The sequence below is a fragment of the Cnephaeus nilssonii genome, assembly GCF_951640355.1.
Source record: "Cnephaeus nilssonii genome assembly, chromosome: 7".
NCBI lineage: Eukaryota > Metazoa > Chordata > Mammalia > Chiroptera > Vespertilionidae > Cnephaeus > Cnephaeus nilssonii.
In genome coordinates, this window is record NC_137078.1 from 80,362,885 (window position 1) to 80,468,299 (window position 105,415).

Below are 105,415 nucleotides of genomic sequence, written 5' to 3' on the forward strand. Positions count from 1 at the left end.
AGGAAAAGAACTCCTTATCCTCCATTCACTTATTGAGCACCTACTATGGTCAAGGCCCTATATTCGAAGCTAGGAGGAAAACAGTAAACAAGACAAATGTGGTCCCTGCACAGAGCTTACTTCCAACTGGAGAGGCAACATTAAGAAGTCTATCATATGCGTAACTAAGTACGATTGTGATAGGTGCAACACAGGAAAGTATATGGTGTATACACTATTGTTACCGTTGTAAGTAGCTCGTTATTAATAACAGGAAAGGAGCAAAAGGGAAGGCCAGACATAGTAAGCAAGGCCACCTGGGCTGCTTCACCAGAAAGCTGCAATTTCATAATCCCCAGGGAAATCACTGGGTAAAGGGAATGCACAAAGGGGAGATGGATATGGATGCATGTGCAGTGAAGTTAGGGTGTCATAGGAAACGTGCCTGCTGGAGAACCATGGATTGGCTAGAGGGGGTGGAGCCAATGCAAACGCTGGAAAATTTGGGAATACATAATCCCCAGACAAAGGAGCTCCTCAGGCTCTTGGCTCTCTTGTTCCTCTGGCTTTGCTCTTGTCCATGTTCCCTCCATAGCCTGATGCTGGACTGGACTATGCTCCAACATGGAATGGAAACTCTGAGCAACACTTTAATCTTAGCCCTGCTAAAGGCACAGCTGGATTTCTTCCTTGGTGGGATGAAGGGAAATGGTACATTGGAAACTCAGGCAGGGATATAATTTCACACAAATAAAAATCACTTGTTTGTCCTGGCTGGTTTGGCTCAGTGGGTAGAGCGTTGGCCTGAGGACTGAAGGGTCCCAGGTTCAATTCCAGTCAAGGGCACAGGCCCGGGTTGCAGGCTTGATCCCCAATGGGGGGTGTGCAGGAGGCAGCCGATGAATGATTTTCTCTCACCATTGATGTTTCTATCTCTCTCTCTCTCCCTCCCCTTCCTCTCTGAAATCAATAAAAATATATTTTTAAAATCACTTGTTCTCCCATGTGAATCTCAGAAAACCTTTTCTTGTGACATTACAAGAAGCCCATTTCCACTGGCAACAGATAGGGACAAGGAGCACTCCCCACCCATAACACTATGACAACTGACAACATAGAGCAGGGATAGCAAACTTTAGTATATGGGCCGATTCCAACCCGCCTCCTATACCATAGCCAGAAGCTAGGAATTGCTTTTACATTTTTAATATATATATATATATATATATATATATATATTGATTGATTTCAAAGAAGAGGGAAGAAGGAGAGATAGAAACATCAATGATGAGAGAGAATCATTGATCGGCTGCCTCCTGCATGCCGCCCACTGGGGATCAAGCCCGCAACCCGAGCATGTGCCCTTGACTGGAATCAAACGCAGGCTGATGCTCTATCCACTGAGCCAAACCAGCTAGGGCACTTTTACATTTTTAAATGGCTGGGGGAAGGGGGAGAGATCAAAAGAAGACTAATATTTCATGACATGTGAAAAATACATATGAAATTCAAAGTTCAGCATTCATAAATTCATTTATGTATTGTCTGTGGCTGCTATAATACAAAGCAGTTGTGATATTCTATGACAGGTAAAGCCTAAAATATTTACTATCTAAGCGTTGCAGAAAAAGTTTGCTGACTCTTGGCATAGAATCTGGAGGTTTTGACTTAGGTTAGAAGGTCCGAGGAGGTTTCCCCGAGAAAGTGGCCCATAAACTTGTAGTTAATCAGGCCAAGAATTGGGGAAGAGCATTTCAGGCAGAAGGAAGAACACACAGGAAAGCACTGTGGTCTGAAAAAACCTGGCACATCCTAAATATTGTTAGGCCTGTCATTGACTCTAGAATGTAACAGGAACTAAAGCTCATGAGCCTGGTGAGGTCATAAGGAGCCACATCCTTCTGGGTCTGATAGTCCAGGTCCAGGATATTGGCTCTTTGAGAGCAATGGGAAGCCATTGAAAGGTTTATAAGCAGGAGAGGGATTCAGATTGATTTTTTTTTTGTATGTTTTTTTAAAGATATATTTTTAATGCCTTAGCTCAGTGGTCGGCAAACTGCAGCTCGCGAGCCGCGGTTTGCCGCTCTGTTGACAAATGAGTTTGCCAACCACTGCTAAGGCATTACCCTTACTCAGAAGTTTTGACTTCAGGTTAAAGACATTAGTACATTATTAAAATGTTTTTTAACTGTTTTTCCTTAAGGCAGTGGTCGGCAAACTCATTAGTCAACAGAGTGGCAAACCTCGGCTCTCCAGCTGCAGTTTGCCGACCACTGAGCTAGGGCATTAAAAATATATCTTTAAAAAAACATACAAAAAAAATAAAAGGAAATCTGAATCCCTCTCCTGCTTATAAACCTTTCAACGGCTTCCCATGGCGAGCCGCAGTTTGCCGACCACTGCCCTAGCTGGTTTTGCTCAGTGGATAGAGTGTTGACCTGTGGATTAAAGGGTCATGGGTTTGATTCCAGTCCAGGGCACATAGGTTGCAGGCTCCTCCCCAGCCTGGGCCCTGGTCAGGGCACGTGCAAGAGGCAACCAATCGATGTGTTTCTCTCACATTGATGTTTCTCTCTGTCTTTTCCTCTCTCTTCCACTCTCTCTAAAATCAATGGAAAAATATCATCAGGCAAGGATTATTTTTAAAAAAATTTATTTTTATTGCTTTCAGAGAGGAAGGGAGAGGGTGAGAGAGATAGAAACATCAATGACAAGAGAGAATCATTGATAGACTGCCTCCTGCACCCACTCCCACCGGAGATCGAGCCCTGACTGGGAATGGAATCTTGACTTCCTGGTTCATAGGTTGACGCTCAACCACCAAGCCACACGGACCAGGCCAAATTTCCTTTTTTAAAGGATTATTCTGGCACCGTGTGAGAATGGATTAGGGCAAATCAGAGTGAAAGTGAAGAGATCAATTAGGAAATTATATTATAGTAGTTCAAATGAGAAGACACAGTGGCTTGATCTAATGTGTCTTCAATGGGGATGATGAAAAGTTGACAGATTCAAAAGATGCTCAAAAGATATTTAGGACAGCAAATCTACTGGACTTGGTGATTGACAGGGTAAAAGAGTGGGGGAGAAGTCAAGGTTGACCCCCAGGTTTTTAGCTTGAGCTGCCATGTGGATGGAGGTACCTGCCTCCTTCCCCTCCATGCTTGTACAAATCCGCGCACATTCATCACAAGGTACTGAAATCATCCATTATATTCCTTTGTCTCCCGCAGAGAGCCATCTCTCAGATGGGAACAACTAGCTTGTTGTGTGTGTGTGTGTGTTTTGTTTTGTTTTGTTTTGTTTTGTTTTGTTTTGTTTTGTTTTTTAACTAGCGTGTTCATGTCTTCTTAGGGCCTGGTGGTAGACTAGGCACCAAATTGGAAGTAGTAAATGCACATGGACTTTTCTTAGTTCTTCTTTCTCTTTTTCTTATAGAGGCTCCTCTATCCTCCCAATTGCCCAGGTTCAAAAGCTCAGAGGAATCCTGGCTTCCTCTTTCTGCCTTATGCACCGTATGGCATCAGTCACAAAGTCCAATGTATTCTGTCCCCAGGACATCTGTTGAATCTCCTACCACCCTCTTTCAGGCTTTCTCATGTCTTAGCACTGTAAAGTGGTTAAAACCGTGCCTGAGCCACAGCTAGTGGTATGTAAGTGTTGGCTATGATTACGAGTTCTTCCCCAGCCTCCCTGCCTCCTGCCTCTTTCCAACCAGTCCATCCTGTGGAAGATAGAGTGCTGTCATTCATGTACAACTCTGATGGGGCTTTCATTCATGTACAACTCTGATCATGTTGCTCCCTGACTCCAGGGCTCTCAGAATCAAACCTGAAATCCCCGACGTGGTCTAACCTCTGATTAAATCTCCAACTTTACCTTCACTTTCAAAGGTTCTCCATTGCCATCAGGATGGAGGGTAAGCTTAAGGCCTTCCACCATCTGGCCTCCATGACCTCACCAGCCTCAGCTCCTTCATACACAATGGTCCAGTCATGTGTGCTATTCTTTTTTTTAAATATATTTTATTAATTTTTTACAGAGAGGATGGGAGATGGATAGAGAGTTAGAAACATCAATGAGAGAGAAACATCGATCAGCTGCCTCCTGCACACCCGCTACTGGGGATGTGCCCACAACCAAGGTACATGCCCTTGACCGGAATCGAACCTGGGACCCTCAGTCTGCAGGCTGACACGCTATCCATTGAGCCAAACCGGTTAGGGCATGTGTGCTATTCTTGGCGGTACTCTGGGCTTCCTGCCTCCTCCTGACAGCTCATGCCCTTCCTCCCAGTTGCCCCACCTATCAAAGGCTTATCTCATCAGTCCAGGGTCCCCCTCTCTCAGGCGTACCCCAACTTCTCTTCTTCTTCTTCTTTTTTTTTTTGGTTTGTTTGTTAATTTTCACCCCAAGATATTTTTTCATTGATTTTTAGAGCAAGTGAAAGGGAGGGGGAGAGTCAGAGGAAGAGAAAAACATCGATGTGAGAGAGACACATCCATTGGTTGCCTCCCACACGTGCCTGACAGGGTCAGGGATCCAGCCTGCAAACCAGGTACATGCCCTTGACCGGAATCAAACCTGGGACCCTTCAGTCTGTGGGTTGATGTTCTATCCACTGAGCCAAACGGGCTAGGGCACCAACCTCTCTTCTGTGTTTGTCAGATTCTCCCATATATTGTTGTGCTTTCTGCACATTAATTTCTCCTCTAACCTAAAAACAAATAGAGTGGCCATCTATTGCTGTGCCTGCTCAGCATCCTTCCATTCCTCCTCCTCTGGTAACAGCACTCTGACAATCCTTCAAAAAGCCTTCCCTCCCCCACCCTGGCTCCAGAGTGATCGATCAGGTGACTCTGGCTGATCAGCACATTTCATTACTTTGACTTCATTGATTGGCAGGTGACTCAAACCAGGCAAGCAGAGGGAATGAGCATCAGCCTGAGACCTGTGCTGGAACACTGAGGAAGGGACCCTGTCTTCCTCCTGGGATTGTTACTGGTCACCTTCGCCACTCTTGGAGAGAGCCTTCCTGAGAATGAAGCCTAACACAGTTGGAAAGCAGAGCCTGCATGAGCCAATAAATGAATTCATTTGAGTTGGGTTTCGTTTCTGTCACTTCTAAGCTCAAGCCATGACTAGCAGAGAGAAGTGGTCGGAGCGATCTGTGGTACACAAGAGGCTTTCAGGGCAGCAAGGAAGATGGGAAGGGGAATCAGAACAGCCTGAGACCAGCACCATGTGTGACCCCCTAAACTTGAAGGACCCCGTGGGAAAGAGGAGCAGTTAGTACTGCTATTGCTCAGGCCATCCCAAGTACCTTTACCTCCCCCTCTGCTTTGCAGAAGAACCGCACCAAACATTCTGGTCAGGGTAACAGTTGGCCTGAACTCAGGAGAGGGTGGGGAAGGGGTGAGAGGTAAGTATCACTCTCAAATCCTAACACTAGCATTTGTCCCAGCTTCTGTTCATGGGTTCTTCTCACAGCACTGGACTGTGTATCATGCATGTCCTGTGTCCTCTGGATTCCCCTGGCACAGAGACCGCCACAGTTCTCAACATAAATATCAGTTACTCAGATCTTGATTGAATTCCTGCCCCGTTCCTGAGATAGGAAGGGATACCAAAGATACAGATGAGATGCAGTATAACTTCTGTTCTCAGGGGTCTCCAGTGACCAACAGCCTCAGAGGAGCAGGAAAAGCCTCCCACAGAGGAAGCATTCCAGCTGGTTCTTGAAGGATGGGAGGGGTGTTGCCAGAAAGGGCAAAGGTGTGGAGTTATGACAGGTTCACTCAAGAGAATGTTGTGCTCCCCTAAGGAAACTTGTAAAGACTGTTCTGTATGACACCCCCACATACACACGCACACACACACGCACACATCTCTGAGCTAACCAGAGAGAAGGGTTTCACTTCAATTCTCTTCAATCCGCTCATGTGGGCAGGGTAATGGAGACTGAGCACTCAATGCCAGACCCTTACGGAAGGAAAAGAGGCTCTTGGAATAGGTCCTGTGGAAAAGCAGGATGTAACATCAACCACCAGTCACTACTCTTTCCCACCTTTGACTCTGAGCAAGTTCCTCTTGCAGTTGGAGCGTCCCCCTTTGGGGTAGCTGTAAGTGTAACATCAATGACCTCTCTTGGACTCAGAGTTATTCCCAGGAAAGTCCGAGTCAGACCTGAGAGGATCGACACAGGCCCCGCTCCAGAGCCTGCCTCCCCTGCCCCTTCTTGCATCAGAAGCAGAAGCCTGGACCTTGAGGATCTTACTCTCCCAACAGAACAGGGGGCCTATTCCTCGTTGGCACCTTTTATTTACTCCTAAGACCTGCTTCTTTGAAACAGCTGTCTTTTTATCTTTGGTTTAACTTAGTGTTTCTCAACCAGGGGTGATTTTATCCCACAGATGGACAATGTCTGGAGACACTTTTGGATGTCACAACCCAGAGAGGAGGTTGGGAGGAAATGAGGAGGTGCTACTGACATCTGGTGGTCAGAGGCAAGGGATGCTGCTAAACATCCTACACTGCATAGGGTGGCCCTGGCCGGTTTGGCTCAGTGGATAGAGCGTTGGCCTGCAGACTAAAGGGTCACAGGTTCGACTCTGGCCAAGGGCACAGGCCCAGGTTGTGGGATCGATCCTCAGTGGGGGGCGTGCAGGAGGAAGCTGATCAATGATTCTCTCTCATCATTGATGTTTCCATCTCTCTATCCCTCTCCCTTCCTCTCTGAAATAAAGAAATATATTTTTAAAAACAACAACAACAACAAAAATACACTGCATAGGGTGGCTCCCGCAGCAAAAAATAATCCGGCCCCAAACAGCAATAAGTGCCAAGGGTCAGAAACCCTTTATCTTGCTTAGAGAGAAAAAATTCAGTAACACTGAGCTTTAAAATACCCTTAATGTCTGACCAGCAATAACCAGCACAAGGTTGTTGTTTTACAAACCATCAATAAATTCATACTTGCTCTCCTTTCCCCAGCTCCTGTGTGGGGAGATGGTGGAGGTGGTGGGCGTGGGGGGTGCTGCAGAGGTAGATTAGGATGGGGGGGCAGGTGAGAGATGGGGATCACATAGGGAGAACACAAGCTTTAGAGTCACCTCGGAGTTCACATTCCAGCCTTGACTACTTCTTTAGCTGTGTGCTTTCAGGCAAGTGACGCTTTCTGAGCCTGTTTCTCATCTGTCCAAGAGGACCCCTCCCGCTTTCCAAGGTCCAGGCACTCGGCTAGTAACATGACTTCATCCTGAGGCTGTGAGGGAGCCGTCAGAGGACAGAAATGTGAAGTGTGTCAGCTTTGAGGGGTTGCTGGGGCAGCCTGGAAGGGAGACTTACTTACCCTCACAGTGTCTGTGTTTAATTCCCTCCAGACGGGTCCGAAAGTCCTTCTTGAAGTCTAGCTGGAACCTCTCCTTTTCCTTTTGTTTAGTTCAGTGCCTCAGCAGGTTGGTCTGACCACAATGGTCTGACTATGCTGCTGAGAAACACATTGAGGTTATAATTTGTATTTTGGTCTCCTTGCTGTCGGTAGGTTTCCTCCTTTTTTGCCTGGGGTGAGGACTGAGGCTCTTGCAGGCTTTGGGGTTGCCAGGCCAAAAGCAGAGGTTGCCAGGCACCGAAAGCCATCCCTCAGCTAGGGCTTTTGTTTACCGAGGCCAGGCTCTAGGAGACATGGAGCAGGGTTATTCCAGAGCACAGGGCTCCCAGGCTCGGGAGGGGCGGAAGTGGGCCCATCAAAGAAGGCTTGAAGAGTTTTCCCAAGGCTGAAAAAGTGGTGTCATTGCGGCTGCTGTTGTCTTAACTTGAGTAATAGCAACTTTTCACCACTCCCACACGGGTCTCCCGGGACCTTGGATGGGCCTGCGTAGCTGCTGTTTGGGAGGAGGGAATGGATGTGTGAGTGTTGAGAGTGGTGGTTTGAGAGTCACAGCAAAAGAGCACTGTGGCCGAGCCACACAGGTCCATGAGGATAGCTCAAAGTTGACTGATGATCAGAGTCCTCCCCTGGATGTTCTAGACTGGAGAAACCCTCAGGGGTTTCAGAGAGGTGGGGCATTATAAAATATTAAATTATGGCCCAGCCAGCGTGGCTCAGTGCTTGAGTGTCAACCTATGAACCAAGAGGTCACAGTTGGATTCCCAGTCAGGGCACATGCCCGGGTTTTGGGCTCAATCCCCAGTGTGGGGCATGCAGGAGGCAGCGGGTCAATGATTCTCTCTCCTCATTGATGTTTCTATCTCTCTCTCCCTCTCTGAAATCGATAAAAATATATATTTAAAAATTAAATGATGTAAATGTAAAACTAAATAAAGTATATTCCGAGGTAATAGCATTCAAAGTGCATCACTTCCTAATTATTTTGCTATTATCTGTGCTCTTGGGGTTTTTCACCTCTGTATGGTGGAAATACTACATGATGGCGCACTGCTGCCCACCTCTTCCAGCAATACTATCAGTGAAATCACGGTGGCAGTTTGAAATTGGCCCTGGGAGTATTTACACCATAGAAATTGGCAAATGCTACAAATCAAGTTTCTTCCTAACATCCCCCCTCCCCCATGCTGTTTGTAAACATCTATACCACTGGGTAGAGGATTCCCAAAATGTGATTGTGATTGAATTTGGGCGGGTTTTGGAGCAGATAATGTGATTTAGAAAAATAAATAAATGAGACAAGTCTTACAGGTGGATATTGGTGGATAAAATGCATACTTACTACCAATACCTAGTCCAGAAATACTGGGGGGCTCATCTCTTCCTCCTCCGTTGGAGACAAGAGTGCACACCACTCACAAAGCACCCCTAAATACGCCTGTGGCGCCTTCTGGATGGAACAAGATCAGAAACGTCACGAGGGCAGGGGCTCTGTTCACGTGGCTTTAGCAGGCCCTCGGACCCCTTCCCAGTCTCAGCAACTCCCCCAGTTTCTCTGGCTTCCGAGGTCATGCGGGGGGCAAGGCGATGCACAAAGGCTGATGGGAGAACCAGGAGCTGCACATGGATCTACTCGGGAGCCAGGAAGGCTGGCAGTTGGGGCCATTCCTCCCCAGCGAACGTTTGGCAATGTCTACAGACATTTTCGTTTGTCACAACTTGAGGGAAAGGGTGCTACTGGCATCTGATGGGCAGAAGCTGCTAAACATCCTACAAGGCCCAGAACAGCCCCCTCCCCCCAGCCCCTTCACATCAAAGAATTATCGTGCCCCAAACATCAATAGTGCTGAGGTTGAGAAACCTTGGGGTCGGAGACACAGTGGGGAGAAGTTCCGAGGTCCTGGGAGAACCAAGTGGGGGTGGGGTCTAGGCAGAGATAAGGAAAAGGCTGCCTGCCTGGTGGCTACTGATCCCTTCCTCCCCCGTGACACCCATTTCTCTGTGTGGGTCATTCAGGCTCTTATTCTGCGTCCCGCCCTGTGTCTCCAATCTGTCTCTGGTGTTGTCCCAGTCTAGCTCTTGTTTATCTCTTGGTCTCTCTTTCTCACTCTCAGTCATGCCACCGACTCTGGCTGGGTCCTTGTGTTCTGAGACATGAGACAAGCCTTTGGCATTCGTCCTCCCTCGGCCCACACTAATCACTCCAGCTGCCTTGGTCTGGGAACTGGGCCAGGAGGCTGGTGAAGGGGGAGGGTACAAAGCAGGGGAGGGGGCCTAAAGGTTCTCATTCTCCCACCACCCATCCTGCCTTTGACTCCAAGGCCCTACTGCCTGCCTCCCAGAGGCCTAGAGCTCCAGCCAGCTCTCTCTCTCTTTTTTTTTTTTTGCCTCCAGGGCCTGGGACCAACGTCAGCCTGCCTAAGTGGCCTTGCCCTGCCCACAGACCCCTCCCTCCCCACCCAGCTTCTTAAATTCCTCCTCTAGCCTAGTCCAGCAGCTGTTACAAAACAACGGGGGGCTGGGCAGCTCCTCTCCGCAGTCCTGCCCTGGGCAGTAAGGGACACCAGGCTCATGACTGCTTTTGAGCCCAGAGCCCTCTGCCTAGTGACCGGTGGCCTCTGCCCTGGCCCCAGTCCAGCACTCAGAGCCAGGACCTCTGTGCTTGGAACCCAGTGCTCAGCATCCGGCTCAATTACCAATGCCCGTCACCAGGACCAGGACCCAGCCCGCAGTGCCTGCTGCCAGACCTGCCACCCTGCCCCTCGTGTCACCTCACCTGCAGTCTCCCCGGCGGCCTGGGCTGCTGTGTGCTGGGCCAGCAGCACCCACAAATGGGCACTGTGTGAGGCCAGGGACCCTACAGAAAAGCCTGGTGCAATTTTTAATTTTTATTTATTTTTTTAAATATATATTTGTATTGATTTCAGAGAGGAAAGGAGAGGGAGAGAGATAGAAGCATCAATGATGAGAGAGAATCATTGGTCGGCTGCCTCTTGCATGCCCCCTGCTGGGGATCAAACCCACAACCCTCGCATGTGCCCTGACCAGGAATCGAACCGTGACCTCCTGGTTCATAGGTCGATGCTCAGCCACTCAACCACGCCAGTAGGGCCCGGTGGAAATTTTGAAAACAAATGTGAGTGACTTTTAAAGTAAAAATCATTCAAATGAGGATTTAAAATAAAAATTGGGGAAAGGGCAAAGGGAACTGCCAGATAAAACACAGGCTGCCCACTTACATTTGAATTTCAGGTAACAACAAAGATAATTTATTTTGTTTTTAATTTTATTTATTGATTTTTTTTTTTTGAGAGAGAGAAACATTGATTTGCTGTTCCACTTACTTATGCATTCATTGGTTGCTTCTTATATGTGCCCTGACCAGGGATGGAACCTGCAGCCTTGGCACCAACTGAGCTACCAGGACAAAGAATTTTAAAATATATATATTTTATTGATTTTTAGAGAGGAAGGGAGAGGGAGAGAGAGATAGAAACATCAATGATGAGAGAGAATCATTGATTGGCTGCTTCCTGCACGCCCCCTCCTGGGGATCAAGCCCACAACCCAGGCATGTGCCCTTGGCCAGAATCGAACCTGAGACCCTTCAGTCCGCAGGCCAACACTCTATCCATTGAGCTAAACCAGCTAGGGCAAGGACAAAAAAATTTTTAAAAATATATATATTTTATTGATTTATTACAGAGAGGAAGGGAGAGGGAGAGAGAACCAGAAACATCGATGAGAGAGAAACACCGATCAGCTGCCTCCTGCACACCCCCTCCCGGGGATGTGCCCGCAACCAAGGCACATGCCCCCGACCGGAATCAAACCTGGGACCCTTGAGTCCGAAGGCCGACGCTCTATCCACTGAGCCAAACCGGCCAGGGCGCCAAATAATTTTTTAATGTAAATATGCCCCATGCCATATTTGGAACATCTGTCTACTAAAAAATTACTTATTGTACTAAAAATTATTCACTGTTTATATGAAATCTGGCTTTAACGGGGGTCCTGTATTTTGATTTATAAAAGCCAGCAACCTAATCAGGGAATAAGCCTCACCCCAAGCCCTCACCCCAGTTATCTTCTAGTACCTTTAGGGGAGTAAACAGTATTTCTAACACAGCTCACTTTCGGGTAGAAGGAAATTCAGGGGATTCTACTTTTATTTTTATTATTTCTACTTTTATGTATCTTCTCATTTTTTAAAAAATATGTTTTATTGATTTTTCACAGAGAGGAAGGGAGAGGGACAGAGAGCTAGAAACATCAACGAGAGAGAAATATCGATCAGCTGCCTCCTGCACACCCCCCACTGGGGATGTGCCCACAACCAAGGCACATGCCCTTGACCGGAATCGAACCTGGGACCCTCCAGTCCGCAGGCCAACGCTCTATCCACTGAGCCAAACCGGTTTCGGCTCTTCTCATTTTCTTTAAGGAGTCAGCATTCGTGTACCATTAAAAATCAAATAATATAGACTTTATGTCTTGCCTAGATTTTGCAACATACCCCTTGGTCCACTCTTGAAAATGATGTTTTGACTAAGTAATATGGTCACATGATTCAAAACTCCGTGGTACAAGTGAGCATGCAATGAAATGCCCCTCCTGCCCCTGTTCCCCCGACACCCAGCTCCCTTCCCCACTTCTGTCTCCTTCTAGAGACATTTTGTTGCCACAGCCTTAAAACTGTCTTCAGCCTTCAGCCTTGCCCACCTGCCTCTGGCTAGTATTCTACTTCCAATCATGTTACCTCCTGACTTAGAACCCTTCTCTACCGGGCCGGTGTGGCTCAGTGGATTGAGCATCATCCCTTGTACCAAGAAGTCACCGGTTCCATTCCTGGTAGGGCGTATGCCCGGGTTGGGGGCTTAGTCCCCAGTGTGGGGCGTTCAGGAGGCAGCCAACAGATGTTCCCATCTATTCCTCTCCCTTCCTCTCTCTCTAAAACCAATAGAAACATATTTAAAAAAAAATTAAAACCCTTCTGTGGTTTTCCATGCTGTTGGAGAAAGAACAAACTTCCCAGCTACCCAGGACAGACGGCGCTCAGGGCCTAATTCCTGTCCAGCTTCCGGGACACTTGGCAACCCCCCAGCCCGTCTCACACGGCGCCACAGAAACATGACCTGCCCATTAGTCCCCCTCACTCCCCCACCTGTTCTGGCGTCCATGCTCTTGCTCATGTTTCTCCCTGTCAGACATGTATTGCACGCAGACAGCATCTACTGTTGTGCCAGACGTGGGGGCTAGGACGGACGCAGCGAGCAGACTGAATGGTCATGCTTTTGTGATTCCGGTTCTGGCAGAGGAGCATTTAATGGACCAATAGTTACAATGAAGCCTTTGTTGTGTTAGTGTAGGTACAGAGCTCCGGGTCAAAAACGGCCTCCGGGAAGAGGTGATATTTAAGAGTTGAGCAGTCATCACCCAGCCACTGGTTGGGGGTGGGGCAGGCAGGGGAGAGTGTCCAAGCCGAGGAAACAGTTCATGCCAAGTCCTGGAGACCAGGGAAGTCACAAATCCAGGGTGGTGGGCACACAGAGAAGAAAGGAGGAGAGTGAGAGCCACAGGGTGAGAAGCCACAGCAAGCGGCTCTACAGGGTGCATTGCATGCTGAGGGCCGTGAGAAGGCCTGAGGGGGACTTAGCAGGAGAGTGTGTGGGCAGATTTGTGGCTACTGGGAAGACTAGATTGGAGAACGCCTCGCTGCTCTTCCTGAGATGGAAGAAATGACCGCAGCCTGGGCTGGCGTGAGGGGGCTGGGGACAGAGTCAAAGATACTTCATTTAAAAATATATATATAATTTTATTGATTTCAGAGAGGAAGGGAGGAGAGAGAGATAGAAACATCAATGATGAGAGAGAATCATGGGTCAGCTGCTTCCTGCATGCACCCCACTGGGGTTAGAGCCCGCAAACCAGGCCCTGCCCGGGAATCTAACCGCGACCTCCTGGTTCATAGGTCAACACTCAACCACGGAGCCACAGCGACCCGGCAAGTCAAAGATATTTCAGAGGTGAGGCAGTGTGAGGAGTGACTTCCCAGGGGTCTATCTGGCTTGGGAGACTGGTGGATCCTGATATTTTTTGGGATGGAATTTCTGAGTCCAGTTTGGACTTGATGAACTGGTGGTGCTTGCAAGATGTCAAGTAGACAGTTAGATATGCAGGCTGTCAACCTCAGGAAAGAGGTCTGGACCAGATTCTTATTTGGCACTATCAACTTCAAGATAACAATAAACATGCTGCCTGGCTTTTATTGAGCACTTACTAAGTGTGCGGCACTTTTCTAAGTTCTTCACATACATTAACTTATTGATTCCTCACAATAACCCAATGAGGTGCCTTCATTTCAGAGCCAAGATTTGAGCCCTAGCTGCCCAGCTCCAGATTCTAAACTCCTAAGCACATCATACAGTCTTGTACCTAAACAGTAGCTTAAGCCCCAGGAATGGATGAGATCAACCTCAGAAATGTGAGGAATACTAGCATCTAAAGCCAAGGCTGCAACCTGGTGGCTCAGGGCCTGAATCTTGCTCTTGGATAAGCTTCCTCTGAAATGCTTAGTGTTTCAATTTTTAAAAATGAATTGCCATACAAAAATTAACTCAAAATGGATCAATGATCTAAACAGAAAAGCTAAAACTACAAACTCTTAGAAGAAAACATAGGGGGAAAGCTTCATGGCATTGGATTTGGCAATCATTTCTTGGCTATGACACCAAAAGCATAAGCAACAAAAGAAAAAATAGATAAATTGGATTTCATTAAAGTTAAACACTTTTGTGCATCACACACTATTAACAGAGTGAAAAAAAACAACCAATAGAATGGGAGAAAATATTTGTAAATCATATATATCTAATAAGTGATTTATGTCTAGACTAGATAAAGAACCCTTAAAACTCAATAACCCATTAATAAATGGGCAAAAGACTTGAATAGATATTTCTCCAAGAAGATATATAAATGGCCCATAAGCAAATGAAAATATGCTCAACATCACTAATCATTAGGGAAATGTAAACCAAAATTACAATAAGATACCACTTTATACCGATTAGGATGGCTACTAGAAAAAAAGTGTTGGAGAAGATGTGGAAAAATTGGAATTCTTTTGCACTGTTGTTGGGAATGTAAATGGTATAGCACTTTGGAAAACAGTATAGTATGGCAATTCCTAAAAAACTAAACAGGATGATCATATAATCCAGCAATTCACCTCTGGGTATTTACCCAAAAGAACTGAAAGCAGTAACTTGAACAGATATTTGTACACTCATGTTCATAGCAGCATTAGTCACAGTAGTTAAAGGTGGAACCAACCTAAATGTCCATTGACAGATGAATGGATAAACAGAACGTGGTATTTACAAACAATGGAAAATTATTCAGCCTTAAGAAGGAATGGAATTCTGGCCCCTCACCACATGTATAATCCTTGAAGACAGTCACAGAAGGACAAATATTATACATTCCACTTATATGAGGTACCTAAGTACTCAAATTCATAGACACAAAATAGAATGGTAGTTGCCAGGGTCTGGGTGAGGAGTTGGTAATAGTAAGTTAGTGTTCAATAAAGGCTAAATTTCCGTTTGGGAAGATAGTAAAGTTCTGGAGATTAATGGTGATGATGGTTGCACCACAATTTGAATATACTTAATGCCATAGACCTGTACACTTTAAAAATGGTTTAAATGGGCCCTAACCGGTTTGGCTCAGTGGATAGAGCGTCGGCCTGCGGACTCAAAAGGGTCCCAGGTTCGATTCCGGTCAAGGGCATGTACCTTGGTTGTAGGCACATCCCCAGTGGGGGTTGTGCAGGAGGCAGCTGATTGATGTTTCTCTCTCATCGATGTTTCTAACTTTCTATCCCTCTCCCTTCCTCTCTGTAAAAAAATAAAATAAAATAAAATAAAAAAATCAATAAAATATATATTAAAAAAAATAAATTTAAAAAATGGTTTAAATGGTAAAGTTTATGTTATGTATTTTTTACCACAATAAAAAGGATGAAATAAAAGGATAACCTTTACTTTTAAAGATATTTATATTTTGAAAAACATTTTATGTTTGAATTAAATTTGTACATTCCAAACAAAAATTACACTTTACAGTTCCCACTGTTTTAAATTTTAAACCCAAATTTTGGTTATTAAGTTTTGTAAGCTTTAAATTAGTACAAGTGATCACATAGAATGATAGAATTTAAGTAACTTAAGCTCTGTTTCTTAGCCTTTGCAGTCATTGTGTCATTGTTGTTTATTCTGAAACTACTGCTTAAACTCAAGAATATGTAGTGTCATAGAGTTAGAGACACCAGAGCAAGCTGGAGTGATTCCAAACTATTAAGAAATTACTTTTTTTTCTTTTTGTTTAATCCTCACCTGAGAAATCAATGTAGACATATTGATTTGTTGCCTCCTGCACACCCTGACTGGGGCTGGGGATTGAACCTGCAACACAGGTACATGTGACCTGAGACCCTTTGGTCCATGGGGCAACACTCTAACCACTGAGTCAAACCAACCAGGGCAAGAAATTACTTTCAAAATGAACATGTATATCTGAGTCTGTGCATGTGAAGAAGGGGTTAAGTGAGATTTCTCCTTATTAACTTCCATTGTGGAACATAATGTTTATTTTATTTATTTATTTTAAATATATTTTTATTGATGTCAGAGAGGGAGAGATATAAACATCAATGATGAGAGAGAATCTTTGATTGGCTGCCTCCTGCATGCCTCCCTACTAGAGATAAAGCCTGCAACCCGGGCATGTGCCCTTGACTGGAATCAAACCTGGGACCCTTCAGTCTGCAGGCTGACACTCTATCCACTGAGCCAAACCGGCTAAGGCCATAATGTTTATTTTAAAAGGTAAGTAATAAATTTGTGCTAATTTGAAACTTCTTTGCTAAAACTCAACAGTATCTGTAGCAGCAATTTAGAACTTAGACCAATAAAATATTTTTTTCAGGGAGAAATATTTTTTGACTGACATGGTTTAAAATTGCCAATGGATGGTGATAATAAAAAGCAACCCACTTCTAGTCATTTTTGTTATGGTGCTTAAATTCTCTACAGACAATGCACCTGTACTGCCCTTCCCTTGGGGCAGACCCCTGCCATCATCCTACCTTGGTAAGCCACTCCCAACAATATGGAATCCAATTCCACCTGTGGACCAATTACAACTGTGAACTACTAGTATAGCTGAGTGCCGGGGGCTGCCCTTCGGAGTCATTAAGTTCTCATCCCTCCATTTCAAGGACTTCTCAGGTGTTGTTTCCCACAGGAAGCCTCTCTTGACATTCTCTACCTCCTTGAATCAGGATGAAATATTTCTCCTTTTTGTCCCCGTAGTACCCTATGCCTGGTTCTGTCACAGAACTCTTAGATTGCATTATAATTGTGTCCCTTCACTTCTACGCTGAGCGCTCTAGGGATCAATCAGAGCTCAAGGTGACGGCCTCACAGGGTATGTCTAACGTGGCTGTCCCGAAGTGAAATGGTTTGGGAAGGGGCTGGTAGTAAGTACACAGGAGCTGGGCTGCACAGGAAGTCAGGGCCCCTTGGGGAGGAGAGAAGGCCTTGCAACTAACAAAACGCTTCTTGGGTATTAGCTTAAGAAATGGATCGCCCACATCACTGGCCCTCCTGTTCACTAGCTCACAGTCTGGGGCATTGCCCACAGCTACCGAGCGAGTGAGTCAAGCCTGGATGCGCACTTCCTGACCTCTCAGCAGGGCCTCCATCACCCGGAGCCCGCGCCTGGACCCTGCCGCTCCGACCTCGCCTCCCGGGCCATGTGCTCGTTTAACCACGAGGGGGCGCCGGACGCACGGTCCTGGGGAAGCCGGGCCGGGCTTGGGGGTGGGTGGAGCGACTGCTCTGAGCGAGGCCCACGGGACTCGCGCCGGCCGGTGGAGCTGGGGAGTCCGGGTAAAGAAAGGGTGCCGGGAGCGGGGGCGGGGGTGTTGTAAGAGCCGCAGTTCGGGAGCGTTGGCGGCGGATGGAGGGAGGCGGAGGGAGAGCAGTGGTTGCCGCCTCTGGCCCTGCCTTGTCTGGCCTGTTGGGGAAAGGGCAGAGATGAAGAAAGGGAGGGCTCTCCGGAGAGCAGGGCCGCTGCCTCCGCCTCCCTGCTCCTCAGGCTTGCCCAGGAACAGACCGGACATTCCTAAGTCTCCGGCGGAAAACCTGGAAATAGACCCGGAGGCCGCCTCCTGCAGCCCGGCCAGTTCTTCCCAGCCCAGCCCCACGGCTTCCCGGAAGAGCCCTGCTGCGCCCAGGCCCGGCCCAGCCCTGAGCTCTGCTCGCGCCCAGAACTCCCCCTGCACGGTCCCTCCCGCCCAGCCCCCTGCCCTGAGCCACCGACCTTATCCAGCCACTTCTAGGTCAGGGTCATGATCTGTCAGTGCCCACATCGTTATTTGGCCACGAAAGCTGGGAATCATCCTTGACACCTTTCTTTTTCGTTCCCCATGTCCAATCCATGTCTTCACCTCCTCTTCCTACCTCTCGGTTTCCTTCCACCACTCACTGAACCAAGTGTCCGTCATCTCTCGCCAGAACTGGTGCTCTTGTCTGGACTCCCTACTTCCAGGCTTCGCCCCTTCTCCTCTTAATCCTTTCTCGGGGTGGTAGGTAGCCTTGATAATATTTTCCAACCCCGTCTTCACCTTCTTTTGACATCTTTCAATACCTTTCCAAACTCTGGGCATGGCCCACAGGGCCCTAAATGGCCTGGGCCTTTATGCCTTTCTGGCACCACCTTCCTTCTCTCTATGCTCCAGCTACGCTATCTGTGCTCATCATGAGCCTTTGCAAATGCTGCTGCCTTTCTGCCTTGGTAACTGACTCCTGCTCCTTCAGATCTCAGCTCTAGCGTTGCTTTCTCAGGGACACCCTCCCTGACCTCCCTGAGCAGGCCAGATCCCCTTATTGCTGACTCTCCTAGCACCCCATACTTCTCCTTTATGTAGCTGTCATAGTTACCACCCCCGCCCCCCTTCTGCAGTTTTACTTTCCACAGTTTCAGTTAGTTACCTGCGGTCAACTGTGGTCCAAAAATATGAAGTGGGAAATTCCAGAAGTAAACAATTCATGAGTTTTAAAATGCATGCCATTCTGAGTAGCATGATGAACTCTCGCCATCCTGCTTTGTCCGCATGGGATATGAATCCTCCCTTTGTCCAGTGTATCCACGCTGTATGTGCTACCCACTCATTAGTCACTTCGTAGTTGTCTCCGTTAGATCTACTGTTGTGGTCTCACAGTGCTTGTGTTCAAGTAGCCTTTATTTTACTTAATGGCCCAAAAGCATGAGAGTAGTGATGCTGGCAATTTAGATATGCCAAAGAGAAGCTGTAAAGTGCTTCCTTTAAGTGAAAAGGTGAAAGTGTTTGATTTAATAAGGAAAGAAAAAAAAAAATCCTATGCTGAGGTTGCTGAGATCTACAGTAAGAACTAACCTGCCTGGGAATCTCTGAAGGAAAATGAAATTGGTGCTAGTTTGCTGATAAGAGACCACATTCACGATAATTGTTCTATTTTATTAGTTATTGTTGTTAATCTCTTACTGTTCCTAGTTTATACTTTACCATAGGTGAATGTATAGGAAAAACATAGTATATACAGAGTTCAGTACTATCTGTGGTTTCAGGCCTCCACTGGGGTCCTGGAATGTATCCCCTGCAGATAAGGGGGACTACTGTAATTATAATCGTCCATTTGTTTGTAATATTATTTAATTAACGTTTGTTTCTTCCACTAGACTGTAAATTCCATGAGGATAAGGACTACATCAATTTTTGCTCACTTGTAAATCTCCAGCACCCATGTGCCTGACGCACAGTAGGTGCTCAGTATTCCTTGAATAAATAAATTAATGTTGCATGTTGCACACTTCGATGTTTCCTGAGCCCAAGCCTCTGTCATCTCCTATCTGGGCCTCGGCAATCACTTTTAACTGATCTCCCAGTTTACAGTCAAGTCCCTACTGGTTTCCTACCCAACAGCCAGAATGGTCTAATAAAGACGCCAATCTGACTATGTCACCCTTCCCACCCCCTTTTTAATAGCCTTCAGTGGCTTCCCATGACTCTTGGAATAAACTCCAAACTACTGACGCAGCCTTACAAGGCCTTGTATGGTCTGGCTCACCTCATGCCCAGCTCCAACTCCTCGACGAACCTTTCTTAATTCCACGAATATTGAGAGCCTGTTTTCCCAGGCGCTGAGGATTCAATGGTGAGTGAAAGCACGCTCCTTCAGGTCTTACAGCCCTCCAGATCTGAACACAACTTCTTTCCATGCAGGACCTTTGCACATGCTTTCCCCTCGTTTGGAAAGTGCTTCTCTCTTTTTGTCCTGACTTTGCCCCAGCAACCTATCAGATATCCGGTCAAACACCATTTATTCAGGGGTAGCTTAGTTGACCCCCAACGTAGTTAGTTCCCCGAGTTAGATGCTTTTACTGCTTCTTATAGTCCACCTCATAGCCCTGACCATTTTTATTTTTACATGTTTGTGTGGTTATTTGCCTGATGCCCATCTTCCCCACCAGGGAGCTCCAGGAGCTTCCCATCTGGTTATTACTTCATATCACATCTCTCTGGTGCTTAGCTGGTCCTCCACAATTTATTGAATGAATTAATGATTGATTCCCTTGCAGAGTATTCAGAGGGTGCTGCCTTCAGGGACATGTTGGTGTCTCAGCCTCGTTGTGAATATGAGCTGGGGGCTGGGAGGGGTGTGTAAAGGAGCTTGCACCGAGGAGAGGGCCTAGAAGCTGTTCTGTTAGTCCTCTTCCTGTCCCTCCTCATCCCCAACACCTGTGACTTGGCCCCGCCTTCCTCTCCTCCCCCACCCATCTCTGCCCTTGTTCTTGAAGCCACACTGACTCCTCCAGGGCTTCCCACATACTGACCCCTCTACCTGCAACTCTCCTCCCTGCTCTTTCACATGGCTGGTTCCTCCACATCCTTCAGGTCAAGTTTAATTGCTGCATCTGTAGAGGACACCTTCATTGTAGCTCACAATGGAAGTACATTTATATACTTATCGTCTGTGTCCCTAGATGCATTAAAAGCTTTTGACCACACATAACAGAAAATCCAACTCCATTGGCTCTTTGAAGAAGGAAGTTGTGTAGGGGCAGGACTGTTTTTGAGGTTGGTTAATTCAATGATGTTCTCTCGGATCTAGGTTCTTCCCCTCTTGCTGCTCTGCCACCTTGACGCTGGCTTTGTCCTCAGGTTGGTTAGCAGGATGGATGCAGCAATTCCAGGCTTCATAGTCTGACCTCATATCAGACAAGCAGGGTTTTCCCATCATTATGCGTCTTAGTTTTAGTTGTCTCTTGCTGTGTAAGAAATTATCACAAAACTTATCAGTTTAAAACAACCTTTATTATCTCACAGTTTCTGAGGGTTAGAAACCCAGGAGTGGCTTAGCTGGTGGGTTCTGGCAGAGGGTCTTTCAGGAGGTTATTGATAAGCTGTGGGTCAGGGCCGAAGTCATCTGAAGGATTAACTGGGGCTGGAGTACCCACTTCCAAGCTTATTCACGTGGCCATTGGCAGGGTCTTCGGTCCCTTGATCGCGTTTCTCCATTAGGCTGCCCACGATGTGCCAACTGCCTTCCTCCAGAGGGAGTGATCCAAGAGTGATAGCCACCAAGACAGAAGCTGCGGTGTCTTTAATGACCAAATGTCGGATGGGACATGCCATCTCTGTCAGTCACTCAGCCCAACACTGGTACAGCATGGAAGGGACTACACAGGGTGTGAACACTAGGAGGTGGGGACACTGAAGGGTTGACCGAGGCTGACTACCATGGCATCGTTTTTAAAAGTGAGGAAGTCCCAGCCGGTTTAGCCCAGTGGATAGAGCGTCGGCCTGCTGACCAAAGGGTCCAGGGTTCAATTCTGGTCAAGGGCAGGCACCTCGGTTGCAGGCTCCTCCCGAACCCCAGGCCCTGGTCAGGGCGTGTGCAGGAGGCAACCAATCAATGTTTCTCTCGCATCGATATTTCTGTCTTTCCCACTCTCTTCCACTCTCCCTAAAAAATCAATGGAAAAATATCCTTGGGTGAGAATTAAAAAAATAATAAAATAAACAAATAAATAATAAAAGTGAGGAAGCCTCTCCTAGAAGCCCAGAAGGCTTTTCTTTTTTTGGAAGGCTTTTCTTTATATGTCTGTGGCTGGAATTGTGTCACAGGCCCATACTAAACCATCACACAGGAGGGCGTTGGGACCACCAGTTTTGGCTCATTACAATCATGATTCACCCTGAGGCTAGGTCCATCTCCACTGGAGCACAGAGTGGGATCCAGGAGGAAGATGGCCACCTGAACAAAGTCAGGATTCTGTTTGGAATAAGGAAGCGGGGATGGGAATGGATGTCGAGTTGGCAACGCAGTGTCCACGACACTTACCTGCTCCCTGAGGAGAGAGGCTACATCTTTCCCACTACTGTATCCCCAGCATGTGACCACTGCCTGGCACAGAGTAGATGCAACATCCTTGTGAGATGAATAAATGAATGAATTCATGACTAAACTGGAAGACCACTAGGACTACTGTCAGGCAGGAGTAGATATCCCCAGGCCCTGGCTCCTTAAGTTCTTCTTAGAACTCGGGAGGTCACCTGCTACCTCCCCCACCGCCAGCCCCAAGGACAGACAGGACTGGCAGGATTATTCTCACTTTATTTCTGGAGAAGTTTGATCAGATGCAATAACACTGATTCCAGGCGAGGGCAGGGGCATGGGTACCCCTAAAGCAACCAACATCCTGTGGCCCAAGGTGCTCCCCATCCCCAAACCTGGGCTCCCCCTCAGTTACAGTTAAATAGAGAGGAAGATCTCCCCAGGGAGTCTTGGGAGGGTCTGCCTCCTGCACCCGCCCCCTCCAGGCAGAGGAGTCTGAGCACAAGCTATTTACAGTATTCACATCCACTGTACCCCACCAAACCAAGGCAAATACTACAGGCGGCCCTTCCCCAAGGAAGGAGGCCGGAGAGGCTGTGAGTGTATGTGTGTGTGGGAGGTTTCCGCGCGTGTGAGCACACAAATGCACAGAGGGGCAGGGCCTGGCTCCAGCCAGAGACAACAGTCTATAAGGTGCTGATTAAAAATAACAGAGGACCCACCCCCAGGGGCCCAGGCCACTTCCGGCTTTGTTCTGTTTCTTTCTTTCCCAGACATCCTGGTAGACGATGCAGAGGAGCCCTCATAGCTGTGCCTGGATCCAAGGCAACCCCTTAAAGGACTTCTGGGGAAAAAGCGGGAGGGGAAACAGTCAGGCAAACTATGCCTCCAAGCCAGGCCCGCCGGGGTGGGGTGGCATGTGGAGTGTGAGAAGGCCTCTGGCAGAGCTGGAACAGAGGGCAAGGCTGGGGGGTTCTGGGAAGGCTGCTGGGAGGGAAGGCTGTGGGCCTGGGAGTCAGGGGTCCCTACCTGTGACCTGTGGGGGCTGCACCACAGCTTTCTTGAGGAAGGCTTCGGCCTCTGCGAAGGGCAGGAGTGCCTCTGGCGTTCGGCCCAGGCTCTTTTCACCAGAGGGTCCCTTGGGGGAGAAGCCATTCTCCTGGTGTGCTGGGGGAGGCTGCAGGCCATTCACCAGGGACTCCTTGTTAGGCAGGCTGTAGATGCAGGAACACACTCAGGCACCTCACATCCTAGGACAGCCCAGGCACCCCCACAGCTCCAGCCTGCCCCTGACTTCCTGCCCAGGACCCCGGGATTGGGAGCTGGTACCTCCACTGAGGCTCCTGGGGGGCCAGCTCCTCTTTCTGCACAGCCTCCTTCTGCAGCCCTGAGGACCGGGAGTCTTCGGCTTTGACAGTGTCTATCACAGGGAAGGAATGGCCATCAGTTGCAGGCTGGTGAGAGGAGGAGGTATGATGATGGGATGGTGAAAGGGACAGAGGGGAATAGGGCCTTTACCTGGGCTACAATTGTTGGTGTTTGCCTCCTTTCTTTCCAGCTTTTGCTGTAAAGAGGAAGAGCAATCAGACTCAGGGTGTATCTGGTCCCACCTGACTGAGGTGCCGAATTCTTCCTTCCCCCAGCCGAGACCGAGCAGCCTGCCTCAGCCTCCTTCCTCCACCCTGAATGCTATCCCCCAGCCTCCTCCTCATCCGACCCCCACTCCCAACGCTGCCCTTGGGGAACCCTGACCTTGGCTTCAGCAGCTTCTGACTTCCGAGTCCTCTTCATGATCTCCTCCAGACGCTGTTTGGAAGCCCCATATCGGTTAGGGTCAAGTGCTGCCCATATTCTAAACCTCCCACCATCAGCCCCAGGCCTGGGGTCTCAGGGCCCTTCCAGCTCATACCAGTCCTTTACAGGCCAGGAACCAGAACTCACCCCAATACCCTCGTGTCCTACCCTTTACAAGTCCAAGGCAGCTCCCACTCCCGTAACCCTACTAGTACCATTAATGAAACAGGGACCGGGCCCAGAAAGGCTCCGCCCCAAGAAGCCCCGCCCCGCCCCCCGGAGCCCCGCCCCCCGGGGCCATGGCTCCGGCTCCAATACCTTTTTGCGCTCCTGCCGCTCCTGCTCCTCGCGCTGGAAGTGCTTTTCCCGCTCCAGACGCTGCCGTTCTGCCTCCTCCCGGGACCGGGCTTCGGCCTCCTCTTTCTGCCAAAGACCCCAGTGAGCTTTAAGCCGCTGGACTCCAGCCTTCCTTCCAGGCCAGCCCTCGGCCCACCAGCAGGAGGCGCCCGCGCCCCGCCCAGCCCTGCCCTGCCCGTCCGTCCAGGCACCTGCTTCTGCAGCCGCTCCTGCTCTTCCAGCTCGGCCTGCGCCTTCTCTCGGGCCTCCTGCTCTTCCCGCCTCCGGGCCTCTGCCTCCCTCTCAGCCCGGGCCTCGGCCTCCCGAGCCAGCTGCTCTTCTCGCATTCGCCTGGGGCACAAAGGAAACTCGTGCTCGGTCCGCGCTTCTTTAGCAGCCTCCATATGGGTCCCCTTCATCCCCCTCCGTCCCACCGGGGCACGCACTTGTCCCTTTCTGCCTGCAGCCGCCGCTCCTGTTCCTCGCGCTCCCGCTGCTCCCGGGCCTGGCGCCGCTTCTCAGCCAGGAGCCGAGTAGCCTCTTCGCGGTCTGTGGTGCCGGCCATGGGTTTGCTGGGAGTCACTGGGGGAGCAGGGGCTGGGGGGGCCGGGGCTGGGGGTGAGGTCAGGACAGCAGTATCTGGAGTGGAAACAAGGTCCAGGAGTCAGCTCAGGCACCTCCAGCACCCCTGCATGCCTGCTTCCTGGACCTCAGGCTGACCCACCCATTCAACTTCTGCCATCAACTTAGATATGAGCTCCTCTTCTCTGGCCTGTGCCCTGGGACTGGCCCTGCTGAAGGTCCTATCTTCCAAACCCAGTCCACAGTCCTCTCTGGGCCCACACCTCTGACCACCTCCGCCACACAGGGCAAGCTGTCCTCTCTTGCCCTGCCCCCCTTTCCACCTTCTCTCTTCATGCCCACCTGCAGGGATCTCGGCTGTGGGCTGTTCCTTCTGGGGCTGGGCTGGGGTGGGTGAGGGCACAGGTGAGGGTGCCGGTGAGGCCAGGGCTGCAGGCTCCTTCTCTTCACTGGTCTTGCCCTTGTTCTGGTTCTTGTCCTCGGGTCCTGCCGCACTGGGGTTCTCCTTTGCCTCATCCTTCCTCCGAACCCGCCCCTTGGGTGATGCAGTGGTGCCTCGAGGGGATGGTGGTTTTGGGGGTAGAGCATGGTTGGGCCCTGGGCTGGGGCAGGGAGAGGCAGGCCTGTGCCAGGATGTGGAGGGAGAGGATGGCCGGGCCTTAGATTTGGGACTGAGAAAAAAAGGGAAATGTTAAGCCTGGAGGGCACAGAGTCCACGCATACATATACACACCCTGGGGATGTCACTCCTCAGGGAACTGTCCCTTCCAGGCTAGGCCAGCACCCCCACCTTATATGCTCTCACATAACCATAGTATTTCCTTGGAGAGTATATATCCCAGTTTGCAATTACATATTCTTTTTAAAAAATACATATGTTTTTAGAAAGAGAGAGGAAGGAAGAGGGAGAGAAACATCGATCTCCTGCATTCTGCACACCCCCTACTGGAGATCAAGCCCACAACTTGGGCATGTGCCTGACTGGGAATTGAATGGGGACCCCTTCGTGCATGGGACGCGCTCATGCACTGTTCCCTGAACCTCATCAGCTAGGGCTACACATTCATTTGATGATGTCTGTTTCCCCAGTAGTCAGCAAGATTAATAAGAGCAAGAATGAGGTGTGGTTTGGCTCACCAAAGTGTCCTTAGCACCCAGAACAGTACCTGACAGGTTCCTTCATTCACTCAGCAGGTATTTGTTGAGAGCTTACCAGGTGCTAGGCACTGTTCTAGGTGCTAAGGTACTTCGGTGATCAAAACACCCAAAAGGTGGGTGCCCACCTGAGTTCAGAGGCCGGGCCAGCAGGGAGGCGAGGGCGTGGCGAGGCGGGCAGTGACTGACGCTTCTTGCTGCGCTCCCGGGCCAGGGCACTCTTTTCCTTCTCATTTTCCCGCTCCTTGTCCTTCTTCTCCTTTTTCTGCACCTAGTGAGGAAGGGGATGGAAAGCGGGAGGCAGGAACAGAAGTCAGTGGTGCCCACACTCCCAAGCTGGGCTCCCTGTGCCCACCTGCACGGCTACTTACCGGTGAGGACTGGGGCCTGCGGTGGACCGGGGTGGGGCTGCCCATCGAGCTGGGCTTGCGGCGCTCCCCACGCTCCCCGGAGGAGGGGGTGCAGCGGTGCATGCTGCTGCGGGGGGCGCTGCATGGTGGCATCAGGGGACTGGCAGAGGCCGAGCGCGGGCACACCGGCACGGCTGCAGAAGGATGAGTGCGGTTGGGATGTGGCCCACACGTGAGGCTGGCCACTGCCCGGCCCCTCATGGGGGCTCTCCCAGGGCCGCTGCCCCTACCCTGGTCCCGGCCATTGCGGGGCAGTGTGACTGCACTGCGACTCCGTGCCAGGAAGGAGAGGGTGGGCGTCATGAGACGGTCCACGATGCTGCTCTCCCAGGCGCTCAGCTGCAGGCTTCGATCTAGGGGGAGAATGCCAGGAGGAGCTGGTTACCGCAGGGGAGCTGCAGGGCACAGGCAAAAGCAAAAGGGGGTGGCCAGGTACCATCCCATGCCAAGCCCAAGGAGTCTCCCCAGGAGGGCTCTATCCTGATCACCCCTGGCCACACTTCTCGCCCTCGAGTCTGACCCCCACTGCAGACCAAGGCAACAAGACACTTTCCGGGCAAAGTGCTGTAGAGCATGAGGGTCTGCTCCTACCACTCCCGCAGATGGAAGGGCTCTGTGGTGAGTAAAGCAAGGAGCTGCCAGTAAGGGTCCCACCGTAGCGCCCTTTCCCTCCTGCCATCAGAGGGCTGGGGAGGCATGACCCCAAGGATTTGGGACAGTAAGGGTCCTTGTGCTCCTCTGACTCAGGAGAGTCCTAACTTTTACGCATCCCATGACAGGGTGAGACTGCTAGGGGGCCTGGCTGCCCTGGGCCACCCTCCTCTGTCCCCTCAGCTGCTGAGATATTTTTAAGTCTCAGTCAGGTGGGTTTGGTACAACAGCTGATTTGGTTGCCAGGCAACAGAGCAACCAAATAAAAGCTGGAGAAACTTATAAATAGCTCCTACCATGGCCCTTCACATGTGAGCACCAGGGCAGTGAGAAGCAGGGGCCATGCCACCCTGGTTGGCCACAGCTCTGGAGCCGGCCACGGCCATGGCTGGGGTTCTAAGGCAGAGAGGGCAGGGTTGCATGGACCCTCTAAGGTGGAGCCAGAAAAAGGGGCCCCCTCCACACACATAGCACCCAGGCCAGTCTGGTACTCGGGGGCAAGGCCACCTGCCTAAGGCTGGCCTAGGCCAGCTGGCTGCGGTTGCAGATGAGGCTGCCTGCCCGTTCCCACCCCCACCCCCACCCCCACCTGCTCTCGAGGCCCCTGCCAGGTCTCTGCCTGCTCTCTGCCCTTTGTCTCTGTTCTCCTCCCTGCAGGGCACATCTCTGTCCTCAGGGTCCAGACCCAAATGCCGGCTCCCCCGAGGGGCACAGAACCCCAGGTGGGGTAGAGTGGGGATGGAGACCTAGAGTATGTGAGGACTCCGGGGACCTGGGGTTCTTGCTGAGCTCTGGAGGCTGGTTGGGAGCTACAAGGGACTCTGGAGGGAGCAGGGCTGGGCCTTCTCTTACTTCTACTGGGGGAGTTCCAGAGCGTGGCAGAGGACTTTGAGAGCCGCTTGTTGATTATAGAGTCCACGTGTTTGGGCAGGTTTACTGCCGACACAGAGCACCTGCTCCCACCTAGAGGGGAAAAGACACGGCATTAGGGCCGGGCCACACAGGAGCCGGGGCACACTGAGGCCTTCCATGCAGGATGCTCCGCGGGCAGGTGGGAAAGGGAGGAGTGGGCAGGCTAGGAAGGGGAGGAGGAGGCAGACTTGGCTCTGGGAGGAGGGTTGGGGTAGGTGATCAGGGACAACCTGTATTGGGGGAGCCGACGGAGATGGAACAGAAGGAGGAGATGGAGTAAAACTAGAGAAACTATACATTTCCTGGCCCAGAAGCCATTCCCTAGGGCTGGGCGCGGCAAGCCCTCCCCCACAGCCACCCAGTGCTGCACTTGCTGACACTGCCCAGCCAAGGCGCTCTGGCCACAACACCCACACACTGGGACGATGCAGAGACGTTCCTAAACAGAGGAACCCACAGTCACAGTCATTTGCACAAATCCACATATTCATACAGACACGAAAGACATGCAGGCACAGGCATATAGAGTGATAGGCATTTTTGCATGCACACGTGTGTGCAGACATGCACAGTTATAGAAACACAAACACTGAGAGAGAACATGTCAGACCCAGATGCACACAGGCACGAACACATCGAAGCAACTTAATTATGGTATTTGTAACGGCTAACATTTGTTGGGATGCTTACCATGTACCAGGCACTGTGCTGGACACCACACACATGTTACCTCACTTGATTCTCCCAAACATCTACCTACAACCTCGGAGGCAAGCAGTATTGTTATCCCCATTTTACAGATGAAGAAAGTGAGACATCGAGAAGTCAGAGGTCACACCACAAGTGCCAGAGCTTGGAGTCCTCACCAAGGTCCACAAGGCCACGAACACACCAAGGCAAACATTAAGACACACAATGCCCAGATCCATGAGCACATACACCAAAAGATACACAGCTGGAAACACTGAACCTTGCCATTACATAAAGATATCCAAACATGCCAGCAAAGAATCAGACCAAAATCCATGATGGCCCTACGTGAAGAAAACTCAGAGACAAAAATCTACCCTCCAAGACAGGTACATAAGGGGTGAGGGGTTGGGGAGTGCGACATTTTTTTTTAAATATCCCATGTCTACAGGGCATTAGAGTCCTCTTTTACATAGCATCAACTAATAATAATTGTCAGGAGCAAAGAAGGCTAAACCTAAAACGACAGGTTTGACGAGCAAACCAAATGAAGAGAATCCATCTCTGACTGGATAATGGAGGTCCTTGAGAAGGAACAATTTGGTCCACAGACCATTCCAGAAGCCACAAGTCACAGGAAGCAAGGCATACCTGCTGCAGGGAGCTGCCAGTCCTTGCACTGCAGCTGCTCCCTTCCCCCATGCCTCAGGTCCCCGCCTCGCCCACCCACCCACCCACCAGCCCCTCCAGCCCACTCACTGGTCTTACGTCCTGGGGAGCTGTGGTGCAGGGCCCCTGCCCAGGACCAGCGCTGCTGCCGGATTTCTGCCCACGTTTTCTTCACTGACCGCTGGATGGCTGCTTCATAGCGCTCCTGGTGGGGAGGGCGAGAAAAGGGAAGTCTAGGTTCAAAATCCTTCATTGTACCTGGGAGAAAGAGCCCTCTCTCTCCGGGGACAATGCCCTTCCCCAGAAGTTTTCTCTGATTCACTGCAGGTAACCAAGGTTACTGAATCCTTGCCATGATTAAGGACCATCTGCGGCAGATCCCTTGTTCTTGGGGAGCTTTTCACTGTTCTTGAGTCATTTCCTGAGTGTATGAGTTGTTTCTCCGAGCACAGGGTGGGACTCTCCCTGCCTGGGGCTCCCAGGTGGGGTCATGTCCCCTTGGCACTGCGGGTCCTGACCTTGAGGCAATGTTTTCCTTTCAGCCTGAGGCCGATGGGCAGAGCCAGGCCACACTTTCATTTCCTCACTGATGCTCAAGTCAAGGCTCTCCTCACCTGTGGAGCTCAGCACACTCATCCAGACTCATCTCTGCGTGCAAACACCCACACACAGGGTGTGCGCGAACAAGCAAACACACACACACACACACACACACACACACACACACACACACACACTCACACAAATACTGTCTGACAGCACACAGTTACAGGTGCCCACCTTGGCAAGTACGGACCCGACCATGTCTGCTGTTGCACAGATGCCCAGCTATCGAACCCACAGAGACCCAATGATAGGTGTGCACACAGATATAACCATGTAGACAGAGGTGACTCAGAGGCGCAAACACAGATGTGTCCACACTGAGCCAGTGTACAGATGTGTGCGCACACGGGTATGCAGATCCATGCGCAGAGTCAACATCAACGCACCTTGTTTTTCTCCAGCTTCTGCCGCTGCCGCTCCTCCAGAGCTGCCCGGCGCTGCTCAGCTTTGAGCCGCTGCTCCTCCAGCCGCCGCCGGCGCTCCTGCAGCTGCTTCTCCCGCAGGGCCTTGGCCTTCTCCTCCTTCTCCAGCCACACTGCCTTCTTGGCCGCTGTGGGAAAGGGGCCCCGAGGGGTGTGAGGGGTTCTGCAGGAGGAGGACCTTCCTGGGTGGGTCTGTCTCCTGCCTGCTTTTGGGGAGGTGCCTCTGCGCTCAGACGCCCCCTCAAATTAAAGGGTTTCCTTCCTGCTGACGGGCTCAGGCCTCAGAACGGGAGGCCTAGTTCTCCCCCACTGGCCTCACAGTCACGTGGCACTGAGAACAACTGAGTTCTTTAGTGCCAGACCCGTCTGACTTCGGGGCCTGTTGGACTGATTTCCGTGGGCTGTGATTAAAAGCATGAGCCTCTGGTCTGAACCTTGGGTACTCCATGAGCTACGTGACTGCAGCAAATGAGTTCATCTCTCTGAGCCTCAGTTTCCTCGTCCTCAAAATGGGTTGAGAGCATCAGCTGGGATAATCCAGGTACTGCTCTCAGCACAGTCCACATAATTAAGTGTCCAGACGTGTTAATGTTAATAGGGCATTCATGATGACGATGATGATGTTGAGGAAGATGATATTTCCTAAACACTCACCCAGGTACTTGGCCCGCTCTTCTCGCCGCTCCTTTGCCAGTTTGTGTCTCTCTCCTGCCTTCTTCGCATCTTAGTAGAGGGAACAAGAATAGATTTAGATCAAGTGGCTCTTCCAAAGGAAACCTCCCCCCCCAGGACCTCCCCATCCCTTTCCCCATCTCCTCCAGGGCAGAGACTCCCTTTGGTGGTGTCATTAGGGCTGGAACCCTGAGCTAAGGGGTCTGGGCCAGGACTACGGGCATCACACACACCTTGCTTGGCAGAAGGGCTGTCAGAGGCTGGCCCTGCCGTTGGGGATGGCTGGCTGCTCCTTCGAGGAGGCCTGGAATCCCGTGGGCCTGTGGCTGGTGGGGTGGGTCCCCTGGTCTTCGCTTCTGACAAAGGGGACTCTTCCTGCTGGGGGGCTGGTCTAGGCCCAACCGGCCCTGGGGGGCTCTCTGGTTCCAGTGGGAGCTGCTTAGAGCTAGTGGCATTCTTCATGGCGGGAGGGGTGTCCGGGGGAGTGTCGGGCACCAGGGCTGACGTCGGTGGTGGTGGTGGCGGCGGAGAGGGATCACCTTCTGGAGAAGGTCTTGGCTCTGGGGGCGTCCTGGCTGCCATAGCTGGAACACCAACACAAGAGAGGAGAGTCAGACAGTACATCGGCATCATCAATTCAATGCGAAGCTCTTTCCTTGCCCAACCGACTTGTTCATTCATTCACCCAACATGTTCATTGAGTTCCTTCTATGTACCAGGCACTGTTCCAGACACTAATGATATAATGGTGAGAAAATAGCCATGGTCCCACCCTCAAGCAGGGCAGACAAAGAGCCAGGCAGTTACAGTAGAGAATAAGGACTCTGTCAGGGGGTAACATAGCAGAGATGGTTAACCTACATTTGGGGGTTTCCTGAAGAAGTAACAATGAAGCTGAGCTCTGAAGGATGAGCTGGAGTTGGCAAAATCAGGAGGAGAGGGTTCTGGCAAAAAGAGCGTTTGCCAAGGGGCAGAAGGGAGCAGGCTGTGTGCTGGAAAAACTGAGGAGCCCTGCCCAGGTAGCTCAGTTGGTTTGAGTGTCGTCCCGATACACCAAGGTTGCGGGTTTGATCCCCAGCCAGGGCATATACAAGAATCAACTAATTAATACATAGATAAGTGGAACAACAAAGCAACGTTTCTCTTTCTTTCTCTCCCCATTCTTCACTCTCTAAAATAAAAATTTAAAAATCCCACAAACAACAACAACAACAAAACACTTGAGAGGTTTGTAGCACTTTTTGACGCACCAAATGGTAATGACTGGTTTCCACATCTGCCTCCCTCACCTTTCTGCTTTACCTCTGGGTCCCAGCGCCCAACCCCAGTCTGGTTCTCAGAGGGTGCCAGTGCTGGGCACATGGGACTGGAGAAGAGGAGGGACATAGCATGGGCACAAGTAGGATCCCCAACTGGATGGGCAACCAGCTATGTCCACTTTGTAATCTTTTCTTCTTTTCCAACCACCCTCAGCTTCCTTCTCTTAAGACATTAGTATTTTAGGGACTCTGTAGAAGATACCAAAGAGCCAAGGCAGGAAGCCACATGACTTGGTATGCACCTGTGCATGCACACATGTGAGCACATGTACACTATGGGGCAGCTGAAAGACAGGCCTCAGCTTCAGTTGAGGGCCCAATTCTGATGTCACTATCCCAAGACAGGACAGGAGGGCCCACTTCCCTGGCAGATAACCTTGGGCAAGTGAATCAATTCCTCTAAGCCTCAGCTTTCATATCTGTAAAATGGGGCAATGATCCCAAGCCAGCAGGGATGTCAGTAAAGTGCCAGGAAACAGAACTTTCCTCCCTCTCCCTGTGGGTCTTACAAAGCTCCCAAAGAGAAGCCTCTGCGTGTTGAGCCCTAGTGCCATCTGCTGCGACTCTGGGCACTGAAGAGACCAGTGGGGGACACAGCCACTGACCTGGGCTTAGGCAGCAGGGCCAGGGTCCATGGGAAGGTGAATCTAGGGAAGCATTACTTGCTCCTATTAGGTGCCTTCACTATACTAGGTCCTCTCTTCTGGGAACTCTGGCCTTTCAGGAGGTGGCAAACTCCCCATCCCTGTGGGTGGCAATGTGTGTGCAGGGACGCCCAAGGTACCGCCTTTGGGATGGGGTGCCTTTTTTAGAGGAGACAGATGTCCGGTGGTTGAGTATGGGCTGTAAAGGCAGACTATTTGAATGTGAATTCCGGCTTTCCCACTAACTGTGTGACCTTGGGCTAGTTACAGACCCTCTCTGTGTCACAGCTCCTCCTCTATAAAATGCAGACAGTACCTGCCTCACAGGATTGTGAGGAGTGTTAGTGATAAGAATAACCACTAACGCTTATACATTTCCCAAGAGCTTCCTAAATTGAAAGCACTTTACACATATTAGTTTAGTCCTCACTGAAAATACTTGTGAAGGAGACACTATAAATATCTCTCTTGTACAGATGAGGAAAGTAAAGCAAAGAGACATTGAGTAAAGTGATTTGAGGTCACTCAGCTGGTGAGTGATGGAGGCTGGACTTGAACCCAGCATCTGTCACCAGAATCCATGCTCTTACTCATTTCACCAGCCTGCCTCTGTTTAAGCAGTATGAGGTCATACATGTTACACAATGAAATTATGTAAGGCTCACACTATTTTCCCCTCATTCCTCCCCTTCTAGCTTCCTGGGCTCCAGGCAAGAGCCTCAGCTGAGGCCCTGTCTCCCCAAGAGCCCCGAGACTCCATGCCAGTCCAGCCAGCACTCCTCGTGCCAGCTCCCAGCTGCCTGGTCCTGGCTGGTCTATTTCCCGCCACCTGCAAACTCCCTTCCAGCTCTAATCAGCAATAAAACTACCGCAGGTCCTGGAAGACAGTAATGTAGTTTCATACAACATCCTTTTGTTATAACATTGATGAGGTACCACAGGAACTTAACTCTTGTTTCTATCAATTAGCCTATGGTAAAATTGGTCTCATTGTATGTGGTTTCACTTGAAGTCACAGAACCTATTGACGGCGTTGAGGACTTATTGTAGTGGTAACTATTCAGTGAGTGCTTACCCCACCAGGAGTAGAGCTAGACCCTCTGAATCTCCATCCTGCATCTTCACATGAACTCTGAGAGGCAGAGATTCTGATCCCCCTACACACATGAGACAATCAAAGCTTACCCCACTGAGCAGATTTGCCAGGGTCATAGAACTAGTACGGGGCAGCATTCGAACCCAGAACTGTTTGGGGCCCAAAGGCCTAGGCTTGTAAATACTAAGCTTGAAGGCTGAGGGTGAGGCCCGGATGTTGCCATTCTCCTAGCACCTGTGCGTGCTGCAGGTGTTGCAAGGAAAACTCGTAGGCCGATGTTTGTCTAGACCTAGGCAAATCACACCCACCAGGCAAGACACAATCTCCAACTAGGTCCTGATAAGCCGCGTAAAGGGAACCTGGGAGGAGGGCAAGAGGGAGGCTTGAACGACCTGGACCTGGTGTCTGACGCAGGGAAGTAGAAAGGTCTTAGAGTCGGATAGGCCTGAGTGGGGAATCCTAGCTCCGCTGTGGGACCTGGGGCAAGCCCTGAACCTCAGTTTCCTCAGCAAGTTGTTGGGACCGATGGTGAGTAGGTATATCGTGTCTGGCACCTGCCCGATAGAATCTGTCCACTTCTTCCCATCCTGCCACTAGAACCCATGTGGTCAGGCCTCCACTCTCATTGCTCCACGACACTGCTCTTCTCAAGGTCACCAGTGACCTCCACATGGTTAAATCTAACCTATCAGCCACATCTGACACAGTGGGTTCTTGCTGCTCCTTGAACACTTCCTTGATCAGGCTTTCAAGACAGCCTCTCCTGGTTTTCCCTATCTTGCTGGCTATGACTTTTCAGACTTCTTTGCCGTTCCCTCCTTAACTTGCTAACTCTCAGTGCCCAAGTGCCCCAGGGCTCAGTGGAGGACCTCATCTCCCTTCTGTCTACACGCACTCCCTCGGTGACCTCATCCAGACTCACGGCTTTAAATACCAGCACTCTGCTGACAACCAAATTTGCTTCTCCAGTCCAGACCTCTCCCTTGAGTTCCAGTTTCGCTCATGCAACTCCCTACTTGATACCCCTGGATGTCTTACAGACACCCCAAATCTAACACATCCAGAACTGAGTTCCTGATATTCCCTCCCCCAAACGCTGCTCCTCCCCGAGTCTTCCCCATCTCAGGCAATGGCAACCCTGTCCTTCGAGTTTCTCAGGCCAAAACCCTTGGAGTCATTTTAGAATCTTTTCTTATCTCACATCCCACATCTAATCTCTCAATAAATCTTCTTTGGCTCAATGTGCAAAATACATTCTGAATCCAATCGCTTTTACTAGCTTCACTTCTAGTGTTTCAGCCACTGCCATCCCCTATAAAAGCCCACCCAGTGCTATTCTTTGTTCCCCTCTGGCCATTTCTCAACACAGCAGCAAGTGATTCTGTTTAAAAATAAGTCAGATCAAATCACTCCTCTGCCAAAATTCTCCAAGATGCCCCATCTGCCGGGGAGGAAAAATCAAAGGCATCACATGGCCTCCGGGGCCTGTCAGGATCCTCCCTCTCCAGCCCATTGCCTCTGAGACCTCGTCTCTTCCTCCTCTTTGCCCCCTGCTCAGTCTCTTCCAGCCACTGTTCCTTACATGTGCCAGGCACGCTCCGCCTCAGGGCTTCGCACTTGCTGTTCCCTCCGCCAAGAATCCTCTGCCCCGGATTATGCAGGTCTCACTCCCTCACCTCCTTCTTCAGGTCTTGACTCCAATGTTCCTTCTCAATGACGCCTCCCCTGACCCCCTACTTAAAATGACAAACTGCAGTGGGTGGCTCCTTTCCCTCCAACAGTACTTCCTTCTTTCCAACTCTATTATCCTCCACAACATTAACACCATTTTAACAGTCTCTCCCATTGGCAGAAGACAATCTCCACGAGGGAACACATTTGTGTCTGTGTTGTTAGCCGTTCTAGATCTAAGGCCACAAGACGCTGGCACACAGGTGCTCCACAACTGCCCGTTGGAAGAATAAATCGATGATCTCCCCGCTGCCAGATAGCATCAGCATCTCTCTTACCTGGATGATTGCAAAGTCCTCCACTGCTCCCCCGCACCCATTCTCACTCTGCTCTCCACGGAGCAGCCAGGGCAGTTGTTCCCAAATGCAGATCTGATCAGGGTGCTCTTGCCACCCGAAACCTCTCAGTGGCTTCCCGCTGCTCTGAAGATCAAGATAAAATTCTTGAACCCAAGCTGCAAGGCTGGCATAGTTTATCGCCAACTACCCCCAACCTTTTGAATCTCCACGCCATGTCACCTCCCCACTTGCTCTCTGCACTCCAGCCACACTGACCTTCTAATCGGACAACCACCCATGCTCCCTCCAGCCACGGGGCCTTTGCACATGCTCTTCCTCCTCTTTTCTTACCCAGCTCCCACGTGCCCTTCAGCTCCCACCCAGCTCAGTCCCCGTTTCCTCGGGAAGCCTTCCCCGGGCTTCTCTGATCAGGATAAAGTCCCTCATTATATACGGTCATGGCTTCATGTGCCTCTTGTCTGGCGCACTGTGACCGTCACAATTTTAAACGTCCTCGTGTGGTTCTTTTTAAACGGTCAACCCTACCAGGGCTGGGCCATGTCTGCTTCGCTCACTGCTGCAGCACCAGCAGACACCGCATCGCCAGGTACCGAGACAGTCACGAAAGCCTGTTGAATGGGGATCAAGTGCTATATTGGAAGTCACCCTTGCCTAAAGCGGGTGCAGAGAGAAGGAGACTTGTACTTTAACAAAGACTAAATCCAGGTGGCAATTTATTGCAAAGAAATGAACCTGGAAGGAAAGCAAAACAACAGGCAATTCCATCTCAGTTGAGTTTGGGCAACTCCCTGGGTGAAGGCACTCAGGTAGAAGTTACTAGAATAATGAGTGTTTACTCCAGCAGCTCAACAAGAAAGACTTCTCGAGAGGCAAACAGGACTTTTGGAACCCTTATTTTGGACCTGGCGGACTATTGACCTGGAATACAAATATTTTCCTCAGAATTATGCCAGCCCGAATGTCATTGGGACAGTGTTATCCGGAACAAATGATATTAAGCCAAATTATTTCCTTGGTTAGTTATCTAGAAGGTATGATTAAACTAAGTTCTGGTTATCCCCATTGTCGATCCTGAAATGTGATCCTTCATTTTATGTTTGGTTTGTGTCAAAATGTGAGCTTTTAGCCACTGTGAGTTTTATTCGGCTACATCGATATCTCCCAGAAGTATTTGTTGAGAACTGGATAAGAGGCAGACAGTTTGTATTTCTTTCCTGGCACAAACTCACAGGGCAAAGGTGCAGGCGCTGGTCATAGGGTCAACAAGGCTTCTCTTCTCAACGGCCCCAGGAGGGGCTGAACCTGGGGTCTGCAGAGGGCCTGTCACATTACTCGCCTTCTCCACCCGCTGGGAGCCGGCAGTCCTTTCCTCTTGTCCCTCTCTCCTCCCACCCCAACAACTGCTGCCCGGCCAGATATTCCCAACATGCTCACTCAGTCTGGCTTTTCTGTTTGCCTCCCTGCCCATGTGAGAGCTCGTGGAGAGAAGAGATGAGGGTCTCGATCCTTCTCTCAGCCTTATATAGCACCTGCCCAGCACAGAGTAGGGAGTTCTACGTCTGTTTGTTGAACACCTGGATGAATGGATGGATAGATGGGCGGACAGATTGCGGAAAGCTACTTAGCCAGCACACAGTCAAACCCCGAGCTCTCCAAAGCCTAACCTCTCTAATCCTAACATCTTGATCGTATCAGACCCCTGTGTTTGCCCTGCCAGCTCCAAAGCCCAGGAAGGGAAACAAACGAATTTATTGAAGCCCTACCATATACTAGGCACTCTCCCTCATCCCATTTGATTCTTATGACAATCCTAAAGGGGAAGTACTATAGATGGCCCTCGATTTGCAGGTAAGAAATTTACATAGACAGATTAAGTGAATTGCTCATGTCGGTGTCAGAGGTAGGATATAAATCCAAGCTGTCTGATGACAAAACCCTTATGTCACACTGCTGCTGATAGGCATCACCCCTCCCCCGGGCTCCTGCCTGTTCCTTGAAGAAGGAAATGATTCGGTGTTCCCCAGGGAGGTTTCCCCCAGACGGTGAAGGGTGCAGGTGGGGCCCGCAGGCGCTGAGCTCAGAGTGCAAGAATGCAGGGAAGGCAGGCTCCTGCCCAGGCTGGCCACCAGGAGGCAGGAAGTGAGGCAGCAGGGCAGAGGGTGGGGAGAGTGCCCCTCCTGCAGGGGACAGCGCCAGGGAGCGCTGCGGGGAGGGGGCGCACAGATAGCACCCCTGAGCGGGGAGCTTGGGGAGGCAGAGGCATGAGGCAGAGAGAGGAACTGGGACAGAGATCAGCACCTCTAGCCAGAGCCCCTCCTGGCTCTCACAGAAGCTCCTTAGGTGGTAGCACTGGACCAGACGAACGAAGACAGTGAGGCCGACAAAGGGGCAAAGACACAGAGACAGAGTACACACCGCAGAGAGAGAGAAACACGCCATGTGGACAGAGCCCACACAATGGCAAGAGACAGAGCCCACACAATGGCAAGAGACAAGACACATTCCTCTGTGTGTGTGTGTGTGTGTGTCTCTCTCTCTCTCTCTCTCTCTCTCTCTCACACACACACACACACACACACACACACACACACACACACAGAGCCAGGGATCCCCTCTGTGTGCTTCAGAGACACCCACACAGCACTCAAAGACACAATGTCCCCAGTATATTTACACAGCCACATCCAGGTCACTTCTGCCTTGCCCCTTGGGGCCCAGGGAATGGCCAGTTAACAGCGGCAACAGCTAATGCTGTGTCAGTGACCACTGAACACTTTAAGCACATCAGTCCATTTCATCTTCACCAGTCCTATGCGGTGGACACCATTACTCCATTTTACAAATGAGGACGTGTATTCAGAGAGGTTGAGATACTTGCTTGAGTCACACAGCTGGTGAGTAGCAAAGCTGGGGTTTGGACAGGAATCGGTTGGACGGTTTGTACTTTCACTCTGCTACCCTAAGGGGCAATCTCCTGGGTTTCCTCTCCGGGAGAGATCTGCTGGGAGGATGGGGGTAGGCAGGAAGGACAAACCCTGGGGGATGCCTGCCGGTGGGGCTGGGGCAGAGGGGCCCTTAGGGGGCAGCCTCACTTCCGGCTGCGCCAGGTCTGAGGGAGTGAAGCCGGACGGCCAGCCTGCTCCGGCGGTCCTGAGGACCGAGGCCACAGACCCTTGGCAGGACATGGGGCCAGGCCACGGGACTCTGTGCATGATAAAGCCGGGAACCCAACTGAGACTGCAGAGCTGAAGGAGCTCTCTCGGGTTGGCGGCCATTGTTCCCAGCCTCCAATCAGGAGCACCCACTTCCTGTTATTTTAGGCGGCAGGAAATGACCCCATCCCGCAGTCCGGCTCCACCATGGCCCTCCCTCAGCCGCGGCAGGGCCGGCCACACTGAGGCCTAGGTGCTGAGGGCAGAGGCCCAGCCTTAGGCAAGACCTAAGGATGGCCCACTGGCTGGACTGTCCCACCGCCGAGGGCCAAGGCCTCCTCTGGTCAGACACCAACCTGGCAGGGTGTGTGTGTGTGTGTGTGTGTGTGTGTGTGTGTGTGTGTGTGTATGTGTGTGCGCGCGTGCGTGCGTGTGTGTGCGCGCGGGGGCGGGGGGGGGGGCGAGGGGAGGCACATGCTCTACCTCTGCCTGCCAGAGAAAAAAGATCATGGGGTCCCCAAGACCAAGATGCCCACAGAAGACAGGTCATGCAAGGGAAGTGGCCCGACTGTTGGCCACTAGCTTGGCCACGATAATTCAGCAGAGGTTCGGTGCACAGGCTTTAGAGTCAGACAGACCTGGGTTCAAGTCCTAGCTGTGCAGCTTTAGACAAGTGACTTTGCCTCTCTGAGCCCCATCTGCAAACTGGAGATAGCACTAGTTTCCACTTATGTTTTGAGGATCAAATGAGACAATGCATGTGACATGCTGAGCACTGTGCCAGGCACAGAGAAGGCCCTTCATGGATAGAAGCAGGAAGGAAGTTGGTTCACCAGGGAGCCTACTGGTCCACATTTGCTCTCATAAGTGGCAAGGAGTGCTGGTGGGGGCAGCTGAGAGGTGATGGAGAAGCCGCTGAAGGCTGTGCCCGGGGTGCCAGGCAGAGCTGCCACTGTCAACAAAGCTGCATTATCTGGGCCTGGCTCCTTGGCTCCCTCACTGGCCCCAAGGCCCAGCGGGGGACCCAAGGACACAGCTCCCAGCTGCTTGCAGCCTAACTTCCAGCCTAGGTCAGACCTGAGACCTGTCCTGACTGCCCTCAAGTGCCACCACTTCTATTCTGGGCCTGCTTTCAGCTCCTCTCCCCACTCCCTCAGCCCTGCCCCACCACCAACAGATGCCCATCCCGCGGGCAAGCAGGGGTGAACTGGCCTACGGATCTGCCTTTCTCCTTGGCATTTGCGTGACTACACATTGAAGCTCGTTAGAGACCTCATTACTGGGCCCACCGGTCCATTTAGGGAGGAAGCCGTCAGTGCTGCCGTATGCAGAGACGTGGACCATTGTGCCAGCCTCACCAATGGCTACTCATCCTTCCAGGTCCCCTCAAATGCCTCCTCCTCCGTGAAGCCTTCCCCAAGTGGAGCCCTCTGGCCACTGTAGCACCATTACACCTGGGTTTCCCTTCAGTGAACACATCTGCCTCCCCCACTGGGTCAGTAGCGACTCTGCCTGATTCACTTCTTTGCTGTCAGCACAGCCAGCAGCGAGCTGGCACATGGCAGGCATGGGTGTGCTGGATGGGGACTGCATGCATCTCCCGTGTGCTCTCTGTTCCCACTGCCCCATCACACCCTGCCTCATGTCCATCTAGAGCTCCCACCCCCCTTGCCCTGTCCCACATTTACCTCCTGAAGTTCTAATTAACCTCTTCCTCAGGCCTCCAAAGGAGTTAAAAATAATAACAAGAAAAGAAATAGTGTTTATTGAGCACTAACTATGTGCCAGGGCCTAGACAAACTGTTTATGTGTTCATCTAATTTAATGACCCTAATGTCCCTAATTTCTAGCATTATTCTCATTTTATGGATGGGAAAATTTAAGACTTAGGTTAAGCAACTTAACCCGAGGTCACACCGTAATAAATTATGAAGTGGAGACTTAAAATCTTTGATTCTAGAGTCTATACTCTTAAGCAAACTGACTCCCAATTCCTGCCCTTTCCTCCCCTATACGTCTCTCATACCTCCCTGCTGGCACCAGTTCCAATGAGCATAACCGTAATTATGGTGATAACACTGTCCTGAGGGTGTCTGTGTGCCAGGGCCCTTGAGGTACCTCACCTCTAACCCTCACTTGACCCCACTCCCGCACGATTGATAACACTGCCTCCATTTTCCAGGGGCATAAACTGTGTGGGGAGCAGGCATGTCACTCTGCTCCAGTCCAGTTGCCAGTAAATGGCTTGCTGGGATTTCCATCCCGGTTCTGACCCAAAGGCAGGTGCCACACGTGTCCCCTATTCCACGCTGCCTCCTGTAAATGCCCAGTGTGCAAAAGGAACTCAGAGAGGGCAGGGATCCTGTCACGTGCACTCAGCCTCGCAGCCATGTCTCAGACTCTCACAGGGCACATGGCGTGGGCAGGACCTTTATTCCTAGGAAGCCCTTGGCTCAGAGGGGGCCTCTATCACCTTTGACTCTCTCTGTGACGGAACAGGCTCTCATGTTACTCCATCCAGACCCCTGTACATAGAATAGTCTTCCTACAGGCCCCAGGCATGCCTCCTAGTACAGTCAAGCATCCCACCCATTCCCTCATCCCCAGTCCGGGCATCCCACTCATGTCCCCTAATTATAAAGGAGCCAGCCACTTAGGCCCTCATCTATGGCCTAGTCACCACCCCCATTCAGGCTATGATGAACACTCCAGTGATGGGGACCCTGAGGTGCAGAGGGCCAGTCACCAGAAGGAATGGACCCAGGCTGGGCCTCGCTGCGTGTCCCTTCTCAGACTCAGCAGAACCAAGACAGACCCAAGCACCCTTGTTTCACAGCACAGCCTACAAACCTTCCGAACCACACCAGTCTGATAGCCTGCCCTCTGCGTCCTCCAGCTCCCACACCTACAGGGTCCCCCTAGAAGCACCCACGCTGGCATGGGGAGGTGCCCACCCACAGCCAAGCGGCTCCACCTTGTCCTGGGCTCTCCACACCCAAGACACTGTTTCATCCTGGGCCCACGCCCCAGGGGCCAGGGAGGTGGCCATGGGATTAGGCTCTAGGACTCTATGGAGGTGTGGGGATGGGGCCACCTCCCCCCTGACTCAGTGGGAACAGAACTTGGGTACTCAGTAATCATGCTCTCCCCTCCCCTTCCAGGAAGAAAAAGAAAGAGAAATCCCTCCCTCCAACGCCAGGCCCAACCAGAAATCTGTCCCCACCCCCTCATCAGCTGCTCCCAGATCCGAATGGGATTTGCAGAAGTCCAGGGCGCTGGTGGTTGGTGGGGTGAGGGGAGGGAGAGCTTTGATGGTCAGGGGCCTGGAGAGAGAAGAAAGAAAGAGAAAAAGAGAAAGAGAGAGAGAGTATGTGTGTGTAAGGGGGTATGTATCCAAAGTCTCAGGCTGAGAAATGATGTGGTAGGTCCCCGGAGTGCAGGCCTTGAGCCTTCAGTTCATTCTCCAGGGGGAGACTGAGGCCCAGAGAGGCTGGGAAGGAGGACGAGTGGGATAAGCAGATTTTTCTGTCCCCTTCCTCCCCAAATCGGGCTGGGTGGGCTCCAGAGTAAGCCAGGCTGCAGGGGAGACGGCCCACTCCCCAGCTCCCGCCCTCGCCCCAAACAATGCTGCCTCCCCCTCCCCCTCGCCTTTATCCGGCGGGTTACTTGGCAGCCGCCGCTCGAGACCTCCCCCTCCCTCCCTCCCCGCTCCGCCCGCCCTCCCGCAGCAGCAACAGGCCCTTTGCGCGGCAGCTGGAGGGATGGGGTGGGGGCGAGGTCTGAGCCCGGGCCTGGGCGTGGGGGGCGCCGGGCCTACGCTTCGGTATGCAGGGCTCCAGGCCTGAGAATCTGGACCCTCAACACACACATTCAGGCTGGGGTCACACGTGCCCACTGGGTGAGAGCGCGGGCCGACGCCCCCGCTCAGCAGAAGAGGATCTTCAGGGCCCGGGTGGCTGGGAAGGGGGTGGGGGCGGGGAAGTCGAGGTGGCACTGGGCTGGGGCGGAAGGGTCACCCGACGGCTCCGCAGCGGGGTCCTCGCGGTCCCGCCGCCCAGTGCGCCCCAGCGCTCGGGTTGGGGGAAGGGGTAGCTGTCAGAAGATGCATCAGTGACCCCAAGTCGCCGCCGCCGCGGCACCTTTATTTTTAAACTTCAAGTGGTCGGAGGGCGCGGAGGGGGGGGGGGGTCCCCGCCCAGCGGGCCAGCCTTGTCCTCGGCTTCCCCGAGGCCCCTCAATCTCGCCCCACGTCGCCTCAGCGTGGCTCCCGGCTTACCTGGAGGTGCGCCGGCACCCGGCTCCGCATGTGGGCCGCTCTCCATGGCTGCAGCGTCACTAGGGTGTCTTGGGGGGTCTCAGCGGCGGCGGCGGCGGCGGCCGGCGGCCAGGACGGGGGTCCCGCGGCACATCACGCCCAGCCCGCCCAGGCGGCAACCGTCGGAGTGGGGGGCGCTCCGGGCAAGGTGGAGGCGGGCTCGGCTGGGGCCTGCGAGGCTCAGAGTCGCCGGCCGCCCCGAGTCTGATGGCCCGGCCGCGATCCTGCTCCCAGCCCCGCGCCGGCCCAGTCCCGGCCCCGGCCCAACCCTATTGTACCGCCCGGGCTGGGCCTGGCCTCGCCGCTGGCGCGTACCAAGTGCGACGCGGGGAGAGTCACCCCCGCAGTGCCCGGGGAGCGAGCCGCCGCGCGCCCATCCCGCCCGCCTCGCCCCCGCCTGGACCGCCGGGCCTCGAGCTTCCGGACGCCTTTCCTGTGGTCGCGGCTACGGGGGTCACTAGGGCTCCGGGAGGACCCCCATCGAGCTGCCTCCCCCTGCGGCCGCGCCTTGGTACGCGCCGCGGCACGAGAAGACTATGTAGGGAGCGCTCTGTGACTCACCCGCCGCTAGGAGTGGGGGGAGCGGGGATGGGAGCCCCCAATCCCACCTCGGAGCCTGGGAGCTCTGGCTCTGGGGCCCTGGCGGTAGCTTCAAGCCTAAATTCTCTCCCAAACCCACCTCAAAATCCACCCGGGGGACGCCGGGAGACCTGAAGTGGGGTCACAGGGAGACCCCTGAAAGAGCTAGGCTTCCTCTCCCCTGGTCATGGCTGGATGGGGGAGGCCCGAGAGCGCCGCCGCCCTTCCTCCAGCATCCCTTGGTGGTGTCCTCCCCGCTCCTCTCCGGTAATTACAGGCCTGCACCGCTGCTTACCCAGGTCTCTAATCCGCTGGTCCCTCCCAGCTCCAAACTGGGTGGTCCTGGCCCAGAACCTCCCCACCCCCATCAGACCCCTTAATCTCCTCGGATTTTTCCCCCTGTGGCCTGATGAAGGAAGGACTGGACCCCTTCTGACTCCCCTCCACCAAGGAACCCTGATTCCTAGCCCTCGGAAGTGGGTCCCCCAATTCCTGTTAGTGCCAGCTGAGGTGGGGCTTGCAGCCCAGTCAGGCTGCTGCCGGGGCAGACAGGGGGAGCTTGCTGGGAAGGTGGATCGATGATGTGGTGCTGCAGAGACTGACAGGGGTGGGAGGAGGTGCAATCGGGCCTGCCCACCCCAGCCCTGCCCTTTGTCCTGACCTCTAGAAGGTCAGTTCTCCATTGTCCAGAGATGAGGCCCAGTGAGTTGTCCTCCTGTCCCTCTTGCCAGTGTCTCCTTCCTTTGAGCATCTCCAGAGAGCAGCCATTTCAAGGGGGAGGGTGGAGACAAAGGGGTCTGGGTCTCGGGCAACCTAAGAGTGAGTAGGTGGGGACCTGAACCCTCTGGGGAGGGGATGGGGAAGGAATAGTTCCCCCTCCAGCCCCAAATCATTAGATGATAGAAGGCCTGCGGATGAAGCTGGTAAACTTATGCCAGTGTCTTAACTTTTCTGAAACCCAGTGTGCTCACCTATAAAGTCAGGAAAATAATGGTATCATAAGGTCTCATGGGGTGGTTATAAAGGTTACAAGACTGTAACACAGATGAAGTGCTTAGCATGGAGCCTGGCACATAGGAAATGCTTAATAAATCAGTACGACGATGATGATGATGATGGGGCTTCAAAGGTGAAAGCAAATTATGGTGAGGAGCAGATTCCCCATCTTTGTTGTCAGTTACTCCCTCTTCAGGGTGAGGGTGAGGGGACCATGTGGGCAGTGGGGATGAGGTCAGAGAGGCCTCAAGGCTTGCATCTTCCACAGCCGAACAGGCCCACCCTGAGTTAAGTAGTGAACTAGACTCAGGAGAATTCATTAATGGAATCCAAGAGGGGGAGAGCCCTCTTTGATGGATCTTTCCCCAGCCCCACCTCTGATCTTGAGCTGACTGCAAGGATAAAGACATATACTAGTAGGTGGGAGTAGTGAGATACCCTCATTGACTAGAGCTCAAGAAGAGTGAAAGGGAAATGGTAGCTAAAAATGAAAAGATAGGCCAGGGATGGATTTGAATGTACAGAAACAGGCCCCCTGTACAGAAACAGGCATGAATGAGCTTGACATTACAATCTACATCAAGCATGTCAAACTCGCAGCCCACGACGAATATTTTTGTGGCCCAGCCAATATAACGATATGTAAGAAACTTTTTAATAAAAATTTCGTAACTTAATTTTTACAATATCCTGATATACATAATAATAACAAACTACAACGTTCGCTAATGACTGATTACTATAATTGTGTTGCATTCATTTCCCTTATGCGCCTTACGTGCAGGCGCAACATTTCACTAATACTAGCAAGGAATATTTTAGCAGCTGATTGCTATGTCATTAGTCTTGAACTGACTTGTTTGGTGTGTGCAACAGGAAATATTTCACTTTCAGAGATCAAGAAAAGTAAGTTTACTTGTATCACACTTATTGATTTGTGTAGTTATTCAGTGTCTGGTAAGTTAATGTCCAAGAAAAAAATATTAATTTTTTATTAAAATGTTCTATTATTTTATGTTAATGATTACTCATTTATTTCAGCCCTTTATATTCAGCATGTCTCTATTTAGATAAACCTACGTTGCTATGAAAATTGAAGCTTTTGTTTTTTTGCGGCCCACATGAACATAAACCTTGTTTATTTGGCCTGTGTTAGCCTTTGAGTTTGACATGCTTGATCTACATGGAGATTCTTCAGAAGGAGAAGGGTAAGCAGTACTATAGGACTGGAAATCCTCTGTTGTGTCTAATGATCTGAGATTGACTTTGCAGAACTCACTGCAAAGAGACAGTGTATGGTATTAGCCTCCATCAGTGATTCCTAATAGGAGGCAATTTACCCCCCTAGCCCAGTGGTCAGCAAACTCATTAGTCAACAGAGCCAAATATCAGCAGTACAACGATTGAAATTTCTTTTGAGAGCCAAATTTTTTAAACTTAAACTTCTTCTAACGCCACTTCTTCAAAATAGACTCGCCCAGGCCGTGGTATTTTGTGGAAGAGCCACACTCAAGGGGCCAAAGAGCCGCATGTGGCTTGTGAGCCACGGTTTGCCGACCACGGCCCTAGGGGACACTTGGCAATGTTTAGATGCACTTCTGGTTGTCACAGCTGGGGGTGTTACTGAAATCCAGTGCTTAGATGCTAGGGATGCCACTGAACATCATACAATGCATAGGACTTCCCCCAGAACAAAGAATCATCAGGCCTCAAAACATCAATGGAGCCAAGGGGAAGGAACCCTTCCCCAGATTGAGGGTGGGGGCATCTGCACCCCCTCACAAGATGCTAGTGGTGCGGCTTCCTGCATGCTGAGGAGTCCACAGTGAGTACTGGGAGGATGGATCCTGGAAAGTACCTGTCCTGAGATTGCTGCCATCAGAAGACATAGATGGAGGGGACTTCTCTTCATTCTCCCCCTAACTGACCAGGATCCCTAGCAGATGCCAGGCCTCGGCCACTGAGAAGGTTTAGAGTGGGCATCTCTCTTTGAGTTTGGGGCTGAGTGACAGTGCTTGAGGGCCCCCATTTGCCCCCCAAATATGAAACATCCTGGAGTGGGGGCACTTGCAACATCCAGAGCTAAAGCTCGAACAGGCTGCCCTGACCTCTTAGATGAGGGACAGGGAACTCTGTGGCCCCTCCAGTGCCTGCCCTACGGCCAGGGCTCGCCCCCTGTACAGAAACAGGCATGAATGAGCTGTTGGTCTCACCACAGCCTGGGCTCCGGGGCAGGGCCTTAAATGAGGATCAGAAATATGTCCCCTTTCTGATCCTTTTACAGGAGGGCAGGAGTTCATACAACCTCTTACTAGTAGGTCTGGGGAGGCAGGGTCCAGGATGAGCCTGATGGAGGGGTGAAGGAAGTCACCGGGAGATTTGACACCGGGCTATGAATCAGACCAAGGCCCTGGAGGCTGCCTTCACACCCACAAAATAGGAAGTGGGAGGGGCCTCATGTTGGGGTGGGGACAGCAGGGAAGAACAGACACCAGATTTGCCTACCCCACCCCCAAGGTCCTACTGCACGAAGGGGGTCTCCAACCCAGACTGCTTTCCTGGGGGGCCATAGCCTCTAGGGCCCACTCCCTGGCGCGGGGGGGGTGGGGTGGAGAATGTCCTCAAGGATGTTGGTGATACCAGCTGCAATAGGCCTCCCTCTCTCCAGCTCTTAGGATGCAGAAGAACAGAGAGGGATGGGAGGGGCAGAAACTCAGATTCAAGACTAAATAGGTTCAACCCTTTGGGTTCCTGGGAAGAGGTCCTTGTCTAAAGCCTTTGCTAGCGATGGGAAGTTGTCCTTGCTGTGTTCTTTTCTAGAAAGAAGGAGATGAGGGTGGGGAGGGATGCCCAGTGTTCCTAAATCCTGGCCCTGAGGGGTGGTGGGGAGGAATTGGGATTTGGGAAAATGATAGAAGCAGCACTGAGAGCCCTTGGAGTGGCTAAGGAGCCTTTATTTATTAAGTTTTATTTTTTTAAATCAATTTTAGAGAGAGAAAGAGGAAGAGATAAAAACATCAGTTTGTTGTTCCACTCATCTATGCATTCATTGGTTGATTCTTATATGTGCCCTGACTGGGGTGGGGAGGGTGGGGTGGTGGGGGTGGTGTCGAACTGCAGCCTTGTGTATGGGGACGATGCTCTAACCAGCTGAGCTACCTGGCCAGAGCTTACTAGTATAAGGAGCTTTTAAATTCTCATGTAAGCCAGGAGGAGACCCTATAGATCAGCCTGAGATGGACCCTGCCCCACCCTCAATTTAAGATTGATGACACTTTTGAAGAGTCCCCCCAAAAAAGACGCCAAGAGGAGGAATCACACACACACACACACACACACACACACACACACACACACACACTAAAATAAAAGGATTCACAGACAGAGAGGAAGAATCTCAGAGGTTGAAAGACAGGCAAGGAGGGGCTCCACCTCCAGTCTCTCCAGAAGCTCCCTGCTTGACAGCAGGCTGGGTGGGGTGGGGCGGGTGGCTGGCCGTGACTGTGACTCAGGTTTCTGTGGGCAGCCAAAGGCAGCCGGCAGGGAGGAGCCCAGACCAACAGGCAGGCCAGCCAACTGCAGCTTTCACCTCAGCTGTCCTCTCTCCTGGGAGTTCGGGATGCTCTTCTCTGGCTGTGCTGGCCTCTGGGGATTGCTGACCCCTGCTCTCCCTACCCCCAATCCCCATGTTCCTTCCCAGAACCCTCAGCCCTTGGCCCTCTCCCCTAAGCACTGACACAGGAGGGAGAGTCGAGGGGCACTGCCTCTCGGGAGGCCCCAGAGTGTCTGTGCCACAGGGAGCAGGGTATCATAATGATCTGGCCTGCACCCTGAGGGGAGACCAGGGGAATCCTGGGCACTAGCTTTCAGCCTGAGCAGCTGAGCCCTCCAGTCTTCCTCAGCCTGGTTGGCTCAAGTCTGGACAGGCTGGTTGTAATGATGAGGGTTAGGGGCTAGAATTCCGCTTCTGCAGAGTCAGGCCTACGTGAGGAGAGGGTGCTCAGCTACTCCAGCCCTGCCCCTCAGAACTGACCAGCCAGGGAGGAATTGTTGGATCTGAAACCAAAGAGCTCTGGTCAGGGACAGTAGGACTTCCCCTTGGTGATGGATGCGGGTGTGGCCAACACATTCCCTGGTGTTTCTGGGACCTGTTTCTTGGGCTGTTTTTTGTTTTGTTTTCTTTCTTTCTTTCTTTCTTTTTTGAGAGTGGCGAGAAGAAAGGGAATACACATTTTGTGTCCCAATTCTCTTTATATGCTGCTCACCAGTCTTCATAACATCTGAGAGAGATCCAGTAACTTGCCTAAAATGGCAATACTGGAATCATAACCCAGACTGGCTGCCACCAACACTGGTGATCTTTTCTGGAAGCCAGGCAGTTGTTCTAGGGAGGGAGCCAGAAGAATGTGACCTGAATTTTATGGAATACACTGGATAGTCCATCACAGGGTACAGGTGTTAGGATGCAGATGATGGCTGCGTTTGGAGTTTGGGGACAGATGGCAGTTTGAAGAGAAAGCCACTAGCAGAATGTTTGACACATAGTAGGTGGTCAATAAATATTTTTGTAGTGAAGGAAAGGATTTGCATGTGAGCCATTGCTAGTTTTTTGGGACATCCTGGGATCTTCTAGCTCTGAATTGCAGCAACAGCATAAGAAGCTAGTTGGAAAAAGGGACTTTCCGAGAGACCAAACCCGGCGAGAGAGGAATTTGCGGAGCAAATCTGAGTGGGGGCTGGGTGTGGGGAGGAAGGGGGGAAGTATGTGGTTGATACAGAATTACCGTAAGGTGTGGACGCCACCCAGTGGCCAGTATGCAGCCCAGGGGAAGACGGGCTCTGCAAATTAACCGCGCGCGGAGTACTCTGGGAGTTGTAGTCCAGCTGAACTAAGGGGCGGTGCTGCCAGAGGGGCTGTTGGGTGTTGTAGTCCGACATTTATGGGAGGGAGGGGGCAGTTACCCTCGTCGGCCGGACCACGAGTCCCGTGGTGCCCCGCGGCAGGCCGCGCAGGCGCGGTGTGTCGGTGCTGGTCAGTCCGGAAGGCGGAGGGGCCGTGGTTGGGTTGAACCTTGTTAGAAGGGGTCGCTGAGTGGGCCTGTGGCGAGGTGGGTTGGGGCTTCCGGCACCATGTCGAGGCAGGCGAACCGTGGCACTGAGAGCAAGAAAATGGTAACTTGGAGCGTGTGACTTCGGCGGGCGGGGCAGAATAGAGGCGTTCTGGGGAAGGGGTCTGGCTTGGAGCGCAGTTGGGAAAGGGTCCTCCTTTGAGCTCTGGGAGGAGGTGGTTCCGCTGGAGGAAGGAGGCGCTGCTTGGTGGGCTGAGAGGGGAGAGTCCCTCCGGGGGCCGGTTGGAGGGCCGCTGGAGTGGCTCAGAGACCCTTCCCCCCGCCTGCGTGCAGCGGAGCAACTGTGTGCTAGGCCAACAACAGCGACGGTAGTAACAGTCATGGGCACCTATGTGTTAGGCCCTGGGCCAGCCACTTTCCGTGTGTTATCTCACTTAATCCGCAAAATAATCCTCTCCGGTGGATGCAATTATTGCCATTTCACAGCTCAGAGAGGTTACCTAACTTGCCCAAATTGACAGCTAGGAAGAATTAGGATTTGAACCCCTGTCTCTCTAACTCCAAAGCTAATGCTTCCGACTTCCAGACCATGCTCTCTCACACTTGCCTTGGCGTTGTAAGAGATGCTCAGATACTGCTTTTGTCAGAAGGGAGCTTTCTGTTCCGTGGAGTAAAAGATGGGCCAGAGAAAGCGCCAAGTGGTGTCCCTCTGGTAGGGGGAGGTTCTCTTCTTGCCCTGGGAATAGTGGGACACCATAGAGTCCCATAAAGTTTGCCTGTGGATGGGGTCTGGGCCTGGAAAGTAAGGTAGATAACATTTTTCTCCAAAGTAAAGGGACTTCTTGACAAGTGTTTCTTTTCTTTGGCATATTCTTACTTCCTCCAGTTCTCCATGCTGCCTTTCTTTGTTTTCCAACTTAAAAACTGAGTATTCAAGGTTGCATGTTGGGCAGGTCAGGGGCCTTTTGACCTTTATTTAGCTCTAGAGGGGATGATTCACCTTCCCTCACACCTTCGCATGTGCTGCAGGAGACCCTGTTACTCCTGAGGAGGACTTAACTCTTTCTCTCAATCAGACCCCTTTTTGAGAAGCTGATGATACCTATCATGGATCTTCTCCCCAGAAATATTAATTAGAAGAACATATACACGGACATTTAGTTACATTTGAAAATACTCCGTGGATTACAGGTTAAGAATTCCTGTTTGGGAGGAAATATCAGTAGTTTAAATAAAGAAGAAAAAGAGAATGTTTTACTAGGAAATTGTCATGTAGGGAGAAAAGCATGAGCATTGGTTGGAATTCTGTCTTTCTCAATGGATTCTCAGTTTCCTTATGTATAAAATGGAGACAATAATGCCCACCTAGGATTAAGTTAGAATTCAGTGTAAATTGCATGGGGCATGGTAAATGTTTCCTCCTCCTTAAGATATGAGCAGATGTGAGAGGTCTTCCTGCTTAGTTTTCATAACTTGCATTTATTTTGTACTTTTTAAAAATATATATTTTTATTGATTTCAGAGAGAGGAGGGGGAGGGAGAGAGAAACATCAATGATGAGAGAGAATCATTGATTGGTTGCCTCCTGCACACCCCCTTGGATTCCTGCACACTGGAATCAAACCTGGGACCCTTTAGTGCACAGGCGGATGCTCTATCCACTGAGCCAAACTAGGGCTGTACTTTTTTTTTTTTAACCTGAAATCAATATTGAAATCTTTAATATGAGTTCAGTAGGAACTTGCAGTCTTCACTTCCAACCCCAATATTCACTCAGCTTTTTTGAAGGGAGGGAATTATGGGGGGGCTACAGCACACTCCTGCCTCAAAACTTTTGCAATGGCTGTTGCTGCTTGGAACTCGCTTCATGCACAGTTATTCAAACGTCACCTCCTCAGAGAGGCTTTCCCAGATCACATGATTAGTTCTCTGTTCTGTTACTCTGCTGTTTTTCTTCATGGCACTGTATTTTGTTTTAAGTATTTCGTTATAAATGATATATTTAGTTATATATTTTCAGTCTCCCCCATGAGAATATAAACTCCGTGAGAACAGGAATTTTCGTTCACTGTTCCATTCTCGGCAACTGAATGATGCCTTGCACTAGGCCAGTGGTAGGCAAACTGCGGCTCGCGAGCCACATGAGGCTCTTTGGTCCCTTGAGTGTGGCTCTTCCACAAAATACCACGTGCGGGCGTGCACGTACAGTGCGATTGAGACTTCGTGGCCCATGCGCAGAAGTCGGTTTTCGGCTCTCAAAAGAAATTTCAATCGTTGTACTGTTGATATTTGGCTCTGTTGACTAATGAGTTTGCCGACCACTGCACTAGGCCGTCTGTATTTATTGAATGAATGGCACAAAGGTTTGGTGTGTCCTCTCATTCCGTTCCTACTGGTACCTACCTGGCGCTTGTCACATGATGCTCTTTGTAGCCACCTGGCTTTCACATGCTCCTTTTCTCTCTGCTTGGGGAGTCCCCACCTCCAGGAGAGGCCTTCCCAGTTAGCCCAATCTTCTGCAATCAGCAGTTTTCTAATTGCTGTGTTCCCACTTAAACCTTTCAAGACTTCAAGGTTTAATATGCCCAAGTAACTAGATCTCTGCTTTTAGTTTGTGCAAACAGAAACAGCCATTTGTCCGGCAAACCTTTCTTGAGTCCCACCTTTATGGAAAGCTCTGTGCTAGGTGTTGGGGGAAATGCAGAGATGAAGTACTAGTCCTTAATTCGAGAGGCACATAATCTATGAGAGAGTCGGAAAAATACCAACATAGGAGTATAGTACTGTCCGGGATTGAGTCCTGACTTTCCTGCTTGCTTGTGTGACCTTGGGCAAGTTTATTCATTGTCCTAAACATCAGTTTTACCAGCTTTAAAATAAATTTAAAAAGGTAACAATAGTATCCATATCATAAGGATGTTCTGAGTATTAATTGAGGTAGATAATGCATGCAAAGTGATGCCCCAGGATGGTTCAATTCCGAGTTAGGGCACAGGCCCAGGTTGCAGGATTGATCTCTGGTGGGGGCCATGCAGGAAGCAGCCGACCCATGTTTCACTCTCACATCAATGTTTCTCTATCTTCCGTTCCCTCCTTCTCTCTCTCTCTCTAAAAAAAAAAAATAATAATAACAAAAATATTTTTTTAAAAAGAAGAAAATAGTTGACACTCAGTAAATGTCAGCTAGCATTTTTATTAGTAAAGATATTAGCCTTCATGTGTCTGCATAGTGTTTGGTTCTTGAATCTCATGGTCAATCAGGCCTGCCCTTCTTTTGTGTTGTGTTGCTAGTAACCCAACCCCAGCTGCTCAGGTGAATTACTACTTAACAGCAGCACTCAGAATCTCCATGACAGGAGTCTGGAGAGGAAGAGAGAGGTGGACTCTGTCCTGTTACTGACCTTCCTTCTCCAGTCACACTAGATTACTTCTGTTGACAAAAATAGTAAGTGCGACTCTTTTAGCATTAACTCCAAAAATCAGCCCCCTTAAAGGAGATTTGGTGTTTTTTTGGAGGTGCTAAGTAAAAAACCTTCTGAAAACTATCAAGTGCAGTAGCTCATCTGAGTGTGGGGCTTGGCTTAGCTTACTCTGCTCAGGTTGTACCTGAGGTACTTGGAGAAGAACTTGGAGATCACACTGTCTATGCCAGTGTGAAACCACTCCTGTGGTTTGTTGGTCGCAAAGAAAGCATATTTAAGTCTATTATCTCATTAGATCCTCCCAACAACCCTGTGATTAGCATGACAGATTCTCCTGTTGCTGTTTCTGTGTGAGGAGATGGAGGTTTCGTGAAGTGACTGACCTAAAGTCACATCTAGTAAGTGGTAAGCTCAGACCCAGAAGGAGGTCTTCTGACTACAACCCAATATTCTTTCTACTTGCCTTACTGGTTGCTACAAAGTTCTTTATGTGGATCAAGATCTCCCTCTTTGAGCCTAATTCAGGGTGCTCTCTGACACCACACCACAGAGAACCAGTTTAAGAATAAAAATAATATCTACTTGAGTTCATACTATGCCCCAGGCACTTGACAAGCATCTTGTTGGAATCTCACAGTAACCTTGAAGGGCAGACAGTATTGTTGTTGTATAGATGGGAAAAATTGATATTCAGAGATATTAAGGAATGGATTAAGGTCACATGAGTTGTTTTTAAAAATATATATTTTATTGATTTTTTACAGAGAGGAAGGGGGAGGAGAGTTAGAAACATCGATGAGAGAGAAACATCGATCAGCTGCCTCCTGCACACCTTCTACTTGGGATGTGCCCGCAACCAAGGTACATGCCCTTGACCACAATCAAACCTGGGACCTTTCAGTCCGCAGGCCGATGCTCTATCCACCGAGCCAAACCGGTTAGGGCAGGGTCACATGAGTTGTTGTTTTTTATTGCAAAGGTGGAAATTTATTGACGAACAAGTACAGACTCCCACATGGGGAGAGGGAAAGAGTCCCACAGAACTGACTCCCATGTAGGGAGGGGGAAGAGTCCCCCACATGAGTTTTTATGAGACAGTGCTCAACTATAAGAAGACTGCATCTCAGCGCTGGCCAGTGTTGCTCAGTGGTTGGAGCATGGTCTTGTTCATCAAAGCGTCGTGGGTTCAATTCCCAGTCAAGGGCACGTACCTAGGTTGCAGGTTCATCCCTGGCCCTGGTTGGGGTGCCTGCAGGACGCGACTGATCAGTCTCTCTTTCTCTCTCCCCCTCTCCCTCCGTCCCTTCCACGCTCTGAAATTCTGAGTGCTGCCATTAAAAAATTAATGGGAAAAATATCCTCGGGTGAGGATTAACAAAACAAAAAAAAAGAAAACTGAGTCTTAGTTACTTAACCTGTCATCTTTAAAATGGGGATAAGTAAAGTTTTATAAATGTTAGTGACCATTATTATTGAACATAATTAAAGCAATTGTAAAGTAGAAGTGTTGTAGAAGAGATTCATATTTCTGTTGGGAGGGAGAATGTGGTGCTTATGATCAGTGAAGAAACGACTGGTTGAATAGCTGACCTTTACGGTCCCATGGAATCTTTTGTTATAAGGGTTACGGGAATGAAAACCCAGGTCTTCAGACTCTGCAACCCCCCCTATATTTCTCTGACTTCCTCCCCAGTTCTCTTTGTTCACTCCTTTCTTTAAAAGAAAAAAATTGTACTAATTTTCAGAGAGAGAGGAAGGGAGAGGTAGAGAGACATTGATATGGTAGTGTAACATCGATTGGCTGCCTCCTGCATGCCCCTTACCAGAGTCCGCAACCTGGGCATATGCCCTGACTGGGAATCAAACTGGCAACCCCAAAGTGCACAGGACACTGAGCCAGTGCCCAACCAACTGAGCCACACCGGCCAGGGCTGTTCACTCTCTCATCACACTAGTCTCCTACCTGTTTCTCAGACATGGCAAGCATACTCTCACCTGAGGGCCTTTACACTTTCCTAGAATTTTTCACCAGGATATTATCTTTATGGCTTATCCTTACTTCCTCCTGTTCTTTTATTTTTAATTCAGAGTGGAAGGGAGAGGCAGAGAGAGATAGAAACATCAATGATGAGACAGAATCATTGATTGGCCGCCTCCTGCATGCCCCACACTGGGGATCGAGCCCGCAACCCAGGCATGTGCCCTTGACCACAATCGAACCTAGGACCTTTCAGTCCACAGGTTGAAGCTCTATCCACTGAGCCAAACTAGCTAGGGTGAATGATTCTTTTCTATACCACAGCCCCATTCCTATTTTTAAAGTATGAAGACCTTTAAGTTACATACTTACGTTGCACACTGTTCCAGATAGGCTTGGTTCACAGTGGGAGATGGAGACAGACTTGCAAATCAGAGGGTCCAGAGAGCCTGGGTCAGGGATCCCATTCCCATATCCCAGGAACATTGATTCTGTGACCGTGCACCGATCTGTCTAGGACCTTGATTTTTCTCATCAGTAACTTGGGGGCTGCTGCGTCTATAAGGAGCTTGATAACATCATGATGTGCTTGTTACTTGGCATCACGGTGGGCTGGGCTCATTAATAATGGAAGGAAAGCGCTCTTGACTTAATGCAGCGATGCCAATTCTGTGGACTGGTTACTGCTGGATTGTCTCCATCCATTCATGCCCAAGTCATTTAGTGCCAAACCTTAACCTGACGAAAAAAAAATCATTCTCCTCCTCAATAGCTTCTCTTAAATTGCCGTAGTTGGTAAATGGTCTCTTGGAGATACCCTGATCTGGCCGTTTTAGTTGTGTTCAAAGGACTTCCTAATTCTGAAACGGATTCTCTTTGACTTCCTAGTCCAGCTAAATGTTTTGTTTTGTTTTAGGGGGGTTATTAATGCAGTTTTGGGGAACAGTGTGTAGAATGAACTTTGGTTTAGAAACTCTTGGTTTTTGTCCTCCAAAAATACTACTTTTGTCAATAATGAGCTGTTTGTCCTTGGGAAAATTACTTCACCATTCTGAGTCTCAGTTTCCTCATCTCTAAAATGAGATTAATTCCTGCCCTTTCTGCTTTACAGAATTATTGTGGGGTAGAAAATGAGGTGATGAAAAATAGGATACAGTATGGAAGCAAAAGGCATTCATATATTATTCTTGCCATGGGGACGAGGTGAGGAGCACTGGGCCCTGAGAGCCTGGGTCTTAACTTGACTTGGACTTTATTCCCAGAATACTGAAAGACAAAACGACGCTCTGCTCCCAGTTTGACAAGCCTCCCTTCAGAAGGGAGTGGTTGAGTGGCAGTCTTATGTTTTTAGCCTCGTATCTGTGTGAATCCATTGGTCCAAATATACTATTAACATGTATCTCACTTTGTTTAACTCTGATAATGCCTTTCCCCCAACTTGCTGCTTTTATTCTGTCTTTTATTAGTCTTTGGTTCTGTACTTCATTTATTTATTTATTTATTTATTTTGAAATTTATCTTTATTGTTGAAAGTGTTACAGATGTCTCCCTCTCTACCCCCCTTGACCCCTCCCCTGTTGCACTTCTTTTTACCTTCCACATCTCTCTGTTTCTTGGTAGGAAGGTGACAGGATTCCTTATCTGAGAAAGAGTTTCTGTGATTTTTAACTGTGATTATAGTAGAAATCAGTCCAGGTACACAACAGAATGTATTCCTTTCAGAATTATCCCCTTTCCTGGAAACATTCTAGCTATGTGTCAAAAGGAACAGGATTTTTCCCACGCCTTAGAAGAGGGGTTATCATCATGCAGTGGATTTCATCTTAGACTTCCTTCCTTCCTTCCCCATGGAGAGGGCCCCTTGGGTCCTCTGCTGTTCCTGGGTGGGGCCTTGGGGGTGGGGAGTCCCTTGGTCAACACTTGCCAACCCACAGAGGGTAATTTGTAAATGTCTGCTTTGGGCTTGTCTCTCACAGGAGCTAGTGACTGACTGCTGCTCCCACACCAGATTCTTGGGAGCTGTAGTGGTTCTGGATTTGCAGAAGCCTCCCTCGGCGTGTTGGAAAGTGACTGCTCAGTGCATGAGTGCCTTTTACAGCCTGTTTTGTAGTGGGTCTGGCTGCGGCCCTGCCACGTTGACTCTGGGGAGCCAGATTCCTTGACCACTCCATGGGGGGATGTTCCCTCCCACCAGACACAGTGACCTTCCTTTGAATCCTGACAGTTGCATTGAGGCCAGTCCAGACTCTCATCAAACTTTCTCTTTGTGTGTCCTGACTGCGTTTTGAATCTCTTTTAGAGCTCTGAGCTCTTCACCCTGACCTATGGGGCTCTGGTCACCCAACTATGCAAGGACTATGAAAATGACGAAGATGTGAATAAACAGCTGGACAAAATGTGAGTGCGCTGCTCTGTGGGAGCAGCGAGAATGGGGCTCCGTAGAACATGAACCTACCTGGTCCTTTGGAGTTCAGAACAGGGTCGTCACTCTTACAACCAACGTTTTGGTTTCCACTGAGCTCATTTATTGGGGTGTTTTGGAATTATCTCTATTTTTCTTTTACCACCAACAGCCTTATATACAGACTAGAGGCCCAGTGCACGAAATTCATGCACAGGTAGGGTCCCTAGGCCTGACCAGTGATCAGGGCCGATCAGGGCCTTCTGGCTGCCAGCCGGGGCCTTTCTTCCCCTGGCTGCTGGCTGCCGGCTGGGGCCTTCCTTCATTCTGCACCGCCCGCTGGTGGTCAGCACACATCATAGTGAGCGGTCGAACACCCGGTTGGTCAAACTCCCAAGGGGAAAATTTGCATATTAGCCTTTTATTATATAGGATATAAAACACTCAGATTCTGTAATACAGCCTGTTCTCTCATTTCCTTCCCAGGGGCTATAACATTGGAGTTCGACTGATTGAAGATTTCTTGGCACGGTCAAATGTGGGGAAGTGCCATGACTTTCGGGAAACTGCAGATGTCATCGCCAAGGTCATTATCCTGGGTGGAAGGATTGTCCACTCTGTCTCCCTTAGAGAGACCCTTAGCATTCCAAAAGACTAGTTAGGCAGCTGTTTGGGCCAAAGAAGCCCTCCTGATGGTTTGGGAATAGCACAGATTATGAAAAGGGAAGAGTAGTTGGGATGATCTCTGTGTATTAAAGCACCACTGAAATCAGAGCCAGGTCTCAACTGTGAAGATGTAGCAGAGTAGCATGGCAGTTAAAAATACACACACACCTGGCCTGGCCTGGCTGGTGTGGCTCAAGGGTTGAGCATCAACCTATGAGCCAGGAGGTCAAAAGTTTGATTCCCGGTCAGGGCTGATGCCCGGGGGGCGTGTAGAAGGCAGTGGATCAGTGATTCTCATCATTGATGTTTCTGTCTCTCTCTCCCTTTCCCTTCCTCTCTAAAATCAATAAAAATATATATTTTAAAAAAAGAATATAGACACACCTGGCTTCATATTCTGGCTCCAATATTTATTAGTTCCTAGGTAACTTATTTTAACCTCTTTAATCAGTTACCTCATCTTTAAAATGAAGAAAATAAGAGCTTCCTCACAGGGTTGTTGTAAGGGATAAATGAAAAAATGAATATGAGCATTCAGGTAAAATGAATGCACTTAATGTAGTGTGGGTATAGTAAATGTTTGCTATTAATAATATTAGTGTTACATAATATCTGTATATATAAAAGCCAAGTGACCTGAACGACAGAACAACTGGAAGGACTGGTCACTATGAGGCGCACTGCAGCGGCCAACTGGCCAGATCGGCCCCTCCCCTGAGCTGGCCCCCCCGCAATCGCACCCCCCCCCCCCATCAGGGGTGAGGCCCCAATGCCGGCCGGACCCAGGCCTCTAGCAGGATTAGTAATAAATGATAAAACTCCTATAGAATTGTAGTGTCAGTTATCTTGCCCAAATCCAAGAGAGGATTGGCTGGCAAGTTTCGTGAGGGTTTGGACTTAGGAGGGTAGATAGAGGGAAGGCTGTCTTCAGAGTAATTCTGCCCCAGTGACCTGTATTCCCATTCAAAAAGAAGGGCTCCGACACAGAGGGCAGGGAGGTGGGTTGGGGCCTCTATGCACTCAGATGCTGGTTCAGGGCAGGCATCCTAATCAGAAGGCCAGTGCTTCCTTCCGCTACGAAGTGCAGGTGGATAGCAAGTTGTTGCCTGATTATATGATACCTTGAAGGAGAGGAGTATGGAATTGTGCACAGATGCCTTTTTTTGGCCCTGAATGCCTAAAGCTTCAATGTCTTGCAGAGCCACAGTTTCGTTCTGAGTCACTTAGTTCCCCTTTGCCAGCCCATCACCTTCCTACGTACAGTCCCTACCGCTCTTCCTATGGTGCTCTTGTGTGTCCCCTGACAGGTGGCGTTCAAGATGTACTTGGGCATCACTCCAAGCATCACCAATTGGAGCCCAGCTGGTGACGAATTCTCCCTCATTTTGGAAAATAACCCCTTGGTGGACTTTGTAGAACTTCCTGATAACCACTCATCCCTTATTTATTCCAACCTCTTGTGTGGGGTGTTGCGGGGAGCTTTGGAGATGGTGAGTACAGCTCTTTACCTTCTGGGTCACCTGAAATGTGGTAGGGGCTTGATAAATGCTTGAATGAATGAGAGGGAGAGAGAGAGAGAAGAAAGGCCTTTGGCTCTCCTGATACTTCGCTGCCTGAGATGGTGATGCTGCTGGGTATAGGACGTGCGCTGGATGTCTCCACGTGGTGATCCTCCCTGCTAGACTGAGACGGTGCTGTCAGCACCAAAGCCCAGAGCATCCGTTCCCAGATTGGCTTATTTGGTGACAGTCTCACTCCGGTGTGTTCTTTGCTAAGTCTCTCCTTATGGGTCGGGGCCACTGCCTTCTACAGGAGAACATTGGAATTGACAGTCTTGTCCTGTGGAAACCAGGCCCCTATTTTGGCTGCTGTGGATGAGCCAATTATGTAGCCCTATCCCCAGAGGCTCCCCAGAGGCTGTGGCTAGGCAGTCACCCTTCATTTTCCCACTGTCCCCCAGGTCCAGATGGCTGTGGAGGCCAAGTTTGTCCAGGACACCCTGAAAGGAGATGGCGTGACAGAAATCCGGATGAGGTTCATCAGGCGGATTGAGGACAATCTCCCAGTTGGAGAGGAATGACCGTCCCCAGGACTTCAGGGCTGCCAGCAGGAGCACTGGCTGGAATCAAAGCCTCAGTGCTCCCTCTGCCCTCTAGAACTCAGTGACTCTTTAACACGGATGTCATATATTCTTCTAACCTTGTTTCCATTCTCCATGCTAGACTGTGATATAGTCCATTTACCCCACAAGTGTGTACATTCAGGAGGGAAATCCTTTGCTCCCTTTCCCTTCAAAGGGGATGGAGGTAGTCATCCTTAGTTGGACTAAAAAGAGCTCAACCATTTTACATTCCTGTTTGAATTTCCGAAGCAAAACCCACTTTGACCCAGTAAGAGGCAAGCCTGGCACATCTACCCCTGGGCCTTCAGAAAGCCATTGGTACCTGGCTGTGGGGGGCCAGGGTTGTGGGGCGGGAGGAGAGGGGGGAGGGTGGGTAGTGTGACACGTCTAGTGCTGCCGGGAGAGGGGAGCCCGTCGCGCTGGAAACACTGACTTCTGGGAAGCCACCCAGGTCTCCTGCCTCCCTGCTGTTTGGAGGCCACATCCCCTCTTTTTACAGAGGGTTCATCCTTTTTTCTTACAAATTCTTCAATAAAGACACATTCTTGAGTGAAGTCCCAATCCTGTCCTGTTTTCTTTCTGCTCAGCCCTGGGAATTTGGTTACAGTGGCTGAGGAGACCAGCTGAGTTCCCGGCCCTGCCTTGATTTTATCTGGTCCTGATAGACCAGAGAGCCTGGGAAACGTGGGAGCAAACCGGGCCCCTTCACTCTAGTAAAATACAGAAGCAGACCGTTATCCCAGACATACCCTGGGCTCTTGGCCACCAATTCGGGGTTTTGGCTTAAAAAGACCATGTAAACCCTGGTGTTGGGTACCATTTATTGTGTGCTTTCCATGTGTCAGACTGTACTGAACTCTATGTATTATCTGATTCACAGGAATTCCTTTTGTAGAGGGGAGGCCACAAGTTGTTCAAGGTCATACAGCTAGTAAGTGGAGATGACAGGGTTCAAAGCCCCAGCCAAACTCCAAAACCCATGTTCTTACTGACGGCAGCGTGGGAGGAGGAGAGCAGGCCTGTGGCTCCCTCTCCTAGCCTTAGAGCCTAGGATAGCTTTCAGAGGGCTTGGGGGGCTCAGAGTTGTCAGGCCTTGTTGGGTAGCACTTTTCTTGGGGATATCTAGGGCCTTAAGGTTCAGATACTCAGGTTGTTGGGGGGTGGGGAATGGGGCCCCTGGGCCTTCCCCGAGGTTAGTAGACAGGCCTGAGATGAGGAGTGGTGATGATGCATTGTCCTTGAAGAGTGTCTTGGTTGTAGGTTAGGACCAGGGTTCTGGGTCACGCGGAAGAGAGGCGGTTTGCACATGACTTGCCGCTTCCAGCTCACTTTTAAAACTTTTTATATTTTATTTTTTATTGATTTCAGATTGGAAGGGCGAAGGAGAGAGAGAGAAACATCAATGATGAGAGAGAATCATTGATCGGCTGCCTCCTGCACGCCCCCTACTGGTGATCGAGCCCACAACATGGGCATGTGCCCTTGACCAGAATTGAATGGGGACCCTTCAGTCCGTAGGCCAACACTCTATCCACTGAGCCAAACCAGCTAGGGCTATTTTATAAATTTAAAAAATTGCTTTTAAGAGGAAGGGAAAGGGAGAGAGAGAAAAAAACATCAATTAGAATCATTGGCACCTCCCGCATGCCCCCTACTGGGGACAGAGCCTACAACCCAGGCATGTGCCCTGACTGGGAATCAAACCGTGACATCCTGGTTCATAGGTCAACGCTCAACCACTGACCCACACTGAGTGGGCTCACTTTTTTTTTTTTTTTAAATCTTCGCCTAAGGATATGTTTCCATTTGATCTTAGAGAGAGGAAGGGAGAGAGAGAAACATCAATTGCCTGCCTCCTGTATGCACCCTGACCGGGGATCAAACCCACAACCTAGGTATGTGCCTTGACCAGGAATTGAACCCACAACCTTTTGGTGGGTGGGATGATGCTCCAACTGACTGAGCCACCGGGCCAGGAGGAGGAAAGGTCCCTTTTGTGTTTCCAAGTTTAGGGGGGCTCATATTCTCTCGGGGATCCCATCCTTCTCTATGTCTGTACTTCCCCCTTCAGGTACAATTTGGGGCCCAGGGCAGGCACCTCATTTTGGCCAACTGTATTCCTAGGACGCCGTATAAGGCTGGGCCCAGCTGCACTAGGTTTTGAGTGAATGAAGGAGAGGGGGAGGAAATGGAGGCTGGGGCCCAGACATGGAGAGCCTTGTGTGGTGTCCAGACCCTACCAAGAAAAGTGAGCTGCACCACCCTTCCCCCTCTCCAGGGGGGCCCTCGCCCTCCCTCCCCTCCCTCCCCTCCCAGTACCACAACTTACTTTCCAGCAGCCGTTCGTATGGCGTGAGGTTTTGGATATTTCCTTTCCCAGAGTTCATCTTGGGCAACATTACAGGATCTGCGAGCTGTGGAAACAAAGCCCCTTAGTGCCTCTCCAGCTCCAGCCCCACCGTGTGGTGTGCAGTTGTGTGAGGGAAAGGAAAGAGCTATTCGGAACATCACCTCGTCATCCTTCCCAGATGAGCCAAACGCACTGCTGGTCCCCCACCCAGAGTTAACCAGGGTAGGTTACATATCCCTGTGCTCTGCTGGGACCTCCCCTTACCCCAGGCTGGGCGATTCCCACGCCCCTTGATGTCCTGGCATGCAAGATGGGGCAGGTGGGGCCACATGGGAGGGCTGACTAAGGAGGGTTCCCAAAGAGCCTGGTCACAGTGGCGTTCTGGGGCCGGAGGGGTCCTGCTGGGCAGACCTCTAAGGAAAGGCCTTGTTCTGTAGCCTGTGGCCACCAGGGGTCTCCAGATCACCACTTACTCTTCCAGAAAGTGACCATTGGACCCCTGGTTTTCGGAATTTGCTAGAAGATGCACCTGATGGAGCAAATCTCAGAAGCTGGTCTGAGCCAGGAGGTGCCCCCTTCCTTTGGTCACGCCCGCTGGACCTGAATACAAAGCTCAGAGGGTTGTCAGGCTGAGGGCTTGCCTACTACGCCCAGGGCATTGGAAAGAAGTCTGTGGCCCCCATACACGCCCCAAACTCTCATGCTGACTGCTGAGTTGCACAAGCGAGCTCTGAGCCGAGCCCTCCCCTAACTGACCCCCTTACCTCCTGAGTGGAGACCAGAGCACCAGCCTGGTTCCCCTGATGTAAGAGAGTCCTATTTCTGCCCCGGGCTCCCACCAGTGATATTTTCATACGTGGGTTATGCCTTTCCCTGGTGGATTGGCCTCCTTACATTTGTACTGGGCATCCAGGTCTGAGAAGGAGGTGGCAACAGAGGCCCAGGAGCAGAAATTGCATTAAGTAAAATTAAAATAGTCTCCTAACAAGTAGTTCATTGTGGATGGTTGGCGGGGGGGGGGGGGGGGGGGGGTTGCAGGAAAAGCATCCTCCCTGTTCTCCCAGAGCTTAAGTGCTACCATGTGCTGTTCCCTGGAAGCCAGAGGGCCGGTGGGAGGCGGGGGAGGGTGGCAGCAGGCGAGGAGCCTGGCTGTTATGGATCCCCAGCCTTTGATGTAGGGCCAGGCCTGACCCCAGGACTGCAGCCGGCCACTGCCAGGGGAGCTGTGGGATGCAGTGCATTCCTGGGGGCAATTTACGCTTCTGGCAGGAGGAGAGGAAAGTTTCTACTGTGGGGAAGGGGGTGGAGAGAGGGCGCTGCCGCTGAGGTTGGGGGGTGGGTGTTGTGAGGAACAGCGGAGGGAGCCAAGGAACGGGGCAACACCCTCCTGCTAAGCCTGGCTCAACCGGCTGGGGTGGAGGCCTCCTCCAGGAAGCCTTCTCTGATAGACCCAGAGCTGGTGAGGAGCGTCACATGCCCAGCCCCCCCCCGCCCCGCTCCCCCTCCACACACATGAGCGGGTCCAGGTAAAGCCCTGGAGGATGAAGGATGCTGGGAGAAGCAGCTGCTCTGCCCTCCTGGCTCTGGGGCCTGGACTGTCAGCCGTGAGGGTATCTAGGACGGAGCTAAGCTAGGAGGGGGCTGGGAAGATGGTGTGATGGGCTTGAGCACACGTGTGAGTGCGCACAAATGCTATTCATGGCAACAGCTAACATTTATGGGAGAGTGACTGGGCCAACGAAGTCTAAGCGCTTCACCTGCATTTCTCATAGTATTCACAACAACCCTGTCCCTGTTCTCACTCTGCAGGTAAGAAAACAGAAACACCCCTAATACATGGTAGAGTCAGGACGTGAATCCAAATAGTCCAGAACACCTCTCATCCAGTACACTATGTGTTACAGACACATTTTTTATGTTTCAGTGTGTGTCTCTTTCCTTATGTTTCTTGGGAAGCTTGTCTGTGTCTGAATTCTTTCATTTAATAAAAAACGTAGCCCTGTGCTGGGGGCCGGGGGCAGGGAGATGCCGGCAGCTTCAGTCCACGGGGAAGCCACTGAACACAATGTGTGTGTGGGGGGGGGGGGGGGGAGGAGAGAGGAAGTTGAAAATGAGAGACCAGGGCAGCTCCTTGCTCTGCTGCTTATTGGTTATGTGACCCTGGACAAAGGATTTGAACTCAGAGCCTCAGTTTTTCCATCTGGAAAATGGGGATCATAATGTCTACCTGGCTGGCTGTTGTGAGGATGAAACAAGATGAAGTATGTATATTTCCTGGCAAGGGCTGAGTGTTCCTTAGCTGGTCGTTATGATGACTATGTCTATTATTAGGGGATCTGTCTTGTAATAGCTGAGACTATATGAGTGTCTGAGTGTGTGCAGGTGGCAATTTTGTGAAATCAGGGCCTTGTCTGTGTTGCTCATCACCGTATCCCCAACGACCTACCACTACTTTTCAGCACAAAGTAGGTCCCCACTTAGTTTTTATTAAGTGTGAGGATGGAGTGCGGAGGGCCCAGCGAGGGCGGGGTGTGTGGGCAATGTGGGCCTCCGCCGGGACCAGCTACATAATTTATGGGGCTCCAGGCAAAAGGAAAATGCAGAGCCTCTTTGTTCAGAAATTACTATGAAAGGAATTATTACAAATTTCAGGTTGACCCAGCAGAGTCTTAAACCGAGCCCTCTGAGCACGGAGCTTTGTGTGACTGCACAGGCTGCGCCCCTGGCGCGGCTGGCATCTCCCTGCAGCGAGCCTCCCCAGCCCTCAGCCAGCTGTGTGGGAGGGAGGAGAGACTCCACCCTGGCCTGCCATGCTTCCTGGCTGCCTGGGAAAGGTGAGGAAGGGGAAGGCGCGCTCGGCGTGGACAGGTCAGGAGAAAGCAGCGGGAGGGACCCCATGACCTGCAGACCTCTCCCCCGGCGAGGCCCCTACCACCCCCCAAGCCACCAGCCAGGCTGCTGGGTGGTCTGGGCACATGTGGTCACATTTAGATGCTGATTGAAGCAAAGTTGTTATAAGATTAGACTATTTAAGGTAACTTTAATTTCTACTGCATTACTGGGATTTTTGAGGATGGGGCTGAGCGATCCCCTGGGGTGGACGTGAGGAGAGCGGGGGCTGCAGGAGGTAGTCTTCATTTCTCTGGTCCTGTGAGCGAGGCCTCTGGCGACTATAGAGAAGGAAGGAGGGCTAGCCGGAGGGAAGGACTTCCCAGGACTTGAACCAGGAGTCCGGTCCTCTAGCAGATGTGGGCAGTCAGGGGTGGGGATGGAGGGTGCAGTATTAGCAAGGCCCTGGTGGAGCAGGAATTTATCAGCACCGCCCCCCAAGGGTCTGCACACCCCTGGCCACACACGTGAGCAAACACCCCTCCCTCCCCTCAGCTTGTTAGACAGGTGAAGGGTGGCAAGAGGAAGGTTCCATCCAGGCCCTCCCCAGGCTCCAACCCAGGGTAGGGTGGTTGGAGCCCAGAGTTCTCTTATTTCTATAGATCAAGATAGAAGTTGAAAGCCAGGTAGCTCAGTTAGAGTGTTATCCCAATACACCAAGGTTGTGGGTTCAATCTCCAGTCAGGGCACATAAAAGAATCAACCAATAAATGAATAAATAAGTGGAACAACAAGTCAATCTCTCTCTCTCTCTCTCTCTCTCTCTCTCTCTCTCTCTCTCTCTCTCTCTCTCTCCCTCCCCGCACCCCCTCTTTCTCAAATCAATAAAAAAACAACAACAAAAAGAAACTCCAAAGGTAGAAATTGAGAAGGAATGGGAGGATTGTGGTAATAGTGATAACAATTATTTAGTCGTTCCTATGTGCCAGTCTTGTGTTAAGCCCTTTCTATTCACTGCCTCTTTTGTTGTTAATCCTCATCTGAGGATATTTTCTCCATTTATTTTTATTTTTTGAGTGGAAGGGAGGGGAGAGACAGAAGAGAGAAACATTGATGTGAGAAAGACACATCAATTGGTTGCCTCCCGCACATGCCCTGACCACGGCCAGGGATCAAGCCTGCAATCAAACCTAGGACCTTTCGGTCCACAGGCCGATGCTCCATCCACCAAGCCAACCCGGCTATGGCGGCTGTCTCTTCTCAGAGGCCTGATAGCACCGTGGGAAGAGGTACGACCAGGGAGCCAGCCTGCCCGGATTCCCAGCTCACCCACTTCCTGGCTATGGGGACGGGGGCGAGTCAGTTAACCTGTCTGTGCTCATTTTTCCCATCTGCAAAGTGAGGACAATTGTAATATCAATGTCAAAGGGTTGTTGTGAGTGTTAAATGAATTAATTTACGTAAAGTGCTCCGACTAGGGCCTAAGAGCCCTGCGCGGTTCAGCTGTTGTCATTAAGGACTATCATTATCCCCCTTTTAAAGAGGAGGAATTTGAGGTTTGGAGAAAGGAAGTCACTTGCCCACAGAGAGACAGAACTCGGATCCAAACCCTGGTCGGCTTGACTCCTCAGTTCATGCTCGGAACCACCGGGCAGGTGCCAGTGCCGGCTCGGCCAGGCGCTGCGTGAGCAGGTTACATGCCTCATCTGGTTCAGCTTAACCCCCTCCCCATTGGATACCTCTGCTCAGGCCTCGCACCGTCCTTACATCCTTTCTGGCCGGTCTCTGATTCCTGTGGCTGAGGGAACTGAAGCCCAGAGAGATGCAGAAGCTTGTCCAGGGCCACACAGCAGGTAACCACAGGCAAATCCCACCCCTTGAAATCCAGACCCCACCAGAGACAGACCAAAGGCGGAAGCCCCTGGCACGTGCGATGGGGAGCCTGACTGGGAGCCTGGGCCGGCTTAGCCCAGGGGTAAGCCTGGGTGGGAGAGGCTACAGACTGCTGGCTCCATCCAGGACACTCATTTCCTGCCTTGAGGTTTGCTACGCAGAGGCAGCTGCAGCGGGGTCAGGGCATGTGTCTCAGCCCCCGTTGGAGGATGGGCAGCTGAGGCTCACCTGGAGGGTCCGGTGAACCCTGGGCCACAGGACAAAGGGTCAGGTCGGGCCTCCTAGGCTGGTTGAAAGGAGAAGGAGCTGGAGCCCTCGGCCCCTGCAGGGCATTCGGCCCGGGAAAGACAAGGGACGGGCTGGGGAGGGTGTGTACCACCTAGAACCAGGCCAGGGGCCTCAGGGAAATTCATGAAGTGAGTCAGGAGAACTGAGGGTGAGGCCGTGGGGGACTGGCGGAGGATGTTTGAGTGTCTGTGTGTGCGGAGCCCGGGGGAGCCCCTTCCTCAGCACAGTGCACCCCTCGCTTGCCTGCTTGCTTTTGCCTGCTTGCTTCAGCACCTCCCCTTCCCTGAGCTCCCGCCCCTCCCTGAGAACAGCTCGCCTCAGAGCTGATTGCTCTGTGTGGATGCATGGACTGAATCCTCACAACAAACCTATGAGAGCTTTCCAGATGCGAAACGGAGGCTCCAGCGGTAGGTAACTTGTTCAAGGGCATGCAGTTTTGGTTCTTGGACTTGAGCCCGGGCCGTCTAACTGGAGTCCACACTGTCAACCTTCAGTCTCTGGCCTTAGGTCCCGCCCCTCCCTGAACATTCAACTCCCATCTGACCCCCTTCAGGGCCTGGTTTTCACACCAGCATTTGGGGAGGGCCGGCCTCTCCACCCCAGGAGTGTCCTCTTAGTACCTGGCAGCCAGGTCCCGCCCCTTCCTCAGGCAGTGCCCCTGCCTGGCTCCCTGTAGTCCCTCTGGGCTGGCTCAGGCCAAGAGACCAGACCCCAGACCCCTTTCTATCCCCCCAATCTGCGTGGTAGAGCAGGAGTAGGCCCAGGCTCTGGAGGTGGGCGAGGGTGAGAGGCCCCGCGGAGGAGTGGTGGGACTGGTGTGTACCTTGGCAGGGGGACAGCAAAGTGGGAGGCCCTCAGAGGGCAATGGAGGTAGGCCCAGACCCAGAGACAACAGCCTTGGGCCTTCCCTGCTCCTTTTCTGGACGTGTGGCGCGCGCGCACACACACACACACACCCCTCCCACCCCCCTTCTCCTGGCCTCCGTTCCTCTACTCCCCCACTGCACTCACGGCCTCACGTCCATCCCTGTGGCTGGTCCTCTGGCTCCTGGAGCCTGGCTCCTGCCCCCGCCTCCCACCAGTTCCTCATTGCCGGTCCCAAAGGACCTCTTCTGTGACACCTGACCCTGGGGGCCGCCCTGGCCCTAGCAACATCTGCCTCTGTCTTTTGAGTCTTCAGTCTCCTGGTGCCTCCCACTTCCCAGCAGCACCGTCTTGGTCTGCTCTGCTGACCCTCTTCCTTTGAATGTTGGTGGTGCCCACATCCTGGCCTGGGCTTCCTCTTCTCCCTGCACTCCTTCCCTGGCATTGCCCCCAGGGCATCAGCCACCATCTTACAGCATGAATTCCTGTCTCTAGCCCAGACGTCTCACTTCCCTCGTGGCTACATGCAAGTCCCACAGGCACCTCCAACTCAACGCATCCTAGCACCCTCCTCCTGGTCTGCCCTTCCCCGCTGCCGACCAGAAGCCTGGGCACTGTCCTCGTACCTCCCTTTTACTAGGTCCCTCACCCCCACATTCCAATCCTGCCCATTCCACCTCCTTAACTCCTCTCACACTTGACCCCTCCCTCTGGCCCCACCCCCGGGTCCAGTCAGGATTATTCCAGCAGCCCCCATCTTCTCCCACACAGAAGTCAGGGGGCTCTTTTCTTTTCTTAAAAAAAAAAATTTTTTTTTTATTGACTTCAGAGCAGGAGAGGGAGAGAGAGATAGAAACATCAGTGATGAGAGAGAATCATGGATTGGCTGCCTCCTGCACACCCCCTACTGGGGATGAAGCCCAAAACCCCTGGCATGTGCCCTGACTGGGAATCGAACTGTGACCTCCTGGTTCATAGGTTGATGCTTAACCACTGAGCCATGCTGGCCGATCAGGGTCTCTTTCTAAAGCTGAGCTGCTACGGAGTCTTCTGTGGCTCCCATTTTCCCGAAGGGGAAGCCTAACAGCTTCACGTGGCCTACAAGATCACGCAGCCCCAGCCCCTGCCTGCCTGAGCACAGGCTCACCTCCCTGACCCCCAACGTGCCCATCACGGCCCCCCTCCTCCCTTTTCCCAGGAAGCCCTCCTCCCTCAGCCCAGGTCACCGTTGCAGGGAGCCTGCTGTGGCTGCTCACTGATGGGCCACTGAACACCCCACGCCTCCTCAGCGCCGTCTGTGTCCTCCTAGTTCCTGAGGGCACGGGGTGCGTGAGGGTGACTGGGGGACAGGCTGCCTGGGGTGTGTGGCTGTGGGGGTGTCTCAGAATGGGTCTCCGGGCGGGAGGCTGACGTCGAGGCCCGCTGGGTGCGCGGGCCAGGCGGGGCGCGGGCCTTGGCCGTGGCTGTGGAAAGAGGAGGGTGAGGCCCCGCCCCGCCGCGCCCCTCCCGCCGCCCCGGCCTCCCCCACCCCCCCACCGCCCGCCCGCCCGCCCGCCCGCCCGCCCACTCCGGCAGCCGCGAGGGCGGCCGGCAGACCGACGCGGAGCCCCGCCGGCGCGGACCCCGACGACGCCCCCTCCGCGGAGCCCGCGCGCCCTGGGCTGCCCTCCAGGGTCCGGAGCGGCGCCGGGCGGCCCCCTGCAGGTAAAGGCGAGGGGGCTGGTGCGGCCGCCGGGTCTTGGGGGGCTCCCAGGGTAAGACCCAGCCCATGCTTCCCCGAGGCTGTCCGGACTGCCGGGCTGGCGCCTCCGTGGGCGCTGGGTGGGGACTGGGTCTGGATGGGGACCCGACGAGGGAGCCCACCCAGTTCCCTGCGCCCCTTCCCCTCCGGAGTTGCCCAGGCGGAATCCCAGGTTCGGCCCCTCCTCCCTCCTTCTCCCAGAAGCGGGGCTCCACCATCAGACGAGCCGGTGGGCTCCCTGACGATGCGCCTTTGAGCATGCCACCTCGCCTCCAGGCGTCTTCCCACCTGAGAACGGGAGTGACAAAGCCGCCTTGGCCAGGTGGAGGAGAGAGGTGGCGAGGGGCCTTAGAGCGCCCTCCGGTGGGCAGGGACGCCCCTCAGCCCTCCCCTCCCCTCACTCTGCCCTGGCTGGTCTGCTGGCCACCTCTCCGTTTCTCCTCTTTCTGCCTCTGTCCCCGCGTCCCTCCTGTTCTAGGTGTCCTGGCAGCACCTCCCCCAACAGGAGACAGTTTCTGCGGAATGTCCCTGCCAGAGGCTCAGCGCCTCCCCCAGCCCCAGGCAGACGTTGCAGGGGTGAGGGAGCTGCTGCCAGTCCAGAGGGACTGGGAGCCCAGGGCCCTGTAACAGCCTCCCCAATGTGTCTGTCTTGGGGCTGGAGACACAGTGGCCCCAGGAGTCCCTGGACGGAGAAATGCTGTTCGGACCTAGGAGCCCAGGAGTTGTGAGCTGGGGACAGGCAGGCCCCCTGAGTCCGCTTGTGTGTGTGTGTTTCTGCCTATGAGCCTGTCAGTGTGTACACTCGTGGGGTGAGGGGGGACAGTGAGTGTCTGCCAGGATGTTCCCAATGAGCGTGTCAGTAAGTGTGTGAGACCCTCAGTGTGTGTGAGAGCATGCTAGGTTCCTGACACGGAAGTGCTGCTGACTCCCTCAGGGGGACCCTGGCCACCCTCACGTCCTTCCTCCTGCCTGGCCTGCCGGGGTGCCTGGTGCTAGGCCTGCGCCTTGTTTGGTGGCCACTCGGAGAGCCCTAGCCTTCCAGGAGCTGCGGGCGCACATGGAAGGTCTGGGGCCGAGGGGCTGAGGTGGCTGGAGGGGCAGGCAGCCTGGGGTCCCTCTCTGGGAACGGATCCCCCCTGTCCTGAGCCCAGGGGAGGAGGTGGGTCTGAGGAGGCACCCTGGGGAGTCGGCGGTCTCTGTTGGGGAGATGTCCCCACTGGCCTCCTGCTGGGCTGGCGAACACCGCCGGACCCTTGGACACACAATCACCCCCCAACGATAGTGAGGACGCACCAGGCATACACAGTCATGCACAGCTACACTCCCTCCCACTGACAGTCACACACAATCACACACGTGAACATGCTCTACTGAAACACACTCCACCAAAGACGCTGAAACAACGACAGGGCACGTGCACATACCTGCACACACCCAGACTCCTGCAGACTCACAGCAGCCCGCACAGCCCAGCCAGACACAGTCAGACAGGACAACACACACACATACCCTCACTCACACTCACACTCAGACACGCTCACCGGGGACTCTCTCCGGTTTCACATTGTCTACCACAGAGAAAATAAGTGCTTCCGCTCTTTGGCTCAGAGGAAGGGGAAAGAAAAAATGGAAGCGAATGTATCTGCGAGCAAGAGAGAAGGGAAGGATACCAAACAGGGCTGTCAGCCTGAGCACCCCCACTACCACCCCTGCCCCGGGCCTGATCCAGACCAGACATGGGCGGAACCCCAGCTTCCCTGCCCTGCTGCTCCACCACTCCAGACCCCTACCCTCCAGGGGCAGGCCTAGGGCTTCCCTTGTAGGAAGTGGGGCCTCAGATGAACTGGTCCTGTTTGTGGCCCGAGGCACTTGCAAGTTGGGGTGGAAGAACCCGGGGCACAGCGACCTCTCATGTGGGGTGCAGCCGTGTTTCAGGGTGTCCGTCCAGGTACACCATGCAGGATGAAGTGTGTGAGGGAGGGGTGGTCAGAGAGGCAGCAGCTGGCTAGAGCTCTCAAGAACGAGAACTTTGCCGAAACCGGTTTGGCTCAGTGGATAGAGCGTCGGTCTGTGGACTGAGGGGTCCCAGGTTCGATTCCGGTCAAGGGCATGTACATTGGTTGCGGGCACATCCCCGGTGGGGGGTGTGCAGGAGGCAGCTGGTCGATGTTTCTCTCTCATCGATGTTTCTGGCTCTCTGTCCCTCTCCCTTCCTCTCGGTAAAAAATCAATAAAATATATTAAAAAAAAAAAAGAACGAGAACTCTGACAGGTGCAGGGGGTGGACAGGGTGAAGGGGAGGGCATTCCAGGCAGAGGGAACAGCATGTGCAAAGGTGCGGAGGTGGGAAGCTGCGGAGTTCTTTCAGGGGCAGTGAGTTGCTGTTGGCTTATCCATCGGGGGAGTGAGTGAGAGGGACTGACAACTACTTTGAGGTCAGGTTTCCAAAGGGCTTGTCCAGAGAAAGGATGTGAACTGCAGAGTGGTACAATCTGGCTATCACTCTGGTTTCTTTGGGGTCAAGGACAAAAGGGGATCTTATAGTCAAGGAGACTATTGTCCTGGGAGGAAGGGGTGGTTGCCATGGGAATGAGAGGAAGAAATAGATGGAGAATAAGAAGAGAGACTAGACAGGCCTCAGTGACTGGTTGGCGGGATGAACAGAGGACAGGCCAGGAGCTTTGCCTGGGGTGACTGTGGTCTGTTCCCAGAGGAGGCAGGTGAAGGGGAGACATGGATGGCAGGGGTCTGAGTGTTGAGTGTGGCCATGAGTTGGGTGGGGGAGTAGCGTCTGGGAGGCCTGAGGTGTGTACAGAAGCCCAAGTGGGAGTGAGAGTGGGAGGTCACGTGTGTACACATGATTGCCCAGACATCAGTTAGGGAGCTCACACTCCAATAGGGAATCCCAGACTGTTCTGTGGGCATTTGCAGGGTGGTGGTGTGTGGACAGTGGGCCTTGGGTGAAGGCAGTACATGCAGTGAGGGGAAGAGATGCCGTGGGAGCCAGACAGGCCGGGGTTACTTTTCCTGTGACCCTGGGTAAGGGACTTTCCAGCCCCGTGCCTCAGTTTCCCCACCTACCAAATGGGGATGCTATTACTTGTATCTAGGGTCATTTTGCCTGCAGAGGGGTGAGGAGGGTCCCAGCTCACGCAGTGATCGGGGTGCAGCCCTTTCACCCAGACTTCTGATCAGTGTGTTAAACACTCTGATGAGATCCTAGGGAGGGACTTGGAAAGTTTTTAAGTGGGAGGTGACCCTCCCCATGTAACCTGGATGGGCTAAGAGTCCTGGCTCTTGGAGGGCAGAAGGGGGTGGTAGTGGGCTGGTGCCTCATGGGAGAGCTGGGCTGGTGCCTCATGGGAGAGCTGGGCTGGTGCCCCATGGGAGAGCTGGGCTGGTGCCTCATGGGAGAGCTGGGCTCACTTCATGGATGGGCTTATAGAGACTCAGAGAGGAACTTGCCTGAGATCACTCAGCAGCCAGTGGGAGGATTGAGACCAGAGACCAGGACCCTGGGTTTGGGGCTCCCTTTCTCCCAGAGCCTGCCCCCCCTCAACACTTGGGGTGGAGGGAACCTTGTCGCCTGAAGTTCCCTAATTTCAATTCTTCTCTGCCCCATTGCGGGAGGGGACCAATAAGAGTTTATTGGGCACCTATGGTGTGCCAGGTCCCTGTCTCATTTAGTCCTGGTAACCATGCTGCAGGGCATGGTGACCCATTTAACAGAGAGGGAAGTGGAGGCTCCCAGAGGTTGGTCACTGGCCACGTGTCACCGTGCTGAGTCTGTGAGCACGCACAGCTCACGTTCTTCCCACTGAGCCCCTGGTCCCTGGTCCCTGCTCCCTGCCGGGTGCGGTGGGAAAGGCAAGGAAGCCCAGCTGTGGAGCTTTTTCACAGCACAGGGGGCTGTTCTGGGGAGGAGGACCTGGGGGAATAGCAGGCCTGAGAAGGCCGGGCCCAGAGAGAGCCCAGAACAGTGAGGGTTAGGCCCTGTCCCCGTGGGCCCTGGGAGGGAGGCACCTCTGGGAGGAAGGGGCCCTGGTCTCCTCCGTGTGACTGCAGGTGACTCTCTGGGTCTCCATAACCCGCCTGTGCGATGGGCCAGTGAGGTCTCTCCACATCTAACATCACAGCCCTCAATGCCCAGAGGTTTTCTGTCCTTCCTCCCGCGGTGGCTGCTCCTGGCCGCCCAGCAGCTCTGTGTGAGCCCTTCAGGCCACGTGCCCTCTGACAGGCCACCATGGCTCAGCTCGTGGCAAACATTCTTCTCATAGTTCCAGGGGCACAGCAAATCCCCCGCTTAGCCAGGAATGCACAGCGCCCTCCTGCAGCGGTAGCCGGGGCGTGGGCGGGGGAGCAGCTGAGGGGGGGGCAAGAGGGGCTGAGGGCGTGTGGGGGACCCTCACCCTCAGCCCCACCCCCAGGCACACTATGCCTCAGCTCCAGGGAGCTGGGGGGCTGTCCCCACACAGCTTGGGTCCAAACTCCGGGACCGCCCACCACTGGCTAGCTGGGCGAACTTGGGCGTGACTTCTCCCTGAGCCTCGGTTTCTTCAGCTGTAAAAGAGGGGTTATCATCTAACCTCACAGGGCTTTGGGAGTTGTCATGGTAATACAGTAATTTAATGCTAGGGAACATTTATTAACTGCCCCTTTATGTCAAGCACTGCTTGAAGTTCACCATAGGAAGTTAACTCGTTTAATCCGCACAAATGCTCTAAGAAGCCGAGGCATAGATGAGTGAGGTCACGTGGTAGTAAGAGATGGGGCTGGGAGCCGAACGCATGAAGCTGGGCTCTTAACCCATCATGCGCTTTGTAAGGCAAGATGGCCCAGGGCCTGCTCCAGGTGGAGGCTCAGAAGGTGGGGACCCCTCGCATGAGCCCGTCTCTGGGAGAGGCGACTCTTCTCCTCAGGGAGATCAGCACCTCAACTCGGAAAGTTGGGAGCAGGAAGCGGGACTGGGGCACTGGCCATCCCCCCTGGGAGCCCTGCAGCTCTTAGAAGCTGGTGGGGCTGGGGGTGCATACTGTCCCCCCCACATCTGGCCTGGAATGTAGCTGGTGGCAGGCTCTGTGCAAGGAGGAGATATCGCCAGGGGAGAGGCTCACGGAGGAGATTAGGGAAGGCCGCTGGGGGTGGAGGTTAAGAACAGAGTCCCATTGAAGTTGGCTCAGGCACTGCCCTGGCGCACCAACCCGCCCCAGCCTCCTGCTGTGTAGGACCGAGGAGGGAACCTTGGTCAACTGGAGTGGGCCCCTGAGGCCCTCGATGGGAGCCGTGCCGGCCTGGAGGGCCATGTTGCCATCCGGGCTGAGGCAGCACCGGTCGGGGTGAAGAAGCCGGGGAAGGGCCTGGAGCAGAGGTCGCCAGGAAGCCCGCGGGTACAGGGTTTGGCCGTGTTGGGGGCTGGGAGTCCTGTAATCTTGGAGAATGGATGCCACCTGCTCCTCAGAAAAAGAGGACAGCAACTCCTGCCTTCCGCGGGTACGGGAGCGGGCGATGAAAGGACGCCGGGAGCAGGCCGAGTGCTGTGAATGATACATAATAGGTACTTGGGGTTTAAAGGGCTAACGTGGGTGGAGGGTGTGGGGAGCCAGCTTTAAGCTGGGCCCCGGCTCTCTCATCTTGATATTCAAGGCATTTCTCAGGCCGACCCCAGCCAGCGCTTCTCGTCTCAGATCACCTGTATAGTGGAGAAGTTAACAACCCAAGCTTTGGCATCAACAGCCTAAGTTCAGAGCCAGACTCTACCCCTTGTGAGCGGTGTGACCCTGGGCCAGTTACTTAACCTCTCTGTGCCTAGATGTCCACATCTGCATAAAGGGAAAACAAAGCAGCTACTGCACTGGATTGTTGTAAGGACACATGAGGTAATCCCTGGGAGATCTCAGGACAGTGCTTGGCATGTAGCAGATGCACAGTAAATGTTAGCTATGTTTAGTTAGTTCATTTATTTACTTTTTATTTCCATCCTGAGCTTTCACACCTCCAAACCCTCACGCATGCTGTTTCCACGGCCTGGACTGATTGCCTCTCCTTGTCATCACGCAGTTAAATCCATGTTTATTCCTAAAAAATCCAGACCCAATATGCCACTTTCCCTCCCCAAGCCTCATGGTGGGGTGGGGGTGGGGGCCGGAGAAGCTGGGGTGCAGTTGGGCAGTAGGACCTCCCACCCGGCTCCATCAGCCAGACTGGGCCCTCAGACCTACCTGTGCGGTCATGGTGCTCAGAGAGGTAGGGATGGAGGCAGGCTCAGCGGAGTTGGAGGGAAGGCCTAGGTGCCGCTGGCTTTAGCGTCTGGCTGCTTGTGCAGTGAGAGACGGGGCCAGGATGTCAGAGTTTCCATGGGAGCAGGCAGAGGCGAGCAAGCAGCTGAGGGAGAGAGTGACGCGGCCAGTAGGTCTTCTGCCAGGTGGGCTGGCTGGGAGTCCCCCCCCCCCCATCCACCCAAGAGTTACACCTGGCCCTGGCCTATGGCCTCAGCTCCCCCGTGGACCGCTGTGTGACCTGGACTAGGGCTTGCAACCACCTGGCATCATGGTTGATTCAGGCAGAAATGGGGACCTGGCTATTCAGGGTCCTGACTATCTCACCTCCCTGCTCAACAACCTTCCATGGCTCCCCATTGCCTGCCACAGGAATGCAAGCATGGCATCCAGGCTCCTCACTAGGTGGCCTCACCTTTCTCGGCTCCTGCTTGTCCTTTCAACCCCACAGCACTTCTGGATCTTCCCTGGATCTGCTGAGCAGCTTCCTACTGCCAGAAACTCCTTTTCTTACTTTGTCTGCCCTTCAGGCCCCTACTCACCCTTCAGGATCCAGCACCGGTGTCCCTTCCACGTGGATCCTTTTGGGGAAACTAAGAGGGGAGGCGATGTTCCCTGCTCTGTGTTCCCGAAGCCCAGAGACCTTCGCCAGTTGTGTGGTGGCCACTTGTCAGATGCTTCCAGCTAAATCAGGGCAGGGCAGGGCATGGGGCTGGGCCATTTCTGTGTCCCAAAGCCCAGCCTAGGGTCCCCCACACAGTAGGAGCTCCTCCAGGCAGGAACCCTAGCTTGTGGAGGGGCACCCCCGCCCAGGGCCTGACACATAGTAGGGGTTTCTCTAGCATGAACGCTGGCACGCAGAAGGGGCTTCTTAAGCCTGGGCCTGGGCCAGGAGGAACTCCATCAAGTCAAGGCCAGGCACCCTGTGGACACGGCTAAGCATGCATGACATGAATGAAGGGAGTCACCTCCTGGCTTCCTGAGGAGGGAGACTGAGGTTGGGGCCAATGTTCCAGCAGGGGCTGTTGGTGCGAAGCCCAGGGCAGGCACTGCGGTGGCTGTGAGTTAGGGCAGAAGGCTTCCCGGGCTCTGGCACCTTCCTCACTGTTTCTCTCTTTCGTCCTCAGGCCTCGCCTCTGCTGGGACCTTAGAGGCCCCCCCACCTGAAAGGTAAGCTAGACTGGGGGCATCCAGCAGGAACATCCCGGGCGGATGAGGCCATTGCTGGCTGCTGCCTAAGCTCGCTGCCTCCTGCTGCGCGGAAGCCCCTCCCAGCCCGGCATGTCCAGCAGGCAGCCCCTCTTGCAGGTGACCTCAGCTCCCTGCGGCCTGGGCTTTAAAATCTCGGCCCAACTCGGAAGCAGCTTTTTCTCATTTGTGAACTATTTCTCCCTGGCTCCTTGGCGTGGGCCTGTGTTTGCTTGGCCTGCCCGGGTGCAGTGGGCTGGCTGCGCTCCTGCCGGGCCCCTTCCCTGCCCAGCCGCCACTGCCGCTGCCGCCACCGCGTGGGGAAGCCACGAAGGCCCAGGAATTTTGGCAGGCGTGGGGAGGCAGCGGGCGGCGGGTGGCGCTCCGGAAAAGGCTGCAAATGTGAACCAGAAGGCGAGGGATTGGCAGCGAAGAGGCCCTGCCTGGCCTGGCCGGGGGCCTGGGGTGGCTGGGCCTGGGGGGACCCTTCGATGTCCAGGCCTGGTCAGAAACTCGGGGCCTCTGCTGGGAAGTGAGTGATGGCACCAGCTGAGGCCTGAGCCCGGGCAGGGAAGGCCAGTCCCCTGGCAACCTCCTGAGGATACACTGTTGCCCTGGTCCTGCCCACTGCGGGGCCTCTTCTGGGTCATCTGCCCTCATCTAGTTATTCCTACCTCCCTGGCCACTTAGTTGCCCTAAGATGCTCCTCCCCAGGGGAGTTAGTTGGGTGTCTAGTCTCAGAGATTGGTAGAGGCTGGGGGCCCACGTGGTGGACCTAGTTGCTTGTGGGGAGGTAGGTCCAGCCCTGCCCCCTCCAGCCAGAGCTGAGAACTCTGGAAGAGCCACAAAGAAAAAGGGGCCCTGTGAGCAGCCACCCTGCAGGCTTGGCTGGAAGTGGGAGGTGGATGGCTAGAGGTCTAAAGCCAGAGCACCTACTGTGTGCACCTACTGTATTGAGCACCTACTGTGTGCACCTACTGTATTGAGCACCTACTGTGTGCACCTACTGTATTGAGCACCTACTGTGTGCCAAGCCCTGTCAGGGATGAGGTGGGGGTGTGGGGAGAGATGCCTAGGAGGAGAAGGTTTTACCTGAGGGAGGCAGGGAAAGCTGCTTGGAGGAGGAGGCATTTGAACTGGGTCTTAAATGAGGAGTAACGTGTTTGCCTGGAGGAGAGAGACAGAAAGGGCAATCGGGGGAGAACATGCAGGCGAAGGCAGGCAGGCGGGTACAGGAAACAGCGAAGTTTGGAGTGTCTGGCTATCAGGACGCTGGGGCTCGGGTGCAGTGGGTTCCTCTCACCCCCTAAACGTGGATGTTTTCCCCAGGGCAAGTCCATGGCCCTCATCCAGGCTGCAGGAGCCCTGTCAGCGAAGCCCTGTTTTATCTCCAGCCAAAGTCTCTCTTGAGTCCCTGACCCATAGGTTCTCTGCCTCCTGTACACCCACCCCAGCCATGCCCCTGCCCCCGGGCTCCTTGCCCTGCTGTTTGCTCTGCTCTCAGTTTCAAACGTTCCACCGTCATCCCTCAGGGCCAGTTGAACTCTGACCTGTCCTTCAAGCCTCCTTCCAATGCGGCTTCCCAAAGTGAGGTCCCCTGGGGTCTGGGAGGCGAGGACTTGGGACCCTTGGTGGAACTGAAGCCTGGTGGGGAGGCCGTCCTGTCCCACCACCTGCCCGGAGCTGAGAACTCTGGGTGATGAGGTGGCCCCAGGCAGCCCTGTCCCAGCCTGCCGCCCCCTCCCCACCCAGCTCCCGGATTCCAGGCGGCTCTTTGGCTTTGGAGCAGCCCTCACACCTGCCCGTTGAGATTTGAGGGGGTCAGAGTCTCCTATTGATCCCGCGGGACTGAGAGCGCCGCTCATGGGCACTGGACCCACAGCCCCCAGGCGGACCTTGTGGGCGGCCCAGGGGTCGTCAGGCAGGTCAGACACAGACCTGAAGGTGGCATGAGCATCGGGGCTGTGAATGCTGTCTTTCCGAGGGTCCCATCAAGTGACCAACAGCTCGGGATTTACAGAGCCTGGAACTCAGACGGGGATCTAGGTACAAGCACATAGGAGAGGACAGAGAAGGACAAGCAGGGCCACAGAGGCCGGCAGACAAATGGGATGGTGCTCAGAGGTAGGAGGCAAGACACACCCAGAGATGCCTGATCGCAGGCAGGTGGACCTGGATTTAGGGACAGAGGCGGAAGGAAGGGGCACAGACGGGCGTGACACCCACCCACATGGCTCCCGTACACATAACTGTTAGTGTGTCCCCTCCCCCCACCCCGTCGGGATCTCACCATCTGTCTCTCTCCACCCTTTTTACCCGCCTCCCATTTTAATTGATTCACATCCTACAGAGTTTAAAGTCTGCCTCCTCCTCCAGGAAGCCACGGGAGAATAACATGGGATTTACTGTGTTGGTATCAGGCAGCCACTGGAGAATCCAGAGCAGGCGAGGGCCTGGCAGAGCGGTGCCAGAGTGCGGTCCACAGACAGGCAGCCAGAGCTTGTTAGAGATGCAGATGTTGGGCCCTGCCCCACACCTACGGAACCAGGACCCCTGAGGGTGGTGGTGCTTAAGAACCTGTGTTTCAAAAAACTGTCTGATGCGCCCGGGCCACTGTGCCTCAGTGGTTAGGGCATTGGCCCGCACACTGAAGGGTCACGGGGTTCAATTCCTGGTCAAGGGCACGTGCCTGGGTGGCAGGTTTGATCCCTGGCCCCGGTCTGGGCGCATGTGGGAAGCAACCAATTGATGTGTCTCTCTCACATCGATGTTTCTCTCTCTCCCCCTCCCTCCCTCCCTCTCTTCCACTCTCTCTAAAAATCAATGGAAAAAATATCCTGGGGTGAGGATTAACAAAACAAAAAACAGCCAACTGTCTGGTGCACGCCAGAGTTTGAGAAGCGCTGTTGCAGTACCTACAGGGTGTGTCAGGGAGAACAGACGCTGAGGGCGAGGGGTGGGAGACAGGCTACTCTGACAGTCCAGGCGAGGATTTAGCCATTTCATTGAACAAATCTTTATGGAGTGGCGGGGACGTGCCAGGCTCTGGGCTGCGTGTTGGGACAGTGCAAGGGCTATATTAAGGCCGAGACTGCGGGGAAGAGGAGAAGGAACAGAAGTAAGAGAAGTAGGGGAGACAGGTTGGATTGGGGGGTGAGGGTGAAGGAACGGGGCTGTCACGTACAGTTGTACAGTTGGCTCCCGTACAAGGACACCCAGGAAAGGCAGTGAGTGGGGCCTGAGTTGGCAGGAGGCAGAGTGGCCTTTTCTGCTTGTGCTAAGGCAGTACGTAGGCTAGAGGGACTCCTTACTGCCGGGTAAGGAGGGAAGGTCAGAAGTGACCCCTGGGTTTCTGGCCTGGGCACCTGTGGTGGCAGCCCAGACAGAGGGGGGAGTCCCTGTGGTGGGATGGGCGTGAGCTGCAGGTGCAGGAGGAACATGGAGATGGGAGAGAGGAGGCCGGAGCCAGCCCCTTGGGGCAAGCCTGGGTCTGCATGGGAATTCCATGGAACCTTCCCAGGAAGGAGGGGAGCAGGGTCCCGGGTGAATTCAGTGTTGGAGAGAAGGAAGCACCAGGGTCAGAGGGTGGGAGTGAGCCCGAGTGGGACTGAGGGGTAAAGACAGGCCTTTCGAGAAGCTTGGCTGAGAAGGGCTGGCAAGAGATGAGGTGGCGGGGGGCCGGGGTAGGAGTTGGGCCTGTGCGGACATGGGATGGAGGGGCTGGGGACGGGACGGGAGGGAGGCACCCTGGACAGCGAGAGGCCCCTGAGGAAGAGGTTTGGAGGGGCCTGGGCCTTGAGTGGGAGACAGGACCTCCTTCAGCTGAGACTCGGTAAAGGAGGGCGGGAAAAGGTCTCCAATTTCCCAAGCTGGGAGAGAGGTGGGGGGTTGGGGGCTTAGGAACCCTGGAGAAGTCTGGAGCTGCCCAGTTAGGCATTTGTGGGTGGGCATCATGCCCAGTGGGCAAGGAGGGCAGTGTCTCTGTTTCTCTCCAAGATCCATAATTCCATCCTGGTCCTGAGCAGGCCATGTGACCCTGGGCAGTTTCACCTCAGAAGTAGTCTGAGAAAAGGCTAGAAGGCCAGAAAGTTGAATTTAGGGAACTTTCACAAGGTCCTGGCCTTTGGCAGCAAGTCACCTGAGTTTTGTAAGGGGTTGGAGGAGATGTTGCTTTACAGCAGGAGGAACTGAGGTTAGACTGAAGATAGAACTTCCTGGCCATCAGGGAAGCAGGACAGGGAAGCACCTGGGGGTGCTGTCGGCTCAGAGCGTCTCAGTTAATCCTTTCACAGATGAGGACACTGAGGTTCAGAGAGGTTAATTCACTTGCCCAAGATCACCCAGCTGGTAAGTAGCTGTGCTTGACGGGGAGTCCAGGGGCTGCCAGGACCTAGGAGGGCCTTAGGGACTCCCAGGATGGACCCCTGACAGGCAGAGACTGAGCAAGAAATGCTGTTCACCTGTTGAGGTGGCAGAGACAGGGTTGGAGAGAGACAGACAGAGACAGAGACAGAAACAGAGACAGAGACAGAGACAGAGACAGAGACAGAGACACAGAGAGAAATGAGTCCGGGGCACAGACCCAGGGAGAGAGCAGAGAGCAGGGCTGGGAGCGCAGGGAGACGGGAGGCCCGGGGGAGCAAGCGGGGCAGCCGATCCCGATCCCGCAGAAATGTCTCCACAACAGGAAGCGTCTCATAACATACCTGTGGTTTGGCCAGGCCCTGGGGCTGCCTGAGCGCTCCCCACTGCTCCCTCGGCTGCAGCCGCCTGCCCGTCTGGGGTCCCGGGCTTGGAGCCGAAGGACCTTCGCGGGACTGTGGTCCACCCGCCCACCCAGGAGGGGGCTCCGGGGCCACACCAGCCACACCTCTGCACAGCCCTCTGGGAGCCCCTCCCTTGGGCCCCTTTTACCATCTGGACCTCTGATAGCTCATCTGTGAAATGGGGTAGGGGATATGCGGCCTCGAAATTCCATAGGGGACAGGACCCTCTGAGGAGATTGGAGGAGAGGGGTCACAGTTCGCTGGTGCCCGGTCCACTCCTGCAGCCGCACGTGTGTGCGCGTGTGTGTGTGCGTGTGTGTGCGTGTGTGTGTGCGTGTGTGTGTGTGTGTATGTGTGTGTAGTTGCGGGGGGTTGCATTCATGCCACTTCTTCCTGCCCGGGGCCTGTTCCTCCCCCACCTTGGTCTGAAAGACCCCAGAGCACTACCCGCTCCCAGCCAGCCTCCTTGGCCGGCCGGGAGGAGGCCCAGGCTGCCACAAAACGCTGACTTGGACAAAATGCTGTTTTACGGGGATTTGTTGAAAAGGGGGGAAATCCCCGTTAAGGACTTGCAGCTGTCCAAACACCGCGTCCACCCTGCCGCCGCCGCTGCTCAATCCCCTGAATCAGCGTCTCCTTGTGCACCCCACCTCGTGCCCCGGCCGGCCCAGCCCCTTCCCAGCTGCCCTGGCCCCTGCCTTTCTTCCTAGGAGGTCACCAGAGAGGGTGATGGCTTGCCCAAGGTCACACAGCAGAACCAGGCTTGAACCTCAAGGCCCTCCCACCATTCCTCTCCGAAAGAACCAGGGACTCTTCCTTTGCACCTCTGTTCCCTGGGCAGGCTGTTCGCAGCTGAAGTGCTTTGATTGAGGCCGTGGGGATGTCCTGGCCTCTTCCCCTCTGGCCCGGGGCGAGGGAAAGGCTGTGTGTGACAGGTGTCTGTGCAGTCTGAAGAAAGGACGGAGAGCTATTGGCGTGATCTTTAAAGTTGATGGTGAATTGAGCTCATCAAACATTTATTGAGCATCACTGTTTGCCAGCCAAGTCCTGTGTTGGGCACAGAGTCGGGGGTATGTGGAGGGTAGAGAGGGTAGAGGAGCCAAAAGAGAAATAAGAACTGAGACGGGGACCCGCAGGCATCAGCGGAGTCCAGGAGGGATCCAGTAGGTTTCCTGTCATCCAGGAATAAGTAGGAGGTAGGCGTGGAGCCACAGGGGCCAGAGCTGCACACAGAGGGAGAGCCTCGGGGAGCCTGGGTGTGTGTGGGGGAGGGGTGGCCGTGAGAAGGCGGGGGCTCAGAGGTGCCCAGGCACCCTGGCTCTGATGGTGGCTGGGTGGCGGTGGGGGTAGTCTGTCCCACCTGGCTGCTGCGGTGTACCATTCCAGGGCATCATTTCTCTGTGCAGCCCCTGAAACAGGCTCGGCACCCCTTCTTCGGCCATGCACTCGCTCCCATCCCCCAACCCGCACCCGGACTGGCACATGCCAGCCTTGCCTCTGAGAGCCGGAGTACTCTCCCCCTCCAACCCACAGGCGACTTTCTCTCCGTTTGCTTCTCTCTCAGTCTGGCTTTCGCTCCCTGGCTGCTCCCTCCTCCCCGGCAGGATGTCGCAGTGTGGTTAAGAGCTCAGGTTCCTACGGCCCTCTGTTCAAACCTGGCTCCACTCTAGACATCACTACTTCTCCGAGCCTTGGGCTCCTGTGCACAGAAAGAGGAATCACAGCCCCTCGCCCAGGGACCTGGCGGGAGTGAAATGTTCTCGTGAACACGAAGTGCCTAGGCCGGTGCCGTGCCGGCAGGAGGTCTCCGTGCTCCGTGGGGGCTGCCATTTCCCCACAGACACTTGCCGCTCCAGAGGAAGCACCTGCTGGGGTCCTGCAGCAGACCTGCCCCCCCCCCCCCCCGCGTGCAGGTGCAGGAGGTGCTGAGGGGGGGGGAGGGGAGAGTTCAGGGAGCCGCGGGGGGGGGGGGGGCAGGGACGCTGCCTGGAGAGCCCTATTGCCAAGGAGGAATGAAAGGTAGGGAGCTCGTAGGGTCCCTGTCCAGACTCAACTAGATTTGGCTCTTCCTTTGGCAAACGTCCGCCTGTGTCCCCCACAGTCCTCCCCGCTGAGCCTGAGGCGGCCTGTCCTCTCCATCACTCCCCACTCCCAGCGAGGCCTTGGCTCCATCCCTAGAGCCAGGGCTGTCCTGAGTCCTCCTAGGGTGGTGCCATGACCTTGGCCTCCGGCCCACTCAGGCCAGCTGGCTCCCTCCCCTCCCCCTGCCTCCTGCTGCATTCCCCGCCCTGCCACCTGCTCCTCCACCCCCGGCCATGCACCAGGCAGAACATTCTGGTCCTGTGAGTGTGAGCACTGCTCCCCCTTCGCCTCTGTGGGCCCCCAGCTCAGGTGCCCATGCACGAGGGCCCTTTTCCTGCTCAGGAGAGGTGGGATGGTGAGGTGGTCAGGGGCTGGGGCTCAAGGCTCAGACTGCCTGGTTTAGCTCCTGATTGCAGCCGTTTTCCTCACCTCTAAAACGGTGCCAGCATGCTTCGCAGGCTGAACGCAGGGATGTAAAATGTTAGGCCGTGCCTGGCCAGCGCCTCCATCAGCAGGACCCGAAGGCCAGGCCTGCACGGTCAGCCTCGTGAGTGCTGGCGTCCATCGCGTGGCGTCCATCACGTGGCGCCCAGTTAGAGCAGGGCCCGTGCGGAGGGCGGGCTCTGGACGAGGCCTCAGCTCTCACACCTTCCCAGTCGTGGGCCCTGGGCAAGACTCGTGCAGCCTCAGCTTCTGTGAAATGAGGACATGAATGCATGAGCCCCGGGGTGGGGGTCCCTGAGAGGATCCCATTGCATGAAGCCTGCTTGGTCTGGCGCGTGGGCAGCCCTGCCAGTGGTAGGTGTCCCTATCGGGCTGCGGCTCAGGGAGGTGGTGTGACCTGCCCAAGGTCACAGAACAGGCTGATGTCAGAGCTGGGATGTGAACCCAGAGCTGGGCTGGCAGATCCCCCAACCGTCTCCAGAGCCCCGCACTCATGCCTGCAAAGCTCTGTATGAGTTTAGAGGAACATGGGACTGCAGGCCCAGACGCACCCCAGTTACGAGGGAGGTTCTGCTCCCCACAGGCATCCCCAGTGTGCACACCCTTCCCCTGAGCCCCCTGGAGGCCAGGCATTGGTGCCCAGAGACCCTGGGTGGGGTGAGAGGAGCCCAGAGCAGACATTTGAGGGGAAATGGGACTTTCCTTGAGTGCAAAATGCCACACAGTCCCCCATTCAAATATTGGTGGATGCTCGCTGTCAGGCAGACAGTATCTCTATCAGCACAGCAGCCTAGAAGCAGGTTGTTAGCCTGTTTAAAGAAATCTTTATTGGGATATGATTCATGGATTATATAACTGACCCATTTAATGTGTATGATTCAATGGCTTTTACAAATATATTCATGCCCTAGCCGGTTTGGCTCAGTGGATAGAGCGTCGGCCTGCAGACTGAAGGGTCCCAGGTTTGATTGTGGTCAAGGGCACATACCTGGGTTGCGAGCTCGATCCCCAGTGTGGGGCGTGCGGGAGGAAGCCAATCGATGATTCTCTTTCATCACTGATGTTTCTATCTCTCTCTCCCTCTTCCTTCCTCCCTGAAATCAATAAAAATATATTAAAATATATATATATATATATATATATATGTATATATATATATATATATATTCAGAGTTGTACAACCATCACTACAATCAATGCTAGAACATTTTTATCATCCCTAATAGAAGCCCTGTATCCATTAGTGGTCTCTCCTCATAACTCCCTACCCCTGCCCTAGGCAACCACTAATCTACTTTCTAGCTCTATAGATTTTCCTATTTTGGACACTTCATATAAATGAAATTATATAATATGATTTTGTGACTGATATTAGCATAATATTTTCAAGATTCATCTGTATTGTAGCATGTTATCAGTACTTCATTTCTTTTCATTGCTGCGTAATATTCCATCGTATGGCTATACCACACTTTGCCCATTCATCAGTTGAGGCACATCTGTGTTATTTCTACTTTATGGCTGTAACGAATAATGTTGCTATGAACATTCAATACAGCATTTTGTGTGGACACATTATCCCTTTTTACAGATAAGGAAACAGGTTTACAGAGAGGAACGCTGTAGCCAAGCTCCCTCCGCTGGTAAGAGGAGGACTCAGGCTGGCGGTCCCGATCTAGAGGCCTTGTTTCTCCCCACCCAGGAGCTAAGCTAAAGGCTGTGACAGAGTTAGGTCGGGACAAAAAGGAGTGAGGGGTTGACTTTATAGGAAAGGGGTGGCAGCTTCCCCTGGCCTTGAAGGAGAGTAGGAGGGGGAAGAACATTGCAGGCGGAGAAACAGCAGGTGCAAAAGCCTAGAGGTGTGCGGCTGCCTGGGGTCTGGGAGCCGTAGGAGTTCTGTGCTATAGAGCAGAGGGCTGGGGGAGGGAGAAGCAGAGGAAGGCACAGTAGGTGGCAGGGCTGGAGACACAGGCCCAGGTCAGGTTTATAAGGCCTTTAGGTCCTACTTTCTTGAGGAAACTAAGCCATAAGTATACGTTTTTAATTAAGTATATATTAGTGAGGGAAGATTTATTTCAAAACTATTTCTAGCCAATGAGTTATATTTTCATCTGCCTCATCTAAAGACAGTGCCACATTACATGGTTCCATAAATATGGTCATTTTCATTTCAGTGATTGTAACACAGGAAAACTAGATGGTTTCTGAGTTTCTCCCTTAAAGGACTTGTACATTGGTTTGTGTGTGTCTCTGTAGTAGGAATGATATTGATATACTAGGGGCCCAGTGCACAAATTTGTGCACCTCGAAAGGAACTGTGGGCTGCAAGGCTGCGGTGGGCACAGGGGCGGGTCTTGGCCCATCCTCCGCACCCACCCGGCCCCTCCCGCCATGGCCCCCCCACCCTGCCTGGTCGGTCCCCTGTCTGCCAGCAGCCCTGCTCCCGCTGCCACCGCCCCCACACGCTGACAGCACTGGCCCCGCTCGTACCCGCTGACAGTGTGAAGTGATTGGGGCCGGCGCCGACAGCAGGTGCAAGCGCCTGGTGGAACCATGGTGCAGCACGGGAGCAAAGAATTTTCAGTAACCACCAGAGGCTCGCCCCGATGACAGTGACCAGCGACCCGCCTTGGTCTGGTGCCCCCACTCACCTGCTCCACCATCCCGCTGTGGCTGACACCCACCATGGTCCGCGCACGCCCCCTGGTGGTCAGCACACATCACAGCAACCGGTTTTTCGGTTGTTTTGCTGTTTGATCTATTTGCATATTAGGGTTTTATATATATAGATGTGTTGCTACCTATTTAAGAATAAGTCTGCCTGGCCAGTGTGGCTCAGTGGTTGAGCATCAACCTATGAACCAGGAGGTCACAGGTTTAATTTCCAGTCAGGGCACATGTCCAGGATTATGGGCTCCATCCCCAGTTTGGGGTGTGCAGGAGGTAGCTGATTGGTGATTCTCTCTCATCATTGAGGTTTCTAGCTCCCTCTCCCACTCCATTCCTCTCTTAAATTATATATATATATATATATATATATATATATATATATATATATATATATATATATATATTAGAAGCCTGTTGCACAAAGTTTCGTTCAATAGACTTTTCCTTCACCTGGCTGCCGGCACCAGTTTTCCGCCAGCAGCAGTTTTCCTCTGGCCACCCGCCAATCAGAGCGCCTCCAGCCAGCACGATTGATCCATCGGCCACCCTGAGAGGAACTCCGATCGGGAGGCGCTCTGATCTGCGGGTGGCCAGAGGAAAACTGTTGCTGGCGGAAAACTGGTGCCGGCAGCCATGCAATCCGCCACCCCGAGTTCCGCCACCAGCGTCTTCCGCCGGCCGCATGGGTCCTTCGGCAGCGCCGGGCAGCCGTTTAGGCTGGCTGTAGGAGTGGGGGTCTGGGACTCGCGAGTCCCCGCCCCCCGCTCCTACCGCCAGCCAATCGGCCACCCTGAGTCCCTCCCCCGCGCCTCCAGCCGGCCCAATCTTGGGCGTAGCAGAGTGATGAAATTTGCGTATTACCTTTTTATTATGTAAGATGCCTAAGTGACCATTATGACAGAATGATGAGAACGACCGGTCGCTATGATGCTCACTGACCACCAGGGGGCAGATGCTCAACACAGGAGCTGCCCCCAGCCCGCAGGCTCAATTGCCAATGTGGCCTGCCCCCCAATCTCCTGGTCCCTCCCCCTGGCCAGCAGGCCCTGATCGCCCAATCAGGGCTGGGCCCCCAGGCTGGGGTGGGGAACTGGGGGTGGGTGGCGGTGGACGTGGGCGGCAAGGGAAGGAGGGGTGGAGGGGGGGAACCTGATCAGCCCTGATCACTGGCCAGGCCTAGGGACCCCACCCATGCATGAATTTCATGCACTGGGCCTCTAGTGTGTATATATATGAATAAGTCCATTTCATGTTGACACGAGGCCACCAGTTATCATTCTTCTGCCCAGTGCATTGAGTCAGTGGTAGGGGGTTCATGTTCCATGTAGATCTTCGGTAGCTTCAGTAGGATGTGGCTCTACCAGGTCCTTTTATGGTCTGGATTTTTAGTAGGTGCAGCTGATGTGGTAGTCCATTTCTTTTGCACACAGGAAGCTTTATGAAATGTTAGTCATAAATGCCCTATTTTGAGAAACTGTTTTGCATATGAGAAGAATACTGTTGAAATAAAACATTATTTCCCAGAAACTAAAGCTTTGTATATTGATCAGGGTGATTCTGAAAGTTAAAAGTGTAAATGTTAGAATGTTATGTTATTGTTAATTGTACTACATTACGTATTCAATAGGAAATCATGGCTTATCAATAAAAATTCCCCTCTTGGGGAGGGAAAAGGCCTTGAATGCCTTTCGAAGCACATGGACTTGATCCCGAGGGCAGGGGGGAGCCCCAGACGGGCACCAACGTCCTGTGAAGTCAGACAGATCCAAGGCAAATCCCAGTTCTGCTTGCAAGAGGCCTTGGCTTTAGTTTTGTTATCTGGAAAATGCAGATGACAAGGGTAATGCCTTGTTTAAAGTGTTGGGGGATTGCGTTCCCACCTCTGGAGAGCTCATCCCAGTGCCTGGCAGAGCGCCGGCCCAGCCAATGGCCGTGGGTGCTATCACCATCAAAGGGTGTTGAGCCAGGGGGAGCTGCGGGGGTCCGAGCTGTGCTCTGGAAGGGGTCTGGCTGCAGAGTGACTGGTCGGGGCAGGCTGTTGTCCAGGGAAGGGGGCCCGAGACGCCAGTGAGGATGGAGAACCATGGCTGGCTTAAGGAGGTTTAGGAGATAACTCGTGCAGACTCCGAGACTTTGGGAATTGCTTGTGAATAGTATCTAACTTCTGAGCGTTTGGTGAGTCCCTGGGCCTGGTGCCAAACCACCCAGGGGCTGGCTTGATGGTGCCTCTCGGTTCTCCCTGCAGCTCGCTCGCGGACGCCATGCGGTGGGCTCCGACGCCCTCGTCGGTGCGGCCGCCTCTGCTGCTCCTGCTGGTGCTGGGGTGCGGGCCGCGGGCGGCCACCGGCGGCGGGGCCGGAGCGGCAGCGGGATACGCGCCGGTGCAGTACGTGCAGCCCATGCACAAAGGACCCGTGGGGCCGCCCTTCCGCGAGGGCAAGGGCCAGTACCTGGGTGAGTACCTCCCCACCCGCTGCACAGGGCCTCCGACGGCTGCGATCCCCCAGCTCCCTGCCTCCCGACCTCCATCTCAGGTTCCTCTCAGGCACCTACGCCCGCCCCGCTCCCGCCCCAGATCACAGCCCGTCAGTCACCACCAAAGGGCCCACATCCACTTTCTTTCTGATGCGGGCCCAGGGCCTCCCACCCTCGAGGGCCTGGAGACGCCGGCGGGCAGCGGGTCTGTGGCGGAGTAGAGGAGGGGCGGGGATTGTGGGGTGGGGGTGGGGGGGTTCTGCTCCGACCGGCTCTACGAGGGCTGCTGGCGCCACCTGGCGGCCATTCCACTCTAGGGCATGCAAGAATGAGAGGCTCCCACCGGGATAGGTTGGATGCTAGGAGCTCTGGGTGAGGAAACCCTGACGCCCCCAAGATTGCCACTGGACCCCCCGAAACTCCATCTCCGTCAGAGCAGGGAAGGGGAGAGCAGGGCGTGGTCTTCGCGAACAGAGACAGAGCCTTGTCTTCTCCCAGTGCACTCCATGCTGGGGTGGGGGAGTGGGTAGAAGAGTCCTCGGTGCCCACTGACCAGGCCCCTGACTGCGCCTTCTCTCTCTCTTTCTCTCAGAAATGCCTCTTCCGCTGCTGCCGATGGATCTGAAAGGAGAGCCTGGCCCCCCTGGGAAACCCGGGCCTCGGGGGCCCCCGGGTCCTCCTGGCTTCCCAGGCAAACCAGGCACTGGGAAGCCCGGGCTCCATGGGCAGCCTGGCCCCGCCGGCCCCCCTGGCTTCTCGCGGATGGGCAAGGCTGGTCCCCCAGGGCTCCCGGGCAAGGTTGGGCCACCAGGGCAGCCAGGGCTTCGGGGGGAGCCAGGGATCCGAGGGGACCAGGGCCTCCGAGGCCCCCCAGGGCCCCCTGGCCTCCCTGGACCCTCAGGCATTGCTGTTCCTGGGAAACCAGGCCCTCAGGGGGCCCCAGGGCCCCCAGGATTTGGGGGGGAGCCAGGGCCCCAGGGGGAGCCTGGGCCCCCAGGTGATCGAGGTCTCAAGGGGGATAATGGGGTGGGCCAGCCAGGGTTGCCTGGGGCCCCTGGGCAGGGGGGTGCCCCCGGACCCCCTGGCCTCCCTGGTCCGGCTGGCTTGGGCAAACCAGGTTTGGATGGGCTTCCTGGGGCCCCTGGAGATAAGGGCGCATCTGGCCCTCCCGGGGTGCCAGGGCCCAGGGGGGAGCCAGGGGCATTGGGCCCCAAAGGGCCCCCTGGGCTGGATGGTGTGGGGATTCCAGGGTCAGCAGGAGTGCCAGGGCCACAGGGCCCAGCGGGGGCCAAAGGGGAACCAGGGACCCGGGGCCCCCCTGGTCTGATAGGCCCCACTGGCTATGGGATGCCAGGACTGCCAGGCCCCAAGGGGGACAAGGGCCAAGCTGGGGTCCCAGGGCTCTTGGGGGACAGGGGTGAGCCAGGTGAGGATGGGGAACCAGGGGAACAGGGCCCACAAGGCCTTGGGGGCCCCCCTGGACTTCCGGGGTCTGCAGGGCTCCCTGGAAGACGTGGGCTCCCTGGGCCTAAGGGGGAGGTAGGGCCTGGAGGACCCCCAGGATTGCCTGGCATTCGGGGTGACCAGGGGCCCAATGGCCTGGCTGGGAAACCTGGGCTCCCAGGAGAGAGGGGGCTTCCAGGGGCCCATGGACCCCCTGGACCGACTGGGCCCAAGGGCGAACAGGGTTTCACGGGCCGCCCTGGGGGACCAGGGGTGGCAGGAGCCCTGGGACAGAAGGGTGACTTGGGGCTCCCTGGGCAGCCCGGCCTGAGAGGCCCCTCAGGAATACCAGGACTCCAGGGCCCAGCTGGCCCCATCGGGCCACAGGGTCTGCCAGGCCTAAAGGGTGAACCAGGCCTGCCAGGGCCCCCTGGAGAGGGGAAAGTGGGGGAACCTGGCGTGGCTGGGCCAACAGGCCCCCCTGGGGTCCCAGGTTCCCCAGGACTCACAGGCCCTCCTGGGCCTCCAGGGCCTCCTGGCCCCCCTGGCGCCCCGGGGGCCTTCGATGAGACTGGCATCGCGGGCCTGCACCTGCCCAATGGTGGCGTGGAGGGCGCCGTGCTGGGCAAGGGCGGCAAGCCACAGTTTGGGCTGGGAGAGCTGTCGGCCCACGCCACGCCTGCCTTCACCGCGGTGCTCACCTCGCCCTTTCCTGCCTCCGGCATGCCTGTGAAATTTGACCGGACCCTCTACAACGGCCACAGCGGCTACAACCCGGCTACCGGCATCTTCACCTGCCCTGTGGGTGGGGTCTACTACTTTGCTTACCACGTGCACGTCAAGGGCACCAATGTGTGGGTGGCCCTGTACAAGAACAACGTGCCCGCCACCTACACCTACGACGAGTACAAGAAAGGCTACCTGGACCAGGCGTCCGGCGGGGCCGTGCTCCAGCTGCGGCCCAACGACCAGGTGTGGGTGCAGATGCCCTCGGACCAGGCCAATGGCCTCTACTCCACCGAGTACATCCACTCCTCCTTTTCAGGGTTCTTGCTCTGCCCCACATAACCCACGGGGCCCTGCTGCCCTGGCCTCCTCCTCCTTAGTGGTAGAGAGAACTTCTCAGTTACAAAGAACCTGCATTTAAAGAAAAAAACCAAAGGCTGAACAGAGGTGGGAACAGAGGCGGCCGGGCCTCGGCCTCGGCCCGAGGAGACGGACTTGGTCTCTCCCTCCGTGCAGGCTGAGGTGGTTTCTGGAAGAGGCTGGCCTGCGTTTTCCTCTCCCCGCAGTGTCTGTGCAGTGTCGGGGTTGGGACCCCATTTCTGCCCTGCCTGGCCTGCAGGCAAGGCCCCAGGACACTTGGTCCAGCTGTGGGAGACCCTGCCCCCCGAGTCCTGGGCTGTCCTGGGCGGTGAAACGCTGCTTCTCTGTGCGTCAGAGCTGAGGGGACGGAGCTCCCCATCCATCCCCTTGGGGGGACATATTCCCAAGCCCTGCCCTTCCTGCTGGCCCCCAGATGGCACCTGCTCAAGGAATGGGGCATGGCCTCTCTGTTATGGGCTGGGGCTCTTCCAGCTCCCTGGGACCTCCAGCATATGACAGTGGGTCCCCTGAAGGGTTTATTTCCTTCCAGGGGTAAGGGAAGGAGGGGCCATGTGGACCCCCTGCCAGGCCTGCAATCCCAGGGGTGATGCGGTGGCATCAGGCATGTAGAGGTGTGTGGCCCCTTCTGCGGGCTCCTGGGAAGGGCCACCCCCTCTCATGGTGCCAGCCGCAGCCATGGGGAATGGCGGTTTGTGAGGGGTGGGGCGTGGGGCTGGGGCAGGATGGCAAGCCTTCACATGCCTTCCGTCTCCTGGGCTGCCCCCACCAGCTCTGGCTCTGTTCAGTGGGAGGGCAGCTGCCCAGGCCCGGAGGGAGCGGCACACGCAGTCCTTTCACCTCCTGGGGGAAGGGCTGATTTTCTCACAAAATTATAAGGGATCCTTGCCACCCCCAACCCGTGACCCCAAAGCACAGCCTCTCGTTTAGCCCTCAGAACAAGGTGCACACAAGCTCAGGCATGAAGACTCCGCCTGCTTTTCCTTAATAAAAACCACATGTATGTGTGTGTCTACTAAAGGGGTTAATCTGGGGGGGCTTCCTCCTCCCACCTCTGGTTCCAATTTCCTGTTCTAAGCAGGATTAGGGCCCAGGAGGCTGAGGCTCTGGGAAAAGAGGTGCCAACAGGCCCCTTTGGAATGAGCTGGCTCTGGATGTTCCTGCCCTTTTCCCCAATCAGAGCTCCCCTGCAGGAAACAGGCCGGATCCCCCTCCACCCCCTCCCCTCAGTGCCTAGTTCGAGCCGAGTGGATAAAGCTGGGATTCGTGCTGGGGGCAGGGAAGGTGGGCACTTGCCCATGCAAGGACAGCCACTCTCCCAGTGGCTTGGGGCCGCTCCATCAGCCCTCCCCAAGCCAGCCCCCTCTCTGGACCAAGTGTGAGCCTGGGTCAGTCATCGTGACCTGGTTGCACTGCTCGGCCTGGCGGGGCCGGAACGTCCTGTTGAGAATGGAGGGTGGAGGGTGACTGCTGATTTTGACTCGAGCTGTGGCTCCCGCAGGCCCCTCGCCAGTCCTCTTCCCACCTTCTCCCAACAAAGCAGACCATTTGACTGCTCAGGCTAATGTTCAGAAGGAAAAAGGAAAACCAATCTGCCCAAGGGACACTAAGAACCGTGGGGTTCTCACTCCCCAACAGCCAGGAGGGCTTCTCAAACCGTACCGTACCCGGGAGGCCTTCTGCTCAGCCCCTTCCTGGGTCACAGCCCCACCACCACCTGACCCGTTGGGGAGGCTTCCCATGGGCAGAGACTCACCAGCTCCCAGTGAGAACGCAGGGCCGGGAGGAGATGGGGGAGCCAAAGGCTGTTTCACAAGGGAGTTTCTGCTAAACGTCGCTCCTGAAGCCTTTGAAGGGGTGGCCGGTGCTTCGAAATGTTATGTCCCAGGTGCTGTCTACGTAACTGGCTTTGATAAACGTGTCAGGTTTTAGCAATGAAAACCACATTGTGCATTTTTATATTCTGATTCCTCACTTTTTTTAAGGTTAAGGTTTAAATATTTTCCATTAGTAATTTCATTTCTAACCTGGTAGAAGCAGCTTAGTTCTCTACGTACCTATTAAGTGCCCTGTGTCACAGAAGATTCAGAAAAATTGCACTGGGGAATCAAAGAAAATGGGACTTCTTTTTGAAAAGAAAAACAACAGTATTGACTGTGTTGACACGGCCTCAATAAAACCTGTTGTGTAAAACCGCGCGTGCTGAGACTGGCATTGGCGCAGAGGGGGCTCAGGCTGGATTTCCTCGGGCACCCAGGGAGCCTGCTCTGTGCCCTCACGGAGCTGCCAGCACGGTTTCTGTCACCACATCACAAACACTCCACGCTTTTAAGCTGCCGAGGCTCTGCAACAAGTAAACGCCAAGAAGCATTTTCAGAAACCAAAGTAAGCAGGGGCTGGGCCTGGGGGAGATGGATCAAGCTTCCCTGGAACATTCCTGCAAGCTCTCAGGGGTAGTGGAGCATGACAGCTGGCTCAGGACCCCCAGGGCCAAGTTTCAGCATCTGATACAAATTATGAATGAAATCATGAATCTTTGCTCTTGGGGGCGGGGCTAGTGCCCGGCCCAGTGCTTCTAGCAGGGCCCGCGGAGCTGTCCTGGGCAGAAAGCACCTGTCCCAAGCTGTGGGGGTTGGGGTGGCCTATCTGAGACCAATGCATGCCCTGCGGAGTCCTGTGGTTTGCCCCGCCTGGCAGAACACTCTCTTGGCTGAGAGCAGACCTGCCCAGCAGTCCTGAAACCTCGGGCTGGCCGCAGAGGGCATGGTCCTCTCCCCGGGGCTGGAAGGGTGCTCAGAGAAGGTCCCTGATGTTGGATGGAGGTGTCTCCTCCCTCTCCATTTCCCTTTCTTTGAAATGGAGAGTGTGCAGAACTTCCTGACAGGCGAGGCCTGTGTCTGGGGCCCAGGAGGCAGATGAGGCACAGCTTTCGGTCCACCCAGAGCACCTGGGACGATGCACCTTCCCCACCCACAGGCTGGCAGTCCAGGGACAGGAGGTACCCTCCGCTTCCCCCTCCAGGGCTCTGGTTTTGGGCCTGGCTGGGGCTGGGCCTATCTGGGAGCAACCTATGAAGTCAGGCTTTGAGAGCAAGAAAATCGGCCTTGTTTCTGCCCCCGCCGGGGTCACTCAGCGATCTCCAACAGGAAACGGCACCAAACCGTGACTGCTCCGCCCTTCCTGGGTGAACGACACTGCAGGAATTTGCCTGGACAACCCGGCAGCTCGTCGCCTTGGGGTCCGAGCGCCAAGGAGAGCACAGCCCAGAGAGGCACTAGACAGTAAAGGTCAAGGGGGGAGAGTGCATTCAGGGCAGAGGAGAAACGGAGGAAACTGGTGGGATTTCCCGAAAACCGTTTATTGCTCTGTGGCTTCCGCTGGAAGCTGTTAACAAGCCCGAGACAGCCCAGGGCCAGGTGTGTATGGAGATCAGACAGATTCAAGTGCCCATCTGCTGGATCCATGGAAACCTGCTGCTCTCAGTCCTGCCCGGTCAAAGACAGGCTTTCTGCAAACTGACTAAATCCCAACCAGGAGAATGGATGCGACTGCAGACCTTTTTCTCCCCATTCCATGTCCTAGATAATAAGGAAAATGCCACACGTATCCACCAATAAACCTGCCTGCTTCCTCGTGTCTGAGGAGCCAGGGGTGCCCAAGGCTCTGCAGCAAGCCAGAAACCCAGGATGAGGGAGGCCCCAGTCCCTCACCCTCACTCCCTGCTCCAGGGACCTCCCCAGGGACCCCAGCCCCAGCGGGCCCGCGCCCACGCTGCAGGAAGACTGAGGCCGGGGCAAAGCCCAAAGGAATGCAGGGTTTCCAGCCTGAGCTGTCGCTGGCCCCACTGGACATGGCGGAGCCCCAGCAGCCGGGCCCTCACAGACTCTTCTGGAAGACCCGGTGCAGGCTCTGGGCCAGGATGTCGGTCTCCTCGTAGCCCTCACAGCTTTGCTGCCAGCTTTCTGGCACCTGCTCCATCCCATAGTAGGCGCCAGCAATGGCCCCAGCCATGGTGGCAATGGTGTCTGTGTCCCCACCAAGCGAGATGGAATAGATGAGAGTCCTTTGGAGGCTATTGAAGGTGGAGGGGATCTCGGGGTCGGGCTCCATGCAGCGCAGGAAGCAGTAGATGGCGGTGGGCACAGATTCAAAGGCGGCAATGCCATTCCCTGTGGGGACACCAGATTATGGGGACTTGACACCCCCACATGTCCCTAGGGTTCCTGCCACTTGCCACAAGTCAACACTCTCAGCTACAAGCTGGGCTGTGACTAAGGTCACAGGCTCTATAGGTAGACTACCTGGGTTCAAATCCTGCTCCCCACCCCTGGCTGGGTGACTGGGAAAGTTCGCTAATGACCAAGGTTCCTGCACCTTGGGTTTGACTCCTTCAGAGCCAATCAGGTTAGGAACTCTCACAGGGCTCGCGTGAGGGTGAAATGAGACCAAACAGATAAAGCACCTGCAGAGCGCCCAGAGCACAGTGAACGTGCTATTAACTCACCAATGGCTGTGAGAACGGCGGCCAGCTGCCACTGCTGGGGATCTTTATCTGCGAGGCCGAAGGAGCTGCAGCCCCAGAGCAAGAAGGCGCTAAACTCCCTCAAAAGCTGCCAAGGACCCTGCAGAGCTGGCTCCGCTGTCACAGCAGCCCCGGCAAACATGTGATGGCAGGTCTGACTCCTCGCTCCCCTCCCATCCTGAGCCCAAGCCTGCCCCTAAAGGATGAGATGTGGGTGTGGGGACTACTCACCCAGCTCAGACACCACCTCCTCTCTGGTCACCGCGTCCTGCTCTAGAAGCTCTCCAATCTTCTTCAGTCGGCTGGAGTACGGATGCTCCTCCATGCCCAGCCTGTGGGTCCGGGGGCGGGGGAGGGGGGCAAGATTGCAGGGAGAAGGTTGTGAGGGAGGGGGAGGCGGGACGCAGTCAGGCTGACACCCAGGCCCAGGTGTCCTAACAAGTGGGAGGGGGCTGGGTGTGAGCCGCTCGTTTCGTGGGACCCTGAGCCTTGCTTGAAGCCCAGTCCCGGCCTAGGGACTCTCCCACCCCTCCCTAGGGTCTGCAGTTACAGAAGGAGGGCTCTGGTGTGGCAACGCCCGAGGAACCCACTCCATAGGCAGGCACACTCACAAACACACCTCCAGCCGTCTCCATGCCACATACTCACTCCCTGGCATCCGAGACGGACTGGACATCACTCTCCAGCTCTTCCATGTGGCCCAGGAGTTGCTTGAGAAAGAGCTCACTGGACGACTCCCCCTGTAAAGCCAGGTGCACAGCCAGGGCCTGCAGGATGGCACCGTTGTAGCCCAGGGAGGAGGCGTGTGTCAGCTGGGCCGAGAGCCGGGCGAACTAGGGCAAAGGCAGTGGAGGCTAAGACCTGCTGTCACAGAACCCGGCGGGGGGAGGAGACAGCCCAGAAGCCCGGCTGCCCAGACTACCTTCTGCACATCCTGGATGCTGCTATAGGCCAGGGAGATGCCAGCCACCCGCATGGCACCCCCGTTGCCATAGGAGCCTTTCCCGTTGAACTGGGCCCGAGCAGGCTCATAGACATCGCGGCACTTGGGGCTCAGGAGCTTCTTGAAGACGGTGATGACTCCAGCACCGTAACCCCGGTCGGGGTCTTTTTTGTACTCCTGAGCAAATCTAGGGATGGAAGGGACACGGGATGAGGCTTCGCGGATGCCTGTCAGGGCTGGAGAGAAACCCGGCTGGTCTGGGAGCTGAGGAAGCCCTGGGACCTGGGAGCCTGCGGCGGCAGGGAGGACATTTCGAGCTCCCGAAGCTGCAGTGGCCCTAGAAACAGTTTCCTGCTGAGGGCGGGGGTCCCAGCATGCGTGACAACACTGCTCTGGTCAAGGGGTGCAGTAACTCGGCCCCCCGGGTTTGCCTCGCCCCAGGACCGTTCCCCTCACCTGTGAGCCATGTCCACCTCGTCGAAAGCCTCCTTGGACAGCAGGGACTGCACGAGGGCCCTGGCCATGGCGGTGTCATCTGTGTAGTACAAAGCTTCTGCAGGGACAGGGGGGGAGGGGGGAGGGGGAGGGGGGAGGGAGGGCTTGCGGAGCTCAGGGTGGCAGCGCTGGCCTCGCGCTCGTTCCTTTCATGCACCACTTCCAGGATGCCTGGAGCCAGCCTCTCCCTCCCACCGTTTCCTGGGCTCTGGGTCTTGGGATTTTCAGCAATTCTTTGTTCTGAGACAGTGACCATGTCCTGCTCATTTCTGAAGGAAATCCTTCCACCCCCTTCTGGCTGCCATCCCTGCAGCCTACTCTTTAAAATATATATATATATATTTATTGATTTCAGAGAGGAAGGGAGAGGGAGAGAGAGAGAGAAACATCAATGATGAGAGAGAATCATTGACTGGCTGCCTCCTGCACGCCCCTCACTGGGGATTGAGCCCGCAACCCGGGCATGTGCCCTTGACCAGAACCGAACCTGGACCTTTCAGTCTGCAGGCTGACGCTCTATCCACTGACCAAACTGGCTAGGGCAGCGCTACTCTTTTTTCCCTATTAATTTATTTCAATTTTATTTTTTATTGATTTGAGAGAGGGGGAGAGCAATTTGTTGTTCCACTTATTTATGCATCCATTGGTTGATTCTTGTATGTGCCCTGATGGGGGATCGAACTGCAACCTTGGTGTATCAGGAGACACTGGGCTACCGGCCAGGGGCTGCAGCTCTAGTCTTCATACGACCTGTTTTGGGCCTTTCAAATTTCCTGCCCATTTCCTACCCTGCAACCCATCCTACATGTGCAGCCAGATAATTCTTCCTAAGACTAGACTATCACTTTCCTTATCTCACTCTCCTGCTCAAAATGGCTACTGGTTGCCTTCAGGATGAGGCCCAAATTCACTGCTGTGGTATTCAAAGCCCTCCCCTCCTCACTCATCTTATGTCCCACCATTCCCCTACATGTTCCCAGGATCAGACTTGGAGCCTGGGTCAAGTCCTTCCCAGCTGGGACTGCTCCCCTCCCTCCTCCCACCCTCACTCCCTCCTCTGGGTGCCCAGGAGTACTGCTCTGGCATTTTCAACACAGCACTATTGTTTATGTGGTGACTTAGCAAATAGGCCAAAAATGGGCTAGGGCTAGGGACTTGGTTGCATTCTTAGGTTGATGCTCAACCATTGAGCCCGGCAGCATGGTTCAATGGTTGAGCATCAACCTAAGAACCAGGAGGTCAATGTTCAATTCCCAGTCAGGGCACATGCCCAGGTTTCGGGCTCAATCCTCAGTATGGGGCGTGCAGGAGGCAGCCGATCAATGATTCTCTCTCCTCATTGATGTTTCTCTCTCTCCCTTACTCTCTGAAATCAATAAAAAAAATAAAAACAAAACAAAAAAACGGTCCCTACATCTGGTCTTCACCTCATCTCTCTCCTTCCCTTTGTACCAAATCATACTCTATTTTCTCATTTTCCATTTCCTCCTAAACCCACTGGAATCTAGCTTCCAGGCTTCAACCTTCTACGAAAATGCTTTTCTAAATCCAGACTTCCCTCTCCTTCCTGTCTCTGTAGCATACCAGCATCTTCACCTTGAAATGTTCTCAGGTTTTGTTGATACCCATGCCCCCTACTTCTGCTATCAAACTGCTTCTCTAGCTCCTTTTCCTCCTCCAGGGTCAGCCCCTTTTCCTTACTGTACTACATGTTCTCCCAGAAGAATCATCCATTGCTTGACCTCAGACGTGATCCTGAGCTGAGATCTGGGTGAGGAGTTGATTGCACAGGGCGAGGGTCGTGGGAGTGCCTTTACTAGTATAAGCAAGGGACAACGCCGGCACGGCCCTGGGCTAAGGAAGCAGGATGTGCGAGGAGCCCAAGCACAGACAGCACGTGCGGCGGTGGAAGAGGAGCTGGGGACACGCTGAGGAGTTTAGCTCTATCCTACGGGCAATGGAAAATCACTGCAGAGCTTCCTGCGAGGGGGGCCGCCATAAGGTCTACGTTTTGGGAAGAGCACTCGCTGCTGTGTGGCGTGGACTGGGGGCCCACTGATTTGAGACAACTGGGTGGAGACAGGTAAAATCGAGAGGGTGTATATGCCGCACTAGCGCGACTTAGGGTTCCGGCTGGCGCGTCTCGGAGGATGGTGTTGCCACGCCCGAGTCGGGAAAGGTTCGGGCGCGATGCGCGAGGATGGAGCTCGGATTTGGACACGCTGAGCCCGAGGTGCCCGCGCGGGCCGTGCAGGCCCCAGGTCCGCCCTACGGAGCCGCATCCCCCCACACACCCTCTCCCGGCCGCGCTCCCACCGCCCCGCGTCCCTCCCGGGAGCCCCGCCGCCCGAGTCCCTGGAGCGCCCGGCCCCGCCCACCTGTCCGCGCGCTGCCCGCCGAGCCGGGGTCGGGCTCCAGGCTCTGGACGTGACGCAACACTGACGTCAGGCTGACGGTGTCGTGCGCCTCGTAGATGGCGCCCACGCAGTCCCCGAGCAGCGCGCCCGCCAGGCAACCGCGGAAGCGGGAGAGGGAGCGGGCCGCCCCAGCCCCTCCGCAGCTCGCCGCAGCCATCGCCACCGCCGCCGCCATCCGCACGGGCCCGCCACCACTTCCGGTGCGGCCCACACGCGCCTCCCCGCCCCTCCCCCCACCCCCGGCTGCCTCGCGCCCCAGCCCCACAGCGCCCCCTCGTGGCTCTGAGTCGCGGCGCCGCTTGCGGCCCACAGCGCCACCCAGCGGCCCGGAGGCGCAGCTCCGCGTGCGTGGGACTAGGGTAGGTCCCGCAACGCTAGTTGGATTCCACCAGGCCTCTTGCTTGTAGGCCTCGTTCTCCCCACCTGTAACCGGTGTCACGCCGGGCGGGACGGCCACTAAAGAGTCCAGGAGGGGACTATCGGAGCGCGGTAGCCCTGCCCTTCAGGCCACTGCCACCCGGGTCCTGCCTTTATGAAAGCCTCTTTCTTTGCCCCGTCACCCCAGCCCTCCGACGGCAGCCCCAGTTCTTGGTCCCCGACTCCCACTGTGATCATAGCCTTCTCTGGGCCTTCCTAGGCATCAAGAGGGCAGGTAAGGGTCCTGCTGGGGCTGGGCTGGTTCGAAATCATGCCATTGGAGCCCAGGGGGTGCTGGCCTACACCTGAGAGGGGTCCCTAAAGAGGGAGAAGGAATCAGATTTGGAACATGGAGCTTGGGGGATGATGGCCCCTGTTTATGCCTCTCCATTCACAGGAGGGCCAAGAGCCTTCTCACTCTCCGCTGGCTGCATGCAGGGGTAGCAGAAAACCTTCTAGACTGAGAAACCCGACATTTATTAGATTCATTCTCTCCACCCCCTTCCTCTTCCATTTCCCTCCTAACCTCCCCCCCCCTCCCCCCTCAGCCTCCAAGGCTAGGCTAGCTGCAGCTGGCAGCTTTTGAGTGGACTCAGGGTACGGTTTGTGGTGCGGTTGAAGGTGTCCACCTCAGGCACAAACTTCTCGGCTGGCACAGTCAGCTTCCGGCGAGTGTCCATGCACTTGGTGTCCAACAGCATGGAGTTGGCCTTGCAGGCGATGTCAGCCTGCAGCCGGGCCAGGTGCTTGTACAGGGCATCCAGAGCATTCCTGGGGGGAGGCAGCAACAACCCACCACCCCCGCATGAGGCTGGAAGGCGAAGGAAGCCAGCGGGGAAGCCAGCAGGCAGCAAGAGGCCCCATGGGTGAGAGGTGTCTCCCTGCCCTCCGGTCCACTCCCCAAACCTACTGTGCTTGTGCCAACTTCTGCTTCAGGGCGGCAATGGTTGCCTCTAACTGGTGAACCTCGTCAGTGAGGCCATACTGTGCCTGGAGGCAGAGGTGAGGGTTGGGGGTCAGCCATACTAGCCTTTAGCCCACGGGCCTGGGCACCTCTGCTCCACCAGGAATTTGTGCTGGGGAGTGAGTGATCCTGAGGAGACTTTAGCAGGGGGGCAGGGCCCCACTGGGGTACCCTCACACCTGGTCCCGGCAGAGTTCCACATTGGGCCGGTAGGTTCTGGACTCGAGCCGAGTATGGCATAGCTTCAGGTTCAGGAACTTTCTGCGCAGATCTTCCTCCAGGTGCCGGATGTCCTCCTGCAGGTCAGCGATCTCCTGCAAGGTCTACAGGGGACGGAGGGAGTGGTCTCCAGTGGCTGAACCCACCACGGTGCACCCAGGGCTTGCTGGACCGACTTTGGTCTCCTCCTCCCACAGCAGGAAGTCCAAGCCCCAGGAGACGCATGGAGAAGGCTCACATTCTTCTCTTGCCACTTGAGCTCACTGTACATTTTCTCCATCTCCCGCAGCCGCTTTCTGAAGGCAAATTCTGTTGCAACCCTCTGGGCTTCAAGTTCATTGTTGGTCTGAAGGACAAGGTGTAGGCCGGGCAAGACAGGGTATAACTTCATGACCATCTTAAGGATGTTGCTCAAGTGAAGGGTTGGGATGCCACATGGCCAACAGGGAACAGAAGCTAAAGGCTTGAGTGCATACTTGGGCCACCCATTAGCCATGGAAGAGCAGGGTCAGGGGAGTGGCCGGTTACCTCAGCAATAGTGAGGGCGATGGCCTCCCTCAGGTCTGTGGCTTCTTTCATCTCAGTCTCTGCCCGGTTCTTGTTGAACCGACTAAATTCATCCCACTCTTGAAGTGTGGAGGAGCTGCAGGTGCAGGAGATATGGGGGCTCATAAGAGTATGGCCACCATGGGGGTGAGGGGAGGAGAGACTGAAACACTTCTTACCCATCGGGGACACGTGTGGGATTAATCTTCAGAGAGATGTTTGGGGACTTGAGGTCGAGAGAGAGGCAACCTCTGTCAATGTCCAATGTCTCCATTTTGCCCCGATGGTCAGAGTTGAGCTGCTGTCGGACTTCCTGCAGGAGGCTGGGTAAGGAACAGACCAGCTCAAGATCCATCCCTCCAAGGCCCCAAGGACTTAGCCCCCATTGTGCTCCAGGGCCACCGGGGGGATGGGGAGGCTGGAGTGACAATGGAGCTGCTGCCACTGCAGCTGAGACAAAGACCAGCATAGTTAGATAAGCTCCTCACAGACAAAATTATGACACTCACGTGCTTACAACCACAAGGGCACACGCATTAGTTACACTCACCAAGGCTCACACACACAATAGGATACTCAGTCAGGGTGGTGGCAAACGGGCTTCATCTCCCATGCTTCCCGTCGTCCATCGACAATGGCTCCCTAGAGCAATATTCTGAGACCATGTCGAGGCAGTGGGAGAAGTGGTATCATCGGCTAGTGGTGTTTGCCGTGGGCACAGCAGGGACCGAAGGTCATCCACAGAACAAATGTTCTACACTCAGGACACACAGCCCTCAAGTGCAGGTGAGCTTGAGAATGACGCCTCTCCCTTACCAGAGCTTCTCAAACGTCTGGTTAATCTTCTGCTGCAAGGCCTTCTTGGTGGCCTCAATGACTTCCACCTCTTTGTGCAGCTCTTCCTCCACAGGGTCCTTCACCACATCGATGTCACGCCGACTGTCCCGCAGGGTCAGGCACTGGATTGCCACATCCAGGGGCAGGTTCTTGGCCTGCAGGTTTTGCTCTGCTGACTCTTTCATCTAGGACAGAGAAGGCACCGGAGGCTGCTGGGCCATTCCCCGAGAAGCAGCTCTCATTCCCACGTTAATAGAGGGGCCAGTGAGTGACGCAGGTGGACATGTCACTGAATACCCCAGGAAGGGGTTCCCTGACCTCCAAGTGGGGAGGGAGGGGAGGTCCTTGCCGCAGGGTCTCCTGGCACCCTGCCCCAGCTCCCTGCCTGTGTCAGGGCGTCGATCTCTGCATCTAAATCCGTCAGACACTTGTCCAGCATCTCCTTCCACCGGTTGACTGTATCAACTCTCTCTGCCAGTCGAGTCCTATTGTCATGTTCATCCCAAATGGTCTGGAAGAGACAGAGCCAGATAAAGAGGGTGTTTGGGGATAGGGGCTATCCCTTTGCCCACCTGAGCCCCTGCTCTCAACCTGGTTGTTGGTCTCATTGCGGAGGACCCGGGCCTCCTGGCGGATCTGGTGTGACGCATCTCGCTGCCGCTCAGCGTTGGTGGACAACAGGTAGCTGTTGGTATGCCAGTCCTGCAACTGGAAGCGTTGGCTGGGCTTGACGCTCAGCGTGGCCATGGTGCTGAGCCCCTAGGCCTGTTCCAAGACACCCACCTCTGCTGGAGAGGAAAAGCAAGGCTGCGGGAGAGACGGTTCAGTCAGTCCTCTCCTAGATCAAAAGCTCCCTCCAGGGACCGGGCCACGTGGGAGTCTGTACTTGTTCTTTAATAAATTTCCACCTTTGCTATAAAATAAAATAAAAAAACTCCCCCCAAGGGACCTGCTCCTGTCCCTTTTGCTCCCAAACCCTTGCTTCAGGAAGCCTGCTTGGGAACAGCTCTCCATTTGCTCAATTTTGAGGCATTAACTAAGTTTCCTCCCACCCATCCATCCACAGACACACACTCCTGGACCCTACAGGTCCTGGAGCAGGGTGTGTGTGCTGCCAAGTGCGGAGTGGGGCTGGTGGTGGG

At 53.8% G+C, this 105,415-nt stretch overlaps 5 protein-coding genes across 14 annotated transcripts; 2 read left to right on the plus strand and 3 right to left on the minus strand.

Moving 5' to 3' along the window:
- Window positions 1-22,075: 22,075 nt before the first annotated feature.
- MAP7D1 (MAP7 domain containing 1) lies at window positions 22,076-43,545 on the minus strand. Of its 8 annotated transcripts, none has more exons than XM_079776199.1 (18): window positions 43,230-43,544; window positions 30,946-31,296; window positions 30,695-30,763; window positions 30,005-30,168; window positions 29,112-29,217; window positions 27,594-27,704; window positions 26,321-26,443; window positions 26,052-26,224; window positions 25,809-25,951; window positions 24,868-25,196; window positions 24,390-24,582; window positions 24,156-24,294; window positions 23,926-24,030; window positions 23,566-23,619; window positions 23,332-23,377; window positions 23,143-23,233; window positions 22,843-23,027; window positions 22,076-22,657 (listed from the first exon to the last, which is right to left on the minus strand). In XM_079776199.1, exons 1-18 carry the CDS (start codon window positions 43,273-43,275, stop codon window positions 22,647-22,649), a joined length of 2,439 nt encoding a protein of 812 aa, XP_079632325.1. In that variant the 5' UTR covers window positions 43,276-43,544; the 3' UTR covers window positions 22,076-22,646. The 8 variants fall into 8 exon arrangements, with proteins under 8 accessions (XP_079632325.1, XP_079632324.1, XP_079632323.1 ...); XM_079776198.1 differs by having other exon boundaries at window positions 29,103-29,217; XM_079776197.1 differs by having other exon boundaries at window positions 26,052-26,443; window positions 43,230-43,545.
- Window positions 43,546-49,877: 6,332 nt separating this feature from the next.
- Window positions 49,878-60,849, plus strand: TRAPPC3 (trafficking protein particle complex subunit 3). The gene is made up of 5 exons (XM_079776332.1): window positions 49,878-50,015; window positions 57,612-57,709; window positions 58,200-58,299; window positions 59,687-59,869; window positions 60,340-60,849. Exons 1-5 carry the CDS (start codon window positions 49,974-49,976, stop codon window positions 60,457-60,459), a joined length of 543 nt encoding a protein of 180 aa, XP_079632458.1. The 5' UTR covers window positions 49,878-49,973; the 3' UTR covers window positions 60,460-60,849.
- A 9,487-nt stretch (window positions 60,850-70,336) lies between these two features.
- On the plus strand, window positions 70,337-94,098 carry COL8A2 (collagen type VIII alpha 2 chain). 2 transcript variants are annotated; one of them, XM_079777007.1, is made up of 4 exons: window positions 70,337-70,429; window positions 77,869-77,911; window positions 90,137-90,345; window positions 90,959-94,098. In XM_079777007.1, exons 3-4 carry the CDS (start codon window positions 90,153-90,155, stop codon window positions 92,875-92,877), a joined length of 2,112 nt encoding a protein of 703 aa, XP_079633133.1. In that variant the 5' UTR covers window positions 70,337-70,429; window positions 77,869-77,911; window positions 90,137-90,152; the 3' UTR covers window positions 92,878-94,098. The 2 variants fall into 2 exon arrangements, with proteins under 2 accessions (XP_079633133.1, XP_079633134.1); XM_079777008.1 differs by lacking the exon at window positions 70,337-70,429 and adding an exon at window positions 75,404-76,020.
- A 1,951-nt stretch (window positions 94,099-96,049) lies between these two features.
- On the minus strand, window positions 96,050-101,489 carry ADPRS (ADP-ribosylserine hydrolase). 2 transcript variants are annotated; one of them, XM_079777781.1, is made up of 6 exons: window positions 101,252-101,489; window positions 98,835-98,913; window positions 98,358-98,565; window positions 98,084-98,268; window positions 97,667-97,767; window positions 96,050-97,082 (listed from the first exon to the last, which is right to left on the minus strand). In XM_079777781.1, exons 1-6 carry the CDS (start codon window positions 101,463-101,465, stop codon window positions 96,790-96,792), a joined length of 1,080 nt encoding a protein of 359 aa, XP_079633907.1. In that variant the 5' UTR covers window positions 101,466-101,489; the 3' UTR covers window positions 96,050-96,789. The 2 variants fall into 2 exon arrangements, with proteins under 2 accessions (XP_079633907.1, XP_079633906.1); XM_079777780.1 differs by having other exon boundaries at window positions 96,052-97,082; window positions 98,835-98,931.
- A 775-nt stretch (window positions 101,490-102,264) lies between these two features.
- Window positions 102,265-105,138, minus strand: TEKT2 (tektin 2; the record flags this gene model as incomplete). The annotated part of the gene is made up of 9 exons (XM_079777800.1): window positions 104,865-105,138; window positions 104,659-104,784; window positions 104,253-104,458; window positions 103,616-103,759; window positions 103,419-103,533; window positions 103,129-103,236; window positions 102,851-102,994; window positions 102,618-102,697; window positions 102,265-102,478 (listed from the first exon to the last, which is right to left on the minus strand). Exons 1-9 carry the CDS (start codon window positions 105,018-105,020, stop codon window positions 102,265-102,267), a joined length of 1,293 nt encoding a protein of 430 aa, XP_079633926.1. The 5' UTR covers window positions 105,021-105,138.
- Window positions 105,139-105,415: the final 277 nt, after the last annotated feature.

Bases quoted from the DNA above. Each gene is read 5' to 3' on its own strand.
- MAP7D1 (XM_079776196.1), bottom strand. From the start codon at position 43,275: ATGGAGAGCGGCCCACATGCGGAGCCGGGTGCCGGCGCACCTCCAG. The intron at 24,295-24,389 runs GTGCGTGCCCCG...TTTGTGCCCCAG, and splicing joins CTGCAGGCAGAAAGGGACAA to GCGAATGCGAGAAGAGCAGC. The intron at 23,378-23,565 runs GTCAGGGTTCCC...TCCTCTTTACAG, and splicing joins CAGAAGCTGCTGAAGCCAAG to CAAAAGCTGGAAAGAAAGGA.
- COL8A2 (XM_079777007.1), top strand. From the start codon at position 90,153: ATGCGGTGGGCTCCGACGCCCTCGTCGGTGCGGCCGCCTCTGCTGCTC. The intron at 90,346-90,958 runs GTGAGTACCTCC...TCTTTCTCTCAG, and splicing joins GGGCAAGGGCCAGTACCTGG to AAATGCCTCTTCCGCTGCTG.
- ADPRS (XM_079777780.1), bottom strand. From the start codon at position 101,465: ATGGCGGCGGCGGTGGCGATGGCTGCGGCGAGCTGCGGAGGGGCTGGG. The intron at 98,269-98,357 runs GTAGTCTGGGCA...CCTTTGCCCTAG, and splicing joins GCATCCAGGATGTGCAGAAG to TTCGCCCGGCTCTCGGCCCA. The intron at 97,768-98,083 runs GTGAGTATGTGG...CCGGACCCACAG, and splicing joins TCCGTCTCGGATGCCAGGGA to GCTGGGCATGGAGGAGCATC.
- TRAPPC3 (XM_079776332.1), top strand. From the start codon at position 49,974: ATGTCGAGGCAGGCGAACCGTGGCACTGAGAGCAAGAAAATG. The intron at 50,016-57,611 runs GTAACTTGGAGC...AATCTCTTTTAG, and splicing joins GCACTGAGAGCAAGAAAATG to AGCTCTGAGCTCTTCACCCT. The intron at 57,710-58,199 runs GTGAGTGCGCTG...TTTCCTTCCCAG, and splicing joins AATAAACAGCTGGACAAAAT to GGGCTATAACATTGGAGTTC.